Source organism: Leptosomus discolor, chromosome 9 (assembly GCF_034619465.1).
Source record: "Leptosomus discolor isolate bLepDis1 chromosome 9, bLepDis1.hap2, whole genome shotgun sequence".
Taxonomy (NCBI): domain Eukaryota; kingdom Metazoa; phylum Chordata; class Aves; order Leptosomiformes; family Leptosomidae; genus Leptosomus; species Leptosomus discolor.
This window is the reverse complement of record NC_141399.1, coordinates 4,706,469-4,850,647: the sequence shown is the minus strand read 5'-3', so window position 1 is coordinate 4,850,647 and position 144,179 is coordinate 4,706,469. Positions and strand designations below refer to the sequence as shown.

General features: G+C 45.3%; 2 protein-coding genes across 4 annotated transcripts; one reads left to right on the top strand and one right to left on the bottom strand.

Moving 5' to 3' along the window:
• Positions 1 to 53,667: 53,667 nt before the first annotated feature.
• Positions 53,668 to 104,643, bottom strand: SHQ1 (SHQ1, H/ACA ribonucleoprotein assembly factor). 3 transcript variants are annotated; one of them, XM_086470179.1, is made up of 12 exons: positions 104,501 to 104,643; positions 103,406 to 103,470; positions 102,417 to 102,539; positions 101,471 to 101,625; positions 99,709 to 99,821; positions 97,946 to 98,079; positions 93,046 to 93,051; positions 87,319 to 87,473; positions 85,459 to 85,512; positions 82,751 to 82,874; positions 75,540 to 75,660; positions 53,668 to 54,720 (listed from the first exon to the last, which is right to left on the bottom strand). In XM_086470179.1, the coding sequence occupies exons 1-12, from the start codon at positions 104,641 to 104,643 to the stop codon at positions 54,066 to 54,068; spliced, it is 1,848 nt and encodes a 615-aa protein (XP_086326305.1). In that variant the 3' UTR covers positions 53,668 to 54,065. The 3 variants fall into 3 exon arrangements, with proteins under 3 accessions (XP_086326305.1, XP_086326306.1, XP_009951885.2); XM_086470180.1 differs by lacking the exon at positions 93,046 to 93,051 and having other exon boundaries at positions 97,952 to 98,079; positions 101,471 to 101,631; XM_009953583.2 differs by lacking the exon at positions 93,046 to 93,051 and having other exon boundaries at positions 97,952 to 98,079.
• An 8,591-nt stretch (positions 104,644 to 113,234) lies between these two features.
• Positions 113,235 to 133,233, top strand: GXYLT2 (glucoside xylosyltransferase 2). Its single transcript, XM_086470279.1, has 7 exons — positions 113,235 to 113,452; positions 120,976 to 121,165; positions 121,364 to 121,495; positions 127,722 to 127,973; positions 128,976 to 129,099; positions 132,129 to 132,301; positions 133,051 to 133,233. Exons 1-7 carry the CDS (start codon positions 113,235 to 113,237, stop codon positions 133,231 to 133,233), a joined length of 1,272 nt encoding a protein of 423 aa, XP_086326405.1.
• The last annotated feature ends 10,946 nt before the right edge of the window (positions 133,234 to 144,179 follow it).

Here is a 144,179-nt window from a genome sequence, read left to right as displayed (position 1 = left end):
GGTTTTTTTCCTCCCAGAAAACTTAAAGCTTCCTCTATTCGGCAAAATAAGGGTAATTTTAAAGTTTTCTAACTTTCTTTCTTTTATAATATAATCTATTTATAGGTAGTCTTTCATGGGTTCTTTGGAAAATGGTTTTAGAACTGAATTAGCAAGTGATCAAATGCTGACTATCAGCAACTTCAAACAGCAAGCCAAAAACTTTCTATCAGAAACAGCCTGCCGAAGAACAGCGTAGTAGAAAAAGGATCTGAAAGATGAGGAGCAATATGCAAGCAACAGCCAGTGCCAAGAATCTCCAGGGTCTGCAAACCCTTAAAATGCCAGACAGACAGGAGTAGAAAACAGCCTGAAAAGGTAGAGAGGCATAAAAAATGCTGCATGCAACAGCGTTAAATATAAAAACCTCAGCTGAGTAGAAAAGAAAGCCAACAAAAACTAGAGGCTCTAGCTAAGCATCCTGCACGCTGTATTCTACAGATAGCAGAGGCTGTGCAATTTAAATCTGTAATCCCTTCCCAAGCAAAGAGGCTTTTGCAATAGCGCAATCTGGATGTCACCAGCATATGAATAGGCATCTTGGGACTGCTCTGGAGAGCAAAGGTCAAAGTTTAGTGATGTATGTAGTTGTCTCCCTAATGGGTCTTATTGATTATTATCCATAGAAACAAGCAACGTCTCCAAATCTGCCTCCCCCTTTGTGCTAGATGCTGGCAACCAAGAAAAAGCGCCTTGATCTTCTAGCTGCGTGCAGTTTGTAGAACACTGAAGCCTGTGATGAGGAAAGACAAAAAGTTGCTGAATGGCCTAATAAAACGTGGCAAGTAGACAATGGTAAATAGATCTGTGCAGCATCTGTATAGCAGTGATATGTGGGAGCACAGTGTCAAAAAATAATATCTAATAAAATACCAAAAAATATCTAGGATAACATGGGTGGGGGGATGGGGGTGGTGGAGAAAGTTAACATTGCCATTCAACCGCCTAAGTCAATTGTGTGTTGTGGAAGGGGCTGAAAAGCCCCAGTGCAGGTAAAGCCAAATTCACACTTGTCCAACCACAGGTATTCCAGCAAGTTATCTCAAATATTGCAGTGAAATAGTCAGATCTGTGATACAAAATGGTGGGAATCGGTTGGTATCTTCACAGCAGAAGCACAATTCTGTTGTGGCAACTTCAGCAGGAGAGCAAAAATAGAAAAAGCACCAGAAGGACTGGACCAAAACGACCAACGCTATTTTTTTCTTATACTAGTGAGCACTTGCTGTGGCAGCCAGCCAGCACAGTCATGTGAGCAGAGCCGTGTCAGGTAGGGCACTGGGAACCCCCTCGGGTGGAGGCTAAGCTGATAAATAAGCAAGAGTCAGAGTGATTATCAGACCTCTTCAAACTTCCTGAGTTTGCAAGGCAGAGCCAGAGAAAGCAGGCTCACTTTTGAGACTTTGGTACTTCCCCTTCTGGCTGCTTCTAGAAGTGGAAAAAAACACCCCAGCCCAACCCTGTCTATAATATTTCAGAATCTCAGAAGACATCCCCTTTGGGTTCAGGGTTTGGAACAGTCTTGGGCAGCAGGGAGGTCCTGGCTCTCCCGGGAGTTGTTTGCCTACCTCTGTATGGAGACACAAGGCCATTAAGGCTGGCGCGACTGATGCGCTGCCTGAGATCTGGCTGGCTGCTCTGTCCATCCTCATCTTCACCCACCTCACAGCCTGCAGGCTGAAAAGGTTGGCAGTGCTGCTGGGCTCCCCTGGGCAGCCAGGGACCCAACGCTGCTCAGCAACACCCATTTCCCACTGGTGCCAGACACCGGTTCCTGGGCTGTTCCTCGCACACCCACCCCGGCACACAGAAATACGGGACATGGAGGAGCCTCCCTGCGAGGGCTCTGTGCACGCTGCTGCTCGTAGTGAGTCTCCGTGCAGAGCAGGAGGGAAGCAAGGCTTGCTGCCCAACAGAGGAGCACGTAGGTGAGTCCTGCTCCTGGCTCCGTGGGATGTGCTCACTGCTAGTGCAGGTTATATACTAGGTTATATACACCTAGTTATATATACTAGTTATATACACCTAGTTATTTACCCGTACGTCCTCCCATTGAAAGAGATGGCTCTGCACGCCTGAAAAAGAAGAAAAACATGTGAGTGTAAAGCAAAGCGTAGTGTCGTCGATATTGAGGCCAGAGCACGAACCAGATCAGCAGTTACTCCAGTGGAACCGCAACAGCATGATCCCAGGCCCTGCCGGGGATGTCGTTGTTCAGCACACGCCGAAGTCGCAGAACGGCAGCAAGCCTGCTGCGCGCTCCATTTTCTTACAGGCGCAGCAAATCTGCCTCGCCCTGGGGCGCGCGAAGGGACCAGCTCCAGGTGACCAGAGATGCTGCGCTCTGTGCAGCTGGCGTTAGGTTCACGGGCATCTGGTGGGAGCGCAGCTACTCAGGACTCACCAAAACAACAACAACAACAACGAAAAAGCTTCTTTTCTCGCAAAGTGCAGCTGAATTCTCTTCCTCCCATTCCCTTAACAGATGTCAGAAAAAAGCATGAATGGCTGCAGCGCTGTGCTTGACTCACAGCTTTCACACTTGCTGCAGAGCTGGCCTACTGCTTCTGAACCCCGTTCTGGAAGGTGTTGCTTTTTGAAAAGAAAAATAGAGAGAAAGGAAAAAAAAAAAAAACCCTTAAACACTTAATAGTAAACTCCTTCAAAAGAAAACTTGCTTCAAGCCAAAAAACATTCGCCAAGTTTCAACTAAATATGAATTTTCACTATGCTGCAATAAACACCTCAATATGGGGGTTTCAAAATGAGAATGCTGAGACAACTTTGCTCCAAGCAGTTCAAAAATATATATATATAATTTAAAAAAAAAAAAGAAAAAGAAAAAGAAAAATCAAACTAGCCCAAGGAGACATTGGTGCTTCAATTAGGTTTTTATATATATATATATAAAATAAAAAAATAAACCCAGAGAAAGCAAAATGAAAAGCCATGGATTCACCTGTTGCCCATCATCCCAGAGGATGTAGGCAGGAGCCGGGCTCCCTCCCCAGAACCAGATCACCGGTCTGGATGCTATTGCAACAGATGAACCTGGGAGCACTACGGGAAGGAAGCGTTTCCAGGAGAGAGAAGTGGTCTACAGCAGAAATGCTCTCGCAGAACCTACCTGGCCGTTTTACCTCGTCCAGACTCCGGCCAGGGTTCCCGTGGACTCTGTGACACACAGCGCTGACTTCTGAGCCCAGCGCCTCCTTCCCCAAGCGCCGCCGTGAGTGGTGCCTGCCATGGCTGTAGGTGTTGGAGGGGCTCCAGCGAGGTTCTTCAGCAACTGGTAGCGATGGCGTGAGCCATCAGACATTCTTAGGACTGGAAGAGTCTAAATTCTTGACTGCTCAGATGTTGAGCAGCTTTTCTTGTGCTTAGGCTGGTGCGTAAAGCGGGATCCAAGAAAGCAGAGCTCTGGGTGCGAAGCGTGAGCACATCGATCTTTTCTCAGGGCCAAGTCTGGCTGCCTCTTTTGCAGACAGCTGCTGATTTGTTTTGGAAGGTAAAAAAATGCCCTTAAATCCAATTTAGGCATTAATGGGAAAAAAAAAACCCCAAACCACGAGTGCCGTATGGTAGCTTTGCAGCCCCAAAGGCATCCACAGCTCCTGAGAGGACAGTGGTGCTGCCATCACCAGCCCAAAACTAGAGCCGTGGTGCTGCCAGCTACGGCATCCCTGCAGAGACAAGCGGTGGGGACCGACAACTTTAGGCTGGTTTTAATTCTGGCCAGCTCCCTCCCCCGTTGCACATAGGAAAGCTGCAGCGAGGGAACAACCTGCATTTCTGCAGGGGAAGAAACCGTGTTTGGGGTGGAAGCCATGAGTTAGCTCAACTTGTCCAAATAAGGGGGGGAAAAAAGAGCTACTTACGTTGTTTTCCCCAGCCTCAATGCAATATGCTTCCCTGGGATCAGTTCATAACAGGTTGCTGTGTTCAGAGCTAAAATTAATCTTAGACCAGGAGAATGAGTTTAAAAAATGAAGAGCTTCCTGTATTCATTGCTAAAAAATGAATCTTCTGCTGAGAGCTTCCTTTTCTACTCTCCAACTAGCCACCTTGCTTTCATTCAAGGAAAGGCTGAGTGAAAATGTAAAACCGTTTCCAGGTGGTTTTGGTTAAAGCAAACAAAGAGCTGTGAATTGTGTCAGAGCCTGATTTCAGGCATGGCAGAAGGTGGAGGGTTAGCCAGAAAGAGAGAACCGCTGCTGCTGAGATACAGCCACTGGCCTAATTAGGTGGAATAGCTATTAGCAATTCCACCTAATTAGATAATTAGATTAATTATCTAATTAACTGAGATTGTTGTTAGACAAAGGCAGGTAGAGCCTCAGAGGTGATAAGGAAGATATCAGGGCAAGGTTACTCTGTGATTTATATTGATTTCTTTAACAGTTCAAGAACTCCCCTGGTTCCCACATTTATTTACCCTAGTCTTGCTCCTCCAGGGTTGTTTTAAAGTGATTAAAGCAGGGAAGGGGAGGGGGGCTGGTTTTTTAAAAACAGAGATAAAATTAAAAAAAAAGGAATATTTCACTGCAAGTTCCCCCCATGCTGCTGAAAGCTCAGGACTTGGCAGACGGGAGAAACCAGACTGGGCAGGGGGATGCCTTGCGGACGAGGGCTGCCTGTGTCCCCCCGCTTCTTGTGCCTGGATTTTGCTGCACGTCCTCCCTGCAGAGCTTTTTGGCTCCCCAGCTTGTTTGTCTTTGGGGAGAGAGACGACACGTGAACTAACGACGCACCAACGCTGAACGGTAGCCGCGGTGCTGGCAGGTTTTTCTCCATCGGTTGCTCTTTGCTTGCAGCGCTGGTGGGAACCACAAGCCAATTAAGGAGGCCTCGTTGTGGTAGATGTGGCGTAAAAGCAGCATTAGAGCATCCCGCCCCAGAGACCCAGCAGCCCTAAATACCCAAGGGCTAGCGCAAGGCAGGTTTGCAAGTTTAATAAGCTAAGTCCTCCTCGCTCAGGCGTGAAGCTAATATTATGCCAGGCAGGCCTGGGTGGAGGAGGCACAGCCGAAGCCTCTCGCTTCCACGATTTCAGCCACCTGCTTCGAATGGCGCCACGATGGAGTCCAGGCCCGCAGTGGAGCCCAGATTTCAGAGGCTCAGGAGGACGTGCAACCGTATCGACCCTGCCCTTCCCGTCCTACACCTATTGTTAGATGCATTAAAAAAATTTGACTCATTTGGGGAGTTTCTAGTGGTTTTTCTCATTCCACTTGCCCTTTCTGACTAACGTTTCACGCTTGTGTGTCACAGCCCTGGCTCTGCTCCCTGTGGTGGATGCTCAGATTGCTGGAAGAAGTTCCAGCTGCTGTATCCCACTGTGTTTAGAGCTTATAAACTCTGAGCGGATCCAAGATGCTACCCACACTGGGTTTTGAGGCGTCCTCTCCACATGCCAGCTCCACCCAGCATCTTCCCTTCTTGCTGAGCTTCCCTCCTCCAGCTGGCTGATTGAATTTGGACCTTACAGGCTTTGCACACTCGCTCACATGGAATACACAAGCTCTGCAGACTGCAACATAATTTTTACAGAGACCCATAAGAACTGCAGTCCCCAGGTGGGCTCTTCCCTGAGTTTCAGAGCTCAGCTGATCTCTGCTCATGCTGCAGAGCACAACAGCATTTAGAGATCTGGTGTGTAGGTTGTCCTCAACGTGGGACCGGCTCCTTCGCTCACCTCCCTGTAAGAATCCTCACAAATCAGCCGTATGGCAGAAGAAAATGATTTACCCACCTCATCAAGACCTCAAAGGGTGACTTATGGTTTATCTTTTCTAGCTTTGGTTAAAACAGATAAACCAGCCCCTTCCTGCTACAAATGCCTCACCATCGCTTCCCCTAACTTCTCCCGTGCACCCCTGAGGTTTCTCTTTCGCACGCCCTCATAAAACTCAACTTCTTCGTTCAGCCTTAATACCTGTGTATAATAATAGCTTAATAACTTAATAACAGCTTCAGCCTGTCTCCTGGGAGGTACAGAAATAAACCTGTCTTTCCTAGTGGCAGAGACTACATTAACAGATCCTTTATTGGTCCAGCCAGAATCATTAAATTCCTTCACACCCGTTGCCCCTGCTCTGGTGAGTGTGCCTTGGCATCCTGGTCAGCAAGAAGCTCCACTCAGGCCTTAGCAGCGACCCATGGAAGATCTGCAGAGCATAAATAGCACACCGGTGCCTGAGGTACCACGGGGGGCTGGGCAGGCTGTGCCCTGGCAGGCGTGGGGCATCGGGCTCCCACTCTCCTGCCTGCACCCTCCGTGCCCCAGAGGCCACGGCGGCAATCTCAGGTGGAATTTGCTCTTTCCTACCAAAATGTTTATGTCTCCACGGGAGCTAAAGGGTTGCAAGCGCAGACCAGCCACATCGCTGCGCGCAGCCGTCCATCTGTTAAGAGGATTGGAGCAAGCGACTTTCAAAGCCAACAGGCACTTTTTCGCAGAGTTTTTCCACTGCAGAGAATATCACAAAAAAAAATCCTATTTTTGTGGTGTCATAATACTGGTAACTATGAGAGATTTTTATAATTTTCAACAAACTCTGAAACCCGTCCCAGGCCTTAGGGAGGGAGTTTTCTTCAACCAGCCACAGGACATGCTGCCCAAGAAGGAGAAGATCAGTCCCCAGCAGCCCCGGAGAGTCACCTCGCTTCTGGAAAAACTTCCCCCAAAGGTTTTGACCTCCTTGGAAATCTGTCACCAGTGTGCTGAGGCTGTCCCCCGTTAGCTGGCGGGACAGAGGGAGAGCAGAGGCCAAAAGGAATGGATTTAAATCATGCCCAGCAGCAGACTTTTCATTCCTATCGCAAAATCTGGCTGTTCTGCTACTGTTTTCATCCGGCTCAACAAGTTTGCAGGAATCGGACTGCAAGAAATCAGGAAACTTAACTTCAAGCTGGAGGCTGATCATCCACAGAATCTAGCGGCATTTACGTGCTGATCATATTTGGTGCCAAAAAGGCCCAGGTGGGCAGTTATTTCATTTTCAGGGCTTGGAAATCAAGCAGCGCATCTCACTGCAGCCCCAGAGTTCAAACCCCGGAGAACAGTAAATCAGGGAACGGTGCACAGGCAGCGCATTGACACTCCTGAGCATAAATATCAATTTTCACACTGTGGTCAGGTTCTGTAACTGTGGGGAATTGGTGTGGCAACGGGATTTTAACAAGGTCTGGTTGCGATTAATCTCTTTCTAAGCAGTTCCTCTAAACGACTCGATTCCTTGCAAACGCTCAGTAATTACGAGACTAAAGCAAACTGTGAGGGACCGCGATGAAGGCGTGCATGAAACTATCCAAGGCTGGAAAACAAAGGTGCTTGCTGGGAATTACTAAAACAGCACAAAAGCATGGAACTTACCCGAAATGGAAAGTATATTGAAACGGGTAAGAAATATCATATTGCAATTAATGCTCTACAGGACGCTACAGCAGGATGGAGCCTACCTACGAAAGAGCATTGCAATGCCAGAGCAAAGCCCACGGCCGAGCCTGGCGCCACGGTGCAGCTTGTTCTGGGCTGCTCCCGGCCACGCTGCCGTTCGGCGGGGGACACCCGACCCGGGTGGGGGGAGGTAGGAAGCAGCAGCATCCTCAACAGGGCGAGATAAGGCAGAAGTCTGCAAACGAACAGAAATCAGTCACTCAAGTTCCTGCTCTTACATCATCCATCCTCTTGATTTTACCCCTGCGGCAGAGAAGATTCCCTGCCCAGAAGGCAGCCTGGCTGCTGCCAGAGTACGCTGGGAAAAAGGGAGAGAGAGTTTGCTTTGCAGGGGAAGCAAACGCCTTCCTCCAGCCGATCTCCATCGCTCTTTATCTGCCCACAGCTGCTCACAATCTGGCCCCGCAGATAAGGAAGGCAGCGCTCCCCATCCTTCCCGTTCCTCCAGCTGGCGAGGTCTGGCAGCTCCGTGGCGTCTGGAGCTGGGGACGGCAGCGCCGTGCGGCAGATGAGCGTGTGGCCAAGTCCCACGGCTTTGGCTGTGAGGTGCCACGCCGTGGCAGCCGGCCACGGGGATGGCGGGGACGGCGGAGCAGGCACACGGGCTCGGCGCACATCTGCTCTGACCCTGCAGCCCTCCCCGTGCTCCAGGAGGGTGGCAAGGGCAAGGGCTGGTCTGCATCCCTCCCCTCCATTCTTTCTGCCACCCCTTCCCCAGCCGTAGCAGTAACTCGGTACCCTCCTTTCTTCCAGCTTGGCGGTACGGCTCTGTCAAGTGCATCCGCTGTAAAAGGGCCAAATTCATCCCAGGTGTCCACGCGGAGGCTTAACCAGAGGGGCGCTTGGGATGGATTTAGCCCATTACACAGCGTGTTAATCATATTACTGCAGAAACCTGACGCAGTTCCCAAAGCACCAGCCGACGAATCCTCCCGGAGCCTGACGGGCCTCGGAGCCTCGTTCCAGCGTGCCAGAGGTTCTTTTATTCATTAATCATATTTGCTTAATAACCTTGTATCTCTCCAGTGGAGGGAACTGCCAGGCTCACATAAGGCAATTGTGGGATGGCGCTTCTGGAGAGCTGGAAGTACTGGCATTTTCAGCCGGTGCGTGTGGCACGGCTCCGTGGTAATTTCCTTGCCTGTCCTCAGCCGCGAGGGCACGGGGAGGGTCACGAAGCCTCGCGGATGCTGCGTACCCTTCTGACAGCGCTTCTCCCACAATCTGGCAGCAAAGTTTATTACAGTGAATTTGGGATGTTCTGGGTCTGAGCTGCCTCTTGATTGGCAAGCCCACGCACAGCAGCAGTATGTTTCGTGCAGGTAATTACTGATGATGTCAAGGAAAAAATTGCAGAGAAGATCCTGTACGCAGCCTGTTAATTGTACCTGTTCCTCTCGCTAAAAGTTTTGATAGGTGCAATCCATCAAATATGCTTTATGCAACTTCGCAGCGGTTGACTAAAGGCCAATTTTATTGCTTTAGAAATCAGTGGGAGCAGCACTTCTGGAAGCAGAAGATCCCGTTGGTGTTTCCCATCTCCTGTATCAGCAGCCAGCGTGCAAGAGGAACGTGCTAATTCCAGAGCCTGTTTCTCTCTGCTGCTCTCTTGCTCCGTGTGATGTCTACTTTCGCTGTCCCAGGAGCATTTTTTGTTGTTGTAGTCTATTAAAGACTCCGAGATTAGCGCTCGTGTTGTTACAGCGTGAGGTCTCACTTTGTAGCTGAGGTTCAGGAACTTCCCTTTGATTAGGCTTGTTGAGAATCAAGCTTTTTTAATATCCTGTGATTATATCACTGAAAATCTCTAACTGGCGCATTTTCCAAAGTCTCTGCTCTTTGCGTGATGTTTATCAATGAGCGCAGGGTTCTCCACCCCCCAGCACACCCATTTCTGTACCACATCGCCTGGGTGTCAGTCCCGGAGCAAGGCAGACTGACGCCCCACTACGATCCACGATATACTTTTTCCCCGCTGTTGATCAGGGCAAGGATTCCCAGCTGGCAAATACTGTGGCCAGAGCATGGAAGGAGTGGCATATTTGATTGCTCCTTCCCATGCAGTACTGTCCACCCAACCCACAATTCGGTTGCACCCCAGCAGATGATGCATCATTGCTGGGAGGGCTCGGAGGGGCCGGGCAGTGCCCGCGGGGATGTGGGGAGCATCTGGTGGCCGCTGTTTCCTCCCTTCCTCCTCCCAGGCGAGGAATGGTTTCACATCAGCAGCCTCATGGGTGCAGTTAAACTGCAGCCAGGGCTGGTTTTAAGCCGACCTCAGGCAGGCCATGTCCTTCTTCCAGGGGGTGGTAAATCCACTTCGAGTCCCACCGACCTCAGAGGTGCTGGGTAAGACCCCTCAGGCTGGAAAGATGCAGCTTTTCCTTGGCATCCCGTGTGCTGCGAGCCCTGCAAGCTGCTTGTTAATCCTCACGAGATGGACGATGAACTGCATTCATTTCCAGTTCCTGGATGGAAAAAGGAGAGAGGCCAGGCACCCAGGGACACCCGGGAAGCACACGTGAGGGGTGCTGCTCGGGGCACAGTGAAACACTCCTCCGCTCCTCCTCCTTGGCTCATCCCACCGGAGCAGCGCATCCCGCTCCGACGCAAAGCAGAAATGATGCTGACGGAGTACGACGGGAATGTCAATGCTCTTCCCATCAACAGCACACGGAGACCAGAGGAAGCGTATGCGTCTGGAGCTGTGTCACTCTTCTTTCCGAAATGCATTACCCGAGTCCGCGTTCTGGAAATAGAAAGTCAGGGACCTGCTGGCACATACGTATGGTAGGGAGGAACTTAGGAAATTCAATTGAAATGCTTTTTAAAAGCAAAGGGAAAGCAGACACCCTCCCAAGGCAAGGAGACTAAAAAGTGCCTTGGCTATTGCGAACAGCTATAAATACAGGCAGGCTGGTTCTGGTGGAGCCATGATATCGTTTAATAACAGTGCCGGAAGGCTAATTGCATAGTTTAAAAGCGAACTTAAGAAGTAGTAACTATGAAAATGTTAGTTCTGAAGTTACAGGATTATAAGAAAGCAGACTGGTCTATGCTGTATGTTAATGGCTGAATCAACGTATTAGAACAATCATCTGCACTTGGTCTAGCTGTATAAACCTGCTCAATATTTCAGCAGTGAGATATTTTTGCCTTGGTTCTCACAGAGAAAAATACACTCATTTATTTCCCTGAAATAGCATATTATGATGGATGCAACTGCCAAGCTATAGCTAATGGATGTAACATGATGGAAAACATCATTATTTAGGTGTGGGAAATTGTTCTTTAGGAATCCGGTGTCTGTAGCAAACCTGCGCTCCTTGAACCTCAATTCCACAACGCGTTTCAGATGTGGATTTTAAGTGACTGTTTCTAATTAGTGTATCACAGAGCCCTGTCAAAATACCATTTGGTGAACGGCAATAACGTGCGCACGGGATTTCAAATCGCATCTAGGGAGCGGCTGTGGAACTCAACGCCTGGCCGAGCAGCGAGAAGACAAACATGGTGACCGGCCCCAGCGCTCGTGGGTGCTGCTGCTCCTGTGGCACTTGTCCCCCCCAACACCCTCTTACAGCAAAGGCACCCAGGAGGACGGTGCAGCCGGCAGCACAGATCAGGGTGGCACTGCTACATCTGCGAGAGGCTGCTCCCGAGGGCCGTGCATCTCCCGAGGGCCGTGCATCTCCCGTCTACCGCAGCGCGGGTACCCGAGGGCCACGCCGTGGGGGCGAGCTGCCTGGCGCTGCTGAGAGATGTTTCCAAGCTGCACAGGGAAATCGTAAGCTCCCTGGTGACACGCGGCACAGGAGGAGGGCTTTTTCTGCCATTTCCCACAGGGAAATGAAAAGGAGCGATCAAGGCATGCGAGGGCTGGGTACAGCGATGCGCACAAGCAGCCCAGCTGCTGCAGAGAAAATTCATTCTTGGTTTGGGATTTCCTTTGCTAGCCCGAGTGATGGAGTCAGCCTGGTGTAACGCCTGCGGAGAGCTGCTCTCGGCCCGCCGGTGCTCAGGAACCAGCCTGCCCTGAGCCTTCCTTCGGCCATTTACTCACGCTCCGGCGCTGACCCGCTGTGATGCCCCATCACGCCGCTCGGCCCGAGCCACGCAGGCCAAAGCCCAGCAGCCCCAGTCCAAACGCGCTTAACTCGCAGCTTACCCAGCACTTCCTTGCAGCCGAGGAAAACCCTCGCCCCTCTCTGCTCCCCCGGCAAGGGCGCAAGTATAAACATTTGCAGCTGGCTCCCATCAGCCGCGCAGAGGCGTGTGCTTCAGGTGTTTGATAAATGTTCCCTCCTTTCTGTGAATGCTTCTGCTGTGTCTCAAAAGAGGCATTAAACCTGCCTCTCCAGCCTCAGCAGGGGCACTCCTGATGGTTTCGCCTGCGCTAGAATAACACGCTTTGCTACTTCAGCGCTCATTTGTGCTCCTGGAGGTGTACAAGCAACTCCCATTGAATCCGCTCTGTTTAAGGGACGGGTTTCCGAGCGCTTCGTGGGTGGCTTGGCCACTTTTGAGAGCTGCATGGCACCCGAAGGTTGGGTGCTTTGGGCTGCTGCCAAATCATCCCTGTCCTCAAACAGGAGGGAAACGCTAGCTCTAGTGATGTGGGCTGAGCCCTTCTGGTCGCTCGGGCTCAGCTGGCATCAGAGTGACCACCAGACTTGGCTCTTACCAACGCTTCTGGCATTGAAAGGGCACTAGCACCGTTCTCTCTCATTAGCTGATGGGGAAATTAATGCTAATCAACTTGTACAAAACCTCCAACTCCGGCAGTTGTGTGTGACTGTCTCTGTCATGGATAGAGTCTTCTCTGGCTTCTCCAAATTGCCCCGAAAAGCCTGGTCCACGCATAGCCTAGATGGCCACAGCGCAGAAGAAATGAAGCAGCAGATAATTCTTCTTTTAGCATCTTAGATTTCTGTCACTACTTCTATCACCAACTATATGTTTTTAAGCACTTGGCACAGTCCTAACTGTTAGAGGAAAATGTACCATGCTGGATCCGACTGCCTGAGAGAGGGGAGGCTGCTGCGGCTCCGTGCTCGCAACCCACCGCGCGTGGCCCCTCGAGTTGTCCTCGTTAGAGCCGGTACCTGTTGCAGAGCCAGGCTGGAAGGGGAATTGCATGAAGCTGTTTAACAACAAGAGCGAAGCTGCCCGGAGGAGAAGAGCCATCCCGCAGCCCCCGAGCAGGGAAAGCCACCCCAGAGCCAGCGCTCCCAGCCCAGCAACTGGGGACCAACGACCACCTCCCGCCAGTGCAGCAGCCACATGGATCCAGCCCCTGTGAACAGCCCTGGTGGAGAAGGGTCCCCACACCAAACGGATGGGGACACCCCCTCCGAGCGGTCACCCCCTCCCAGCAGTCGGCGGCACACGGGTCAGGGCATTGTTCCTGCCATGCTTTTTGCCGGCCGGCGTGCGTGGCGAGGGCCTGCCCACCCAGGCTGCTGAGCAGCTGCTTGAGGGGGTTTTGTATGGCTTTTTTTTTTTAATTTTTTTTTTCTCTTTGTCTTAGCTGGGAGATTATTGTGCATTTCCAACAGCAACCCGGTGACCCAGGTGATAATTCAGCTGCCGCTCGGCCTGGCACCGGCGCAACTTGGACACGTTTCAGCCACCTGGCATCACACAAGGAGGGAGGGAGACAAAGGGGATCGATATGCTCTGCCCCAGAGGCAAACAAAACTGCATCGATTAACTCCAGCGGCCGCAGAGACTTGTAGGAATGGTCTGGGTTTCTGCAGGTCTCACGGAGACAAACTCCTCCGTGTGTTTCTCTCCTCAGGGAGGTGGTTCGGCATCCCCCCGAGCCTCCTTCCCCAAGGAGAGCCAGGGGGTGAGCCCCGTTTACTCCATCTCTCAGATGTCCAAAGCCAAACCCTCCAGGAGCACACACGGGACAAGGGGACCCAGAAACCTGCCAGCCCCCCAGGATCACTCCTCAGAGGAGACAAACATTAAGTAGAAAACACGTTCCTTTGCCACAACCTAAGTATGAACAATGCAGTTACAAGGTTTGGAGACAGATGTGCGAAGAAAGAAGCAAGCCGTGCCTGTAGCTGCCAACGCTTCGTTTCGGCTCCAAAGCATCCTCTGTTTGAAGCGGCTGAGCGGCTGCTGGGATGCAGGCCCAGCTCCTGCGGCCGCGGTCCGGGATCGCAGGCTGGGTCCTGCTTTCATGGAAATGGGTCTTGGCCCGAGGGTCTTTACACAGACGTTCTCCTCCTGGGGCTCAGCTCAGGCTCAGACTCTCCCCTCCACCCTCCCCTTCCCCACCGCCTCTCCCAGAATTTCCTGCAATTCGTGACTCCATGCTTGATGGAGGTCAGGATTTAACGCTTTTCTTTAAATTGGTCATTCTGAACTGAATTCCCCTCTAAATTTGGGGGTGCTGACATTCCCCTGGCATGGCTCAGTGGGACCCCCTGGCCAGGCAACGAGCAAAGCTCCCCAAATCCTGTCTCAGCACTTGCCTGTAAATGGGTCACAGCCCCCTGCAATGCAGACACTGCTTTGTAGGACAAAATCCCATCCTTGCCAGAACTAATGTATGCACTGACCCTGCGTGGGATACAGCTGCCTAAAATGACAAGCAAGCCCTACACAAAAACACCATGCAGGTAAGGCGCTGCTCTCCCTGGGCATGCCCCAAAATGCTGCTGGGCGGGAGGGTTTGGGGAAGAGGGTGGCTGCTAACTGTGGCTCCCAAGGGCCAGATCTGGGCCAGTAGTGCTGCTGGCAGCCTGCTGCTGCTCTTGGGAGGTCCTGGGGGCTTTCCCTCTCCTCTCCTTTCACCCTCACGCTGTTCTTCTGGCTGCCCAGCTTGATACTCAGCCAGCGAGGACATAAGCCACTGATAAAAGGAGAGAAGCTTTTATTTATTATTCAGCCATCTCCAGGGTTTCAGTGCCACAATGCATTACCCTACTTCCCATATACATTATTTATTTCCTGGTTCAACACAGGTAAAGCTAAAGTGAATGTGAAAGATGTTTGAAGCCCATATACAAAAGACTAATCCAGCCCAGCTTCCCCAAGCTGAAATCCCTTCCCTGCTCAAAACCCAGCCTAAAGATGAAATCCTGCTCCTGCTGAAGTCAAAGAGAGTTTTTAATAATGGATTTCAAGGGCTCAAAGCCTTAACAGATGTCTGAAGGAGGAGTGGTCCTGCATGCAGACGTCCCCTCCCAGGCAGCCCAAAGCAGGGCTGCCCAACCAGCCGTCCGTTTTGGGGCAGCCTCCAACACAAACGGTTACGAGCTCGCAGGCAGCAGGGCACGAGCGTCGCGAAGCCAAAACGTCTTGGGATCTTGCTGCTACTTCTTTTTTTTTCTTTTTCCTGGCATCAAGCGTTCGAAGGGAAGCAAATTCAGGAACCGGAGATGTTCCCGAGCGCCTTTGGGTCACAGCCTTACCACCATCTGCAAAGGAAGCAATCAAATTTCACCTCAACCCCGGTGAATCGCAGGCCGGCGCCGGTGGCCATCCCCGCAGGCTGGAAGGCGGCGTGTGCCGGGCAGCTGCCATGCTCCCACCCCCGGGGCTGGCTGGGATGAGCACTGGCTCTGGTTGTTGGCGCTGAGCTCCCGTGGACACCATTCCTTTACAGAACAACGGGATTTCTTGGGATAAGCTGCATTTCCAGGAAGGAGGGAGAGGAATTTGATCCTCCACACCTCAGTCCCGAGAGGGGAGTGGGAAAAGATCAGTTGAGATTATTCAGGCATTTACGTTCTGATGAAAGCTGGCACTCGCCGGGAGTTACCTTGTAGAGGAAATGCTCATTTTTTTTTGTTGACCCTGCTGCAAACGGTTGACAACGTCAGGCAGGGTGGGCTTACAACCCTCAGCCTTTAGAAACGTGCTTTGCCATCCCAAGGACGTTGAAGGAGAGCTCAGCGCAGGGATGCTCTGGCTTCCCTCCTTGCCTTCTCCCATCCTTTCCCACCCCCTGGCCCACCAGGCCCTGGCACCCTGACGGGTAATTAGCTAAAGTGCTATTAATGGGCAGCGTTTAGAGAACCCTTAGCCAGTTTCCCGTCCTCCTCCTGGGTGGTAAATGAGCCCCTTACCTGGGCCTGGGGGCTTGTCCCATGCGGTGGGGGAACCCCAGGCAATGTCCCAGCCAGGTTGGGACCCCACCTCCCCATGCCACCTCCGTGCCTCACCCTGTCCCCTGCCTCCTTTCTCCAGAACTGCTTTTTTTTTTGATTCAGACTTCAGCTTTTTAATCCAGGCTTCAGCTTTGCCCAGAGGCAGCAGGATCTGGAGAGATGGCCCACGGCGGCTTGCACTGGGCATGAGCATCACCAGACCCCCCCCCCCCCAGTCCCCTCCCGCTGGGGCCAGCTCGCAGGAGAGATGCCCCTCATGCAGGCAGGGCACTGCCTGCACCCGGCGTCAGGCAGGGGTCAGCCACCAGCTCCCAAACCCCGCGTCCCGCCTTGACACCCCTGCGGCTGCTCAGCCAGGGCTTGCCGAAGAAGCATGGGGCAGGATGGAGGTTTGCCGAGCACCTCCGTCCCCCACTCCTCCTTGCTCTGCAAGAGTGGGGAGAGGAGAGGACGTTCCCCCTGTCCCTGCCACCCGCTTCACCTCTGACAAAGCATCGCCATGCCAAGAGCAGTGGCCCTCCTTACAGGAGACTGACACCCTCCTCAGACATGCAAGACCTCCCAGCCATGAGTGTTGATACAATGATTACCGTGTTTGTTATGTTAAATACCACTACTTAAACAAGCCGTGCCCTTAAGCATGGTGTTTGGGAGCCCGTGTCAATATTAGATTGTGAGCAGCAGCGAGCAGATAAGCTGGAGCTGGTGAAGACATCCTCTCCCATGTGCCGTGCAAGTAACGCCTTCGCCTCAACTTTCAAACCTCCTTTGATCACTTCCCACAATTGTCTTGTCATCAGAAAAGGAATGCGGCTCTTTATAAATAACATTGGCTTTGATGTAATAGCTGTACATTTTCTGCTAATAAAATGGCCTCGATTCAGCCCAGCCCAGGGTAAAGCCCATAAATACTGCTTTGCCCTCCTTAAGAGCACGCTTAAGTCCCTCCGACGGCAAGGGAAGGTGTGCACATGCTGCAACGCTTTGCCGAACGTGGGGAGGATTCATCACATGCTGCAATTTAACCGTGCACTTAAGCAATTTGCTGAACTGGAGCATTAAATGGGAAGCAGCGATTTCTTTTAACTGCCTATAAATACCATAACTTATTCTCATGGCTGGAACTACTTTTTAATGACTGGTGCTTAGCTACATTGAAGTTTAAAACCCCGTGGAAAAAAAAAAAAAAGCCCTGCTTCAGCACATGGCTAACACAAAAGCAACGTTTCTTGTCCATATGGGGAACATATTGGCTGAACTCAGCTACGAAGCGACCTTTATTCTTCACTTGTGAGATGAGACCAATTAAGTCGGTGGTGGCAATGCTGCCGGTGAATTATCGCTCTCCTTCCTCAGGCAGATAAAGGTCAGCCGTGAGGCAGGCAATGCACAGCGCCTGGCTCTGCTACCTGTTGCCCTGAGACAACTGTAGATGCCCACATGCTCCTTGCATGGCCCAGAGGCTGATTTTCAGCTAATTGGGAGGTTTTTGGAGATTTTGGGAGATTTTGAGACATTTTGGACTCCCCCCCCCACCTCGAGCAGGATGCTGGGGAGAGCATCTCCAGATGCATGTGTGCGTATATCTCTTTATATACACACCCTGGCACTGTGTGTGGCAGAGCTCCAGACTGAGCAGCCTGAACCGAGCCCCTTCTGCAGCCCCGGGGGTTTCTCCCCTGCCCCCCTCGCCAGCCCAGTCCCACTACGGGCCACAGCTGGGGCCCACAGGGCACACGGTGGCCTTCAAGCCATATATCACCGCAGCTGGGTATCACGGTCGGGGCGCAGGGCAGCCACCTCCCCCAGGGGATGAATTACGGAGCAATAAACCACGCTCGTCTCAGCAGGAGGGTTTTATGCCCACCATCAATCAGGAGACACAAACAGCTCCGTTCCCAGCAGGACGGGCAGAAAGCGAGACAGAAATGGGTGCGCAAGGATCCTGGGGATTTATAGGGGGGTCCCAGCCAGGGTGGGAGAGCTAGGCACCTTGGCACCCACCGGCCCCCGTGCCCTCGCAGCGTAAAGCATCTCCCTTATTGCCTGTCCAGGTCCAGCCTCTCTCAGCGCCTGGGACCAGGCGGAGGCGGTGGCTGTGGCCACGGTGTCCCAGCTGCCCGGCTGCCGTGGGTCGTATTTAAGCACCTCACGTTTCATCTGAAGAAGTGCTGACAAGCCCGGCAGCTCCCAGGCCGGAGGCTCCTGGAGCTCGTACCTGTGTGCCCAACACCGCCTGGTTCAAAAATTCAAATCACAAAGTAAAAACCCAAACCTGCCCCAAAGAGCTGGAGATGTTCTGGGAGCCGGGTCAGGGGGTGGCCGGGGTGGAAGCTGGCAGCAGCCTGCCCACAGCAGAGGCGTTGCAGGCACAGTTTTGCCGGCACCTGGCTCCCTGCTCGTCCGTTTGATCTCTAATTGATAAAAGAACATCATGTAAGAGAAAAAATAAAATCCTCCTTGCAGAGATTTTGGAGGAAGGGAGCTGAAGATGCACGTTTGGGGCTTGCAAACCTTACAGCAGCAGTTAGCTGCCTAAGTGCCTTGCTGAATATGGCCCTAAACATCTGCCTTCCCATTACTCACAATTAGGAGAAAGAGCAAAATCTAAGCTAGCACGTCCAAATGACTGTATCCTAAGCACAAACACCTGGGCAGAGAGAATATCTCCCACCTGATACCTGCTCTCTGGTGAATTTGCATTTTCCTAATCGGCTTGTTTCACCAGCGGAGGGGAGTTGCTTTCCAGCTCTCTGGGGCAATCAGCTACAGCCTTCTTGTCAAGACCTTAATCAACAGGAAAAGGCAATAAAACCACAGACCCCAGTTGGTTCTTCAAGAGAAAACCTCAGATCCAAGCAGCAGAAAGGCTGCAAACCTGTTTCGCTCTGGTGCGAAGGGTAAAATGAGCCACAGCAGTGCAGAGACACGTCTTAACCTTGAAACCCCTCGGGATGTCCCCCCTACATCTCTTTGGGCTGAAGGCCTCCCTCGCACCCCCAGGCAAGGAGCAGACCATCACCTCTCCTCCCGTAGCCCAGCTGGATGTTCCAGCCATCCTCCTGGCCGGCACCCTCTCCCAAGCCTCACCCACCTCTGTAGGAACCCAACATGTACTTTTTTTCTGTGGGAGATACTTCAAGGACATGAATAATACGGGATAATGACACAACAAAATGCCATTCATGTATTTATGTACGGTCTTTTCCCTGGCTCCAGTTAGCTTCTATAAAGCCGTCAGTTTTAATGAGCGTTTTGTTGTTACCCTAACGTCGCAGGATCTTATATCTTTTCCTTGCTCTGCTATGAAAGTTTTTCCTTGCTGTTGTATAGACGTTTTTCCAAGCTAAAAATAGGATTATCCTTTTACCAATCAAGCCTGTCTGGGATTATGTATTCAAAGGGTGTGATACAGAGACGTGGAATAAAGGTTTAATGAATCACAAAATTGAATTCTTTAGGGGCTGGCAACGTTTTTCTGAATAAAACAACAACCTAATGTCCTACGTGTTGTACTCTACGAACTGGGACCTAAACTTATCTTGTACAAAGAAAATTACAGAGGCAATCATGGGAGGTCTTTTATTAGTATTTCTTCTCTCCCTGGCGGAGTAGAATATGAATTGATTGTCAGAGATTTTTTAAGTGCCTTTGATTGAAGAGATGATCTCTGATAAGCTGCTGGAGGAAAATAGAAGCCAACAGCTGCTCCATTTAACATCAGTTAGCCTCCAGTTCTGGCGGTTTGCTAAATAACTATTTTACATTCATAAACACATCTCAGTGTCACAGCCGTGCTTGCACACAGCTCCCCGTTTCTGCGGAGCGCTGGGCGATGCCAGCTCTTCGGTGGTGCGGTACAAGTTAAGTTGTGATGCTGAAAACATACGCAGGCCCTTCTCCATCTTACCAGCCTGGACGCTGGCATTTTAAAATACCCCAGCAGTTTCTGACAGTGCTATATCCCTTCGTAAAGTCGGGGAGAGATCATCATCTGTGTTTTAGAGCCAAGGAGAGAAAATAAGTCATTTCTTGTCTGCAGCATTGTGTCTAGCAGACAATTAAGACATAAATACCGAACCTTTGCCGTTAATAAATTTCGAGGGGGTTGCTGATCCCTGCATAACTCTGCCATGCTTTCCTCCAGCTTGCAGCATATTACATCAAGTCATTGCCAGACCCATTTCATAACTCTGGTAGCTGCTCATTGCCATAAACTGCCTTCACCCACGCCACACAAATTGTCTTTGTTTTAGCACCATCGCTGCCCATTCATTTCCCAGGCTGCGCAGTGGCTCACAGCCTTGAGGTGCCCGGCCCCAGCAGGAGGGGACTGGCCGGCTCTGTGCCCGGCTTTCACCTCCCCAGCCTGCCAAATCGGGCCAGATGTGGGCACAAGCTGCCCCAACGTGTGGAAGGGTGCCGGGGAGAGAGGCAGCAGGGGTCTCTGCTGGTGGTGCCACTGGGACCGAGGAGCCTCAGCTGGGAGCATCCCCCAAGGAGACCCTTTCCTGCCACCATCTCCAGGGCACTGCAGCTATAAAATGCACCTAAATATTGTTGGGTTCATCAAACAGCGCCGAACGCAGGGCTGTACATCTGCGACGCTGCAAAGCAGCCCTATATGAGCACAGCTATAGGGTAAGCAGCCTTTCAGCTGGCGCTTCCCCAGCGGTGGGTCGCAGGCGACTCCCCAGCCCCGTCCCCCCCCCCCCCCCCCCCCGACGTAACAGCCGTCTTGAGCACCAGGTCACCCTGCAGATGCAGGAGTGGGGCTGGAGCGGTGGCTGGGGGCAGCAGCCTGCCCCACGCTCCTCCCGCGCAGCCCGACCCGACAGAGGAATTTATGTCCCACAGCTCCGCTGCGAGCCGTGCCCCGAGGCACCGAAAATGCATCTCTCGGTACAGTTTTATTATTCAGTTCAAGGCGCAGTCGAAGGATGGTGTCCAACGCGGCTGTGCTTTCCTCCTCCTCCCTCCCTCCTTGTAAAGGAGAGGAGGAAAATGAAGTTGCTGGCTGCCACCGGCGCCTTCCCTGCCCTGGGCACTCCCGCGCCAGACCCAGCAGCCCTTCGGCGCGTGCCTGCCTTGGATGCTATCCTGGAAAGGCTCTGAGAAGCTCACAGGCTCTGCGTTTAGCGCGAGCGAAGCCTTTTGCAAAGGAAACACTTAAAGGGTTATGCAAGAACAAAGCTAAAAGAGCTTGTAATTATTTAGAGTTGGGCAGGGGCTAAATTAGCCAAGCAGAGTCATTACCCACTTCAGATCTTCGCTGCAAGGCAGCGAGAGGATGCACGTCTCCCCGAGCTAGAGCCAGTCAGTTTGGAGGCTTTATTTAGCCCAGGAAACCTCCGTTCTCCCAAACCAAAAGCAGCTGCAAACCGCCGGCCCTGCGGAACGGCCACCTCGGCCCTGCCATAGCAGAGAGCAGGAGCTGATGCAAAGCAGCTAAAACTTGCTCCAAACCACCCTGACCTGGCCTGGCCCCATTTGGCAGGGGGTTTTTTGTGCCCTCTGATCCCTCTCGCAGCCGACCGGCCTCGCTGGGGCAGAGGGGAGCAGAGCAACGGATAAACTTGGGGGTGCAGCAGCCCTGGGAATGACTTTGCAGGCTGCCTCCCCCCTCTCGCCCCAGATGGCTGCAGCTTAGAGAATGAGTGGGAAGAAGCGGTGGCTTCTGGCCATCGCTCCTGCTGAAGCGCTCGCCAAGGCAGAACTGACTTCTTCCTTCTGCCGCAGGGCTCTTTCCGCTGGAAAACATCCCTTGGACTATGCCTGGGATTGAGGGATCAGAGCAGCCACCTGAAAGATGCCAGCTTGGGCCTGTGCCAGAGCATCACGGTGAGGCATGGCTGGGAGCGTTGCTGTCGGGGGAAACCACCTCCTGCCCGAGGGAGCAGCACGGGTGAGAGTCGGACCCGATTGCTGAGGTGCCCGAGCAGGGTCAGCCGTGGCAGGGATGGGCAGGGGGTTCCAGCATGTTTGGGCTGGGCTCAGAGGCAGGGGGGAGGCAGGACTGGGGACAGGACTGTCCGCTGAGGTCACGTCTGCTCTTGCCGTCTCTTCCTAACAGAGAGGGAGAGGAGCTGGATTTGTACCATGGGTAAGTCTGAGCTTATTGGAGAGATGGAGGGGAAACTGAGGCAGCACTTTCTGCAACGCAAACAGCTCTCAAGGTGCTGGAGGAGCCTCGCTTGGGTGCCCTGGCTCAGACATGCATCCCTGGGTGATGGCCGTGGAGAATGAACCTGCCTGTTGCTGGAGGCCAGCCCCGTGGCTCGGGGAGGCACCGCGCCGGGGCCCCGGGTGTGCCAGCACGGTGGTTGCGGGACACCCTCCCCGCTCTGCCAGCTGGCAGCCTGCGCGCCGGAGATCCAGCGTCCTCCCGAGATCTCCGAAACGCAGAAACAAACCCGGCAGAATTTACTTTCGGGACACCATTTCACCATAATTGCTATCATAAATATTAAACCAAACAAACCCTTCTGCGCCCTGCCACGCTGGGAGCGCCGCCTGCGAGGCGCGCGTGTGGCAGCGCCGGCTGAATTTCTGAGCGCTGTAGTTATAGCAACAGGCACTATCGTTTCTCAGCAGCAGTTATGCAACTCTCGGCTGCACCTTGAAAAGTGCAACTCGCCGCACGAAGCCTCTGAGCAGCCACGGCGGCCGAAAACCCACGGGCACAGGCGAAGGGGGTGGCATGGCCTGAGCCCCTTGCTGCGACCCAGCTGCCTCGGGAGCCCTGGGAGCCGCTCGCCCACCTTTGCAGCATCGCCCACCTTTGCAGCATCACCCGTGGATGCAGACCCATAAAAAAGCAAGCCCCGTGTGCCTCTTTTGCTTGCACAGCCCCCAAAGCGTTCAGCCGACGTTGGGCAGAAACCACACGGGCGCCTGCTGCTGCCCGTGGCAGTGGAGATCTCTTTGGTAGGGTCAGCAAGGCACACCGGTGCCTTTATATGGCACTTTCCTGATTTTCTCTTCTTCACAACGTGCAGCCAGGCTAAAGAGCAGTTCTCTTGCCTACAACTCAGACGCCCTGCTAGAAAATCAATAGTCATTTGGTGTTATCGAGGCACTTGGCCCGCTGCACTGCAATGCCTTGGGAGGAACAGCCCCGATTTACCAATCTCCAAGTAAGCAAAAACCTGTAAGGGTCGGACTGGACTTGGGCAGATACTCTCGGGCCATTTGAGCAGCACAGCTTGATAAAGCCACCTGAAACGTCGGAGGTCTGACCCTGTGCCTGTCCAAGGGATGGCCCCAGCGCATCGGACGGCAGCGAGCAGGCTGGAGGGGTCCCTTGGGTTCCCCACACCGTCCCCCGGGCAGTGCAGTGCACGCCTCGCTGCTGCCCGCCTGCTCATCCTGAAAGTCCTGCCAAACAGGGCGCACACCTTGCGTCAGAGCCTTGACAGGTTTATATGTCGGATTTGTACGAAACACGTCCCAGCCCACACCAGCAACAGGTATCGCCAGCTGGCCCCAACACGCAGCGGGGATGCTTCGAGCATCTGCGGCAGGAGAGCGGGCAGAGAGCTCCCCAGGGCCGGGAGCAGCTCCCAGGCTGCTCCAGAAAGACTACAAGGCACAAAGCGTAGGTACCAGCTTGTTTACCTTCCCTTAGCTCGTTTACCTACAGAAACAGAGAGAGCAGGAATTGCAGAATTCAGTACTAGAAGCAGGATCGCTGCTTCAGATCTGGGAAACTGACCCTGGATTTCTGAGTCGGCACCGGACCAGGTTAAAGCACCGTGTTTCTCTTCGCTGGCTTGACCAGGGAGCCATGAAACGTGGGCATGCCAAGCCCCAGCGGCGGCTTAAAACAATCGGGAACCTTAAAATAGATTTGAGCAACTTTGAACCTCAAAACCAAAAACTGATGGCACCTCTGTTTAATGAAGAACAGAAAGGGCTCTTTTCTGCGGATTGAGGACAGCACCAGCAGGGCTGGATTTCAGCAGCTTTCAAAGGGCAGGAGACATATTATTTTTAAACGATAAATAAAATGTAATAGCCCGACCTTGGGAATACAATCGTCTGCTTTCAATGCACTCCCGTTTCTTTAATTCTTCTCCATCAGCGCAGATATATGAACTGCCACAAATCCCTGCCACCTCCCCATCTGTGTGCATTACAGCCTGAAGCACAGGACCTGCTCTGGGTTACAACCTGACCGGGAAGCAAATCCGTCCTGGAGAGCAGGAGGGGAAGGACATGACTCTTTCCCCTGGGCACTGTCTGTGATAAGAGGAGAATTAAGACCTCCAATCTATTTCTAATGGAGAGGTTACGAGAGGGCATTTTGGAAGCAATTGAAAGGTTGGTAAAGGGGCTCGGCCAGGAAATGTAAGGAGTCTCATTACCTTTTATCTTCCGAGCACATAAATTTTGCAGAATCTCTGTTTAGGTTAGCAGGAAACCTCTGCAAGAATTATATATGCTGCCCACGTGCTTATCAAGGGAGGAAGAGCTGTGCTCTATCAGCCAGCTGTGGGGCTCGGCGGAGATAAAGATATCCCCCTGCCCAGCAGTGACTTGGGATAAATCATCCTGTCCTCACACTGCCATTACGCCTAACCTCTGCTTGGCCCCTTCCAGTCGTCACACAATTTAGCTGCGAGAGCCAGGACGGAGGAGCGTGGCTGGGTCTTTTTCAGTCATCCTAGTGCTCTCCCTGCAGCGGGGGAAAGAAGGGAGTGCTTAATTTACAGTTTAGCTATAAGTGCCCTGTTCTAGACGGCCCATCGAGACCACAGCTCAAGTGCACGCCTAGCTGGAAAACAGGGTTTGGATCCGGTGGGGTTTTAGGCTGGATCCCAAGGCTGGAGTCTGAGGGGCAGCCGGCGAGCAGGCGCCGGGTGAGCAATACCCCTTTTTCTGCAGCCCGTCCTCACCAGCTTCACGGGTGTCACCGTCCCTTTGTGCCTTCAACCCCGGCTGCCTGTCAGGTCCCACGGGAGCCCAGGGACACCAGACACGAACCCCACGGAAACGGCTGGCTCCACAACACGCTTTTCCCCCCACCAGAGACCTCCAGCAGCCCCGGACTCTCCGTGGGACGCAGAAAACCACGCGGGCCAACGCTCCGGTCCGCCCTATAGCTATTACAAAGCAGGTTTGCTACCGCCCCGAGCGCATCGGCGCTGCCGGCGGGGTTGGGACGGCGGTCGGCGGGGATGCAGCCCGCGGGCAGCCCGGCCGAGCTGCCGTCAGAGCAGCCCAGGCTTCGTGTGGGAGACCTCACCGCGGGCGCTCAGGGACCGTCACAGCCGGGAAGGCGGCACAGAAATGTCCTCGGGGGCGAGAAGTTGGCGCGGATCTCGGGTTGTGCGTGAAGGGAGAGACAGCCGCTGCCTGCAGCGCTTGGGAGTCCAGAGCACGGGCAGCGGACGGCGCGAAGGGGACTTACAGCTGCCACGGCCACCCAGGGAAATCTGTCCCTTCCAATTGATTCAGCACCGATTACGAGGCACGCTGTAGTCAAGAGACGGCAAACGGAGCCGGCTGGCGGTAGCCGGATAGCGTACGGCCTGCGATATTTGCTGTCGGCCCATGCCACCAAGTCGTGAAAATTAGGGACACGTATAACGAAAATCCCAGAAGACTCACTGCTTTATGTAAGCACCGTATACGCACCTGGAGAATCAAACTGCGTGTGTGAAAGAGAACAAATTAAAATTCAGTTTCATCTATACCAAATAGACGCTATCATCAGTGGGAGGATGTTAGAGATATATTGGTACTCGCATAATTCCTTGGTGAACTTTTATGGGCCAATTGATAAAAAATATTCTCATGAGAGCAATGCATGTTATTTCCAGAGCTCCAGTATTTTACTAGCGAGTCAGTGCAGAGATGTGTGATTTATACAACGAACACAGAGGGCTACCTCGACACGGGTAGCACAAGCACGAGTGCTCCGTGGGGAATTCTCCCCTGGACAACGACTCTGGCCTGCAGAGGGATGACAGTCTCCACCAGGATTTACACGGATCTCTCGTGTTATAAAGGTAGCAGATGCTTTTAACAGCAACATTCCCAAGCAGGACAAAACCCAGTGCGATGAAAAAACTGCAATCCACAGCGGTCCTGCATCTTTTCTTATGATTGCCTTAAATGCCTTCAGCAGGGCAGAGCAATTTCCTGCAGCTCTCTACATGCTCACAAAACCGAACATGAACATCTAGATAAAAATATCTTCCTCTGCCCCTTCTTTCCAGACGCGTGGCACCGGGTCGAATTCTTGCGGAGAAGCGAACTGCTCCGACCAGGGAAGCGCTGTCTGCTGTGGGGCCCGTCCTCGCACAGCGCGGAGCGGCGGCTAGCGGGTCCGTGCCGCACATTCAAGGTTCCTGAGCATCTCAAAGCTCTTTCTAAATAGCAGTGAAGTGCCAGCTCCTTGCCCTGAGCTGACTGTAACTCTCACGGAGATCAATCACAAAGGTTCCTCATGGGGCAAGAGGGTGCTGGTTCAGACTCCCCGTAGATCAGGATTTGCTTATGGAAAACAGATGGAATTTGTGCGGTTCAAAACGAGAACATTCATGAATTTAGTCTCGTGGAGTTCAGGGGTAAAATTTCAGCTGAGAAGGCTCTGCCTCTGCCTGTTGCTGGCCGAGGTGGCACGCAGAGCTCACGAGCGATGCTTGTGCGGCCGACAGACGCGGTCGCCGCCCTGCAGCACCTCCAGTGCACCTGCGGTGCGCACAAAGCCCTCCCTGACTTCTGTGCTCCCCAGGGACCGAAAATTTAAACAAAAGAAAAAGAACATCAGTTTTCTGAGCTCGCCCACCAGGTGCAGCCCCTGATTTCTTTGAATTCACAAGTCCTGTCTGTGTGGAAGAGAGCTTTTTTAGTTAAATAGTGTCGCTTACATAGAAAAGAGCACTGAAAACCAAACCTGAAGCGGCACAGCAAATTTACCCCAAAATTTGGAAATCGGGTGCTTAAATGATAGCAGCAGTTCTGCATTTTGCTACAGCCATGCTGCCTGCCCCTGCACTGCTGACTCAGGCAGATCACAGAGGCCCACGACTCCAAGGATGCTTTTCTACGTGGCTCAGCTCGCCGTTCACCGGAGCAGCCGAGCTCAGGTTCTTCACCTCGGGCGCGCGGAGGTCTGCAGGCACAACCTCTCCCCCCTGGCATTGCCAAGGAGAGAAGTCACTTGGCTCTTCGTGCAGCGAAGGCTGTGAGGGGAGGGCTGGGTCAGGAAATATTTACTGGGGCTCCACATTCACCAGAGGGTTTTTTATTTATTTATGCCTCTTCGCATTAACACATATCACAGCTCAGCCGATTTTTTTTTTTGCATGAATTTATAATAAAATAATCCGCAATGGTTAAAAACGAAAACCTGAGGTTTTTATTTCTTCCATCCCAAGAACAGATCAGTATTTTCTTCAGTCACGAGGAGCTTCATGGGCTGCAGGAGGAGGCCAGCTAAGACAGCACGTCTAAGCCACGCGTTGCAAGAGCATTGCAAACACCCACCACTGCTGTCGTGCTCTCATCAGCGCGGCACGGATCCTGACTGCTCCGCTCCGGCGGGACAGAGGCACCCAGCCGGCGGTGCCGTGAGAAAAAGGATCAAGACGAGTTTCTGAGGAAAAAACTGCTGAACCTAACGACCTCGTTACTTCCAGCCAGCGTGGCGCTAGTCACCGTAATCCACTTTGCCGTGTTTCAGCCTATTCAGCAGTTTTCTGTCTGTTCATCTGTCTGTACTAACACATGTAACTATTTTATTAAAATCTAGTCCAACTATAGAATAAACAAAAATCCAATAGTAATACTGAGGTCTAATTAAAGACAAAAACCCATTGTCGCCTTTCTAGATTAAACTGTCTTCACTTCACAAACTTGTACTCATGTGAAACAGCCCATCAGGCTTTTTTAGGCATGTGAACGACCCCAGGGGAGGGATGGGGGCCCTGGCGAGTCACCCCCGGGGCGACACGACCCCAGCATTGCTCAGACAGGTCGAGGTGAACGAGCATTTGATTTTGCTGATCGCACCTTGGGCCGCCTGGATCACACCTGACTTCCCAAAAGGCATTTCCCGTGGCTGCTGACGACCCAACCTTTTTTCCTTCATACCAGTCAGCAGGGTTTTCACCATGAGGGTTGATCCAGCCATGATTTTCGGTCTTTCTTGGATGTTTTCCACAGCAGGAATAGCTGCTGCAGCCCTCAGCCAGAGATACCAAATTTAGCACCTTGTGGGAGGCAGCGCCGGTTACAGCTCGCAGGAATCACTTGGGGCCCGCAGCCTCAGCAGACCCCGTTCGCCTCCGTGCACGACAGAGCTGAGTGTTTGCCACCTGGTACGTTTGGGTCCCTCGGAGCGGAACAAATCTTGCAGGTCCACGCACAAAGGTCGTGCCACGCAGACCAGACGCAGAGGACTTCCAGGCTGACCCTTCGGTTCGAAATCAGATGCCATCGCTGGGTCGGCTTCTGACGGGCTCTGCAACATCGTACTCTCTTCTCTGACCTCCCATTCCTTTCTTTAAACGGCAAAAGTAGCTTCTTAGAGTGCCAAAACAAACCCAAACTGTGAGGAGACACAAAGGTGTGACCAGACACTTGCAGAGGGCCGCAGTGAGCAGGGACGGAGCCCCAGCTCTCCGCAGCGCCGTTAGTGGTAGCAGCGCCCAACGGATTTGCACCAGTTGCCTCCGACACGATGTGCCTGCGCTGTCTTGTGGGATTGGGGGATTTCTCTGGCTTCTCAAACTACAGCAAACATACATAAAAACATGTCCTAGTCAATAATTTATTATACTGAGATGGCAGCATAATTAAGTTACCAGAGGGCTTTGGGCAAATATCTGGCAGCATAAGGTGCTACGTGCTTTTGGCACAAGCTTTATTTAAACACATTGGATCAATTTGAATCAATCTGACATGTACACACTTCAGGGCATGGCTAGTTTCAAATCAATTAAACTCCTTATGACTCTATGATTAGAAACCTGAGGTTATAAAACATTAATATAAAATCACAGTTTTTAAAGTGAAAAAATAAAATCCCAGTGTAATGTTTCATGAAGATCACAGGAATCATTATATAAGCTCCATTAAACAAACAAGGTAAGGGTAATTAGGCTGTAAATTGAGTACAGTAGTCAAAAAAAAAAGAGAAACGATAATTAGGAGGTGATGGCCACTTAACCAAATATAAGGAAGTATGGATAACTAGTTGCCTTCTGCACGATTTCAAACACAAACAGAATTGATTTCTTCCTGACGTGGTGCATCCAAACAAAAGCTTCAGCCTTAGAAGCTGGTTGTAGCAGATGGCTGCAGGGCAAGCGAGGCAAGAAAGTGATTTGCAGTTTGCCTAGAAAGGGAAAAAAAACCCACACGGAGCAACACAAGGTGCGTACAGGTCTTGCACAAACTAGTGAATAAAATCCTAAATCGTAGACACAAGTTGGGCTCTAAAGATACGATTCAGCAGATCACCTGAGCAGGTGCTCAGGCACCTTCCTATGGGGTCAACAGACGCAGGGCCTTACCTGGAAGGGCTGGTGTGAGTCCCACTAATGTGGATGGGACAGAAATGTGCATTTTAGGGGCCGGCTGATGAGAAGTGAGTTTAAGCTGGAGGCTTGAGAGCATTTCTAGGGGAAGGTCTGCCAGTAGATCTTACCTTCTTGTGCCTTTAGTGCAGGAACTGCCAAATTCAACAGTGTCACCCCCCCGCTAAGCTGTTTTTCATTAACAAAAGTCCCAGGGGAATTAAATCCTTCCAACGAGCATTCAGCCTGCGGAAGGAGCGCAACGATCTTGCTTCTTTCTCTCGCTTGGCACAAATTACCCGAACACATCAGAATCATCCCCAGCCCAACTGCATTTCTTGGGCAGGCTCAGGCCAGCACGCCTGTTCTAGTGCTGTGAAAGGTCCTATAAGCAATTCTCCTTCAGAGACACAGATAACAATTTTGCACGTTCTTTTGCCTGCCCAAGCCAATAAATACACGTTAATACAACGAAGTGTCCAGTACTTAAAAAAAAAAAAGATGGGAAAATGCAAGGGGCCTCCCAGCAGTTCCCTCTCTCACACACGGGGCACGGATCTCTTCCTATAGCGCTCAGACCTGCGTGCCAAAGGGCAGGGCTCGAAGTCCACTAAGTTAGCAGAAAAACTCATCAGCTTCATCGGACTTTGCACCAGGCCTGGCGCACGTAGGAAACCTCCTTTGCTCTTTGAAACACGGGATGGCCACAGGCAGCTTTTGTAGCTTAATCTTTGCACACGCCCAAATGGAAGTTTGTTTAAAGATGTAGAGGGTCCAAAGGAAAAAAAGGTGTAAAATGTAAAACTTTAGAATCATTTAGGTTGGGAAAGACCCTTAAGATCATCGAGTCCAGAATGGGACAATCAAAAGTGATGCTGGACACAGCAAAGCCCTTCCAGCAGACCCTGCTGTGCGGGTATCACCCTCCGTGGTGAACCTGCCTCAGGAAAGCCAGGCAGAACAGAGTGCCCAGTCTGCCCAGTCCCAGCAGCCAGTTGAACAAGAGACAATCCCCACGCAGCACAGCCCGGCTGGAAAACCCGGGGTGTTCTCATGCAGCCCAGCTCCCGCATCCTCCTCTCACCGTTCTCCTCCCCGGAAAGCCCCCGCCACCCGGCCCAGGCTGGCACAGCCCAGCGTGGGATGCCTGTCTGTCTGTCTGTCTGTCACCAGATGGTTTCACTTCGCACCTAAAGGCATCTGGCCCCCTCCTTCCTGCTCCTCTGGGCCTGCTGGGGGCTGCTGCACTGGGTTGGCCACCAGCACCCCGCGTTTGCTGGCCGGAGGGGGTCTGCAGCGAGCACACGGCCTGTTTCAAAGCCAAGCAGCCAGCCAGGCCAGGAGAACCTTCCAAACCCCAGAACGACATCCCGACGGCTCAGAAAATAAGGTATCGAGACTCTCATGAGGCTTGACATAAACCCCAAATCTGGATCGCTTCAGCCTCGTGCTGCCACTTTGAACTTTTTGGCAACCGGTTCAGAGCCTTTGAAGCCGCGTCCCAGTCCCACCTCCCTCCCAGTTCAAACGCGGCGCGGCCGGCGTGGCTCCATCAGCTGGCCAGCACGCTGGCGGCAGCACACGGGCGGGCGGCTGCGGCACCCCGGCAGAGCCGCCGGCACACCGGCAGCATCTCGGGCCGAGCACTGTGTCTCAAGGGAGACTCATGGGGAAGGCACCAGCTGGGGGGTTACTGCGGGGAATTAATAAGCAGAAAGAAAAGATTAAGAGATGACGGCTTTGCGGTGAGCCATCAGGCCCCCCCGGATCAGATCCTAAAGTTTGAGGTATCTGAGTCAGGCCCCCAAAATCATGACCTTGGTTTACAGCGTGGGGAGGTTTAACTCACTGCCTGACGCTCAGCCGGTTCCCCAGTGGGTTTTGGTTTGGTTTTCGAGGGTGGGATGAATCACTTTTCCACATTTTTCCCCCGCCCAGAAAGGCGAGAAACAGCTAAAACCGAGCGAAACCCCAGAAGTTGGCGATATTTCCCATGGCTTTGCTGCAGACGCCAGAAACCATCCGACCCTGGAGCGGGGGGGGGGAAAGGGCTCCGTGTGTGTGCAAACGTGGAGGAGAAAAACTGGTTCTGTCACAAAAGCCGTGGGGACGCGGTGGCCGGGTGACGCCGTCCAGCCCTCGTCCCCTCCCCGCAGAGCACGGGGCGAAGAGTCTCAAGTCAGACGCAGGGGAGCTCCTGGGGACCCCCCTACCTGGCTTTGCCACCACAGGGGTCTCGAGTGGGGAGAGGGACGGGAAGGGGAGATGGCGAGGGAGAGTTTTACGAGCTGGTGTACGGCAACTCGCCAGGGACGCCTGAGCGCTGGCGGGGAGCCAGCACAACGCTCCTGCATTTATTAGGGGACCTGCTGGCTTACCAGGAAATTACACCACAGTTAAATACTTTATACATCGAACTAGTTTATTAAGGAGCTGCTCAAGGATTTTTTTTCTTTTCACAGAGGGACCGTTCTGGAAACGGTGATGCTGTGAAGCAGGAGGCGGCCCCGCGATGCGGCACGGCTCGGTGGCACGGTGCGTGCCTCGGTGGCACGGCGCCGCCGCATCGCCGCTCGCGGGGAACGGGAGCGCAGTGCGCAGGAAAGAAAAAGAGCCATAAACCGGGAGATTTCTCCCAGGAGCCTGAAAACTAATGTAAAAGAGTAAATCCCAACAGGTCGGCGTGAGCAGGGCTGCAGCTCTGCGCCTGCACACCAGCCAAGTCACGGCTGCAGCACAGGCTGGCAAACCCACATGGGTTTTTAATCTGGGAGAGTGGGCAGCGCTGGACAAAAAAACATGGCAGGATAAATCCCACAGGGAATAAATGCTTGTCCCATGCCCGGGCCAGGCTGGGGAATGGACACATCCCCGCTGGGGCTCCCCACGCCAGCACCTCTGCCCCACTGCCCCCTCCGGAGATGGGACCAGACCCCAGCGCTGCTTCTCAGGTCCCCTCTAATTTTCCATGGAAGCAAACCCAGCTGTGACTCAGCCTGGCCTCACGCACCAGGCAGGATCTCAAAGCTGCCAGGATGGTAAACGCCAGCCCAGCAACTCATGAGGAATAATCCCTGCCAGGTAGGGAGTGACTCAGGCACATACCGCGGGCTAGCAGGTGCCAAAGCCAACACAGATAAACCGAACATTAAGACTAGAAATAAAACAATGTGCTGAGTGGAAAGGTCACAATAGGGACTGACCAGAAAAGTCAGGGAGGCTGTTGCAGATAAGCAAAGAAAGGAGGAAAAAAACCCAACCCCACACTTTCTTATGGCAGTAGGAGGCAGCGACGGAGTGCCAGGCTCCTGCCTGACACCCTCCCGGCGACATGCTGGTGGCAGAGGGACTTTGCAGAGGGACACAGCCGTGGCCAGGGGGTTGCACACTCATTCCTACAACCCACCCAGCCCCAGGGAGCACCCAGGTTTTGTTCGGTGGCCTCGGGCCCAGCAGCAATCATCTGCAGGGAGAAGGTGGGGATTAGGTAGGAAAACCGGGGAGCCTGTAACTGCCAGGGTGGCTCCGACCCACGAGCTCCCCAAAGGAGGGCGTTAAAATTGTCTCTACCCACACAAAACAAAAAGGTCGCCCACGGCAGGAGGGCGTGAAGCCGTTTTGGGGGTAATGGCAGCCGTTTTCGGGGTACTGGCAGCCGTTCAGCCCACCCCAACGACAGCCGGCAGCAAACGAGTTTCCTGGGGCAGGCATAACTGTCAACGCAGCGTTTGCCTCGCATCGATTATCCCTGGAGAAACGGGGACGGCGAGTGGATTGACCTTTACAGGGAAAGCACCAAGCATCTGCAGGCTTCCTGCTGCGGAGCAGGATGGTGCTGCTGGCCCCTGAGCAGGCAGAAAAAAGGAGGTGTCTCACTGCCCCCCTGCCTCGAGGGCAAAGGAATCACGTCCTCCCAGTACCGGTACGCCCTTGGCTTCACCACTACGTAGCCCTCAATGCAAGACCATCTCCCAGCACCCGGTCTCCCGCGCTCTCGTTCCTTCGCCTTCTGACTTTGAAGGCAAGGTTGTGGAAGACGCTCGTGGAGCTCAACAGCATTCTGCCCTCAGCCACCTCTAATCCCGGACAGCCCAGGCACGCGCGGTCCAGCGGGCAGTAGATCATGTACAACTGCTGGAGTGTCACCAGCGAGGATGTGGCAAGCGGCGGCTACAGCCACTCACCCATGAAATGTAAATTTAATGTAACTATTTGCAATGTAAAGTGCTTTGCACTTTGAAAAATATGCCATTATTTGTGCCTTTTATTGGAAAGCGGGGGGGAAATATATTCAGAAACAGTCTCTTGTGCATGTTCACTTCTTTCTGCATCCAGAGTTATGGAGCTGATATTGAAATTTAGCAGCTGTGGGATACACGGACCAACAGTGCCATCACCACTAAATCATCTCTTATTTAGCTAATGCCCTTCACCGCTTGCACTCTCCTGCAAAAGCTACACATAGAATAGAAAATGACCTGCCAGGCTTACAGCACACTGGTCAAAAAATTTCCTCCTTCTTTCAGTTCCTCCAAAATGCACTGTCCCAATAATACCAGCAATGTGTTTATAAATATTTCAGGACTAGTGGGTTTATTCTTAGGCAATAATAACATTTTCCCAAGAGTCTTGTTTGTTTGTTTGTTTTCATTCACCTTTACCAAAAGCATCCACCTCAAAACAGTTAAATCAATTGCAAAGGAATCTACGTAAATGCATTTTAAAACATCTAATCCACTACTGCCGCTATTATAATGCTTTATTCTATTTAAAATGATGATAAAGACTTTTTAACTTTCTAGTCTCACACTACATACTAAGGAGCTGCATTTTTCAAACTTCTGTAGGTATTAACAAAGCAAGAGAAAAAACACTTTGCAAATAGAGGTGTTTCAATTATTTCAAAATACTGTGAGTTTTTTGCCATCTCCTGACCTTTGTCTTTTTCCCACTTCCAGGTCAACGTCGTAAATTATGAGTTTCGCAGCCAAGGAATTGGAGCCACTGGTAACTCAGAAATTAATAGTACTGGGGGGTAAGCAGTTGAGACAAAAAGGTTATTGTTAGAAGTAATGCAAAGAAACTTCTTTATAAATGCTTCTCTGTACCCACAGACTCGAGAGGAAACACCTCCAGCAAATCCCCGCAGAAGATGGTTTAAGCAGAGCTCTCGCATCATGTTGCCATGGCCCGTTAATGCTCATGCAATCCACCAGCTGAGTGTAGGAGTGAAGCGAGAACTTCTTTGCTCCCCTACGTCACTCACAAGCATCTGGCCACCTCCTTGGTCTTCACAGGAAAGCCAAGACTTGAGGCTGGCACAAGGTAACTAACCTGCTCTGAAATGTTAGCGTACATCCACGGCAGCTGGTAGAGCTTCGGCCAGAAGAGCTGGGCACCTCCAGTCCACCCCGTGTAGGCAACATGACATCCTTCGTTTCTGCTTAAATTTAACAAGTTAACTATTGCAAGGTACTTGCATCTTCATAAAACCCCCCAAAAATGAATATACTTTTGCCAGCAAAGCTAAATTCTGAAAGACCATGTGGTGTGACCTACAAGACAGCATGTCCGCTTGCTGATTTCTTTTTCTTTCTTTGGTTCAAAATAAATCAGGTGTTTGTATTGTATTTTTTTAAAAAACTGCAAGTCAAAGGCTGGTTTTGCTCCAGAAAATGTGAGTGACTGCCTGGCCAGGCTTAAACTGGTGATAAGATTAGGCAATGGAGGTGACAAGTGCCTTAACAGCCTCAGATACTTGGTAAGGAATGTCCCCACACCAAACCTTAATCTTTCACTAAAAGTCAGGCATGTTAAACGCTGTAGCAGAGTATCTGGTCTGAGAGCAGACACACTTCATCTCAGGGTGACACCATCCCCCATCAGAAACTGCAAGAGACATTCATCAAGAAGCCCTGCAGAGACACCCCACAGTCCCCATCCCTCACCCAGGTGAGCCGGAGGGTTTGCCTACGGGGATAAACATGTTGATACAGAAAGTCGAAGACAGATGACAGTGAACAAGATTTTCATCAATCAGTGAGATAACAAGAGACGGAGATAAATACTTCTGCAGGCTGCAAGGCTGGTAGGAGTGGTCTCACCTCGTGGTTCGTTAAGTTCCCAGAAAGCTTCATCTGCTGTCATTAAGTGCCATGCTAACGGGACTGGGTGCTCTTCCAGCGACTTGACTCCAGGAGACAGAGCAAAACTTGTACCAAGCACTTCTTCAGGCCACAGCCTTCGTGATGACTAACACCAAAACACTGGGAAAAGAGAGAAACGCGGGTCAAACAGAGCTATAAGGGTGGTGCTGTCATCGGCTTGCTGCGGCGCGGAGGGCAGACAGCAGCGGGAAGGAAGGCGACCTGGAGCAGGGGCACCCCAAAGCCTCATCGCGAGATCTGCCCTGCTTCTAGCGTGGGAAAACAAGCACACAGCAGCAGGGAATTCCTATGGAAGACTCGATTGTTTTCGGACTCACATCAGTGCAAACCAGGAGTGCCTACGGAGTGACTAAAGTAAAGCCTCGAGTAACAACTAAGCAACAGAAATGTCCTTCCCAGAAAGGCGGATTGTGCTGAACTCATCCCAAGCGTGAGGACAGTGGCCCCAGGGTGCAGAGAGGACACATCTGCATCTGCCAGCGGCTGGGGCAGAGCAGGTTGGCCTCAGGGAGAGCCTGCTCATGGCCAGACCTGCACCCGCCCCACGAAGCCAGCCACAAATGTCACTGCCCAGGGCAGCTGTCCCCGAGGAGGACTGTGGGCAGTTAAGGCACCAGGCCAGGCTCAACCTCGGCTCCCCTCGCCCCACAGACACAGCTGCCAGGAGACCCGGGGCTGGTGGGGTCCCACCGCATCAACCATCGCCCTCGCGAGCTTCTGCCGCTTTTAAGCGCAGCTTTCCTTCTCATTTAGCACACACAGCGAAATGGGTTAAAACCTAAAGCCATTTATAATAATTATTCTGAAGGTTGTCTACAGATAATGTAGAAAATAACACTGGATTTGGAAAAAAAAAAGATCCCTTTTAGCTTTAATAAAAGCATTTCAAAGCACTGGAAGGTTATTTACAGGGTGTGTAAATGTAACTGGAGGGGAGGCAGAGTAAAGGGAGTTCAAAGGGTGTCTGCGAAAAGAAAAAACCCACTGTGTTATTGACACCGCTTCCTGCTTTCTCACACTCAACAACCTCCTTAAAACAAACTGGGGGAAACAAGAGCAACAACAACAACAAAAAGCTACTGAGAGCTATTTGAGATTAAATAATACTTTTTGACAGCTGGTAGGAAAAGGACTGGTCCTGCATTCATGCTTACCATAGCGTGCTGCTCCTTACCCTTTCTTGTATTCTTGCATTGTAGAAGCATCCGAAAGCCCAGAGGGAGCCACGGGTCGGGTACGGTGGGAAGAGCTGGGCCCTGACCTGCGGCATCAGCGGGCTGAGGCGACAGCGAGGTGCTCCCACCAGGTTCTCCGTTGCACGGGAATCCTCCAGCATCGCCTCCGGCTCGTGCCTGGGGTATTTCTGTAGGACAAGTGGTTTTCATTCCCTCAGACTGAGGTCACCAGTCACCAACTCGTGAGGACCTCAACTATTTTGGGATGCAGCTCTGGCCTCCCCGCCACGCTCGCTGCCACCGGACTTTGGTGGGAAACAGCACCAGCTGCTGGGGCTGCCCACGCGGACTCAGATCAGGATGCGTGGGAGAAGTTTTCCTGGCAGAAGCATGGCTTTAGGCAAAAATAAAATCATGGAGCGCCTTCATCTCCTCAGGGTTTTGGAGCACCCGTAGGCTGAACGGGGCTAAGAGGGAGGCTGAGGTCTGCTCTGCAGCTCCCACCTTCTCCAAGGAGCATCAGCATCTTCCAGCTCATGCTCCCTGGTCCTCAGGAAAGCCATACCTACAGAAAACCCTCAGGCTTTTCCTTCATCAGGCTCAGCCACAAATCCACCCATAGCGTTCTCCTTGCAGGGACTTTCCAAACCCAGCGTGTTACCTCTTTCTTCTGGCCTGTCTGGGGAGCGGCCACTTTCTCGTGCACTGGTCCACGTAGACAGTCTTGCCCAGTCTTGGGTTTCCCATTGAACCCTCCCCACCCCACTGCGCCCTGCAAGCAGCGGGTACCTTACTCAGCCCTGAAGCACACACGTATTCTGCCCCACTCATTTCGCCGTGAAAGAAGTAAACTCCTTGAGAACAGTGAAAAACTGCTAAGCCAAATCACACTGATCACCTTATAGAAGATGAACTGCCTGCCCTCCCCTCTCCCCCAAAAGGCAACGAAGCAGAAATTAAGGACGTGCAATTTTGCCACATTAACTCTGAGAATTTGTGCATTACAGAAGCCACCAGCAAGCACGGAGGAGAGGTGAGCACCAGCTGGCTGGGCATCTCCTGCTCGGAGCAGCAGAAGAAACTACAGCTTCTTGGAGGTCTTTGCACCTGCGGAGAAGCTGCTCTGCAGATAGCGCCACAGAATGGGAAAAGCACTTCTGCATCAGGACCTCTCGTGTAATTGCAGCCCATTAGATGTGCACCCAGTGGCCTTTAGCAGTTCAAAAACGTGATGGAAAATGAAAACCAACAAAAACGGCAGGTGGCTTGAAAACTGTTTGAGAGAACGTGCACTAAGAAAAGTCTGCGAACGCATGAGCATATTAGAAGTGTGTATTTGGCTGGCAAGAAGCCTACATGGGGTTGTAAGAAATGTTCTCCATCCTAGCAGTAATAAAAAAACCCAAAACCCTGAAAAGTGATGGAGAAGGAAGAGACAGTTAAATTCCTCGCAAGAACCAGGGCAGGGAGGGAGGCACACTTGGATAAGGACACAGGATTACATCCCTCCCATTTATCCAGCTCCAAGAGGGAAACAGAGGCAGGGAAACAGAGCCCGCTGTATCCCGAGGTCCCACCTGGAAACCTGCACTAGTCCTCCAGAGGTGACCTTCCTGCTTCAGACAATTTGCTCCGAGTGTGCACGAAGCCGATAGGATTTGAAGCACGGGACCCAAAAGCTTCACAAACTTAAACCCTTTGAAATGTCTTCTCTTCTTCATCTTCTACTCTTCCCTTCAAAAAAAAAAAATAAATCAAAATACATTACACATTAGATTACTAAATGAACAGAAAGCCTCAGGGCCTGGGAGCCCATATTCCAACGGAGGAAATGGCAGCCGCCGAGGCCGGCCAGGACCAGTCCGTTAGCCCCAGGCTTTCCTAATGAGCACTAACACCACAGCCAGGAATATACAACAGCAGCTGAGTTTTAGGGGCTGGATCTCAGCCCCCCCCCCCCCCCATCTCGTGAGGTTTGGGGAAGAGGCGTCTTTGAGCGGCGGGGGAGGAGCGTTTGCAGTACGCTTCACCGAGCGGTGCGGCTCAGAGATGAGCGACGCTGGGTGAAAACAACAGGCTCCCAAGGCGCTTTCCTATTTAAAAAAAAACTCAGCATGCCGCAGAAAAGCCATCGGTTCAGCTGGCTGCTTCCCTTCTGTTTCAGGAGAGCCAGCCAGTGTATCGGATATTCATTCATTTTGGGCTAACTATCTTTTCCATTTCCGAACAGCTTCAATTTTCTTGATGTCTCAGGGAATGGTTTATGAGGAAATAGAGCCTGGAGGGTAGACAGATGGAGAAAAATCTCCCTTCTCACCAAACTGATCGCTCTAATCTTTCATCCGCTCAGCGCAGACCCGGGCTGCCGGCATTCGGCGGTGCCGCAGCTCTACCTGCGTGGCGCCCGCCGGTGCCGCTCGCTCCTTCCCCGGAGTGAGACCTGGGAGGAGGATGGATGGCCCAAACCCAGACCATTCCACATGGCAGAAGGACGAGGAAAGCAGATGGGGGGGTGGGGTTCAGATCCGAGGTCTCGCTCGGGTGCTGAGCAGCCTCAGGGCTTGCCCACACACAGGGTTCCCACCAATTTAACTGGTGCCCTTGCCCCCTCCCTCTGCTAGTGCTATTCTGTGGCGTAAAGGAGCTTCACGTCACACGTGAGAGGAAGAGAAATGCACTGCCCTGGTTATGAAGCATTTGGGTAACGATATATCCACGCCATGAGCTGTAACCAAAACTGTAATGGCGATGGCAGTGAGACACTGTGGGATCTCCAGCGTTGGCAGAGCTCAAGAATGAGTTAAATAAATAGCTGCTGGGAATGACTTTGACACAGATGAGCCTGCCCAAGGGCAGGAAAATGGACCTTGCAAGCTCTGCTCCCTTCCCCTGTTCCCTGATTCAATGACTTTATGGGCACAGTTTTCCCTTCCCCTGTCTTGGAAAGTTCTGGGGATGATGAAAAATGTGACCAGCTCAAGCTGGCCACTGATGGGCCAGTGGTAGAAACCATCGTCCCTCAAAGGGCAGCCTTGGTGAGCTGGCATTGAGCAGAGTATGTAGAAAGGAACATGCAAGGAATGGTCATGACAGACAAAACTGGACCAGGTCTGCAGGGAAGACAGCTAAGCTTATAGACACCAGCCTAGCCACGACGCAATTCAAGTGCCAGCACAGAGATACTCAGGGTGGAGCTGGGGTGACTCATGTGACTGTCACCTTTCTGGTCCTGTCCTGGGTTACAGTGTAAAATGTGCCAAAAGGAAAAAAATATTCTATTACCATCTTCAGGAGCTGTTGAGACCAGGTGGGGCGGTGCTCCCTGCCTCCCCCCTCTGGACTATCTCCTGTTACTGGGCACAACAAGGCCTTATCGCCTGACCCATCGGTAACTCGCTCCTGGGCTATCTCCTGTTCATGGCCCATCAAGGAACTGCCTCACGACTCCCCATCCCATGGTGAGATGCTCCGCCCGGGGAGGGGGGGGGGGGGGAAGGAGCCAAGCAGTCCATGCCAAATAAAAACGGAGATCTCCAACACCCTAGCCGCCTTTCTTCCACTGGATTCCCAGAGGAGCTTTTCCCCCCACTGGAGTTCCAGAGGACAAGAGCTACCTACCTACCACCGGACCTTCGGAGGAAGACCAGACTCTTTTACCTGATCGCTGCTTCCACAGCACTACACCCATCGCTTCAGGAGGACTGCAGCCAGCATCTTATCGGACTGCTACTGCCACCCTAACAGGGTGTCAGGTTGTATTCCTGACTCTGTCAGTGTAAACCAGGGGGTTGTTTGTTTTTCCCTGCCTTGTGTTATATATATATTAGTAAAGAACTGTTATTCCTATTCCCCATATCTTTGCCTGAAGGCCCGTTAATTTCAAAATTATAATAATTTGGAGGGAAGGGGGTTGCACTTTCCATTTCAAGGGAGGCTCCTGCCTTCCTCCACAGACACCTGTCTTTTCAAACCAAGACAGGTCCCAAGACAGTTTCTCAATCCTCCTCCTCCCCCCAGGGCTCACTTTTTGGGTCCAGGCTGTCCGACCTGCTCCGGGGAGCACAGCCCGCTAACCCCAGCCCGCTCGGCGGCCAGCAGCCAGCGGGACAGGACCTTTGCCCCACCACGGGGAGGGTTCTCGCCAGGGTCCCCAGCAGCAGAGGTTAATACAGGTCTGGGGTGAGCGTAGCCGTAGGAGACCTGTCGGTAAAGCGCACCATGGGGGTGACGCAGCCTCCGAGCCAACAGCCAGCGGAGCCATCCCGACAGCTCGCCCGCCCCCCCATGCCCTTCTCTCCTTTGGCTTGAGTCATGCCCGTGACTCTCAATTAGCATTTAGGATTTCACTGAATAGCTGGCTGATTTATTTTATTTCTCAGGCTGGTAATTTATGGAAATATATTCTTAAAAATCAAGGAAAATGCACTTTACTAATAGATGGGCCATTCTGTGACATTTCACAGAGTAAATGAGCATTTGTGCCCAGCGGCATGTTGTCCTATGACTGAACCCCTATAAAGGGCTTGAAAAATATCTATTAGCCAGGCTCATTAGTTTAAATATCATTAAAATATATTGTATTTCTCTACACATAGGCCCCAAAGTGAATACTACTCTCAGTAGTTGCAGGTCAAACACTCATTTACTCTAAGGACTCTTTGCGCTGAAAATACAACGGGTGTTAAAATTAGTTTACACAACTGCAGTGGTACAGAAGGGTCCTGGTACAGAGGCCCATGCCTCATTGCTCAGATTAAAAGCCTTAACACTGAGCATGCAGAATTTATGACAGATTTTCTTTTCCATAAGAATCAACTTTAAAGTTTCCTGCTGGTTCTGTGAACGTTAAAAAAAAATCTTTACCTTAATTGTGCTGCTTTTTAGATTTATTCACGTATCCACTTAACCTGTTCAGACCCCCATTTTAAGGGAATACTCTAAGGTGGGTGCATTTTGGTGTAGCTCGGCCTCCCACGTTTCTGGTTTCGGTTGCAGGGGGTGGATGTTTAGTTCTGCACTGATCAGGCCAAAAAAAAAACCATTAAACAAAAGTAGCCCCATCTCCCTACAAACCGCACAAACTCAATTAGGCTGATTTAAACCACTCCCCACGACCAGGACTGATTTACTGCCCTCTGCTAAGCCGTCGTGCCGCTGCCACACAGGAACTCCTCGCGCGCCCCGCTGTGCTTTGACACTCCTCTGGCTCCAGCAGCAGCTTTCACTAATGGTCTGGCTGCTCGTCCCAGCGCTCGCCCCGAGCCAGGAAGCGGCGATGGCCTTGCTGGTGGCCCAACAAGTGTCCCCCTCACACAACGAAGGACACAAATGAGGCAGATGCATGCGAGGATACCCGGAGACAATACAGCGACAGGCAATGCACTTTCCTGCACCACCTATCTGAATGCTTACCCCGTAAAAACACTTATTTTTGAACAGCGGAGATGTGCCTGTTGATTTATGTTGTCATTGTTGTTGGCTTTGCTGAGCCTAGGCTGCCAAAAGGGAGCATTTCCTTCTATTTCTTGTCATACCTCGCCCACGAAATCGTTTCCCAAACTCGGAATAGTTGCATCTTTGTTGGGATATGGAAGTTAACAGGACGCAGTAGCATCGCTAACGCTGTAACTGAGTTGCGGGTGGTTGCACAGAGGTCACGCAACCCTTGCTCTACTCTACTTGACCCCTCTACTATGGGTGATACACAGCAGAAGAAATCTAGGGTGGTTCCAACGTCCCTGGACTGTTTGCAGAACTGATAGCTACCGATGAATAATATTGACAAGGCAGGGTGCAGACGGCAACCCACCAAGCGATTTTCACAGCCCTGTCCCAGCAGGCTCCTAACAGCCTGAAGCAACGAGGAGCTCGGGGCAGGTGCTTTCCATGTCTCAAAGGAAAACCCTCCCAAAACGCCCCAGCAACCGAGGCGGGCCGCTCCACCTCCAGCAGGTATTCGCCCGCCAGACCTGCAGCTGCTGTAACTGCAAACGGTCGCGAACAGCCGAGCAGGCAGCGCTGAAGCTGCATCGCAGTCATCTCTGGAGTGAAAAGTACACGGTATTACAAAAGCAATTTGTATGTTGCTATTCTCAAGGCATCACATGAGTTGTACTTCCCTTGTTAGCAGCTCCTCGAGCACATTACTGCCAGTGTAACAGATATCCAGCGCTAAGGTCCCCCTGTTAGGGCTATGACAGATTGCAGGGAGAAACAATGCGGTGATTGAGGACCTGGACTAATCACGCCAATTGATATAAATTACCATGTCAGCTATACCGTTGCCACAGTCTGCAGGTTTACACCTCATTAAGCTTCCAAGTGCCAAATGAATCAACAGGGTTTAGCAGAACCATTCTTAATTAATTGTCGTAGCAATAGGGAAAAAGTAACGGAAAAAAGAGAATCAGAACTCACAGCGAACATGGGCGGGTTTGCACAAACTGAAACTGCTTCTCGGATTCAGCATTTGAGATTAAAGACGCCCACGTACTAATCTCAGCCAGCAAATAACTGCCAGGGGCTGGTTTTGGACTAGGGTGGAGTGAAAATACAGGCTGGCGACTTGGAAAAGTTTTTCATCGGGTTCTTCAGTTTGTTTTGCATAGCTCTTCAGGCCTCAACCTCTCGTTGCCTGTGAAATCTCCAGGTTTCGATTTCCCACCCCACCCGCAGCGGGCAGAGGCCACCGCTGGGCACCTCGGCATCCCTTGGAGCCGATGGAATTTGCAATTCAGCAGCTTATTTTTAAGTTTAAGCCGAACGTGTCCATTTTTTCTCTGTCTACGTTCCCCAAAGCAAGACGCAAACTGAACAGTGAGGGAAGAGGCCAGGAAAGCTGTGGTCTCACCTCTGGCAGAGCTCCCAGCCCCTTGCTCTATTGCATCTGCCACGCCAGGCTGCTCTAAGGACACAAGGTCGAGCTTGGGGGACAAAACACCAGCAGCCACAACAGAGCTTGAAAAGCAAAGGGCTCTCCTGCCCTTCACCCCAGCACGATGCCCATGCCCTCGCACGTTGCTCTCCTCCAGCACACGGCAGCACCAGAAAGCCTCATCAAAGCCTGGAGGACCCGGAGCTCGGGGCACGCTGTGGAAAACACGAGCGCAGCCCGCGGAACTCGAGCATCTCCTCTGGCCGAACACACAGCCAGCCCCCCCACGGCCACTTTGCTTTAGAAGCCTTTTTTTTTTTTGCGTCTTTAGCCTGGATTAAACAGTCCCCGTGCTCCACCCCAGGCAGCAAACCTGCCCCGTGCCTGCTGCCATGCCCGCTGGCACAGCCCCGCAGCTGGGGCGCCCTCCCGAGCAGCAGCAATGTCTCCAGACCGGCAGCAGGCAGGGTGCAGGCAGCTGGGCAGCAGCCAGCTCACCAGAGCAGCGTTACGCCAGCGTGCTCATGGACCAAATCCAGCCAGGGCTCTGGCTCATGCTCTCCGGGGGAAGTTTCGTGTATCTCCTGCCTTCCCTCGCGCGGGCATTCCACCAGCTTCACATCTCCCCGGAGTTCACCTCCGCTCCCCGCACAGCTTGTAATTGCTTGCGCGATGCAACGGCCAGTTTCGCGCTCAAACCACATTTCCAGCGTTGAATATCTTACAGGTACTCACATTTTCCCCCTTCGCTGTCACTCATCCAGCCCATTTTCCCTAATCTATAAAACCTCCATCTAATATTTATATCGCAGCGGGGCTTTGACAGCTACAGCTTGTAGTCGTCACTGTTTTCCTCCAACATTCAGGCCCAGTTACACTAGATCATCCAGATACTCTATACCATCGATTAACCTGTAATTCAAGTAATTTGTAAGTAAAATGTAAGTTTAAGGTGAAAACAGAATACGAACACAGATTTCGCCTCTTTCATGCTTTTAACTGGGGAGCACCGCTGCACAGCAAGGAAGCGTTACTGTTTTAAGGGAAAAGGAGTGCCAGGAGCGTAAGGGAGGGCCACTCAAAAAACCAGCAGCAGAGCAACGAGCCAAAATTACCTGTCTCCCATCCCGCATCCTCCTCCTCAACCCCTTTTTTCTTCTTCCTTTGTGCCTGGGGTTGGATCCAAATATCTGGCTAATTTCAGGGAACTTGGGGCTGCATTAAAACAATGTTGACAGCCAGGAAAACCCGATACTGCAACTCCAGCCCTTTTTGGAGGGTCTGGTTAGGTCAGAGGCTCCCGACCCGAGGCAGCAGGCGACACACTCGCAGTTTGGTGCTCCCAGCTCAACACCTCCTGCATTCCCACGCACGCCAACACGTGTGCCAGGGTCTGTACCACATTAGCAGTGACAATATCTTCCCATGAATCCATCCAATTCTTTTAAAGGACTGGTCTGGGACTCCACTGGCTTCCTCGGATTAATCTGCACCATCCCTCTTACCAACCTAATATAGCATTAATTTCTTTAGTCTCTCTTCTTCCCCTATAAATCCAGATTAATAAAGCTGATTGTTCACTAAGCAAAAAGATCTTAAACTGTATTTCAAAGCCTCAGAATTCCTGTTCTAGTAACTATCAGTATTAAAAAAAAATACACTGATTGCAGTTTGGTTTTGATGGCCAAAAACATTTATTTACACTATAAATATTTTGTTCTCTGACCTTGATTACTGCAATCGACACGATAAAATTCCCACATTTGTTTTATTTCAAGGGATTTAAGGTGCAAATTGGAGGATTAGCAATCCAAACAGAATAGCAGGAATAGAAATAGGCATCCAAGTCCATTTATAAACAGCTAATTGCCAGAGTCTCCTGTAACAACCGAACAGCGTTGTGTGGCTGTTAAGACAAGCGAGGAGCCCAACACTGGAAGGCAGGTTCTTGTGTGGAAAGTCACTTCACACTTCAATTACAGCTTCTGCCAACCACTTCAGATCTGAAGTACGATGTTTTCTCTGGTGAGAGGAGACCATTAGCGCCGCGGCTGCGAACTGAGCAGCACCCAGGGAAATCACCTCGCAGGGGGAACTCCTCAGACTTTTTGTTTTTAGACACTTTGAAAAGCAAATCGATTAACACACACACACACACACACACAGGCTGCTGCGTGCGCACACATGTGCTTCCTTTGCTGCCCGTGCCAGATACTTATTGACAGCCGATCAGCTTCGCAGTTAATACAAAAAGCGTGATTTAGGACTTTTCATTCGGGTCATTAAGAGCATGGTACTAAGGCTCTGCAAGCTTACTCCTTCAGCAATATCGAATAGGTTCAGGAAAGACGTATCACTCTCATTATTCGTAACTCAAATCCCTAAGGATTTGAGAGCATAATCACGTTAGCATCAGTATCTTCTTGGAATAAAATTTTTCCTCAATTTTTAGACAGTGCTATTCCACCTACTCTCACAGACCCTACATATCCTCCACTGCCATGACCGATGAAGTTTGCTGTCGGACATCTGAAGACAAAAGGGAACCTTCCACCTGTGCCCCACACAAAATCCTTGCCCAATACTTCAGACCACAGATGAATGACTGGAGCACTGCCAGGCACTCGGTTTAGTTTCATAGCTGTCCTAGACAATCCTCACAGCTCTGACTTTGATACAGCCTGGAGTATCGCTGCAGCTGAAGCTGTGATCCTGCCCACGCGGTGCCACGGTGAGCTCCCAGGCGCTCCAGCGTTTCTGCTCCCGCGCCTTCGCCTCTGCCGTTTCCCAAAGCAGCAGGCACGGCGCTGCTTTGCGGGCTTGAGGGGGACACACGTACCAAGGGTTCGGAAGAAAAGCACATTTAAAGGTTACAACTCGCACGAGGTCTCAGGGAGAGGCAAGTTCAGCTCGCTCCTTCACCCCAGCTACAGGGACCAGGCACAGACAGCCTGCCCACTCAGGACAGGTATAAAGCAGCGTGGGAAGGTGATTGGAAGGGTGGACCAAAAAAATCCCCACTTTCTATTGCACTCTTGGTTATGGGGTCATTTCAGACAATTTAATCCTTAAATTAATGACAAGACTGGCAGCTCCTGAGTAATCTGCCAGGTACAGCAAAGTTAGGAAATATCACACGGGCACAATCAAACCTGCAGAGACGCCCACTGTGTGTAACCCCTCACAGTGCTGTTCCAAAGTGCAGAAGCACACAAAAAAGTGCTAAGGCAATTTAAAACACAAAAGGACACGTACCATGACTTTAACTTTGACAGTCTTCCCCCTTCCAAGTGCATTACTCCCAGGACATTACAGTCCCTGTGCGTTACTCATTACGATGGCGCGCACAACACCTTCTGCCCACTTTTTATTCCTCAGATATTTTCTAGTTGGACTAAGAGACGCACTGATCTGATGAGTTACCCGCTTCCAGTTGTGAGCAGCCTAGCAGAAATCAGCAGGAGGGCGAGCAACACATTACCCTGTTGCCACTATCGATCCATCAGCGATCCTGAGAGTGTGAAAGGGAGAAGCAGCTGTGGAGGCATTAAGCTGCTTACCCAGGACAGCAAATACTGAAAAGCAATGACAGCTCATCCCCGTGCTCTGCCTGGTACTCCCTGCTCTGGCTCCAATAGTCCTGAGCAACTTCTTCCTAAATCCACAGTAGAAAGCATCGCACTTGCTTTTTAAAATAGCATTGCTGACACCCAGATTTCACAGGCTCAGATGCTTTGACCTTGCCTGCTTTTACACTTCTACATTCAGATTTTAAAATTAATCATCTGATTCCAGGTAACTGCTTTTAAATTCAGCTGAACAGGGCATGAATCTTGCTGAATGAGAAATGCAGGTCTCTATAGTGAAATAGATTAAGCACCGCTACGCTCCCCATTTTGTCTCAAGACTTCAGTTGCAATTGCCTGCTCTAATTTGAGATGGGAAGTCTCACTATAGGGTAATTAAGCATGTGAGGAGCTCGGGAGAGCTGCCTGCCAGCACCTGGCAGTGGGATTCCCCTTCCAGAGGCACCTGCACTAAATGGTAATTCCTTCCCTCCGTTTCCCACTTCACTCCCCGACGCTTCTCCCAGCAGCTCGGAGGAACAGATGGAGCAATCACCCTCCTCCTCTCCACAGTACAGACCCCTGCTGCTACCCAGCGCCTTATGCAGTTGTAATACACATAATTAGGCAAATCAATGGACAATGCAGCATATTAGAGGAGGAGGAGTTACATCAAGGCAAAACATGAATCCAAATTTATTTACCAGAGGAAATCGGATATTTCTGTGTAATTGCCAAAAAAATCACGGACACGAGACAAAAAGTAATGACAGCCCTGGCAGGTAGAGTGCTGCAAGCGGGTCACTACCCGGACTATTTGGAGCGCAGCTGAGAGGAGTTTGTTCTCATCTTGATAGGCAGTTGATTTATGCCTTAAACATCTCATTGCCATTTATGAGTTACACTCCCAAATCTCTCGCACGTCCACAACTAGAGAACGATGGTTTCTGCCATTCACCCTACCACGGACTCCGAAAAGCACAACTGAAGGTTGCAGAGCCCTTGTTGCAAGCAGCAGCCCGCCCTGCCCTTCATGCAAAGCCAAAGCTTGCACGGCAGAGGCCAAGCGCACGCAGCTGCCGCCTCCTCACAAAACCGCCTGCTGAACTTTCCCCTCCCGTCACTCCCCAGGCCCGGCTTTAAGGTCAACGCTGGCTCCGTGCTCCCTGCCCAGCAGCTTCTCTCCTCAACTTCTTCATCTCCTGCAGCCCCCACCCCACGAAAGGCAGGAGAGGGTGAGGTCTCACCCTATTCAAGAGACAGAACAGACGTGAGAAGTAAAATACATCGACGTAAAGAGCAGGCGCGCTGAGGGGAAGTGCCCTGTGAACAGCCGAGGCAACGAGGGGAGCGATGTACGGAGGTGGGACCTCCACGAAGCGGGGGGCTCTGCACTGAAAGCGGGGTCATGCATGGAGAAGAGCGGTGCAAGCCAAATCAGGGATGAGAATGAGAGGGGCTATTACCTTTCTGGGCTCTTCAAAGAAAGCGATCTGCCTGCCAAGAGGAAACACCAGGGATCTGTTTCCAGCCCTAGAAAGTCTCCCACGTGCACAGTGGGTTTTATCCCGGTTTATTGGCTCGAAGCAAGGCTACACCTGGGGATCGCCCAAGAACAGGACCTTTCCAAAAGACATCCACCAAAGTATTGTTCAAGTGGTGATGGGGCCTCACAGATCCCCCTGGGCAGAGGGCCGAGGTCCATTTTACAGAACTATGGATGCACAGTGGAACAGAGCGCCAAGCTTTCAGACACATCCTTTTGTTGTTTCGGTTGGAGTTTTTAAAGAGGTTTCTGGCACCTAATTCGGGCTGGGTTTGTCTAATTTTCAAGGGTTTAGAGGAGCAGTGACTCCAGCTGGTGTGGGTGACAACCACAGCTCCCAAGGCAGCGACAGCCTTGAGTCAGACGCTCAAGATACTGATGTACAGAAAGGTATTGAAGAATACATCAGAAATCGCAGATTTTAGCCTCTTGCCCTTGCTCAGCACAAGTCAGTAGCAGAGAAAGAAGCCCCCGCTATCAGATTTAAGCTTTATTCCTTTTTACTCTATTTCTGTGTTCCCTTTCCAAAGTCTGGACCTTCCTGAGTCAAACCTGGTACCGCTGTGAAACGAGGGAAAGTTATTTGCAAAGTCACTCAGAACATCAACAGCAAAGAGAGACACTGGCCACTGAGCTCCTGGGCTACTGGTTAGTAAGGTTACCACCTGGCTGACCTTGCTAGTTGATAAACCTGAAACTTTCTGTTCTTTTCCATGCTAATCGCTAACCGCACCACCCGACTGAAGGAAGCTTCTCCCACAGAAACGACGAGCTGTTGGGTCAGAGCTGTCCTCCTTCACGGAGCTCTGCCAACATCTTGGACCTCACCTATGGGACACAGCTTCTGTTCTTGTCCTCAAGCATCCCCCAAAAGGCCGCCAACTCCGCTCAATTCTATCACGGCTTTTGAAGATGATAAAACATTTAATGAAATGCACAGTGACATCACCAAACGCATTGCAGATTCGATCCAAGCCAGGCCTCCAAACACAGCGTTTGTGAAAACGGTACTGTCACTTCTCCAAAACCTAAGAATACAAAAATAGTTTGATTTACGGGTACCACAATACTACAAACCCAAATTTGTTATGTCAACGCAAAATCATGCCTCACACATGCCCACATAACCACAGGCTGCAGCCCACTTACCACTAAAAAAGGAGAGAAACAGAGCCATGCCAGGCTCAGAAAATACTTTAAAATTAGTGACTTGCCAAGACAACTGACACCAGTACCGTGTTTGTAAGCTATAAAGGTGTTAAATATCACCCACTGCTGAAATATTTAAGAAGAGTCTGCAAGTTCGCCTCAGGCATTTCCCTGGGCGCTGCACCCTGCTCGCTGCAGAGACCCCCAGGGTGGGGGATACCGCATTCACCCCGTGTGTAAACGCCCAAGTAGGACCACAGCCGCTCCATATTCATGTTGTGCTCCCAGCTTATCTTCTCACAGCTCTGGAGTGCATTCTTCCTTATCTTGGAGACAAACGGCCTCCACGGAGAGCTCTAAACAGCAGAGCTATTTATCTGTTTGACATGTGTTTCCCTGTTTGTTTTCTCCAGCCTTGAGACAGTCAGCTCAGGCTTTGACAATATTCAGCTGCGTCAACGGCAGAGGGTTGCCTGGCCCCTTCACTTCAGTGCTCTCAATCAATTCCTTTGCCATATTTATCATTTACTGTAGTAGATCAAGTCTAATCGATGCTTTCTTTTTTGATATAGAGCAAAGCCTTTACAAACTTTTCAGAAAGCTGGCTGGAATTAAAAAAGCCAGGAGGGAAAAAGAAATAATTTAATCAATTCAGCACTAATGTTTTCTTTGGAGAACATCCTGTGGGTGACACTGTCCCCGTGGAAAAAAATAGTAGAAAACCCCCCCAAGCTTTTGTTTATCTACTGATTGTTTCCAGTATTTCACTTGTTGCTTTTAACACCTTATTCTTTAAGCACGACATGAAGAAGTGTCTCCCTAACGTAAGTGCATCTCCATTCTTTCAGGGCCAGCTCCTGGATCCAAGGGACCCCCTCTCTCTGCGCACACACAGCCCATGTTGCCCCCTCGGCCCTGCCAAGGCTCGAGAGCATCAGCTTTGCCTTGGGTCCCGTTTACCAGGGCTCTGTCACAGCCGGGCAGCTCCAGACAGCAGGGCTGGCACCCAAGCCTGAGCAGGGGTGGCAGAGCCCTCGCTGCTGGCCCTGGCAGGAGCGAGGATGCAGAAGAGATTTGGGCGAGAACCCAGGCTGCTGCCATTCGCTTACCCAGGGACAGCAGCTTTCTGGAAGGAGGGCTCACCACCAAACACCTCTGTGGAGACGTGGGGCTGGGAAGGAGCCCTCGCCTTTGCTGGGGCCTCGGTAAGAACAGAGGTCGGTGCCGTCCCAGTGACAGTCTGCTGTGAGGGCGGAGTGTCAGGACGTTAACTGGAGCCGCCTTCCCACAGCCACCTCAGCTGGTTTCAGGGTTGCTCCACACCACCCCCACAACATAAGGTCGGGACAAAACGCTGCTCTTAGCCTCAACCTCTAACAGAAAGTTAATTGATGAACAACAAGGCCTTAAGCAAGTTACATTTCCGACTAATCTCTCCCCCAGAGCACTCCGTACATCTCACACCCGCTTTCCCCTCCTCCAGCAAAATGCCACAGCTCTCAGGCTTAGCTCACAAACTTATTTTCAGTAGGAATTTTGTCCAGACGCTGTTCTGTCCTTTCGGACTGATTATGATGATGAGCAACAAATGCCTTAAAACAAAGTATTGGCTGTGCTACAAATAAGCTTGGGTGGACGGGGTGGGGCACTAGAAACAAGGAGAATTTTAAAACCGACAGAACAAACTACACATGTATTGAGTTCCTCGTGTATCAATCCATTTCCAGCCTGGAAAACCTGTGTAAGAATTCCTATGGATTGATCCAAATAGCTCCTCTATAACACAGATATATAAAAATATGAATTTGACCCCGTATTGCAGTTCACTCCCTTCTTTCAGAACCCACAGCAGCTTACGGGAGTGGGGGGTCAGGGGTGGTGGTGGGGTTGGGGTCTGGTTTTCCCAAGTGTTGGTGGTCCACGGATTCAGCAAGCCTCAGTTTGGGCTAAACAAGGTTACAGAGCTCCACTTTTCTTTTGAAAGCGTCTCTGTGTGTTCTTTTCGGAGAAGCTTCTCTTTCATAGCCATTGCTCATTTTGAGGACTCCGGGTGGGCTGGATAACGCAGCCTCACATGAAATTCTTATCACCCAATATGCAAAAAACTTCCCACCCCACCACTACCAAAGGTCACACAGAACTGCAATCAGTCGATCTAAACCAATCAACATTCATTAGCAGCTGAACAACCAGTAAACAAAACAGTTTTGCAAAAAGGCAATGACGAACATCAACGTTAGACGAAAAGGGGAAGAACCCCGGGAACGGGAAGGGGCCTTGGGGCACACCACACCGCAGCATGTTTCCCCAAGTGGAGACGTGCAGGAGGAATAGCAGGGCAGAAGCAGAAGGAAAGACCACGTGCTGCAGACCTGCGGGAAGTGAGCTGGGACCAGTATGTTTTCAGGGGCAGAAACAGAGCTCAGCTATGCAGGGTCTCCAAGGTGAGGAAGTCAGTGACATCAAAGTTACCTGTGAGTTAACATCTGTGCGCTTGCCATGCTCTCACCCGGCATTTACTGCGGTATCACATTGTATGGACACCGAAAATATTTACACCCAGACTGGATTCATGCAGACAGGTGGAAAAGCTCAGGAATGGCACAAAGAAACCGAGCTTTTGGGCACGCAGAGGGAAGAGCAAAAACATTTCCTAAAGATGTTCTCACACTGTTCTCTTCTCACTCCAGAAGATGCAGCCAGGCCTTGCAAGTAAGCAAGTCTGTTGGAAAAAGAGAAACATTCTCTTCGGCAGTCTGCTACAAAATGGGAGAATGGAGAAGGAAAAAGAAAAAAAGAAAATAAAAATAAGAGAGAGCGCTGAAGACATGGGATATCACAGATCCCTATCAGTTTTCCCAACGTCTATTTCCTAACTCGTACTAACACAGCTTCCTCCAGCCCCTCTTCAGTTGAAGGAAGTTTCAGGGTTCATACCTGTAATTTGGGGAGAGAAGGACAAGGGTTACTTTTTTCTTCCTGAAGCAGATTTTTTCCCCTCTCTCAGGCATGTGCTGCATAATTTCAGCTACAGCGTAGATTTTATTGCTAGCATTTAGAAGAGTAAGCGCTCACTGACATGCAAGATGGGAAAGGTTCCTCCCCTGGGGAACACAACACAGAGAATGATTAAGCCACCAGTAGGTATTTAAGAACATAAAAAAATATTGGCAGATCAGGGTTGCAGTTCTTGCTGAACAGGAGTCAGCACAGGAACAGAGCTAGCCTGCTGATTTCCAGCAGGGTGTAGCATTGGTGAAGAATAAGTCTTTAAGCTTAGGATTTTTAAACACTGTTTAATAGTTAAAAGGTTGAAAAGTAATCACAGCTTGCTCCTCCAGAGGCGTGAATCAGGTGCCCTGTTTTGTCAGACTGCTGAACCAAACCTGGCGGTCCGTGCCCCGTCCCGTCTCCCTCCCAAATCCTCCTGTAGAGACTGAAAAGCAGCAGCAGCCACCCGATTCCAAGAACCCATCTACAGTTCAGCCAATATATTTCGTGATAATTTCTGTTCGGATGATTTGAACATTATAAAGACAAAAAGGAGCAAACGAGTTGGCCAAAGCTATGTCACAGACTAATGACAAAGCCAGCTCTACACAGCCCAGGTTTGCTTTCAGTCCTATACTCAAGACACCGCTGCACCACGTTGTTTCTTCATTTTGGTTAACTTTACTGTGATGATACTAAGAGCATACACAGAAAGAACTAAGAAATAATCAGGATTTTTGTTCTCTAAAGAGCAACGGTAGCGCCACATGTGGAAACATTTCAAAAAGAGCACCAAAGAATAAATACCTGACAAAACTGTTGAAATAACTTCTGTAAGAACTACAGAAATATAAGCTAACACCCCTCTATCTTGTACAGATGACCAAGTTTCCTTTATTTTTGTACAAAAAATAGAAAAATATATATTTAAAAATAATGTTGTCAGCACTGTTTAGACTTTTAACGTTAAAACCATTGTTTAAGTGGTTGGCTATAAAGCATTTTAAATAAAAAAACGCAGCAAAATAGCATAAACAAGTTTACAAACACAATGAGGATATTTTTCAAACAAATCCCAACAGCTACAAATAAACTAAAATGATGCTACAACCCATTTCAGTTGTATTTGGACACCATTCTACTACCAGATAAGCTTAATGAAAACTGCTTCTAGAAGTTTACCGAAATTACGCATTCCCACAGGTAGAGATCACACCTGAAACTCTGTTGAATCAGGAACAAAAACAAAAATCTGACTATGAGGGTACCTATCCTACAGTCCTATCAACTCTTTTCAAAGCAGTCTTGTCCTCCAAACTGTCAACACAACAAAGAGGAGAAATACCATCTTCCTTCTGCAGCTCAGGACGGCCTTGGGAACACCTCACTACGGCCACGAGCTGCGTTGCTGCCGGGTCACACCATGTTCTACCACGGTCCTTTAGTCTCCATCTTCATTTGTGCCGCAGAGAAAGAGCAATGGGTTTGTCTTTGAAGACACCTCCAAGAAATTCTCCTTCCCAGTAGTATCTTTCGAAAATCTCTCGGGTTCAGCTACACGGTTTTCTTGTTCCTGGAAAATGCAGCTTGCAGTAACCGATCCTTCAGGCTGGTCTGAAAGCCTAACTGCAGTGTGCATTTGCTTTTCTAATTCTTCTATCAATTTTCCGGGAAGGGATGCAGACTGCAAAGAAACCTTTGATTTTTCACCAGCAACCTCGAACGCCGAAGTGTTTGTGCCCTGCCTTAATCCATTACAGTCAGTAAGTGGAGTTGTCCTCTCCTCTTGAAGCACGGCTTGTGAGGAATTTATTTTCCCATCTTCACTGGTTGAGGACCCTCGCTCGTCTGAATCAGAGCCTTCTGTCTCAGATGATGAAGTACCGCTTGATTCTTCAGAGTCTTCAGAGTCACTTGTCTCCGACTCGGAGGAAAGCAGCTGTTGCTTGGAAACTGCGCCAGCAGCTTTTAACGTGCTCTCTTCCTCTTGTACCAGCACCGCTGCTGCTTCCAGCTCTTCCAGTTCAAATCCTATGTGGGCCTTAGTGAGTGTGGTTTTCTGCAAGGATTCAGAGAGTGCAGCCAACTTCTTTGACCTTTAACAAAGAACAAGATCTATTATTTAACTGTACAATCAGAACTTTCCCATCTGATAACAAGAACAGAAATCTTAAACATTTCCACTGTTCGCTTGGTTTGCAAACAACCTTCTTCTTCAATTATGATTGTAAAAAGTAGATGCTACAGGGAAAAAGAAGTCAAAAGTATTCATAATTACTAGTATTTTGGGTAACTTTTCCCACAAGGCTGGACAATATCCCACTGAAAGTCTTCAGTGACACTTTCAGAAAAGATACCGCTTCTTTGATGGTTCAGCAGTGCACTGTAAGGGAAAACTGATTCCAGAGCAAACCTTTTCAGGATTGCTGCTTTTCAGCATTGCAAGTATGGGGCTTGCTGGATTAAGTTTATATGCAGCAAAATCATTCTGTTGTACTACCCTTCCAGATATGTCTGTGACATGCAGATGAAGTGATAGAACACAGCTGATCAGGTCCATCTCAGTCATACTCTCCTGCTTTCACCGCTAGCTTAGAGCGCCCATGATAGCACGACACGTTCAATACTCTGTCTCTAGACATACTTCACCTTTCACTTGTAACTCAGCCGAAATATAATTCAACAGAAGTATCACGACCATTTAGCTAAACACCTCTAATAAAGCAGGCAGGCTACGTCACCTTCAAATCCTTGGTAGAGCCATACCCACTTCCTCAAGTGTTTTGAAGTCAGCACGTGCTTTACCAGAAAAGAGCATCACAGATTCACAAACAGAACAAAAAGTAAGCGAGTGCCCTGAAATGGAGGGGCGGGGGGGGGGGGGGGGGGGGGCAGAAAACGGGTATAAAAGAACAAACATACATCCTGTTTCTTGTTGTAGAGTTTTGCCTCAGACTATCAATCAACTTTTCACCACTTCCTGCAACAGCAGGTCTGCTATAAATCCTGCAGTAACTGACTGGGTTTCATTTCCTCTGCCAAACCTGCTAACCTGCAAGGCATGACACACTGACACTGGAGCAAGTAGCTGATAATGTAATACATGACTCCTGCGAGGCAAAAGTTAAAGTGCTTGTTCTCTCAGCTGAATGATTTTAAAGATCTTTATATTCTATTTCCCAGGGGGCATAATTACTCAGTATAACATAGACGCTTCATTTTTTTTTTTTTCCTCCTAAAGGAATTGTATTTAAAGTGGGGGAAGGGAAATTCAACGCAGCTTCTTACACATTTTACAGAGACAGTGCAACGTTTAAAAGCTGAACTTGGAATAAAACATATTAAACTTCCTTAGTTCAACCCACAGACTAGAAAACTAAGAAATAAATATTTCACAGAAGTAACTGATGCAACAGAGAACAACTTAGATTTCTAGCATTTTTAAACCTAAAGCTAAGAATTAAATCACACTATCCTAGCAACGTCCAATATAAACACGGGTACCAAATTTAACTTCACATTATTCTAATCTGTTCTTTTTCGGTGATATATTTCCATTTTATTTTTGTCAAGAACTTGAATTGTTCTTGAAAAGTTATGGAGAATTTGAGAAATTGCCAACCTAATTGGGAACAAAGAAAGCATTCTCCCTGATCCATAGGTAAAGAAAGAAGCAGCCAAGTGATACATCGGAAGATTCATGAAGCCTTGGAGGTGAGTGGCAGCAGAATAACTGGCTTGCAGGGAAATCTGCTTCCTGAACCCGTTAGTGAGAAGCTGGTTTCTACCCCAAGTCACAAAAGTTTTATCCCTTTCACAAAGCATTTTGCTTTGCTTTTGAAACAGTCTCCTTCCTTCTAGCTATACGTATGCATGTGTGTGCACGAGCCCCCTTCCCCTGTGAGAGCTGTTAATAATATGACATACAATCCTTTCTCCTGTCCAATTGCCTGACTGTCCACAAGAACACAACGAGCTCCAAAAGCCAAACGTGCCTTATGACAGAGAACACTGTTTTGTGCCCATTTTATATGTAGTTCCTTTTAATTTTATTGACAGCCATGAGCAACTAACTGTAGGCACAACGATCTCCTCTGGTGATACATCTTCAGCTCCAGCTACCTCAGTCTCACCTACCTGTTTTACTACTGCCACTACAGACAGAAAATCAATTTTGAAAGTCCTGTTTGTCCCCACATCTTTTCTATCACATCTGTCACTTCGTTTCCCAATCCTATACGTATTTTTTGGCTTTTCACTGCTTCTGTGTGTTCTAATTTTCCACGCATATTCTTCCTGCTAGATACCCTCAGTCCTTGCAATCACTCCCTTAAAATCCTCTCCTCCTCTTTTACTCTTCTCTCACAGTTAACACATTGGATATAGACACATGTCACATCACTGAATCAAGTATTAAGGAGAGTACCTGGCATCATGTACTTCTTGGCATTATTAAATACTTCACTGTGCTCCAGATTACTTAACGCCAAGTGTTAAGGAAGAAAACACAAAGTGATGTACTCATTGGACTCAACACGCGTTATGTTATTAAATTAGACGCGGTACTACTGACAGATAAAAAATGGCTTCTCCAAAGCAGCAAGTGTTTGGTCACTCTATACACAAATACATTTTTAACACCGAGTTCAAAAAGAACAAATAAAAAGGCTGGTGTCTGACAGCTACAGACAAGCATCCGTCCCCCTGCACAGCTGTAAAACTGCAAAGGCATTCTTAGTCTGAAAACTTCAGGTTAATTCCTCCTGAGTGAGCAAAATACGCTACAAAATAATGACAATAACTGATTTCATAAAACAACCGTGGCTTCGAGTTTCACGTTTAGTCCTTTTTCCCCAAAAGTTTTGACAGAACTACTGAGAGAGGACATGCTTTTTATCTCTACAAAGGATTACAGGAAAAAAAGCCATAGATTAAACAGCCTGCTCTTCCCTTCTGACAGTAACAGCACAAATGGATACTCTGCTGGGATGAGGAAATGCCTGCAAAAGGCTAACAATTCCCTCCACCCCTTCACCTCTCCAACTGCCCCACCTCAGCGCTCTCACGCAGTGGTCCCACGGAGCACGCTGCAGGAAAGGGGAAGGGGTGCAGGCTTCACGCAGACCTGCACAACCTGCTTTCTCTCTGCACCATCGATGCCCCAAAGATCCTCTTAGGCCAACCACAATATTTTTAATAATAAATCCTTAAAAAACTATAAAATTATTTTACTTTTTTTTTTTTAATCTCTTAGCTACATCAGGTATTTGATTTCAACAGCATGAAAAAGTCTCTTTTTGGTTACTCAGATTTCTTAGGAGGCTAAATGTTTTTTCCCAACTTTCACTCTGGTCATCCAGTCTCTTCCAGGAGAAAAAAAAAAAAAAAAACAACAAACAAATCAAAACAAAAAAAAACCCAGACAGTCTACAGAGTTTGACATTTCAACGAGAAACAAACTCAAAACTGTCACGCTTTCGACAAGTTTATACATAAAAGCAGAAAACTCCACTCCCGAAAGTTCCAGTCTTCTATTAAAAGAAGGGACCACTTGAAGAACAGCTTTTTTTTATTATTATTTTCTCCCCCTGTGCAAGGGCCTAATAGCCCTACCATCAGCTATCAGTCCATCTTGTTTAAGGCAGTTATCTAGTTTCAAGGAGAACTGAGTTTCAGGCGTGCATTTCACAGCAGCTTTAAGAAAAGATGGCAACACTCCCTGGACAAAAAAAAAAACACAACAACCAAACAAGGCCAACTGCATAAAAATCTGAGCATGGAAATGCTTTCAACGGGAGACTGTGGGTCTCTGAGCTAACGATTTCTCTAGCTGAAAGATAAGCAATAACTCAGGAAACAAAAATGAGACATCAGGAATGAGATATCATGTATTAGAAACTTGCAGTAAACAGGTCCTGCTGTTTCCAAAATCTTTTGAGTAGTGTTTTAGAGATCAGACAGCAAATACTTTAATTTTTCAAGTATGATTAATGGAATTGCATGATTACTTTAAGACATGCTCATTCAGTATGCACATTTGCGGTAATGGGATCTTATTATTATGGTAATAGTGTTCTTACATAAACATGCATAATAGGCTTTAAAGGTGCTACACATGATAATTATTAGTTATCAAGATGTCAGTTGCTTAAGGAAAATGTTTAATTACAGGTTAAACGGATCAGATGCATGTTTTGTTTAATGTACAGCTTTGAGGAACAGATAACAAAAGAGGCATCTCAGGTCTTGTCCACGTAGTCCGGAATTAAAATTTCAAGACAGAACTACTGTAATGCTTGTCTAGGCACAGGAGAGTTTCTCCATGTGCTAGAAGAAAAAAAAAAAAAAAAATCTTGTTCCACAGATCTCAGACTATAAAAAGAGTAAAAATGGGGTGGAAAGACCAACGAATCAAAGGAGATTTAGCAAATAAAGGGAGATGGATAAGAAAAGAGGAAAAAAAAAAAAAAAGAGGATTAGGGCAACAGGAAGAGGAAATCATTACAGCAAAGCCCACCTGTGGCAGCGTGAAGAGACATGATGGTGATGGGGACTGACTGCAGTGCTGACACAAGCAGCAGCCAGGGTGGGAGAAGAGCAGGACACAACTTCTCCAGGTACAGACTAATGCTCCTACAGGCTCCGGTCCTACCTTCTGTTCCAAGCAGTGAAGAGGACACTAAGATCCAATGAATCGAGATAGCTGTTATCTCCAGAACACAGAGCTATGAGAAGAAGGTCTCACAGAAGACATACATGAGGGATTTGATCGTTTCCAAGCAAGACTTAACAAACTGGAAGGAAAGACAAAAGTCAACCTAGCCACAGAAAGTGAAAAATAAATGCAGGACTTGAGGGATACATCCAGCCATAAAATCCTCTACTTTTTCCCAAATGTTAAAATAAAAAAAAGCAATTATGCTTCTGTATACTGTGTCCATCAGTCAGAAGTAGCACTACAAAAAGGAAAAGTTTAAAGAAAAAGTGTTAATGGGCCAGGCCTTTCCATCTGCCTGGTACTTGCTTTACACGCAATTCTCTTGCTTTAGCAGTTATGTTAAAAAACCAAACAACTCGAAGAGAACTTGAAAAATATGAAAATCAGCATTCTGCTCCTCATTCTGTATGATGGGTGGCACTGCATACTCAATCATGGCATGGGAGTTACGTATCCAAAACACTGTGCGGAGTATTTGCAAACATGGGGAGTAAACAGGCAAATTGGCAGCGCAGCCTTTCAAAGCAGGAGTCAGTAACATTTCACTAGGGAATGAAAAGTGACTTTCCACGTACAGGCACAAGCTCTAGCTTGTTTTTGGTTTTGTAAGCAATAGAAGGATTATTTCTACTGCCTCATAAGCGCGGCTTTGCATTTCACAGATTTATACTAACCTCCACTTTTCTGAAGTACGCAGTGTAAACTAGGTGTAAGGCATGGCAAAACGCAACAGAATTTTCTGATCATCTACCCTGGCTCAATCACAATCAAGTCAGTGCACAAGCGCTGTCATGGCAGATGGAGCTATTCTTGCCCAAGCACAACACAAAGGCAACAAAGCATGGGAACCTGTACACCAAAAACATTGACAACAGCTTTGGTTACCAGCTTTGTGTTTGAATGTGACCTAACTGGTCTTGGAACCGAGCTGGAACCTAACTAACCTTGGAACCAATTAAAGTCTTGTTGTACCATGTTGTTCGAGTGTGGTGAGGGCCTATTCACTGTGTTACAATGGGAATCAGTCCCCCATCCTAGCAGTGCTCTAACTGGGCTCTACAGGGCTAAGAAGCCCTGTTTTAAATGTAAAACACTCCATGTTAATTATCTTTAAGCCTTGCAGGCAAGATAAACAAGTCTCAAAAAGCCAGTAGATACTTCAAGTGCAGACATGCCTTTGCAGTGTTGCAGGTTCCACCAAATATGAAAACGGGCCTGTCTCAGTGCCAAGCAGCCATCCCCTGGTAGGCCTACAATTCCTTGAGATGCATTCAAATACCAACTAGCAACAGGCTGTGCCAGTCAGCAGGGCTGACAAACATAAAAAAGGGCAGCTATTTAACTCACCTCCACTCAGCAGGAACTCTGGACACACAGGATCCATCTAATAGTAAAGCTCCTGTATTAAGCAAAAGGCTTTCTGTCTGCTGGATCACAAGGTATTCCCAACTGCCTTAATTTTATACCTTACTGTACGAGAAGATACCAAGTTTAAGGCGAAAGCGTCGGTCTATATTGAAACTACCTTCCTCAACAAGGCCTGGCAAAACTCATGAGAGAAAGTTTCATAGATACCCTCATTCTTAGATAAAACAGGCAAGGTAATAAGCAACACAACCAGCCACTTTATATGTGTTCCAAATTACATACCTGGTAGCGTTGCTTACAATTTCCCACAATTATTCTTTTAGACAGAGGCATCATAACTATTAAGACAAATCTAGAGTTAATATTATCTCAGACATCACCAGATATTATCCCAAAGCAGAGCCTCTGCAGTTCAGATATAGAGGATGTGTAAATTTAGTATCTGCAAGACACTGAAGTGTCAGTTATAACTATAAGGGATAATGCAATTTTCTGCCTTGTCCTAAGACTGGTTCAGTACAGGCTGCAATAGGACGTAGCTGATGTTTCTGCATGGGCTGTCACTGGTGAACAAAAGGGCACCTGGAAAAGGGCGAGGCCCTCCAGACCCTTCAGGTCATCTTATTCTCCCCTGCCCAGAGTGGTTCTTGTTGGATTCCATCCATCACTGTCTTCCAGCCCAAGCCTTATCTGTCCAGACACAAGGGGTAGGAAAAATCATTGTTCAACGTTCAGTCCCTTGGTAACACCAACATTAACTTCCCACAGGAACTCTGTCATGATCTTGATGAAAATTAATATCCCTATGGCAGTAAGTCTACTGCTTAAGCTCTCTTGGAGCAGAAGGCTCAACAAGTTACAGCCAAACACGGTATCAAGAGGTAAGAAAGTAAACTTATACAAGAATGACACAGCTGACAAAGCATCCAACTATTCTTATACATACTCCAGAAGAAAATAAATGGTTCTTCAGTCTAAAATTCAGATGTCAGCTTCTATCTAGTCCTGCACGGCTGCCTGCGCAACCAAACTGGTGATCTTTGGGGAAAGTCTCTTGAAGCTGGTAACTGAGCTCACCCGGCCAGGCAACAACGTAAGCCACAGGAACAGCATCTTCCAACACTCATGGGTGGAGCATAAAGTGTGGGAGAGACACATAACATAACTTAAACTCCAGGGCTTTAGACCAACAGTAGCATGCTTCCTTCAGAAAGGGGACTAAACGTCAAACATGCCTCCACACTTGACACGCAATTTCAAACAGCTAGAAAAAAATAATGATTTCATTCTTATGATACAGAATTGAAAGACAATTTTAATAAAGTCCTCAGGACATGAAAGAGTCTAGGTTTGATCAACCCCAGCTGGCAAAACAGAAGCAATAACAATGATGGCACTGAATGCAAAAGCAGACTTCATCAATGTAGAAGCATCTAAAGTCAACACGCACAAAAAAGCGTAAGCGGTCGAACAATGATATTGGATAACAAAAAAATCCTCCAGTTCGGGAAAAGAATCTTTACAATTGGACGTTTGGCTGCAACAACAAGAAACTCATCACACTAAACACACCATGCATTTGTCAAAACTACTCTTTAAAAGTCAGGGGTTACGAAAGAACACGAGCCTCAGAATCTGCCTGGAGAGAAGAGACTAAGACTCAATTACATCTTTTAGCATGTGTTTTATACGAGATGCCGTATTTCACCATTTTTTATTTCACTTTCAAGGTTATTCCTAATGAGTGCTTCAAGTTATACACTAGTCAATGACCTCTAACCACAGTGAAATAGTTTTGAAAAAGCCAGCTCAGAATTGGTGAACAAGAATACTCCAAATTAAGTTCTGAAAGAAATTCACAGCGAAAGCCCGCAGTCTTGGTAAATGCTACCAGACAGTGACAACCACTTTGCCTATCTGTACACGCCGTTGTAGTACAGACTACGACAACGAACCGAACTTCACCCTGCTTTTATTGCCAAGTACCTTACACATGCCTTTACCCCAATTCCCCACAAGCTTAGGGAAACTATGCACAGATCTTATTTCATCTAGCTCTGGGAACACAACTATTCTCTGTAGTGAAACATGGCTAAAATTTAACAAAGCTTAACAATACTACCATGAAGTTTAAGGCATGAAGTGGAAAAGAAAATACGCACAGCAGCTGAACCACAGGGCAACCTTTTCATGGAAACAAAAGGCCCTCATTCAGAAGAACACAGATGATATTATTTTATACTTGCGCCATGCACAGAAAATACCATGGTTCCCAACGAACAGGAAGGTCTAAAACCTATTTTACATCTTTTTTTTCAAAAAACAGTACCTCTCTCCAAAAAAAATTCCTTATTATATCAGTTAAAGACGAATAAACAACATTTACTAAATCACTTTCCAGCCTTTACAAGCTGGTGAGCTCATCATAACCCTACCTGGCTTATGAGATCTGAAAAAATCACAGAACAGGTAGTACATTTAACAGCCAGCGAGATAAACACAAACAGACCCATTCAACAGTTTTGTGTGCTTAGTTTATTACACATTTTTATAGTAAGAGGCAGAACCAATAAATAACTCCATTAAAATCTCATTAGCTCTCATCAGTGAGTACAGCAGATAACGTAAGAACAAAGCTGAATTTAATGTGTTAGTGAAGGAGAAACAGGATCGTTTTCTTCAGGACTCAGGTAAAAATTGACCTAAACTTTAACTAATCTTCTACATTATCTGCAGCAAAAGACAGATGAGCGTAAACACAACCAAAATAACGCAACACTTGTTCACATGATTTAGTACTAGATTAACCACTGTCTTCCCAGGAAAGAAACAAACCACCTCCACAACACAGCACTAAAGACTGCATCATTTCTACACTTCCCTTACAAAAAGCCAGCTGCTAAAATAAAATGTGCTCAGTCTATTCAAGGTATTTGATGCAACTGCAGGTAAGAATTCATTCTTTCCATTTCTCAAGAGGACGGATTCTGATTTTTAGACTAAATAACTTAGGTTTACACAGTTACACTGCCCATGTCTCTACTTACTGTTAATTACTTCCTTTCTAACAACTCTTGGAAACACCAGGCAACTTCAACCGCATGTAAGAGTTTAAATAAAGATCTTTAAATTCCTATGCATTTCATGAAAATAAGCAGTAGTATAAATAATGATCCTCATATGAAAAGGCCAGCAGAACACAGCTATCATGTATTGGCCTGGTAGGAGGCCACAGCACGCACACACCAACCAGCTGATCCGTGCTAAGACTGCATGTGCTGCCTCTGGCCTGGTGGAGGTGTCAAAGGGTCCAGTGAAGAGATCAGGGCACAAGGCTTGGCTTTGTAGGAAGTTCATAGAATCTTTTTTCTCCTCCCTCCCTTGTAGACATCAAACAAAGCAGAGACTGGAAAAGCGCTCACCGCACACCAAATCTTTACTTTAAATATAGGAAAACCACACTATAAAAAAAGGGAGCACTGGGTTCAAAAAGAAGTCTGGAAAATACATCTCCCTCCCTGTAAGCAAGACGCCACCACTTTAAATTGAAAAGATTAGAAGAGCAGAAATCCTGCAAAGAGACTGCTTTTAACAAGAGAAACCCATCACTTATCTTCAGGTGACAGAAAACAGTCCTGCACCACAAAACAATGGCTGATGTGGAAGAATCCAGTGGGTTTAAGGGGAACATAAAATGCTTTCATCCTGAAATTCTGGCTTTCAAAGAGCATCACATGAATTCTGAAGCTAAGAGAGTGATACACTTAGACTGCAATCCAACTTGCAGTCTTGTAAACATGAACTGCTATCTACATAGCTTCAAGTATTAGTTTGTTAACCATAAATCAAATATAAAACATAGCACCATTGTTTCAATTTAAGTGACTTCTTTCATGTTACTAAGTCTGAATATTTCAAGTGACTTTCCCTCCATATTTCTTCTGAAGTTCCACAGTGCTTCTTTCATAACGAATCTAAACACTGCATGAGCTGAACTTCACATTTATAAATATTGAAAAAAAAAATAATAATGAAGCTTTCCAATATAACATCTTACTTTCATTACTTGGTCTTTTTGAAAAGTTGAAACCAAACATGTCATGGACAGCTTACTTATGTAGATGATACTATGAAAATATTCATAAGAGAAAACAGACTTGGAATTAATATTGGACTATAAAAAGAAACTAACAGTATTTATATGTTTTAAGAATAATTTAACTGAGCTTAGAAGCAGCTCAGTGTTGCCAAAATAGCTTCAGTAAGTTGCAGCCAGTCCAAACATCTAACAATGGCACAGCTTCCAAAGTTATATCTGACAAATACAAATAAAGAAAGATGAATAGATAATCCACCACAAAACAGATGCAGAGAAAAGAACAGATTTTGTAATGCCATGGTAAGCTCTGGCTGCACTACAGCAACGGAACGCTGATGATCGTTCTCCATTTGCTCTGTCTCCCTCAGATTTCTTCAACTGCCATTACCTAAAACTTGGTCTTCACCATCACCGCTGGTCATCTAGGAGCCAGCACTCCTAACGCTGTAACCTGCACCACTTGTGTTGCAATACAGCAAGGAAAGGTAGTGACACAAAGCAGTGCAGAAGATGTGAATTTTAGCGTCAGGATAATGCTAGTCAAGTCACATATTGCAAAACTAACAAGAACAACAATGACGACAGACTGGCTTAAAGGCACAATTACAAACACGTTACTCCAACTTGATCCTACCCCTTTACAGTGGAATTTATCCTCTGAACAAAAGAAGTCCTAGGGAAGTCGATCAGAGTTTTAACTCTGACACTGCTCCATTCCTTCTGACTGACACCCTTAACACTTGAAGGGGAAACCATCGGTGACCTTCGAACTCACAGTCCGTTCTCAACTCACACAACATAAACATAAACATAAAAAGACACCAAATCTGAGCATCTTGCAAATTCCTGGCAGGAAGGGCCTAAACTTAAGAGCCTGCTCCCATCTTCTCCCCTCCTCACCCTGTTGTGTTTGTAGGGGACCTAGTATCAGATGCTCTACAGCATGATCATGCCTATTATGAATAATAATAATTAGTAATAATAATACCACCACACCCCACTGAATCAGCTGCAGATGTGGCTTCCTGACCGCAACAGGGAAACCTGCAGGCCATGCACGCAGCGTCACGTAGGTGGTCCACACTGCCCAGTTCTTGCAAGAACGAGTCCCCAGGGAATTGTGGGGAGCGGGCATTAGGCAACAGACTAAACTATCAGCTCATTCACCCTTTTTCCTCCCTCATCCTACCTCTGTTTTGTCTTGAGATTTATGGGGCAACCACTGCAAGGGGCAGAGGCAGGTGGAAGAGACCAAGGCAGCTACTGACAAGGCTGGAAACAAACCAGGAAGACATTATCAGCCTGCAGATCGGCTTCCCACTTTGATCACAGCGGCACACTCCACCTGCTTAGAAAGGCAACAACTCCACAAGCTCATCCTTCCCCTCGTCAAAACAGAAGAAGAGTCAGCTGAGATGTGCTGACTGAAGAGACACGACACAGATCACTGACCCTTCTGTAGGCAGATAGGAACTGCCTCCCAACAACTTTGGAAAATCAAAGCTGTAGCTTGAGGGGAAAAAAAAATGGCTTTCTTCTTTGCCTTCTCTACCCACAGCAAGGTACTTTCAGACACAGCCTGAAGGAATATGAGCTACAGAAAAGCGATGGAATAAATAGAAAAAAAACAGCAGAGGAAAGGAGAGGGAAAACATCAAAGGAAACTGCAGCTAGAAGCCGGGAGGAGAGATTAAATCCCTTGTTAAAAATCCATGTTTTACACGACTTGCTAAAACATACATAAAGGGGAATTTCTGGTATTATATCCACCTACCTGTCACCTTTGTTAGCCTTCAGGGCAAACAGAGTTTTGCTTTAAGCCTCTTAAGTCAGTATATTGCATTACCTGAGTATTGTTATTTACAAAGTGCTCCGTGTTCACCTACTGCTTTACAGACAATTGAAGTGACTGCTCAGGCCTTAAATAAGATGCAACATTTAATGAGAGGCATGGCAGCTCAAGATGACAGTAAACAAAAAACTGTATTAAAAACATGCATCAAAACGGTGAAAGAGGAGACATAATGTGCTTGCAAATTATTAGTTACTATTTTTAAATCAAAGAACCGTGATCTAAGGATTAAGAGCAGCTGACTTGGGATGAAAATAAATAAATCTGGGTTCTCTACCCAATTCAGGCACCAACAGTAGATGTACTCTTTGATAAATTGGTAAACTCTTACCTAAGTTTTAAGGAAAAAGATAGCATTTCCTCTTGCAAGACTAGAAAAGGCTGTTTAGTAGCATAATGAATTGCTCAGAATCTCAGACACTTTCTGCACCAAACCCATAGCTAGGGTTTGAACCATGAGGTATTTTTTTGAGCTGTGCTATCTCGATAGAAAGAAATAAGACAGTACAGAATTACCCACCACCTAGGGAGAATGAGCCAACTTACAATTACTCTTCACGAGGAAAATGTGAAAACTTAACTGCTGTCTGAATTTTTCCTGTTTCCCGTTCAACTAGATGGATTTTATTTGTAATTCTTTTCTGCTATACTACACAAAGGCTAAAAAGCAAAATCTCTGCCCCATCATACTTGCAGACAAGTCCAAATCAACCTTGCACTTTCCTACCAACGAACTACCGCGTTTATTCAGTCTCTTGCCATAACATAGGTCATTCAGACATGTACATTCATGGAACCCTTTTCCCCCCCTAATTCTCTCAATTTTTCAACACCTTTTTGATTAGACACTAGATTCAGTCTGTGTTTTAGCACAGTCTCACAAACGATGCATTCTAATGTCACGCTACTTCCTTCTCCTAAATGATACTACTCTGCTTCTTCAGGTGACGACTGCACTCGCCCTCTTACCTCCTCAGAGATAAACAGGTTCAAACTGTTCTCAACAAGCACGACCCAACCTATTTTTCTGGAGCTGCTGCTCTCAACTGTCTTATATTCTCCAGTCCGTAAGTATCCACACCTTTTATTGTGAAAGTGCCATCTTATACTTGATTGTATTAAAATGCATGTTGTTCAAATAAACAACTGGGTCAGTCTGTCCAATTCCCTTTCTACCTTTAAAGAAATAACATTTAATGCCACCAAAAATTTTTATCTAAAAAGATACATACTGTATTTTCTAACAGATTGTTAAAGATATTGGACAATACTCAGACAAAAACTCTGAAAACAATGGATGACCTTAACTTTATAAAGCAACAAAAGCCCATCTGTCTTCTCCCATTTTTTTTTTTTTTTTCCCATTTTCAAGTATTTCCTAGACATATTAGTAACTCCTACAGTTGGTGGTATGTAAACTGAAATATGCATAAAATGAACCTCAAAGAGACCATTTGAAGTGGCCACTCCTATTATTGGTAAAAGCTTGAAAACCAGCTGGGACATCTGAAAGTTAATACACCACTACAGGCCACCAAAGTAGTGAATGAAAAGCAAACCTAATGCAGCATGATTACTCAAAGCGGTAAGCAGACGTAGTGCTGCACGCTGAACTAGCTGCCAGCAGTAGTAATGCCAGCTTGTAAAGCCTGCTAAGAAGGAATTACAATAATTGGGGATTGTAAGTCATGAGCTACTATAGCATCACAGGACAGTAAGGGTGAAACCAACGTAATCAGACAAAACGCAGCTTTCCTACTGTGTTCAGGGAAAAGGTGGGAGCATAAGCAGCACCCAGATTTTTTGATTTAATCCTTGTACCTGTATGGCTTTTACTAAGCCCAAACAGCAAAAGAACGAACAGCCTTCAAATTAAAAATCTCCAAAATCCAACAAGTTGTTTGTTGGCAGGGAATTAAGTGGCTTCAGTGTATCCACAATGACAATATCACTAAAGAAGTACAGTGAAAAATACAATCCTCCAACTACAAGACAGAGTTAAATAAGGGATTTTGCGACGGTGGCAATGGGGTGGTTACACTATCTGATAAATAGCATAACTGGCTACATCAGAACATACGCTAAAAGCATATGCTAACAGCCAGGCTGCTTTCAAAGCAGCAACATGAAAGCTATTTGGCTTTCCTCTGCACCACCTACTTCAAATACTGGAGTTTCTCCTCAAATCTGAAGCTATCGCAGCCTTCCTTAAGATAAGGTTAACATGGGCAGCAACGAAGGAAAAGTAGAACCTAAACTACAGCCAAAGCAGAGTTGACCACAGAACTGTAATGCACATAAAATACAATACTATGAGGTGTATTCTTCCTGAGGTCTGAGCTGCATGAAATGCTTTAAACATGCTGCACATACTTTAATCCCACAGAGCCAAGAGACAGGATTTTCATCCAGAATATATTACTGCTTATGCCTTTGTTCTTCTGAATCACGGCTGCTGAATCCAAGAGGTTAACAGCTGAAAATTAGCATATTCCTCTAACATTTGAGAATGCTTTAAAGCCCTGATTAATTTTTCTTATCTGTTAATGCATTCCCTCCTCCCGTTACACATTGAAAATTTAATAAACGAACATGTTAGTAGTAACCATTTGAAAACCTTTTAGGATAGTTCTGTTCCTGAATCCTCCTGTCTGAACTTAACAGCAGGAGGAGGTGCATAGTCCACCAGAGTTTCTGCATTCCCCCCTCATTTAGCAGTACAGTCCTCAGTATCAGACATTACAGTCGACTCATTCCTAGGAACATGGCAATGCCACAAAGACTGAACAGGACTCTGAATATTAACTCTACAAGGACCAAAAAAAAGCAAAGACCAGAAGATTTTTAAGAGCCTGTTTTTCCTCTATTCAAGTATTTTGAGCTTTATAAAATCCTAAACCACTAAAGAAAACAAAAATGCCAAGAAGAAACAGCTGCAAAAAATGGCACAATCAAAATAGTTTCTACATACTTTGAAACACTTTTCAAAGTTTTCCACATCTTAGTAAATAATAACCAGGTCAAATTTCCTAAGTTTGCAGACAAATGAACAGTTTCACAAAGAATTTTAACATACAACTGGAATGTACATTAAAATTCTATTTACATTCATCTAAAGTACATAATATTTGGCCACAGAAGCTTAAAGATCTTGTATGTTACAAAATATTTTCCCAAATCTAGCAAAAGCTTAAGGGAATTCCTGCAGGAAAGCTGTAATACATGACCTGTTCTCAAATGCTTTTCACCCTACAAGCAAGCACAGCGTAGGATATGGGTGAGGTGGTATGTGTCACAAGATACAAGGAAAACAAATAAGATGCTCTATAGAGGAGAGAACATAAAATAACAACAGGCCTATACAGCTACAGGAATACCTGTATGAACTGAAGAGAAGCTTCTGAAGATTCAGTGTGGTACAGGGTGTCTAAACGGGCACGACAGCAGTCAAGCTATCAGCACTACTCTGATTGTCAAATGTATGCTTTGAAACAAACGTTAGCAGGCTGTCTTGCACATCCAAACCCGGACTTCTTTGCAAATACAAAGAGATGATCACTTGTAAAATAATTTTTAAAGTCAGATAAAGCCAAGAAAGGTCAGAATGAACAGAAAGGAATCTTCTCTCTACCAAACTTTAACCAATGCAATGAACCAAAACGATGATGCTGAAGGTAGAGTTCCTTACCCCCTTGTGCACTTTACGATTCAATGTGACACAGGCAGTAAAATTCCTTACTCTCAGGGATCTTACCTTTTTTTCTGAAAGACTTGGGCTCCTTAATGCCTTTGCAACATCAGGCTTTAACACTTCAGGCCCACATTACGCTATATTGATTAAAACAGTACTTCAGAAAACCTGGGGAAAAGGGGGGCTGAACAATCACAGTCAATCTCATCACCTCAATGACATGCTGTGAATGTAATTAATCCTACATTTATTTAGAGAACTTCACACCCTACACATAGAGCAGCAACTCCCTGCTGGCTTCAGACTCGGTAATTATGTTGTAACAAGGACTAGGTTTCGATTATAACAAAAAGATGAAAAGGAAAACAGCCCTATGAAGCTAGCCTATCTTTTAGGGCATGTCTCACCTGCAAATCAAGAGAAGCAAATATAACACACTTAGAGTATCTTTAGCTTTAATTTAGTTAGTTCAAATAAAGACAGCAGCTTCTAGAGACTGTATGAAGGCCACCAGGAATCCTGGGTTTTACTTTAGAGCAAGTAGTCCGTGTTTGAGCTGGCATGTTACAGCTACAGTCACCAAAATTAGCAAGATTACATTTGTGTCTGGTTAGGGAGCACATACACGTGGAGGTGTGACTCCACAGCACCCTTACATTAAAGCAGCCTTTACACCAGTGTAACAAATCAGGTTGCAGATACAGTTCCATAGGACCTGCTGAGGAATTTAACAGCTCATCTCTTATCACACAGATCTCCTTTACTGCAGGAGTTGAAGCTACTACAATACACAACACAAATAATGATTATACAATTTTTTGCAGTAGAACAGGTAATGAATAAAAGGTGAGATAGTAAGTTAAGGAGGAGAAAAATAGCGATAATGAAAACCATAATACAAGTTACATGGGATCAAACACATTCCGGCATTCCTCATTCCCATAAAACTTTGAGAAGTATACAACTATGTGTAAGTATAACCCCTGGAAAACTGCCAGGAACAGTAACAGCTTCACCTCCAATTCAGGAACACAGAAAACATGCATTTACTGATAACTAAATTAGTACATGTTTAAAACTAAACATGTACTTAAATGTCAGGTAAAAATATTTTAAATCAGCATGGGCTCCATTGCTCCCTCATGTAGGGATGTACAACAGGGGACAACAAAAAGCAACGTGAACGGAGACTGGCACAAAGGCGAGTTCAAAACACTGCAGAAGGACATCAGGCTACACAAAGGAACCTCAGCACAGCGAGAGTCAGTGGGTAAACTACTCTGACTTCTCTAAAGGACACAACTCCTGTGGGGTCACAGACAAGTAACTCCCCTATGGCAGAAGGGAAAAAGCTCTCCTGCAACAAACCCACCCCCAGATTCCCCCGGTCTCAGCAGCCCACGTTGCAGCTATCAGACAACCAGGGTTTCCCCAAAGCTCCTTCTCCTCTCCTGCATCTCCTTCTGCTCAAAGTAAGGTGTGAAAGATGGAGAAAAGCTCAGACTTGTAATACAAATTCAGTTATAACTTCACCTTGGAGAGGCTGCCATATGTATCAGAGTGATATGTAAAATCGCTGACCTCAAGAAAAAAAGTATGCAAACCAGACAAATTAAATTTAGTTTTATTATGAAAATGAAAGTAATAACAGAAGTGACAGCAGGGTGGATGATAAGCTCACTTAGCAGAGGGATCAAATGAAGTGATGACATGTCATTATGACCTCAGGGGTTAAAGATGCAATTTTCCATCTGGCTGCATCTGGCTTTTCAACATCAATGTTGACACCACCTGCTGAGATTTACTACAAGCTGCCTCCATAGGTCTTTGTCTAGCTTTTCTTACCCAGGTTAACATGTACTTTTCCCTCTTTTCTAGTAAGTTTTGCCGAGCAACATGCTCCCTTTCTTCAAAACCTAATGAACAGCTAAATTTAAGGGGTTTACGTGCCACTTTATACAACAGACCAAATTATTAATAGTAACTTCACAAGCAGCTCAGAGATACTGGAAATGTAGAAAGCAAGTAAAACTAGCTTTAAGATTGCAAACAGGAAGATGAAATTTTAGCTGCACTTGCTAATATCTTGCACTGCCTAAGACTTCTAGGAATCCCGTTTTCTCTTAGTAACAGGTACCTGAATAATTTTTCTGTTAAAAACAGAAATCATTTTTGTTTCAAAAAAAGATCCTTAGAATTAAAGAACTAGCTTGTACTCACCATACCCAATTGACTATTAGCCACCTGCATGCACGTCATTCAGCAGCTTAATCATTTCCAATTCCAGATACATTGTGCTTAAAATAAATCCTCTTTTGCCAGCCCAGTGACACATGGACTTATTCATCTAATTCAGCCACAGCCAAACTGCGATCTCAAACCAAATCTGCAATCAGCTCCTGACACACTGTTGGCTATAAGGTGGTTGTTTCCACACCGAATATTTAAAAGCTAGTACCTACCAGTGGCATTCCCCTCCTGGAGGCTGAAATCTGGAATAGGACTGCATGCTTACTACCACTGGATACATCCATTACACTTTTGCCTGTGCCAAACTTTTTTTCCTAAACCTGCGGCTCCAAGACTTTTCGCTGCCAGTACAGGGAGCTAAAAAGCTTGCTTCCAGCTGTTTTTAAAGCGCCCGGATTCTTCATGAAAAAGAACCTACAGTCTGTTTGAAATGTTTAAACAAAGAGCCCCCAACCTCCACTAGGACTTGGTTACATACCAGAGAAAGAGGGGAAGAAAAGAAAAACCCTCCACAGATTTTGAGAGCGTCCTGGGACTACAGCTATGAAAAGATAGGAGAAAACGCAGACAAAGAAAGTTAACGAAGCTTGCACGGAGCAAAGAATAGCTAAGAAACAAAACAGAGAAAGTTCCAGACTGATCAGACATGCAAATAACTTTCTAGAAAGAACACCACAAGACTATCTATGAACACCTTCCCCTCCCCAAACTCTTTCGCCACAAAGGCAATTACCAGAGGGATGTCACGACCCTCTTCCCCTGGAATGGAAGATGTACCACCCTCCTCTCCAGATGCCTTAACTCACCTTGGAGAGCTGGGAACCTTGTCCTTAAGACAAGTCACCACCCATTTCTGTATCTGTTATGGTATTTTCTGAATGATAAGTTAACATGGTTCCCTTCAACATAAAGGAAAAAAACCAAAGTGCTCCTGTTCACTTCGCACCTGCTTAACTTCAAGCACATGCTTCACTGCTGAACTGAAAAGGAATGACTTAAGCCTATGCTTAAACGCTTTCCTGATTCAGACCCTAAAAATAGGAGCTGTTTCTGCAGTTCCTCTTTCTCTTGTTCTCCTAATGACAGACGACTATTGTGCCATGTCATTATGACAATAAGATAGCTTAATTGCCCTCTTTCCAGAAGCTGTCAGTTCTGCTTAACTGGTACATAATGTATGCGTCTGGGAGTAAATGTGTTAATGTATCAGTCACTTATATCTTACATACATTTTCCTCCGCTGTATTTAAAGAAAGCCTTGGGTTTTATGACTTAACTTGCTAGACATTATATTCATTGATATGGGCAGCAGTGATATTACTGTCTTATGACTCATTTCTTTGTGAAAGATGCATGAAATAACTTTCTCCTCCTTCATTTACTGCGCTTTTTCAACTCGACTTCAACCTGAACATAAATTTCCCCATACTTGTATTTAAGGTGTGGCCAAAAAAGCCCTCCTCAAAAATGATAAAGTGAACTGGCTATTCCTGTAACTAACCAGGATTGACGAATCAAAATGTTTGGAAACACCTGTAACTGCTTTAGAATATTTTGTGCATTGTCACCTATAGGAACACAGTTGTTGAAAGCACACACAGAAGAATACGAGTCGACAATATCTACAACACATAATAAGCAGCTACAAACTGAAGCCCTTTAATTCTCCAAGAAGTACTGGTAAGGCCACACCTCAATACACAGCCTATGCAAGCTGGCTCAACTCTCTCATATTCCCCTTTCTGAGCATGACTATTACCAAGCTCCCTCTACATCCCCTCACTGCTTCTTGTGTCTTGTGCACTTAAGAAGTTATTTTTTTCTCCCACAGTCTCTTCTTAAATTGTGAACTGGAATGCAAAGACTACTTTTAACTGCTGTTTCATGAGTCTGTATGTTGCTATATTAACAAATATGACAACATTTGTTATGTTTATACTAGTAATGCCTTCCTTCACAGAGAAATATTACTTCCAACTCATACACGTATTTTTGTGGGCCTTCAGAGAAGGCTGTGAAGACATAAAAAGGGAGGGAGAAAAAACAAAAGCTGTATGAAAAATAGAATAATTCTGACAAGAACAATATAAAGCTGAGTAAGACCTGAACATGGAGCTTTCTTTGTTCATTTAATTCATTTCTCACTGTTTTCCTCCCAATACTTTTGTTTTCAAACCATTAAAGCATGTCGATACTTCCAACCAGTCTGGGTGAAAGTTCCCAAGACTCTGGAAATAAGTAAAGCCATAGTGAGTCCATTGAAAGAGCAGAGGTGAGACACACAACTGCTGAAGTGCAGGGACTTTGGAAGTGGTAGAGTCACCATTTCCTCTCAAGTGAAGTGGAAGCCAAAGCATATGGCCAGGGACAGCGAGCTGGCAAGAGTACACAGCACACAGATTTGTGACACTTACTCTGGTGTTAATAATCAATTGGTACAACTGCTACAGTCCATAAATCAGCTGTTTCACACACATGTAAATGGTTTGTATTTGCTCTGTCCAGAATTGGAAGCTGTCAATTCTACTGGAAGATATAAATTCAATCCTGAACTAGGAATTGTTTCCAATCTTTTTCCTAATGTTACCTAAGTCCTGTATAAACATTCTTCTTCCTAAGAAAGATCACAATAGAATGAAAATTCCCCAAGAGCTGTTTTTTCCCCTCAAAACCGTTAATATATTAATGAGAATGCGTGTTTTTATTTAAAACGCAATTCCTCCCTCTCATCTCCAGTGATGGCACTACACTAAGAAAAATGCACCGAATGCCTTTGTTTATGTAGTAAGAACAGCTGGATAGGCAACATTACTAAATGAAAGACCTATAAATGGAAGTGTGATCGGAGATAGCATTTCTTTTGATTTTACCGATACTGGCTCATAGATAAAGTACGCTACAAACATTTCCCACATCAATATCTACTTAAGACCTTACTTGGTTTTCTGAATCCAGATGCAATACTCCGTAATGAAGAGGTCATTAAGGATGTAGGCAGGGTCATTCTCCATAAATATCTTGTGAATGTCCAGCAGACACTTCAAAACTGCAGCTTTTCCTGGAAATAGATTTTTGTAATTCACTAGAAATAGTAACAGATAATCGTAACCACCTTCTCACCTTTGAGGCTCTAATAACGATGCTATCTACAACCATCTTATAACTTTTAAGTTGATTCACAGTCTCAGAACAACAGTAATATGACCATGTCCTTCAGTATCCACATCTATGTGGCTGTGGAGCCTCTGAATGCAGTAGGAATCTCTGCAAGACTAAAGCCTCAAGGCATAGTCATGCATGTAATTCCCTACAGCTGAAGAAGCCCCTTCCCCCAGCTTTTCCACTTCTGAGCTGTGCTGGCCCAAACTTTAGCACAGTCACACAGTGCATCACATTAACAAAAAAAAATATTAAAAAAAAATGAAAAGTAACTTGCAAATAACAAAAAGTTATGCTCCATCATTTAACTGAAGAGAAAACCTGTTTCTCTGTCTGCCTACACAAATACCTGTGTTGGAAAACAAGAAGGTAGGGAACAGACAGCCCACCGCAGGGTCAAGCACGCTGGAGCCACAGCAATTGTGTGATACCCTCGCCTAACAGCTAGCCATTGCCCCAAATTAAGCAGATTTTTTTCCTACTTCTGTTAGCTGCAGAATAATTTTGAAAACTGAGTCCCCAGAAATAAAACGTCACTTCAGGCTCAAGACAGTGCCATTTGACATACAGTTAATAAATGCCAGAAAAGATTAAAAACATCAATGTTTTGTCATCCCACAACCAGAAATCTTTTTGTAGTCCGTTTAATTTTCTTCATATACAACCACTGTTTAGAAAGAAGGGAATTGATTAATGTAACCTGCAATCAGCTGGAATCTCCTCCCTTAGTTTTCCGATGAAAGTTGCTAAAGGGTTAAGTACTGGAACACTAAAAAAAAAAAAAATTATTTTCACTGTTTAATGGGGGGAAAAAAATCCACTTTCAAATAAAAACAGCCACCACTGGAAATGGAATCTAATAACCCTTTCCCAAGAGGCTGGCTCCTCCTAGGCTATGAAACCTGAACATGGATGAAATTACATTTTACAGATAAAAAAAAAAAAAGGAAAATATCAGAACTCCCCCTGCTGTTCAAGCACAAAACTTACTTGTTTGTTTTTAACTAACTCCATGCTGAAAAAACATAGAGAATGAAAGTTAAAGGATGTGGAAGATAACAATAAGGAGAAAGAACGCGGAGAGTAAAAAGCCATGGCAAACAGAACTGAAAAATCCCACTGGTTTGGAACAGACCAATTAAAGAAAAGTCAGGAGAGAAAACATAAAATCCCAAATATAACTGATGAACTTTTAGACTGTATCACCAACAATGCTTGTCAAGCCAAGCTTGTCAAACTTGACTATTTTGACTAAAAAGAAGTGTGCTCTTTTAAAAAGGAATGATACATGGAATTAAAATTTTGCTAATTTTTTAAGGTTCTAGCTGTCAAGCTGCCAGCCCGATCCATTTACAACATTCACTACTGTTACTCACCTGCCAAGTAGCAATGTAAATTAGCGACTGTAACACTAATTCTCAATAAAAGTAGTCTTTCTTCAGAAATTGAAGTTTAAGATCATAGTAGCTTAATGGGCCTCTAATCGGAGAGGCTGAAAATCTAGCCTGACTTAATAAAGTAGGGAGCCCTACATACAGGCAAACAGGGAGCACGGCAAACTCTCAAATGTCTGCTTTCACAATATGCCCCTTATACAAACACCCTACAAACAAGAAGTCCTTACACAAAACTGCATTTAACTTCTTACCACAGGAATGAAAAATAAAAGCTGAAAAACAAACAGTATTTAAGCCTTAATGTAGGATATTCCATAACATACAGGTGATTCTTGGCCTATTTCTGCAAAATTCCACACCGTAGGTTCTATCTTTGGATACCTACTTCAGTCTTCAGCTGACAGCTGGTCTTAGCTTTCAGGCTGTGGTTAAGCACTCTGTAGCACTATCACTGATGCTGGCCAAGCACTCTTTGTTGCACTCCTTTGCCTCCCTCTCCCACAGCTCCGTGATGTGCCAGTGCAAGTTCTCGTGAAACCATACAGCGCACTGGATCAGAGAACTGATGAAGCCAAAAGACAAACAGCCTACAGACTTTTTCAGCAGTTATGTCAGCCCAACTCACTGAAAGGTTGTCTATTGAAACAAACCTAACGTGCTAGTTTTAAAAGACTCACTTCTTTGTAGCCCTACGATTGTCATTTTTTAAAATTCAGTGTATACTGGGACTTAAGAAAGCCATGGAACAGCAGATGAAGCCATGCCAAGGATAACTCATTTAGTTTTCTTCACACAGCTTAAAGAAGCAACCACTTTTAAGTTCAAGGGTGAATAAGAATCATCTACTCTTAAAAGTAGGCACAAGAAACTTTGATAATAATCTCAGGAAAATATAAATTATTTATTTTAAGTCAGTTTTTGCGTATCTTCTGTGTAAAGTTACAGCTCTGCATTATACTGCTCAATAAATACACTGCTTTTTATGTACAGATACTACTTCCTGATTATTCAAAACCACAACTAATTATATTTAAAAGTACAAGTCCAACTTCTGTAATAGAATCAAAACTATTGATCTTCTAAGCTATTAAAGGTGTAGAACTTAAAAGCATATGACTTACAACAGACTGTAATACCCTCTATTTTTTGGTGTGAAGATCTGCATTAGAGGTAAAGGAGAGTAACAACCAACTTCAAACTGGGATATACTGCAAGACAGGGTATCAATCTAAGTACTAACCCATTGTTCTGAGACAAAGGGTTTTTTTTCCTGCCATTAAAAATCATTACACTGCTGCTGGGCAGAGGATGAGTTGCAACTTCAAAGGAAAAGCAGCAGAGTGCCTAAGCAGACAAGGCAAAAATCATAAAAGTCAGAGCCATGTCTGCAGATCACTGGATTCTTCTGGAGTTCATTGCTATGACAGCTGGTAGATGACAGCCCACAACTTTAATTCTACAATCTCAGAAATCCAGTCCTCTTTCCAGAGATTAGTTCAAAAAAGGATACAATTTGATCCCAACTCTGCAATTTGATACTGATTTTACACCATCATGGAATTTTACTAGCTTTGACACTGAATATTTGGAAGCAAAGGAAATTAGTAGTCCCGTCACTCTGTTTTACATTGTTTTACTTCTCCTGCAGACTTCTGTAGGTTTTTCTACATTTTCAAGAAGGAGGAGCACTCATCTCAAACATCTGAACTTCAGTGTCTCATTAAAAAGTGAGAACGGCAGCATTCTTAAGAAGAAAAGAACTCTCACAGACTTTTAAATGAAAACAACCTGGTAATAACTTCCCCAGCTAGGTGACAGTACTATCTGTTTTTAACGGGTAATTGTATCATCCTTATCATCCTAAATCTATTAGTGTTAACTGCCGTACGTAAGAAGCAAAGCATAATTTATGGCATAGAAAAAAGCACAAATGGGTTTTCCCTATCATTAGCTCATAGACAATCACCTCCAAATCAGTATTACACAATGGTAACAGGGTGTCAGTGAACAGTGACAGAACCAGCCCACAGCACTGGTTACAGGTCCACTGAAAAGGGCTCCATGTATTAGCATTCAAAAAACACCTTATAAATTTTTGTTAGTCAATTGTGAAACGTGGCATATACATTTTGTTGGAAAAAGCATTGTAGCTGGATGTACCACTGCATTTCATTCCCTCTTTTAATCCTATCCAAAAAACAGATAAATACAGTAGATATCCTAAATCACTACACTGAATTTTGAACAGTTTTGCTGAAGTACTTTAAGTATTATAGATCACTGAAACAGCACATGAAAAAATCTGCTGAGGACCTCAACATTAATCAGCTTAATGCATTCATCTTCCAATTAACACTTTGGCAGGAAGTCTTAATTCAAATTAAAAAGTTTTTCAACCACACACAAGGATCCTCAACAGCTTAAAAATGCAGTTTCCTGTACCTTGGAAGAGATCCATCAACATAGCACTAATATTTTTAAAGTCAAGTCACATAACCTGAGGCATAGGCATTCAGTCCCATCAGAATTCTTTACTATTTTTAAATAAATTAGTTTACAGTGCTTATTATGATCTAAACATTGTATTATACTATGTCTCAGCTTCCACCACCAGCATCCTGAAAATAACCTCAAGCCAGGATGAGGTCAACTCTACATTTTAAACACCAGTCCTCTTGCACCTACATGAAAAGGAATAGTTTTGTGGTATTATTTAATTGAACTCATCATCCTATGTGACAGTCATTTTTACCTAAGCTCATCACACATATATTGCAATAGTACCAAACTGGTGAGGCACCATCTCCAGTAAACAAAGAGCGTAACAGAGTACTTAATGTTACCTGTAACTGCTCTGCTTTGCTCACTGCATAATTTGCTAAGTATTTTGTAAAAGCACTAATTCCTCAAAAGCACGGCTCAACTTCCACTGAAGTTTGAAAGAGAAAACATTTTCACTGAACAACTGTGCCTTGGCAGTACAAGCATTATCTACAAATCTATTTCTTCTAAGAATACACAGGCATACGCTTCCTCCCGACCCCCGCTTCCGATTACAGACAGGTAACACATCCCTTGTGTATCTGTCCCAATTCTTTGGTAGTTGGCTACTTAAAAATCTCAGTGCCTTTCACACTATGCACAGGCCATACCAGTACATACTAACCCCAGGACTTTCACAAGTTAACGTGAACCACCATGACTTCTATCTCTACACTGCTAACTTGCTAATGCCCCTCCCGGCAGATTTATGCCCACATGAAGGAAGTAAGATATTGGTGCTGCTTCCCAGGAGATTATCCCAGCTCACACTCAAGATAGCGACCTCTTCCCCACGGTTAACAGCTCCAGTTGCAACAGGCACACGTTCTCTTCTCTGGAGGCTTGCACGTGCCTTTTCAGCGTTGCAGACTGTTTAGTGGGCACGCTGGTGCTGGGCTGGCAGTTGGACTTGATGATCTTGGAGGTCTTTTCCACCCTAATCGTTCTGTGCCTCTGTGACTCTAAGATCCACAGCCAGCTCTGTGGAGGCAGCCGGTCGCCCCATCCTGCACAGTCTCCCAGGCAACCAGCACAGCACAGACATGCACAGAACGAAGCCAAACCTCCTGCATTTCTTCACTTCTTCCACTGCTTCTCAAGCCATTCTGACCATCAACTAAATAAAGTTGAATTTCTTGTAAAGCTTACAGCTATAAATTTTCTGCAAATCACTCAGGTCACAAAAGCGAGGCCAGTCTATCTCCTGTCCCAGCAGAGCGTGAGCTCGCACCCCTAAACTGCTCCTCCAGAGAAGACGGGGACTTGGCTGTCGGAGCAAGACCATCAGGGGCCACACAGGGAGATCATGATGACAAGAACTACTGGGGCCACTGTGTTTTGGAAGCAGAAGGTAAGTAACTTTTAGCAACCCAAGATATGAACATGGCTGTGTACCACTGCACAACGGAAGGTTTGAAAATTTGTGCTGTTACACAAAAGCTGTCTGGGATAAACAGGGAATATATAAAAAGAAAGTTGCTGCTGAATAAGAATAATTTGCAGTTGTTAAGAGGACAGCTCCACTCCTGAATGTGAAACAAAACAAAGCTACAAATACGTAGTGTGTAGTTGCTTTTTTATTCTCCAGTTTTAACGAAAATATTTTTAAATTTTTATTTATTTATTTTCCAACAGAATATTTTTCATGGTATTCACCGCTTGTTTTTTTTTATGAACAGCTGTACTCACCTGTTACTTAGAACTCTCTTACTTTCTTAATAACAAGCAGAGAACTAAGATAACATATGCAAATCAGAGATTTTGGCCTCTGCTCCTAAGAGAGAAAAATTACATAGAAAATACTAAAAGAACAATGATGCAAAACAAGTTTTGATGCTGATACAAACTTGGGATTCCTGTTCTTCCCAGACTACCACTGGACTTACCACAGAGTCATCTCAACCACTTTGCCTTAATCCTACAAAGAACTGTAACACCAAATATGAACCACAAAACTACCCCTTGCCCTCAAATCCGTGAAGAATTCTGTATGGCAATGCTGAACTGGCACACACAACAGAACAGTTTAGGAGTGAGATGGCTAGATGTCAAACGCAGTTATTTGAACAGGAAAAAAGAAAATAATTAATGGGCTGGCTCAGTCAAAAACACAAAACCAAAAAAACCGCACGTGATTTAATTCTAGAAAAAGAAACTGGCAAGGAGAGCAGGAATTCAACATTAGGGTATGCTTCCTTTCTGTCAAAATCCTAACATCACTGACAGGGTTAAATTAAAACAAGAGTTCTTCCAAACAATCAATCACGCAGGGAGGCTGCCCAGATTTGCAACTGCAGATTCATGATGAACAGAACAGTTGGAACAATTGAAGGCTACGATGCTTTAAAATCTTCCCTTAGATGGAGTCAAAGCATGGATGTTACTAGAAATCCTCCCAATCTTTTTTTTTTTTATCAGGGTTTCAGTCAGGTAATTAAAGAACACAAAGAACAACAGAAAACCACGGGACTGCTGCTATACTTGTAACAGTAAGTGACCCTGCTTTGAAATAAAAACTTAAGACACCTTTAGAATAAAGTCTAAAAACATTATTGTATCTAATCTAGTGTAACAAAAGCTTCATTAAAATGTTCTTTTCCGACAGAAAAATCTCTTTACAGACAAATGCAGTATAGACAAAAATACTTTAAAAGACCTTTTCCCTAAAGATCTACAAATCATGGTTGAACTATTGCGATTTATCAAGATACAAGATCTGATCAAAGGTTTTTCTAAGGATGAGACGTTCATAACATTTCTTCTGTGTAGATTCTCTGGCACGAGTAATACAGCTGAATTTACACCACAACAGCATGTATTATCCGCTGGCTAATAAATGAGTTGCTTCAGGGGCTTCTTCCCAGCAAGGACATTAATTTTGTTCTCTTTTCTCCCCAGCCCCACCGTCACAAAACCACAAGAGGTCCAGAAACGCCAGTATCTATCAAGTCTAAGTGAAACTCGCCAAAGGATTCAAAAGTTACTAAAAACAACCAGACATACAAACAACGTGGCTATATAGGCATCACTTCCAGTCCCTAAAAAACTTACCTAGTTGCAGTATCATGGCTGTATCACTGAAGGCACGTGTCACTAATCCAAAATGTCTGTGCAGGGGATAGCATAGCACTCGTCTTCCAAAAGATACCAGGACGTCATGAATGCTAGTAAAGCTCTGTGTGTATCAGTGAAAAATCTGAATTACTGTGTGCTTTTCAATACAAAGAAGCAGTTTTTTGTTTGTTTGTTTTCCTATAAGGAAAAGTCACAGCAAAATAGAAAAAAGCACATTTTTGTTTATTATGCATCTGAAAAAAAATTTCTGTATTTTAATAGAGATGGAAACGAACATGGTAAACAGAAATAAGACACCGCACATTTAGTTTGCCGGGCAGGAAACAGAAGTCCTATAGACTTCAGTGGTTTTGAATTAAAAAAAGAATGTAGAGAACATTAGAATAAAATATCTAGCTCGAGACTTCGCCATTCTTTAGATTAAAGCAATAAATTACATCTGTCCTACATTATTACATATATTAAGGGGAAGCTATAAAAAGCCTTTTAAGAATAAAGAAAAATTAAAACCACATGATACTAACAAAATACATGTGTACATATAAGATCTTTAAAAGTGATACATGACTGTCTTTCATGAAAATTATAGATATTCAAGACAGGGATAAATATATCTGCCTAGGGAAAGCAGTTCATTGTCCTCCTTTATGAGTGAGGAAGACCTCTAATTTACTGAGGCCAGAGGCGCTAATGAGTTATTAAAGACTTTAAGAGAGTTACTGCCTTTCCAGCTTTCACTTTTCAGGACAAAATATTCCATTTATGAATTCAAATAAAAATACCTATTTCATCTTGAACTCTCAATTTATTAAAATTAATAAAAACGCTTTGCTGCCAGACAGTACTTTTTCGCATTATGAGTACCTCAACCCATTTTTCATTTTAATGGATCGCCAGCAAGCATTTACATCACTTACCTTTTGTTATTTACTGGTTAGAGTCTAAGGTGTGCACATGCCATGCACAGCAAAATGGCAGTCAGTTCAAACAAACCATAGCTGAGGCAATTTTGTTTACAGATTGATGAAAACACCCGCCTCTACACGGTTTGTATAACAGATATAGTTATTAACAGCTTGGTGCCAGGAGACTGAATTTTCTGGGTGTGAAATATAGTGTTGGCACAGGCTGTGCCGAGAACTGCTATATTATAGGATAAGCACATGCAGAAAACTCCTTCGCTATTTAGGATATGGATCTAAAAAAGATTTGAGAGTTAAGGCAATCACTGCATTTTAACTGCACTCCTTTGTGACTTGCTACTGGAGAACACTAAATTAAAACAGATCTAGAAAACCAGTTGTCACAGACCGAGTTACTACTGAATGTAACATTTGCCACTGCTAGAAACTTCTGAGGGACTGAACCCAAAAATCTTGTCAAATTTCATTTTTGATTCTGCAAACAGACTTGGCTCAGTAATTCCAGGAAGGAGGACAGGACAGTCCCTTCTAGCTTGCTGCCACCATAAGAAATAATTGATTACAGGTCAGGTTAAGTCCCTTCCACTTCCAGCTCCGTAACAACTTAACCACACAGGCCCGTGTGCTTTCAGTGAACAACCTGAAAGTGCAGAGAATGGAATTCTGTTTGTTTCCTCTAGTCCATGTGGTTTCAAAGGGCTAGCAGCAACTAAAGTTAATAAGGATGCAGCAGTAACACTGAAAAGGAGGGGGCAGATAAAGCAACACACATGTCCACTGACTAACTCTGCAAGAAACATGAAACAATAGTATTCAGTGCTTGTCTGAAAAAAAAAATAATCACATAATCATTAAAGCCTTAATGAGATAACAGTTTTACAACTACAGAACTGAGGCCTTTTTGCGACAAGAATATAAAATTCAGCTTCAGGCAAGGAAAAAAAAAACCCAAAATTTTTGATTGAGTTCTAAGAGCTTTTCCTATCGATAATTTGGTTTGCATTTACTTCTGGGCTTCCCTGTTCCACTCTCCAACGTACTCTGAAGCCTCACAGCAGAATGGAGAAGAAGGCAGAAGCCACCTGATGTGCAGCCAAGAAAACAAGCAAGCTATAAGTGCAGAATGATGAACTAGGAAGGCTGAAGAAAGGCTCAGCAGTCAAAACCCCTGAAGTGAACAATAAGCTGCTTTATTAAGGTCTGCCATCTTCAAAAGTTATTAAAACCTATATCTGAGGTAGGACTCAAAAGACACAAAAACACTGAAAAAAATTATCATTCCCGGCTCTTTATGCCCTTTCTATTTTAACATGCTTTAGTGAGTCAAACAGGAAGATGATCTACAACTTCTGACCAAGCAGCTAGAAGGCTGTATTTTCTTGCCCTCATCACACATACACTGAGCAATAATTACAGTTACTTCCTAAATAAAGGTCAGTACTCGTGAATCAAGGCCAGGAGCTAGGGACACTGTGTAGACGAGTAGTTTTTTTGTAGCTCCTATCCTTAAGAGTTTCCAGAATGGGCCAGAAGGCGGCCCAGCACCCAGAGCGATGAGAGGTCAGACTTCAGCCTCTTGAGGCTACTAGCAGCTGGAAGCCCAGAAGTCACGATCAGTTTCTTGCAACATTTATTAAAAAGATGACATAGACTTAATTCATCTTCAACACTGAAAAAGTAAGCTTTCCACAAAAGGAACATACAATACCAAAACCAAATCATCCAGCAAACACATACTGCAAAACTTCGGTTTTAACTCACCTCCAGCCAGCACAACGTTGCACTCAGTTTCCTGACGTTCCAAGATGATTCAACCTGATTTTAAGAGGAGACCATAAAAACAAGTATTATCTAACTCAACATTCAAGACTGCTGGCAAACTATTTAAGATAACATTCTGGCAGCAATCTAAAAACCTTTGTGAATATGAAGCAGTAATTATATTACGTGCATTGAAATGGCCACAGGACAGCATTAAAAATTATATTGCAATGCAGATGTTAAATAACTGAATCGGTTTCCATACTGGGAATATCTAGAGCCCATGCACAAAGCCTTTAAAATATAACAACAATCACAGAAAAACAGTATTTTACTGGAATTCTGTCCCTTTTCACCAAGCAACAGAAACTTGAATCAACAAAGCTCAAGCTAAAATGTCCTATTTCGTGAAAACAGCTCAAGACTTTTGGCTTTCAGAGAGGGTCCTAAAGCCAGCAGTACATGTAAAATGTCATTATTCTTAAAATGTGACAGTTTCATAGTATTTCTGTGGTAGTGTGGTCTAGTGGGATGTTTAGGGCAAAAAGCCAGGAAGCCTTGATCTGTAATCCTGGCTCTAGTAAAGATTTGTGTGGCCTCAATGTCTTGGTTCTCCTATTAAAAAGAAAAAAAAAAAAAAAAAAAAATCACAGTGTGTTTTCTACATATACCATACGCTTATTGCAAAGATCAGTAAAGAATTGTCCAGTTGTGTTTTTCCCCATATTTGCAATTTTGTGCAACACTAACACACAAAACAACCACCATCCCAGATTATTCTGTTGAATAAGCAAGTCTGGACATTTCTGCCCACCATTCTAAAACCCATGCCCTGCAATTCAGTCTGATTAAGACAGAATCATTTTGATTATATGTTCCAATATTTTCACTAAAAGCATTCAGAAAACATCTCATTGATTAATATCGACTGAGGAGATGCTAAGTTGTATCTCTGAAGCAAGTCCATTCTAAAAAGGCAAACTTCCACAGAACAGCATGGAATCTATCCTAAACTTCTGCTATTTTCTTAATTCTCTATATCCTGTAAAAAACCTAGGATACAGAACACAAAATAAAACTGCCTGCTGTTTGTGTAAGAGACAGGCAAACACCAGAATGCTGAAAATGGAAACATGCCTTCCTACTTCCCTCCCGTGTTTGAATACTAGAAAAAGAAAACTCTGCATTAGGATTTATCTTTTAAATGTGTCTCGATTTTTAAAACTTTAAATGTCTTACTCTAGTTTCCAGAATGCCTCAGGAAACACCTTCCATACTCGGTGCATAAGCTTTAAAAAAAAACCAAACACACACAACAACAACAAAAAAAAAACAGCCCCAAAAAATCAGTTTTGTTGAAGGCCTATATAAAACATGAAAGACACAGTTTCACTCCTACAGATTTAATGATTTCCCATGCTTTTTCAGATTCCAAATCACTAGTGGTGTTATTACAGACAACCATACCTAATATGGAACTGTCCAAAAAACTGAAGGAAGAACCATCAATATAAAAGCACAATTGTTTTGTGAAATCTGCATTTACATAAACCAAGACACATCACAACACAGAACAAATCAGAATCAACCAGAATTGTCTGGAGTCTCCTGCAACTCCACTTCTCTCCTACAGCTAAAACGCTGCTCCAGAAGAACAGAAGTATTTAGAAATCGTATTAATCCCTACATGCATGCCAACAGCTCAATCTAGAGATATGAAGCCTAATTTTAACTTTATTATATATTTTTAATGCTTGAAAGTAAGTTCATTTTAAAAGGTAAGTTTCCTAAATGACAATACAGTGTCCAGCACTAGGTTCCTAAAACATACTATATTCTCCTTTTTATGTTTTAACTTACATTCTTGTCTCCTTCATTGACACAGATTTCATAGCAATACGCCAGAAGGATATCAATTAAACCAAGATATACATGATGACGGCTTCTTTTATCCAGAAGATAAGATTTATTTGTGAACTTTCTCATCTGCTCTCTCTCCTCCTCAGAGAAGACAACTATAAAAAGTAAAAGAATAATTGATTATGAATTTAAAGCTGGCGCGTTCGTTTTAATAGGCGGTAATACTACTTCAAGTCTCTTTAAAGAGAGGCATGTAACTCATCACAAGTCACTCATCACTCAAGAAAAAGCCTAAATCATTCTCACTTTCATTTTTAACTTTTATTAAACTCCAATCTACTCCTTTCAAAGTCAAGTTCCAGCCCCACAACGTACTGCATGTGCACACTGGCAATTTTGAACCCCTCTGAAAGTGCCAAGGATCTCTGTGGATGCCTGGGTATCTTATAGAGAGATAAATGCACAATCAGGATCTGAGTAAATTGAAGTTTAAGTTCGCGTTGTATGGGATAAAAAAAACCAAGAAAATGGGGTAACAAAACCAAATGTATTTTCTTATTGTAGAAAAGGGTAAGAACTAAAGAAATAGGGAAGGACCAAAAAAAACCCGAAAGGTATAATTCTGTATTTGCAAGCCTCATTAATTTCAACTCATGACCTAGGCACGATTTAGGAGTATTGCTTATGTGGTCTGGTAACATCCTTCCAGTGTCTGAGGAAGATCAAAGAAAGATCAAAATCCTGTCCCACCAGTGTTGGTGTGAAAGCTGCATCTCCTTCCAAAGAGCTATAGCATGACCATCAGTGACCACCCTATCTGATCTTCAGCGTACCTCACTTTTAGTTAAGAGCGGCTACCCTGAGCCAACCCAACCCATCTTCTCACTCGGTGCTTTCTCTTTGGGATATATGGGAAGACGACAACAACGACATAGCAGGCATGCTGTGACAATGCAGCAAAGTCTTTCTCTAGGAAACAGGGTATAGACACAGATAGCTAAGACTGAATCTTGAATGGTAACCCTTCTGAAGAGTACTTAAAACGCTCCAGAAAGGATAGCAGAATTGGCTTGAAATAACAGTAGACATTAAGGAGATAACTGACTAGAAGCCATCTCTGTACAAACTCAAAGAAAATCAAGAAGCCTTTTAGTACAATTAAAACAGCCAGAAGTCAGAGCCAAGAGATTTTCATCCAGACTGCGTGGAGCACAGGCTCTGATTTACTGAATAGGATAGATGTAGTGAGCACATTTTGGTCACACCACAGAAGAAAGTTACAGGCACAAGGTGACCTGACAGGAGAGAGCAGTGTTAGTAGCTTGACAGCTGATGCCTCATTGCTTTGAGTAAGTCCCACTCCATGATCTGTTCAAGCACCAATAACACTGGAACCAGCCCGAGCTTAAAATACCACGCATCGAAGGGGATTTCTCTGAGGACAGGAACAAGCCTAACGCAGCACTCTTGTTACACTTTCAAAATAAACCCTAACTCCCTGGGGTAAATACATGATGTATCCCTTGACTCATGGAATTTTAATTACTTATTCTAGGGAAGGGAGGAGGACCAAACCCAAAACCTTACAATTAATATTGAAATCTCTCTTCAGTCATTCTTTTACCACCCCTTTTTTGAGTCACTGTGGTCTGGCATACTTAACTGGAGCAGAGAAATGCTGTAAGCAAGATGTACGAACTTAAATGTAAACCAGTTAACACACTAAGATAGGGATGTGATACTGGCTAAGCATTAATATGTTCATCACATCAGTAAAGCACCTGATGAGTCCTTGCAAGCCAGGCAGGCAGCTGGAAAGGATCAGCCTTTGTGGCTCCCTGAGACAGATCCTTGGATATTGCTCAGCCACCAGCTTCATCAGCACTTAACAACTTGACCTGACAAACCGAACAATTCCTGCCCCAACTTGATTCCCTGTCTTTCCAGTTTAGGATTTTGTATCTTCCACATTGGTATCTACCTCTGGAATCCTTGAGCTACTACTGATCCTGGCTCAACAATCCTACCTGCAAGTTTACTGTTCTTATTTCTCTGCAGACTTTCTCACCGTTCGCTCTCAGCAGCACAAGCCAAGGTCATGCAGCTGGACATAACCCATAATACAGAGCCCTGGAACCTTGGGACACAGACAGCTACATTCCCCAGGAGGCAGGGAAGGGGGGGGTGTTACAGCACAGGTTACAGAAAGAAAAGGTTACAGCTTCTCGTAAACCAGGTTCCTTTTTACACCCCTTGCCCATTTCTCTATCGCAAGGATGATGTTTGCAAGTGTGCTTATAGATGTTTCTCCTCAAATCATTGCTCATCAGCATTTTACACAATCCACATTCTCAGGGATACAAGCTGCCCGCAAGACACGTGGTCGTCTTTATCCCAAGAGCTTTCTACAAGCCTTCTAATTTTATGACATGTTTTGAAACAAACGTTTGTGATGCCAGAGGCACATACATACACACACACACCTCATCAAGACATAAAACTATGAATTAGGGAAAACATTTCTAAATGTTTCTTCTTTATGAACTTTTCAAATGTTCCTATCAACTTCATAACTGTGAAATACTGGATTTAAATTCCTATGGAAACTTCTTGATGAGCTAACCATTCCTCTGGAGTCAAGCCAGTCTCCATTTACTTACAAGCTCCCACAAAAAGAAATTCCAGCTTTTATATCATCTTGAGAGAGCCAATCTCTTCCACTTGCTATGATCTAGTACAAAGTGACAATTTAGCAAGACTACGGCAGCTCTAACTCTGTTTTTCTGCTAATGCAATGCAGTTCAGTACTACCCCTTAAATCACAAATATAGATGATGTATCTATATTCTATCAGCAAATTTCTTTATAAGCTCTTAAATGGCACTGATTCTTCAGCGAGTCACCTCTATCATTCATATTAAAATTATCCATAAAACCACACGTGCAATATTGTAGCACATTTGAAAAAAATTAGTTAGTTTCTGAAAAACACAACATAAAACCACTTTGTAGGTTGCTACAGTAGGGTGGGGTTAATGAGGTATCACAACAGGTGTTTACAGTTGGAAGGACTGATTGGAAACAAAAAAAAAGCATTTCCAATTTCAGCTAGTTTTCACCAGAAAACCCTCTCCTGGAGTACACCACAATTGATTATAAAATCATATGCAAGTGGCACTTTCACCTTGAAGAGAAGCACAAAAGAGGAGAGGTGAAACTGAAGCTAAAGATGGAGAAGAAGTGCTGAAAAGCAAGCAGCCAAAAGTTTGCTAGCAAAGACTACTACAGCAGATCAGATTCACAAAGCTTAAAATCACTTCTGATGACTACAATAATAAAGAAGTTTGGTACAAAGCAGCTAAATAATTCCTTGAAAGCAGATGAGAATCTCTCACAGGATACCTGTTAGACAGTTATGCCAGGACTCCACAGGATACCTGTTAGACAGTTATGCCAGGACTCTTGTATTTCTAGGCCCACCTCACGCTGCTCGCTACGGTTAGCAGCCAAGATGCACACGTACCAGGAACGCAACTGTTCTCCTTCAGAAACTCGTTATATTCAGTACTGGAACCACTACTGAGAATCCACCCTTCTTAATCAGCAACTACAACCTCAAGTTTGTTTTTGTCTCATACCTGATCAAGTTAACTCTCTTATCAGAGGTAAGAAACAGTTGAACACTTACAGCAAAAAAAAAATAATTGACTTTTAAAAGTTTTATTAAGAAGTGTTTGTTAGATTCCCCAAAATCCACATTCTGGAGGAACATGTCAATGTGAACCATACTTCCCTTCTAAGTAGAAAGCAAAGAAACTCCAAGTGAAGTCCATAAAACATAGGAGATAGTTTTCTTCCTCTAACATGCAAACTCTCTGAAGCACTGTAACATACATAACTGAACCATAAACATAGAAATTTCAAGACTAGTAGACAACAGCAAACAAGACAGGCCAGACAATTCCCACAGGTAAATGTTACAAGATGTTCATTAACTCACTGCAAAGTGCCAGGTGTTCCAAATAAAATTTCTCTCTCTGGAGAAAATACTTCAATTTTACAAATAAATATCTACCCATTCCTTAAAGTTTTTGAATAATAAATTATCCAGGCCTGAAACTCAACACATCAAAACCACCACCTCCTTTGTTTTCCCAATTCAAGAATACAAGTACATGGTATACGATTAACAGAACAAGTAAAATCGTAATTACATTTTCTGCTATATTGAGCCTGTACACTTCTGCACACTTGCGTTACCAACGTTTTATCCAACAACATCCGTACAACAATTCATATTAATCTAAAGCAAAGCATCATCTGCTACTACTTACCAAGTACTAAATTTGCAAGGTTTCTTTAGGTTTGATTTTAAAACGTTTTGTACATTTGTCAGTGCCAAAGTCATACTATTTCTAGCCACAGTACAACTGTGTATTAATATATGCACATCTAAAGGATTCAGATTAATTCATCTCACATATAAAGTTAGTTAGATGACACCACAGAGATTACCCTTACTTTTTAATCATCTGCTTTACTATTTTAAACTAGCCATTCCTCATGTTAAAATAAACATATTTCAAATTGCCCTTCAGTACCTGACTGTCAATGAAGTACAGTTTGATCTCGAAAGGGGAAGATGAGGTCTGACAGCTAGAGTGTGTTTTATTACTCATATTTTACCCTGCCGATCACATCACTTAAACCAAGCCAGGGTAAGATCTGTACCTCAAGACTCCTAGGACGTGGTTCTAAATGTGTTCGGGGTGCTCAGACAAAATGTGCCATCTAGACAGACAGCTGACTCGCTGGTCAGACTTCAAAAATTACAGAAAAGTAGAGGTCAGGAAGGACCTCTGATAACCAGCTGGTCTAGCCTTCTGATGAAAGCAGAGCCTTGGCTTATGGTCCTGTCAAGCCAAGTCTTGAATGCCACAGCTATCTCGAAGGAAAATGACTGAGCAGAACTGACCCCTCTTCCCCCCTCCTTATTTTTAACGTTAACTATATTATGCTACGATATTAAGGGGTTTTAAATGTGTACGTAAGGAATCAACAACAGATAAAGGAAGAGATGAGTCAGCAGAGAGCAGATGAGTCAGGAATAGTGTCAGCTATTGATTTTAATCAGTAGCAAACAAGTCACTTCTTTTCAAGCTCTTCCCAACACTTTAGAAGAAGAAAGGCAGCACTACTCTGACTAGAAACACACCCAAAGGCTTTGCTCAGGATCAACATTTCCTTCAGTGCTAGACACTGCTTTAAAAATACTTGATAATAATACTGTAAACTTAAACAAGTAACTGAACTAATGAAGCTGATTTTCTATTGATTAGTCTCTTGAATTTGTTGCTGTCTGGTAAGATGCAAAAGGTTACTGAAACTTCCCACAGTGCTGACAACACGGCTTTCCTGTACGGACTCTGTACCATCTGAAAAGATGGCACTGAAGATTCAATAAAAGCACTCTTCCCCTTGTACCCAGGGCCATTTTTGCACAACTTGTAGGAAGCGGCCATCTTTAGGACCCCCTAAAACTCTGTCAAGACGACTGTGATCAGATGAGCCTCGGTTCTTCAGTAAGTGAACTAAAAAGTCCTAAAAATACAAAGCTGTATTCCTCTGTACTCCTATATTCACTCTAAACTATGATCAGTCAAATACGGTTTGTTCATTTTCTCCCCTTTCTTTACAATTCTTCCATTCAAATTTTAGCTCCTTCACAAATATCTTTTCTTCCATGTCAAGCTTCCACTCTTCTCAAATCAACATTTACAACACATTTCTCCATATCACTTCCGACCTCTTCCTCCAGGAAGGTCAGAATTTCTCCATAAAGTCACCGGACTTGGGACAGTCTTTCCTGGATCTCGCAATTTCCTTTCTACTAATTTTTGTCATTATTCTTTAGTAAATCTTCAGTTCCTATAAACCATATCAAAACCACACATCATTCTTTCTTCCATGTCTTACCGTTCTTGCCTTTTAAAAAATGTGAGATACTGTACAACAGAGACCTAAGAATTTTGCAGAAATAAACAACAATTTTTCCTCACATGAAAAATACTTGCTCTGCAGCAGAACAGTGGCAGGAAGGTACACACGCTACAAAGGCCTGGAAGACTGAGGAAAATAGGTAGAACAATTGCAGAAATCTGACAAAAAAGAAAGTGATTAATCTTAAACTTATGAATCTACCAGTAATGGTATATATTTGAGCAGAGCCGTACTGAAACGTGGATCTTTAAAAAGAAATTGCTTCTCTTTCTATAAAGAGATCAGAAAGAGAACGGTCACTGGTAAGCATAATAGGTTACCATAAACAAGATAAATTATCCCTGGAGCATATAAATGTTATATTAAATATATATGTCAGCCTGAGCCTTTGAAGATTATTGTGTTGCCTAAAAAGGAGTTTTTACAGTTGTGCAATTTGAAGTAGAATAAAAATTAAGTTGAACGTGACCGTTACAAAAAACAAAACCTTTCATCTGGAATCTGTGGAAGCAAAACTAACGTAAACTTCAGCAGCAGCAGCAAGCAAGCTTTCCAAAAGTTTTACTCCCTCTTCCCCACAGGGAAAGGCTGTGTAATTAGTTGAGCTTTATGGAGTATTACTCGACTTGCATTAGATATTATAAGCGTGAACAAAACCTGGGCCTTTCAGCTTAAGAAAAAGTCCACTCCAAAAATGGGATTTTGCTCTAACAAACATGGTGGTGAAAACCTGCTCTCTAGTTCCTCAGCCATACTGGAAAGGCAATAATCTTAGCTGCCTGGTGGCTAACAAGCCTAGGGGGAAAATAAAAATAAAAATAATTTAAAAAAAAACACAAAAACCACAAAGGGCAAGAAGAGACAGAGGAAAGTGTAAAAAAGGACAAACAAAATAGGAGACACTTAGGACGATAAAAGAAGAAATAAAAAAAAGACAAAATACACACACCATGCACACAAGTTGGTGAAAAAGTAAAGAGGTTAAATAAAAATAGATTCAATGTAAGGACAGAAGAGAGCTGAAAACTTTAAATGCTAATGAGAAGAGCTGATCCAAAAAGAAAAAAAACTGGTAATGAGACATTAAAAAAACCTGCTAACGTAAAAACAGAAGAGAGACTAACCAGGGATGAAAGCAAGAGCAGTAATCAACCAAACAAAATCTTCAGTTAATTGTAATGCCATGCAAAAAAGAAAAAAGCAGTGATCTGTATTTCTAATTACTCTTTGTAGCCAAAGGCATTATAAAGACAAAAGTAATCAAGTTTTTGGTTCCAAGAAACCAATGAAGACAAAAAACAAAATAAAATCAATATAAATCAGCAAAAGGAAGAAAAACAATAATTCTCTTAGTTCAGTGTTTTTGAATAAAAAAAAAAAACCAACAACATACCTTCAGGGAACCTGCTGATTTTTATGTCAGTTTCCCACACTAAACTCACTTTTCCATGTACTAACCTGAGGAGGAAAGTCCCAACGACCTTCCTGATTCCACAGACACTGTGCAGGTGGGAACTGTCCTAATGGCAGCAGTAACGGAGCACAAACTACAGGGACTCTAAAGGTACCTGGTGTCAAATTCTAGAGCATCGGCACTACCCGATATTGCGGCAGCCTGTATTGTAATCTACCATCAGTTTTGACATTTCCATTCCTACCTTCTTGTCTTACCAAACAGTCATTTATCTTCAATAAACCACCACCTAAATAGGTACCTCATTTCATGTTTGAGGGTAGTAGAAATCACAACTGACAGCACGTGATTTCCATCGTATCTCAGTTTCCATGTTCTTACATAAAGGCTTTAGACAGCACATGTTTGAGCAAGAACATAACCTTCCTTCACACTGGACAGACAACTGTTTCTGCCAGCTGGCCATGACAGTACAGCTACCACGAGTTGTTTTAAACACCCCAATATTTGAAATCTCTTTACAAGCTTGGTGGTCCTCCTCATGGAAGATGATGGAAATTACCTTATTTTAGATGCTTTTCTTAACACAAGGCATGAATTTGGAACTCACAAAGAGTAAGAAACCTGGGTGCTCTTCATGTTATGCCTCTTTTCCATAAACAATAAACTGCGTGAAGGTTTCGATCCCTCCTCCTTTACATCCAGGTTCAAAAGTAAACAAGGGACATTTGTGTCCGCTTTTTACAACAAAAAACGTTTGACCCCACACAGACCTGCAGGGGGATACCCGCATACACAGGCTCAAAGCCTCGCCACACGTCACTTCATAAAACACCTCAAAACATACTGCAATACGTACAACATTTGTGCCCCTAGAGCTTCTGTGCTCGAGTACCCTTTGGCTTTTTATAGCTAAGCACTAGTGTTCAAAGGCTTCTCACTACGGCACACTGTGACGTCCTCCTTACCCTTCTAGCTGTGCAGCACACCTGGGCTTAATGCAGGCCAACTTCTCCCCAGTTCTAGTGGAAATAACATCAAATTTCTCAAGGAGTAAAGAAGATAGTTCACTTAGCACAGCCCTTGTTTCTTTTACGTGCCTTTTCTGTGTCACTTCCACTTGCCAAGCATGCATACTGGAACACATCTAAACACGGATACGCAGTCAAACTTGTCGGAATTCCTGAATCTGTAACTCAGATTAGCCAGACCATCCCTTTGATTGGATAAAGCATAAAAGCAATATAAAACCACAGGGAATTCAGCCTATTGATGATCGGATTCCAGGTCCAACAGCCTGGACCCACCTCCTGCCCTTTCGAATTTCCATCCATAAGAGACCTTCCAGTGGAACCTGTACTCCCTCTGATGGTGGTTTCTTTCACCACATCTCGCTCAGGTTTAGGAGCCTCCAATGGGTTCTGATCCGCATTCAGCCACCTGCCATCCCAGCCACTGTTGCCACTCAAACAGTGGTACCAACGTTACCAAAACTAAGGTCTTTCTAAGGAAAAGGGTGGGTTGTTGTCATTAACATAACCCAAACACCAGATGGCCTCTTACATTACAGTTCCTCAATATCCACAAAACTACATGAGCTTCTTCACTCAGCCATACTAAACTTTCTGATCATCCTTATTAAATATATACTTGTTATAACAAATGGTTTTGAGAAAAGACGATCCTTTCTGTAGCCCCATTTTCTGTGTAACTTCCATTGGTATGGTTGCCAGGCTTTCCAGTAGTTTGTCTGTTGTTGCTTCTAAAACACAGCAACATATATACGTGTTTTCTTCTCAATGTGGAGTAAAAACATCTTTTATCAATACAATCATCCAGCAGCTCTTCATTTTCATTATATTCCTTAACACAGGCAAACATTAGCAGCGTTTCATTTATTAAGGAGTGAACTAACAAAAGAACTCTTCATTATTCTATTTTCAAGCCTCTTGTACCTTTGTCCAATGCTTTTTAAATCAAATGCTTATGATGATAATTAACAATTTCTGGCTTCAGAGGCTGAAAAGAGACCAGTAATGAAGATCAGATTACATTCACAGTAAAATACACAACATTTACCCAAATTCCATTGTTCTTCTCCTGTAGAAAATGTGAAATCGCAGGTATTATTAGTGCACTAATATTTGTTAAGAACCTCCGGTGAAGGGATTATCATTATCTACTTTAGTAATATCGGATTTTTGTACTACAGAGGAAATGAACAAAGGACAATAAAAGAACATGCATAATAGTAACTTGTACTGCTCTCTGCAGTCACTGTGTACAGAAAGGTAACCTCGGTTATCTGTTAACAGCTCGCTTACAAGGTCAGCTACTAAACCTGAAACCAGCCCTTTTAGTTTCTAAAAGGACACACAGATTTTCCTCTCAAAAATTCCCTGAAATCCACAAAAATAGCAGTAGAGTAATAAATGACACAAACTTCTGTCACACTGTGTAAATAAAACATCCTACAAAAGATGTGTTCATCAGAAATAAGGGCTGATACTAGTACAATCTTCCACAGCTGATTCTTGGAAAACTTGCTGTGAACTGTCTGCACCATATTTGGAAGTGGGCAAAACCCCCACTTTAGACAATTTTTTGCATTGAAAATACAACTAAGAAAGGGAGAACAGTTACTTGAAAAATACGAAAAAAGAGGAGATAAGCACCAGCAACAAAGCACCAGTTTTCTAGCTGTTACAATCACTACACAAAGATAGGTTGGATTTGATTTCAAATACCGTGACTTATTGACACCAGCAGCTCCTTTGAAATCCTAAAAGATTACAGCATACCCTTAAAAGGGAATTTTTTCTTCATAGATACCAGAAATTTTAAATTGCCTTTACGAACAGTTACCTCTAAAATTTGTTATTTAGACAAAAAAAAAAAAAAGAGATCATGCACTACACTATATAACTTACAGGTAATGCCTAAGATGAAATGACCACTTCACAACATACTGTTAACTGCTCGCACACAACTGTCCCAAAGATTTCAGTATACAACTGTCCATCAGAGAAAAGATTTCTTCTTTGAAGCCAGAAGTAACAGAATACTTCTCTAGGAAGAACAGTTAAGACTGAAAATTGTAGGGTAAAATCATACTTTTTCCTTTAAGAATAACCTAGAACATACCATAGCATCACAGCAATTATTCAAGCAACACACGTGTGTGTGCCTATATATATATATATAAAAATATGCTCTTACCAAATGTGTGAGTGTCATGGTCCTGATGACTTTCTCCTGACAAGGCCGTCATTTTTTTATGAGCATCAACCCACCATGGTTTGTACTCTAAGACATGCTGAATAGCTTCATCTTCAAAAAAATCAGCTCTAGGAAAAAAAAAGGAGTCATATGCTATTTATTTCAGTTGATAGTGGGTATATTTTGATGCGCACATAGTAACTTGTACTGCTCTCTGCAGTCACTGAGTACAGAAAGGTAATCTCAGTTACCTGTTAACAGTACTCTTACAAGGTCAGCTACTAAGCCTGAGACCAGCCCTTTTAGTTTCTAAAAGGAAACACAGATTTTCCTTTCAAAAATTCTCCAAGACCCGTAAAATTAGCAGTAGAGCAATAAACACATAGAATACACCTGACTTGGCTCCTGGCTATTTTCCATACATTAGAAATACAACAAACCTGACCAATATCTGTTCTGTCACTTAAAACCAGGAAATTACTAAAAGCATAAACAACATTCTCTTATCTTGCAGTCCCCCTTTACTTCACTCACACACTGACAGATTTGTTGATGCCTTCCTTCAGTGCCTTTGCACAGTACGTTGAAGATATCGGGGCCGGTGTACATCTTCCTCAAAGGCAACAGAACACCTCTGTCTGCCACCGTTCCCCCCAGAGCTGTCCTTCTCAGCGGGGTACACAGGAAAACAACTTTTGTTGAAGAAAGGTCAATATCATCTGTTCTGAAGCATCCATAACACAGCCATCATACAAGCCAGCAGTTGTGGCTCATCTACCAGGCTAGAAATTAGGGTCTAAAATGGAAACTTAGAATTAACAGTAATTTGCATCACATTAGAGGTTACGAACTACTTCAGTTCTAGTGAAACGAACTTCCAAGTGATGTTTCAAGAAAGCTGTTCTAATTTCTGTGTCCTACAGAAACACACACAGCTGCCTCTGGAACATCTGACTAGGGAAAAATTCCAAGTTTGGAAAGGTACCTTCTGCAACAACTCAAAGTGGGTTAAGCCTACCTCTCCCTGACAAAACATACCATCAGTACTAATTCTCCCTACTGGGGACTACGCTCTTCTCCCTCCAGATCAATCTTGCAGAAATCATTGTATTAACAGATCTCATGGCATCAATTTAGTCTACTTATCTGGAAGTTTCAGAACATAACTTGATCTGAAATACTCCACCTTGAAAGGCACAAAGAATCATTTCCACCTTCACTAGATTGGATGAAGAAGCACAAAGAAACAAAAAGTCTTGTTTGGAACTTTTCCTCATTGTGCTGTGAAAAAGGTTTCATGTGACAAAGGCAAAAAACAAAGCGGCCTAGGCAAAAACTTCATAACTTCAAAAACCTCAAATTTACTTCCTCATACACCAGGATGGTTCAGCAATCCTTGTTTCACAAGGGGAAAACAAAGTTCTGACACCTACAACCCAGAATGCTGGCAGGGAGTGGCCACTCAGCTGCGGAAAAGATGACCTATGCAACAGTTCACAGCGGACCCTGCTTGACTACAGACTTAAGCAGCAACTAAACAGTAAAGTAACCCCAAAACAGATAAGCAATGTCTTGTGTCAGTGCCACTCTGAAGAACTCCCTCGAAGGCCTGCTGTGATGAGACAAAGAAACAGACAAATAAAAAGTGAAGCTATTCTTTCCAAAAGTGATCTCAAAACCAACTGTTTATGAAAAAAAAGTGAATATATGTCAACCAAGATACTTCACTTGGCCAGGTGAAGTAAACCAATACTCACAGGTAATGATCAGGGTCAAACTTCGCAGCCTCAGCTGCCAGGCGTTTCCTCCTGCGTTCATCTACAGGAGTTTGGTCTGGATCCTTAATGTCAATAACATCACTGAGTTCATCCTGCAAATGGAACAAAAGTTGTATGACCAACAGATTATATGACAAATTGACAGGCAAGATTTGTTTACTACGAGTTTAGGATGGATACTTATCAGCACTACGCTGAAATCCCTAGTTGTTCTTCAACCTCCCTTTCAAATCTTCCAAATTCAGGCTCCATTGTGCAAATAAAATTCCAAGGAAACTGAAATATTTGAGCTCCTTAGAATTCATGATACTATAAAGACTATTCAGGCTGCTTTATCATAAGGCAGGCAGGTTATTTCACATAACGATAAAATTTGCAACATTTAACAAAAGAACACAACTAAAAAGAAAAGATAAAAACCATAAATACTGTTCTTGTGACTTTTGAGATTACCCTCACACTTTGCAGTGGTCATACATCAATTACTGAGCAATTGCAGGGCCCTTTTAAGCCACAAGCAGTGGTACATTAATGCTGATGGGAAATGTACTTCACAAATTTCATGGTAATAAACCAGTGTATATATCCTAACAGAATGTAAATACTTTCTCCATAAATAGCAATCCTTCTGCTCCAAACCCTGAAAATACTACAATTCATGCAATAATGAGTTGCAGAGTTGCATAATTAAGTTGCTTTAAACAGCTCAACTTAAATTGCTTAGAGTAAGAATGCTACAAAAAATTAAGTTATCACCTACTATTTTAATAAGAGTTCTGTATACTACGAATAGTAGTACATTAGCTGGCAGGCTACAGGTTGTAGACTATCTTCACTCTATGAACACACAAGAGCAAAGTAACTGCATTTTAAAGCTCCTATCCTACCAATTAATCTACAAAAACAAATTTCAGTGCACTGCATAACCCCAGCAAAGCCCACGGATACCAGGCGGGCAGACACCTTGAAGAGTGCACACTTCAAAAGTGATTGTCTTGTGAGAAAGTGATGTCTAAAATAAAAAATACAAAGAGAAAGTTACAATGACTTTCGCAATGAAAAAAAAATTAATGCAACAACCATACCAGGACCTATAGATTAGCCAGCTTTAGTTTGGGTTGGTTTGGGTTGGGTTTTGTTTTGGTGTTTGGGGTTTGGTTTGTTTTTTTTTTTTTTTTGAGTAATTTCTTTTTAATTTAAAAATAAACTAAAATTCACGGCATCTGAAATATACTGTCCATCGATGTTAAACATCTGAAGTCAGAACAGAAGGCAATACCAAATACAATGCAAAAGTGTTAACAGCAGACTGTTAACAGCCTGTAGGCTCTTTGCAGCTTGCCAGGACTATTCACCCAGCACGTGGCCTCCTTCCTACAGCCCTTCTCCATGCCTTCCCAGGCTAGCTGAACCGTGCTGGTGACAGCAGCCCACTTCCAGAGGCCATTTTCATCAAGGAACCCATTCAGCCCTTTCCTCCAACACTGAAAATACTGCAGAGATAATCGGCGTGTTGACTCCACTACACAACTAATTTAGTCTCAACCACCCCTACTCCTGCAGGAACAAGGGTCTGTCTCTACTACTACATGCAAAAGCAGAGCATTCTCAGTCACAGGATGGGATAACAGAGAACAGTTACCTAATGATCCCCTCTGGGCTATGGAATGAGCCAGGAAGCCTACCCAACCAGAAAGTTACCCAGAATTTTTAGGATAGGAAAAGACAAAAATGCATCTACCTGCAGCCGCTGGAACACGCCTGACCGCAAATTCCCAAACCCGTAACGGTACTGTAGTGGTAGAGTGCCTTCTGCACTTTCTTTGTAAGGGGTCTGCTCTATTTCCCAATCAAATTCTTCTTCTTCCTCCTCCTCAGACAACTCAGCAGAGGCAGCTGTTTATATTGCACGGTCAGAGAAAGAAAATTATTACGTAGAATACACATATGATTTAATAGAAAGGCAAACACGGATAACACAATAAGCCTCTCATTTTACTGCATCTTTTAAGAAATCTTATACAACACTGTCTCATACAGGCAGACGCTGACATCAGTAATCCATAGGTCCGGCTCCAAATTCTCCAGCCTTCAAAAATGAAGACCAGGAACACTGAAGTTTTTTAGTACACTCCCTCAAGACTGAAATAACTGTTCCACTCATTTCAGCAAGATCAGAATTTGATGCTAAGAGAACCCTGACAGGAGCAAAGTGATGTTATCAATAATTTAAGGTAAGTATTAAAAAATTAAACACAGATAGTCAAACATTCCTGTCTGTTAAATACTGATGTTAAGCAAGTCCTCCACTAGAACCGGTGGTTTTAACTAGCTTCCAACACTTGAGCTGAAAGTCCAGTTGCACCAGCTTGCAGAAACAAGACTCAAATGTGTGTGTATTATGCAGCCACTAGAGGGGTACAAAGATCTACAGAGGCTTAGCATATGCTCAGCACATTTTGCAAACATGTAAACATAACTAAGCCTATAGAGATGACAGGTATATCGCCTACAACACATTTATTTCTATACTTACCCACACCTTCAGATTCATTCACACCCTTCTCGTACCTTGGACTAGACAGTACTAGAAATACTGTATTTTTCTACATATACCACTATGTGGATCTATAACTATTTCATTATGTACACACATCACTAGTATAAACAAGATTTTATCATCATACCTATCTCTTCTACTAAAGGTTTTGCTGATCTTGATTTCTTTGGTGCCAAAAGAGATGTCAGCATGTCCAGTCCCTCAAAATATTGGCCTGGAATCTCCTTAGGTAATCGAATTGTAAAAGTTCCTTAAAGGAAATTCAGAATAAAGTTACTGCATTAAAATACACAAGACAAACAAAAATGTGCATTTTCCTCTAATGAAAAAGGCTCACAGAAACTGGCACACATGCAGGTAGCACTTTATTATGCATCAATCTCTTGTGTTCCTCACCTTACTTCAAAAGTTTCACAAAAATCCAAGATTTTAATGATAAAATATGAAAAAGAGTATTTAACCGGTTGTGGTCTCTTGACTCCCATTATGTAAACAGAAACAGAATACAAGCTTTATTTTATTTTTAATCCTTCCACCAATCAAGCAACCAACAGAAGATCACAGAAACACATTTAGCAACTCTATTATTGTCTGAAGTCAAGCACGTAATAACAGCTTTGCAAGCAGCAAATTACAGGGTTTACTGCTTTTATTTTTTTAATGAATCCATTAATTCCAGAAGGTACATATTTTATTCCAGAAATACAGTCCACCTTAAGGTGTGGAGAAAGGCTCCAAAGTCTCTCAAGACGCAGTCAAGAGACTGCCTCACGATTATCTCATTTCTACTCAGCACCACCCGCCTTCTTTGCAGGTTTACTAGACTTAATGATCTCAGTACAACATGTCTAGCCCCCACAGGGCTTGAGGAGGACTTGTACTTATTTTTTTCATTATCAGGACAGTTGTGAACATATCCTTTGTGCTTAAGGATGGCCTAAGAACAATAAATCCCGAGCAGGATTTTTTTACACTATGTAACATATGAGAAACTTTACACTTACAGTATCGTATACTTCACTGAAGTTCTACACAATTCCAGTTCAGCGAACTATAAATTATTGAAGAGTTAGCGGCATTTTTAGTGACACATATACTAGTAACATTAACCAATACCTTTGTCTGTATTATAAGATGCTTTTTCTCTGCCATCTTCTACAACTTTTGCAGGAAGTGTCAATCTGCAGGCAAAAAATGAGATGCCTCGTTGAACGCCTGACTACTTCTGCAAGTTCACATCTCGGCCTATGAAAACGTAAGGCACATTCCAGAGCAGCACAAAGGACTTCACTGCATGATTCCTCCTGATAGTAATGGACATCATGCAGTTAAATCCCTATGTACTTAAAAATCTTTTTCCCTAACTATCGGCACAAGAGATCAGCATGTGAGAGAGAGAAAATGTGTGACTCCTGGTTTCCCAGCTTGGATGAGGTCACAGCCACCACGAGAGACGATGCCCTTGGCACTACGTGCAACACCTGGAAGATTTTGCAATTTAAAATCTCTAAGCCAACCCACAGCGACAGGAGAACTCATCCAGAGTTCTTGTATTGCTTATTCAGAATAACTAATTCACTGCGTTCTACCAGTCCCCTAAAATCCCTTGTGGTCTACTAACGTACATAGGGGACAGGTGTCCAAGAACACAGGAAACAGAAAATAAGAAAGTTAACAGTTCGTCAGCTAAAGCTTCTCTTAAACACTCTGATACTGAGATTGCCTCTTACTCCTTTCCTATAGTATAGTGGGGAGCTTGCTATCTAGAGAAAAGGTATGGTCTGCAACCTCATTTCCTACTGCCTCCACTCACATGACTTTTCTCCTCTTAGGTTATTACGAGTGCATCAAAACCCATTCTTCACCAAATACACTGTATCTGGCTCTCAAAAGGGAAAAAGAGACATTTATTCTACACAACTTACAAACACCCAGAAAATTGTTTGGCCATTTTACAATTAAAAATCTATCATAAAGTAAATTTAGAAAAGTATTTCTTTAAACTCCCTTTAACATGATTTAATGCCTAGAAACAAGGAGGCCAGATGCACAAGAACAATTCTTTGCATGAAATGAGCCGTCTGCAGTCGACAGCGTAAAAGCTGCACACGAGGAATGTTCTGAAGGGACCAAAACAAAGTTCATTCTCTACTGACTTCTATTTCTTTCATGAAGTTCAATTTTTTTTTTTAAATCCTTCCAACTACTTGCCTGAGAAAGTACGGCTTTGCATAAAATTTAAAGTCTTTCCCTTCAAAATACACGTCAAACTCTGAAGCTCTGGCATAAGGTACTTTGATTATTATTGTAAGAAAATCCGGATCCTGGGTCAGTTCAAAAGCTGGAGTTATCATGATGAATCCAGCAGGAAGAGCAATGACTGGCTGCGTGGCCCTATCAAAACAGAAAAACAAGAAAAGATTATTGTAGTTTCCAATTTACAAGAGCAAGTAGTGTCTCTTCAAAATTCTCAAAGAACAACATTTCAGATTCTCACAAAATTATCTTCTACATGCTCCAGAAGAAAACTCTCATAGCAAGAGCAACAGCACAAACCAAAAATTATCAAGAATTTGAAGGTACAACCTCTCTGCACCTTAATGAAACAATGAACGTAAATGAATGCAAACATTTGGACCCCAGGAAAGCACCTATTACATTCCACATAAAAAACTCAGTCCTAGAACTTGGCAGCGCTTTGTAACTGTTGTTTGTAACTTCACACACAGCAGATGTTAGATCTTTACAGTTCAGTAGAGAACTGATCACAAACCACTATTAGAAAATACTGAAAACCAGTAATACTTCCAAAAATTAAAGCAGTATTTTATAACTCATACACGTATTAGCCAGAATACAAGCAACAGACTCCGTACACCCCAAACATGTGTGCAGCAAGACGCTTCTTTGCAGTGGGCTCATGGCACAAGAGCTTCTGAGCAGTTTAAACACGAGCAGTTGACACGCTCAGGGTGCCCAATGCGAACACGCTTACTGTTTTGATCAGTTTCCAGGACTTTCACCAATCTTGAAGAAGCATCCTGAAAACCCCACATTTCTTCTGAAGATTAAGTTGAAGAAAACATAAGTAATACAGTAGTTGTAAGTGAATTAAACTACCTAGAGGACATCTGGTATCTCCTCCATCAAGTGTTTTTAACAACAGTTTAGAATGATCTCTACGTATGTACATGGGCATGTGTATTTATTTAGCACAAGAGAAGGAATTTACATAGTACCATTCACCTGATCTACAACTTGTCTGGCCCTTCAATAGCTTCTAAATGCAAGTTTACTCCTCAGGTTTAACTTATTACCCAGTTTTAAGCGAGGGCCGGGGGGGGGGGCAGGGATTACACACTTTTGAAAATGAACTTCTGGAGACAAAAATATTTTTACCAAGAAAGCAAACCAGAACTATTATATGAGAAAGAGCTACTTTTCACTGACCTTCACAGTTACCTTTATTAAACATATCCCCATTCTTACAACTTCATGAGCAAGCATGGCACATTCACCATTAATAGGGCTAAATTAACAGATTACCTATTTTTCCCTATAGGTAATTCGTATGGGTCATCTACTTCAATTGACAGGTACGAAAGAAGTGAAACTCCCCATTTCACCCTGTCACTTGATTCCAGGGCAACATTCTCACCCTTTTCAGGCTGAGAAACTGCCATGTGTTTATCAAGTTGTAACTAGATGGGAAATTCCCGGCTTGACAAACACCTGCAAACCGATGTGCATTCCTGCAGACCTTCTTCTCTACTCGCTGTCTAACACCATGGGATAAGAGGCAACAAAAACCCACTAGCCCATGTAGACCCTACAGGGATGCTACGCTAGCTGCACTTTTATCCTCCCAAACCAGACCTTCCTAACTTTTAACAGCCGCCCCAAAAAGCCAGGCCCGGCTGTTCCCTCTTTAAGCTTCCCAGCTCATCCCCGACACAAATTAATGTTCCCAAACTAACGTGGAGGTTCCCACCCAAACCCCAGGTCTCCCACAGACCACCGCCTAGGAGCTGTCGATATCCACCCCACAACACCACCATGCTCAGTCCCCAGCAGCGCTTGCCGCAACCTAAAAATCAGGTACCCCAAAACAATTAAGCTTCTCAGCCTTTTCTGGAAAAAGACCACTATGCACTACAAAAAACAAACAAACCAGCAAGTAGAACCAGAGCCCCTGTCAGAGCACGGGGCCGGCAGGGAAAGGCACAAACGCTCCGCTTTCCCTCCAAGGCACTACAGTAAGACATCACTTCTCCCCGCCGCCCGTTAAACCCCGTCAAAGGCCGACTTTCAGGCCGTACCGCGGGGCACACAAGAAACCCGCCTGGCGGCCGTACCCCCGACGACCGCGGGACAAGCCGCTAAGACGGCGGGGACGCGGTGAGGGTAGGGACGAGCCGCGCTCCCGCACCACGGCCGAGGGCCGCGAACCACCGCCGCCACCCCTGAGGGGAGCCGGCCCTCCGCGGAGGCGGCTGCCAGCACCCCGCGCCGCTCCCCTCACACTGGGCCCAGCCGGGCCCCGCCGCCTCCCGCCCGCCGCCACTCACCGCGCCGCCGGCCCGCTCCCCGCTGCGCCCGCCCGCCCTCACCGCGCGCGCGTGGCGCTGAGGCGGACGACGCGCATGCGCAGCGAGCGCCGGCTGGGCGGGAAGCAGCTCCGCCCTGAGGGGGCCGCCCCGGCCCGGCCTCGCCGCCTCCCTGCCGGGCCGCCCCTCCCGCCGCTGCCCGCCCTGCCCGCCTTCGGAAAAGGACAGAAACGGAAGGGACGTGAGAGTAGGACCGGCAAGTGAGCGGTCTCTGTGCTGGGGCGGGGGGCACAGGGAGTCTCCGCCACCCCTCGGGCCTGGCTTTCCCTCGCGCTCCCTCAGGGTTTGGTGATGGCCGGGGCTCCCCGGGCCCCGCCGGCGAGGGGGCCCTTTCCCTCGGGTTCCTCCCACTGGGCTTGTTTTTTAGCAAAAGTGATGGTATGGTGGGCCAGACGTCCTGGTTCAAGGGAGGTCTGACGATCTCAAGAGACGAAAGCAGAAGTTGATCAGATCCCAACCCTCAGCTCCTGTCGTCCTGATGAATGTATCGAAGTGCTGGTCAGGGGATGGGGTGCTGCAGGGTGGAGATTGCCTGCATAACCTCAGCTCTTTCCTCCTTTGTGACAGCTGCAGCCATACCTAAAACTGGGCATCTGATGTGGTCATATACCGTTTTTTAGACATGACAGGCTACTGAGGATCAGTCGTGTGTCTTGTAGCTCAGAGCACAAGAACTGCCTGTATGTATGAGTAAAGCATGCAGTGAGAACAAATACTTCTGGAGAGGAGAGAATGAAATTAAGAACTCAGTAAATAGAAGGTTTGAACCTAGTGTATTTTAAATTGAGGTGGTAAAGGTAATATGATTTCAAGAACTGAAATACATCAAAGTGGAGGGCTGCAGAAACAGAGCAAACAGAAGAGTGACCCCATGAGCACTGTCAGAATAAGAATTCCCAGTTACGTAAGTCTCCTCTAAGACAGCGGATAAATGCGAACAAGATTGACAAAGGGAATGGAGGCAGATCCTGATGAATCAAAAGAAACACAGCTGTAAGAAGAGAATGCAACAGGAAGCTACAAGCACACAAGTTGGTTTTAAAGCCATCATTTACTTATCTTAAAATATAGCGCCTAATGTAAATTAATCTGATTTTTCTGTCATTAGACCATGAAAGGTATTCTGGTTCCAGATAATTCTCTACGTTTTTAAATGCTACTGACTCTCTTCCTCTCCCTGCCCGCTCTGAAATGCATTCAAACATTTTTCCTGGAGGGAAAAAACATAGTTATGTAACTTCTGCTAATGAAGCTTTTTAAAACAAATAGAGAAACAGTCTTCCAGGCTGATAACGATTGATTTTTCTTGCTAGAAATCCACAAAAAATGACATCTCTTCATGAGAAAACTTCTTCACTCTTCCACAGACTGGAACCAGCAGTTAAAATACTTTGCAAAAAATAAATATTTGCTTCAAAATAGATCATTCTCCTCGTTGTTCTAAAATTGGTGGATGGTTTTAATATTCAGTCTAAACTTTCGTGTGTCCCAGTTTTTTACAAGCAGAAAATGAAGCTGCATGGCATATAAAATGCATTTTTTGATACTCAGAAGTTAATGACATCTAATTTCAGATGCTGATTTGACTTGGACCAAGGCCTCGATCAAGTCCTCAGAAACTTTTGATGCATCTCCAGAGAATTTCAGCGCTAATTAACTTTTGGACCTTACCAATGTAATCTGGAGCTAGAATGTTGGACAGGAAGCTGAATTATGAACCAGTAGGCACCATCTTCTCTGGATAAGTTCAAATTTGCATAAGACAAGTCTATGAAAGATAAGAAGTTTCATCAGAGAGTTTATTCTTTTCTAACTGACACTTTCCAAGACTGCCTCAGAATGTTTTTTGAAGTCTAAGAACTCCCAGCCTTTTTTATCTGACAATACTTTCCTTGTGAAAGAATTTCCATGCTGATTTCAGTGCAGAAACTGGTGCACCAGCCATTCTGCTTCCCCAGCCAAGAAAAGGAGGAAGGAGCACATGAAGAAATTTGTGTTGCTTTCTTCTGTAAAAAGTACGCTGAGTTTTTTAGAATTGTAATTAAAAAGTTTTATGTAGAAATGCAGAAAGACTACTTTACATCTTTTGGTGCACCGTTCTGATGAGGAAGTGAATTTGGCTGCTCTGTGTTTAATGGAGCACTGAAGAATGAAAATGCTACCATGTTTTGGGCAAGTAATTAGTAAAACTTGCTGTCCCTTTGAGAAATAGAAACGTGAAGCTTTGCAATTTACAAGCCCAACTGCCCCTGTGTGGCTCATAATGAGTAAAGCTGCCATAATCCCACGGATACCATACGTACTATATTCTAAGTATATCATTGGCATGGACACAACAACCAGATGCAGAATAGCCTTGTGGTTTAACAAGTGAAAAGAGGAATAAAGCCCTTTCTCTACCCAGGAAACAAATGGAAATAAAGTAGGTGCATGTTTCAATCAGAAACATATTTCTCTGTGAAATACATTACGGAACATGATGTAATACATAACTGTTTCCAGTATCTAAATTATCAGTGGTACAATTTTTATAAACAACTAGAGATAGTTCTGTAATCGTCAGACTTAGACTTTGCCAAAATTCGGTGTAAATGAACGATGTAAATGATAGTTGAGAGCTCTTCCTGAGATGGAAATAAAAGATATCATTGCACGCTTGAGTAAAACCCCTGTTATCCTTCCCTTTAACTTTGAAAACAAGTGAAAAAATGAATATCTTTACTTCTTTTGTCTAAGTGGCCTGAAGCATTCCTCCGAATCTAATGCATTGTCATCTGAGTTTCCTTTCCCCAAATATTTGATTTTCCAGGAATTTATAATCCTTAACAGTTTCACTTACAGAAGTACTATAATACCACGATACCTTCATGGCTTATTTTTGCTCTTTCATCATGCAATTTCTGTTATCCAAAGACAATGAAGCTTCTGATTTTATTTCTCTCGAGGAGCGAAGGACCCCGGATCACAAAGACCCTCTGTGCCTTCTCAGATCAGGATAACAGCACGGCTTTCTAGAGGCAAGGTGGTGGTCTTCATAAATTCAGGATCAAACTTGCGGTAGTCGTCACAAGAACGAAACGGTACCAGTCAGGGCTGTAACTATGTGATGTGGTTCTTGGCGTCACAGTCGGCGGCGTTACCTGCCGGACAGGTGTCCATCTCGCTCTGAAGTGGGTGTCTGTAAAGTTTGCAGGTGGGAGGTCGAGTTACAGGTCAGCCCCTTGGTGACTGAGGACACAGGCTGTGGCGTCAGGCCTCTAACACAGAGTAGGGCCTCTGTGAGCGCCTGACCCGCCGTGGCTGAGCGAGAGCGCGCCGAGAGCCGCGGCCCACAGAGCAGTGCGGGGGCAGGCAGCGTGGCTGTGGCGTGTAGCTGGGGGGGGGGGGGGTGTCGGGCTGAAGCAACTTTCGGGTTGTTAAACAGTTTCCTAGGGATCTGTCATGGTCTCGTGCGTGTGGAGTTGTTCAACTCGTACTCCAGAAGTAGCGTATAAACACCTTTGTTAGCTTGTCTGGGCTTTTAGCTCAGTTGTGGGATGGTGAATTTTTGAAATTTATATATAAACTCACTAGATTATATGTGGTTTAATGTTCTTTCTATGCCCTGTCTGTAGAGGGTGTATGTCTGTTGCAGCCCTGTTCCTGGGATCCTGGTTCTTCTAACCCTGTCATTTACTCTCGCATTAAGTTGCTTAAATCTTTGGCTGCTGCAGAAAATAGCACATCTTACACCACCTTAGAAATTGTAATAAGAAAAAAATAAAAATGACTAAGAAGGCTTCACTTTTAGGATTTTCTCAAAATATAATTATGCTTTAAATTAGCTCCTTACAGAGCTACATAAAAAAATGTACATTATAGTATAGGCCTTTGAATGGTTTGCCTTTTAATATACATGACGATGCCATGATACTGTGCCTGCAACACAAAACATGCCAAACACCCCTGGTAATGAGACAGTTGTTCAAGTCTGAAGTATGTGAAGTTTGACTTCAGCTGGCTGTCGCTGTTGTTTCAGATCTAAGCCACCAGTTTGACTGAGTATCTCTGCAGCCGCTGTCTGGTATCAAGGCCACACACCGTGGCCAGGCCGATGCCGTGCTGTCGACAGGGCTCACTTTGGAGAGGGCAGTGGTTCGGCAGCGCTGACCTGAAGCTGTGCCATGTGGTTCTGTGTCGGTCCCGCAGCTGAACTGGTTTCATTCGAGCCTGCACGCTGGTGGCACGGACAGTTGGTATTTGCACAACTTAATTGGAAAGAAAACGGTGCAAGTAGGCAGGTAGGTGGTGTCACGGGAACAAGGGGAAAGTCTCTACAAATCCTTTGGAATGTTCTTCAGATGTAATGTTTACCTTGGTATTTTTATGCAGACATTGCTGACACATCTATAGATGAGAGAGATTTAATTGACAGTATAAAATCACGCAACTGTACAGGTTGAGGATTTCAGGGGGTTGCTACTGATACTTAGATTTTTATTCCATGTGCAGTTTGGTGGGGTTTTACTGTAGTAGGTGCATTCTCAGAAAAGAGCCTATGTTTATGTGTTTTGGTTTTTCTGTAGTTTCTCATTTCGTATTGCTATTTCCTCTCAGCATGAAGTAATCTATATTTTTATGTCTGCTGCGAATCTGAGTTGGATGAAATTCCGAAACAGGAATTGATCATTGCGTTCTCATTGACACTGAGGTAAGGTACGTTTCGGGGTACCTCTAGTGAAGGCTCGTGACAGCAGTATGAAGTGGCCAGGCTGCATAGTCTCACTGCCAAGCGAATGCCATTTAAGTAGCAAAGGGCCAGCTCTTGGAAGACTGACCCTAAAACTACACCTGACTCCCCAGGGCAGGGCTGTGCAGCAGGAGGTTTACCCTTGGCACGAGGTGCATCGTGGACAATACGGTGTTCCCTTGGCAATCTCCTGACCTGCTGGCTCTGGAGATTTGTCCTCGCAGCCTGCGCGGTGACCTGGCTGAAGTGTGGTGCTTCCCCCCAGGCAGCACTGTGGCTTCCCCCCAGGCAGCACTGTGGCTTCCCCACAGGTAGCACTGTGGCTTCCCCGCAGGCAGCACTGTGACTCCCCGCAGGCAGCACTGTGGCTTCCCCGCAGGCAGCACTGTGACTTCTCGCGGCTCTCCGCAGGGCAGTCGCAGCGCTGAGCGTGTACTTTCAAACATGCAGATCACACGGCCCTGCGGAGAGCGCACCTCCGCAGAGGTGAGGGACATGAGGAGAGCGGTGCTGGGCGTCAGGCCCACGGCCCTTCTCCAGTGCCGCTCCGCAGCGCGTGGTGACTGCGCTGCGCAGCAGTCCCTGGGGCTGACAACCGGCCTCGCAGGGTCTGGTTCACCTCCCGAACCAGCACCGTGAGGGACATGTGAGGCGCCGCTTTCCTGCTCTCCCCATTCCAGGGTTGGGGTCTCCATTCTTAGCACAGCTTACACTCTGGCTCTGTGGGGCAGCAAGAATACTTGTATTTTTGCCATACTGCACATTTAACGGTGATAAATTGGGATTATTTCTGTGGAATTCACAGTGTTGCGATCTCCGCTGACATTGCACAGAAGACCGGCGAGGTAATTTGACCAGTCATACGAGGACAAGTCCAAAGACACTGAAAAGTAAGCGAACACTTATATTCTTTCACTGTTCGACAAGTATTGCAGTTTATCCCGATACAACCTGCCTTCTCAGCAGGTGGGACGAGAATAGCGTGTGGCAGGTGATGAACTGGGGCTGGAGGGTGGAGGGAAACGCGGCACCAGTTTGGCTGTTAGCACCGGCAGACGAAACATGCTTCGGAGACCGATCTCCTATCTCACCTTTTCCTCCTGCCCATCTTTCTGGGCACACTTACGCTCTCCCAGCAATGCACACCCGCGCTGGCAGGGATATTTGCGGGGCGCGGAAATCCGAGGTACCTTGGAGCATTAGGATCTGCCGGCAGCTCGCATCCCAGAGCGCTGCCGCGCACCGTCGAGTGGCAGCAGCGCTGCCCGATGGCTGCCTTACTCCACCATCAGACTTTTACAACGTGATCCCGGTCCCTCCGCCTGCGAACCGGCCCCCGCAGGTTTCGTGGCGATCGGGCGAGCGCCCTAAAGCCCAGCGCGCCCCCTCGCCCTGCCCAGCGGCGCGTCCCCGGGCCCGTGCGGCTGCGGGTTGCGCCCTCCCTTGCCGGGGGGAGGGCGGCTACTCCAGAGAGTACGGTAGGGCGCGCCCCGCCCCCGCTGCCGGGAGCCGGGCCGGGGCTCGGCGGCCACGTCCCCGCGCCGCGCCGGGCGGCGGGCGATGTCGGCGGCGGGCGGGCGGCGAGCCCCGAGCCCTGACCTCCGGCGCCATGCGGCTCTCCTGCAAGGTGGCGGCGGCGCTGCTGGGCCTCGGCAGCCTGCTGCTGCTCTATCTGCTGGCGGGCGGCAGCGCCGCCGCGCCCCCGCGCCCGCCGCCCGCGCCCTCCGCGCCCGCCCGCCCCGCCGCGCCGCTCGCCCGCCGGCAGCCGCGGCTCAGCCGGAGCCCGCCGCGGAGGGGCCCTGCCGGCGGCAGGCTCGCCAGCGCCAGGTAACGGTGGAGGCTCGGCTGCCGAGCGGCGCCGGGACGCGGGAGCTCGCCCGGCCCACGCGGGACCGGCCGGCGCCCCACGCGCGACCGCCCCCGGTTTCTGCCCGCGGCGGGGAGCCCGTCGGGCCCCTCCTGGTCCGCGCCGGCCGTTGGAGCCCGCTCGCTGTCAGCGTGCCCAGCCCCAAGCGTGCCCGGGGCCTCCCGCCCCGTGGGTCCCCGCTGGCTGGTGCCTCTTTGCCGCCCGGCCCTGCGGGCATCCCCCCTCTCCCGGATCGGGTCCCCCCGCCTCTGCCGGTGGTTAGAAACCCTCCTGCCAACTGCTCTCGCTTTGGGCGTATAAACTTTTCCTTGCGTGTTTCCATGCGGCGCGGGGCTGCCGGAGATGCCGCGGGAGCGGCTGGAGGGCTTCCCTCCGCCCCTGGTCCCCGCGTCCGAGCGGGGCGACACCTCCTGTGCGAGGGCGGCCTCCGAAAGAACCGCTTTTCCGTGAGTTTTGGCCTTGTTTTGAAGGCTGACGTGGGGAATGTGGGACTGGCTGGCGGGAGCCCGTGAGGAGCTGCTGTCAGTCTCGGTCGCTCCGCTTCTGCGGATGGGTCATGAATGCCACGGGGCAAAGGGACGGTGGCCGGCGATTTCTGGGTGGTACCGCTGGGTTCCAAACTGCGGATATTAAGGTCTTGAGCTTTTTGTTTCGAGTGCTTTTTATATGTAAATTAATTTAGCAGAACTTTTCAAAAGCGGTCCAAGTCGTGGTGTGGTGTGTTTCCTCTTTCAGCACCTTACAGGCAAAATATTTTTTAAAAAACTGTAGTTGCTTCAGCAAAAGATTGGGGCAGCGTGCTTTCGGTGGGTGGAGGACTGTTTTCCCCTTTGCATTCCAACCATATTATGGTCAGCGTGACCTCATATATCTAATTAACTTGGTATGTCTTTGTGTCTTTGATTCATGATTTCACAGAGATGTGCTGAATGAAAGGCTATTACCGTTTTTTTTGCGCTCTTATTCCTTAACTTACTAAAGCTGTTCGTTTCTTACGAGCATTGTTACTCTGCTGAATGCAAGAGATGTTTACTGTGGCTGAGAATGGGTCATGGACAGAATTCAAATGCATGTATTTAAGCAGGATTATTTCCACTAGCAACTGTACCTCCCAAAGTCATTTTTCTTTAAGGCATATCTCTGCGATTATCATGGAAATCAAGAAGAACGCTGAAGGAAGGAGCTCAGAAAGTATGAAAACGCCAGAGAGTGTGAACAACTGGTTCATTTCAATGAGCATTTCAGTGAGCATCTTCATGGTCCAAAATTGGACATTATCTGACTTTTCTGTTATTTATTGACTTTGCAAGTACTTCTTACAAGGTCTGCAACACAACAGCAACAACAAGAGAAATGCTGTATTTAAACCATGCCTTTTCTTAAAAAAAATCCTTTGTTGTTTTTTTTTTTTAGGTAAGGTTTGGGTGTTGGTTTTGATTTCCCTCACATGTGCTGGCAGGGCATGATCCTGCACCCTTGGCAGCAGCAGGAGTTTGTATAACTGGGAACCACGGTTCTGTTGGTCCGGTTCTGCCCCTTGCTGAAAGATTCTGAACTGTGTTAGTTACTACTGAAATAAAATCATTTGAGTGGGGTTATCCATGAAACAGAATTTGGGTGGGGGGTGACGTAACGTGGTCCAGGTTGAGCGACGCCTGCCTTCTGGACAGGCACAAACACCCGCCAGCAGTGCCGTTGTGGCAGGAGTCGCATCCACACCTGCTGGTGAAGGGATCGGGTGGTGGGATCTGCTTGGCTTAAAAAGCCTGATCCGAGACAGGCAGCTTGCAGGGGCCTTGAATTCGGCGTGGCAGAAACAGACAGTTTAACTAGTTACCAATTCAGGAGGGGACATTCCTGTTGATTTAACAGGCTTTGCTTATGCACGTGCTTACAGTAGAGCACATCCAATGTGACATGCTCAGTCAGGGTTGTTGCTGCCTATTCATTCCTATAATACAAATAATCATTATTTTAGTTACTCCCTATGAGCAAAGGAAGATTGTTTTTTTATTTCATGTGAGAGATCATAGATGATTTGAGTGATTCCTTCACGATCATGAAAAAGCTGATTATGACTGTAAGATCTTGTGATCCGATTGTGGTGTCTGTGTTTATGCGTAGGCTTCATGATTGATTCAGGTAACCTTAGTGAAGTTTTGTCTATGTGAATGTCAAACGTTGTTTTGATTCCGTTTTGCCAAGCTGATTTGTGTAGTTCGGTCAGAAGGGTGCTGGTTTGGGGCTGAACTCAGAAATAACCAGAGGCATTACCTAGGATGTGTGTTTGCTTGGTAAGAATCGTGTTGCAGCCAAGGCAAGTTGTATTTTAATTGGCATTTTGTAATGCCACTGTCTGTAGTTACAAGATAAATATAGAAAACGTTATTTTTTAAGTTTTAAGAAGTGCAGGTTTCTCCTAACGTAGGTAGTTGTACGTGATAAAAGCTTAACGTGGTGACGTGGCGTTGGCTGGCTGGTACCTAGGAAATGTTGAGAAATATGTTGATGGGTCCTGCTTTTTGCTTTTTTTAGATGAGCATTGCATTTAAGTTTCTGGTTAGCTTCAAAAATGGATTTTTGATGGTGGTTTTACTGCTCCTTCCTCTTGGAAGCAGCAAGTCCTGTGCCTTCAGCAAGATTTTTTTCATATGAAGAATCACAAGATTGTGCCAAACCAGTGCGTGTGCAAAGTATCGAAAAGCAGAAGGGTTATTTTACATTTGAAGGGCAGATGTGACCACACTTTCTATTAAACCAGCGTGGCAAGGCTCAGGAAGTGAACCTTTGCCAGCACATTTAGTTCCCTGGAAGTAACTTTTCCAAAGCAAAACATCTCTTATATGGCAACCTGTCAAGATTCTTTTTCTTTCTTTGCAGCCTGTGTGCACACACAAACAAGTTTGGCTTGAGTTTGGTCACTTATAATAACGTGCTGAGGGCCCAAATACCTCATCCTTGTCTAACAAAGAACCCACTTGATAAAGAAGAAGATACAAACGTCCACTCTGGTTTTGAGTGGTTTTCTCCCTTTGAGCAGTAGAACGAGGTTGAAACTTCAATGATTTTTTGATTGTCAGCAGCTACAGTCAGTTTTATGCAACTGCATTAAAGTGAGAAAGCTATTTAAAAACGTTTAGAGCCTTTCTGAGTTATATTTTAAAGTGTGTGAGAGAATGCGTTTCGTATAACGGAGCCACTGTTGGGACATTGACTCAGTGTCGACTGTCAGGAAAGGAGCCTATTCAGTGAATCACCAGTTTTGATACAATGCCTAAATCCAACCTTGTTTGTGCTGCAAGAGTAAATGAGATCATAATATGAAAAAGGTTTCAAGAACTAACAACTATATTGCGTTTTCTAAGAATCTGCATGCATTGTCTTTCTCTCAGGAATAAATTTGGAGGCTTGAATAGATTAGCAGGCTCTGCAATGAGATGGGAATGCGTTATTTTGAATAGATCTGGATTGATTTAGACAGGTTTTGGGTTAATTATGTTTGAGACACTTTGGCTGTGACTAATAAGAAAATTGCACTTAATCTAAACTTTTAAGACCTAGAAATGTGCGCTATTGTGCTTGAGCACTCAGGCTGCTGCTGCTCTGTCAGTACCCATGCCTGTCAGAAAAAAAACGTGTGCAGTAGTTCAAGTCCCATTGGGCAACTGGATGGGAGTTGGTCTGTACTGTTGGAAGGCCCTTGCTGTAAACATTTTGTCCTGCTATGACTTATCAAGTCTGTCTTCAGCTGTTTCATAGGGATTCTGCAAGTATTTTGCGAAGCTTTCTGCAGTGCTCAGTCTTAGGCAACAGTGCTGAATTTTAAAGCCTAATAATGATGTAACAGCAGGTGAGGGAGAGCAGGAAGCAATTTTCTTTGAGTCGATGGGTAAAATGGGGAAGAGAGCAGTTTGACATGTTATACAAGTCAGATTTACACTATATCGACAAGTTACGTTTGTGTACTGAAATTAGAAGACGGATATCAAGGCAACAGACACCTTGTGTACATAGTTTATTTGTTCTTGTCAAACACGGTAAACTTTAAGGGTTGGGTCACTGTGTTGTTTAGGCGCATTTAAAATGTTTAATTTAGGTTATAAAATCCAATTGTAGACTCTATCCATGAGCAGTAAGTTGCACTATAAATGAACAAATGTGTATATAAACGTTAGGAAGAATTGGCTAATAATAATAATAATAATTGTACTCTGTGTTTTTTAATGTGCTTGGAAGGCTCTTGAGGCAGGTAACTATTGCTGCCGTAACAGCTGTGCCCATTTTACAGGTAGGACAACTGAAGCAGAAAGAATTAACGACTCACCCAAAGCTTTGCTGGGGCTGACTTTCTGAAACAGAGCCAAAAGCGGAGCTCACTTACCCTTCAGTCACCACCTGAGTACTTCTCTATGTCAAAAGCCTGTTAATGTCTGAGGTTGATGACCTAGCAGTAGAGCTTTTCTTGCTTGCCAGCTGGTTTTTTAGTTCTGTGTAACAAATTTTATCCTTTGTACAATTTACCACAGTATTAACGTGCTCCACCCTTTAAAACAAAGAATGCATCCAACAAGTAGCAGCTAAGCATCCTTCATCTATTCCGTTTGTTGTATTGTCTAGTAACATCTGAGCAGGTAGTGTTTCAGAAAACTCTTAACTTCCCAGAATGTGTGTGTCAGCCGCTGGTAACTGCACGATACACAAATACTTGCAGTTAGGGGAGGTGCCGGGTATCGGAGCAGGATTCGGTGTGTGCCTTACAGGAGACCTCAGCTGAAGGAAGGCCTTTCGTTACACAGTAAGTCTGTTCCAACAAGAAGGCTCCTGGAGCCCAGCCTGACATACCCCTCATAGGAAAGAAGTAGCTGCTCCACTGGTACGAGCAAAGTGTGAACCTCCAGTTTCTCTCTTGCCAACACGTGCCTCAGGCCCTCTTATCTTCCGGATAAGCCGGCGTTGCCGTTTATTCTGTGTGAGGCAGAAGCATCCCAGATGCTGTTGGTTCAACTGGAACTGTTTTGGTTTGAAGACGTCGGCCATGTCCTGCAGATCTTTAAGGGATATCCTTTCATCCAGATGTCACTTCTCGCTGTGCTGTGCGTATGTGCATGTATAAACAGAGGAGGGAAGGGGAGTTGTGATGCTCTTCGCTCTCACCTGCTCGTTTGCTTTCCTGGCAGTTTGACTTTGCCTTTACACCTGCCTCTTTTTGAACTTCTGGGTGATAACAGTAATTTTGTAAAGGCTAAGCTAAAACTGCTGTTGAATGCATCCTGCTGTGGCATTCTTTTATCTCACTGCCCAGCTCCCCTTTGTTTTCGCAGTCCTCTTGGTTTCCTCAGGTGCTTGTAGAAAAGATGCAAAATGTTGTGTCCCAACATTCTGCTGGACCTCGTTGCTACTTTCCTCACTAACTCTTACCCTCAGCGTCCTGGACTGCTACTGAGGTAGCTCAAGTACTACCTCGTGCTTCTTTTCTTGGGGATTTTTCTTCCTATGTAGGACATTGCGGGCTCCTGAACCCCTTCAGCCCAGGCCTTCATGACTCATAATTCCTCGTCTCCAAGGCTCAGCCTTCTCCTCTGCGCTCTGGAGCTGGGCGGGTGTCTGTGTTGGCAGGTGGGGTGTCTTGTTCATCCATAGCTCCCATGGGCGTTCTGCCTTCAGCAAGGGTTGCTTTCTGTCTAGTCTGTCGCACGGAAGTGCTTGCCCTTGGATTTTTCCCTGCAAAATAGCTGCATAATGGAGAGTTCACTGTGGCTAACACGTGCAAAGAAAAGCTTAGTGCTTTGGCGTTGAGTTTTGAAATGTTGCAATAAAAGCTGGAGAGTTTAGTCTCTCTCCCAGCGAATTCCGTTGCCACAAGCAATATCAAAGCAGTTCTCATCCTGCATATGGCTTGATTTAGAGACTCAATTAAGAGGAAACATTAAAGAGATAGGGAGAAGGGGGGAAAAGGGGGTCTGTGTGAGCAGCTAATTATTCACTTCAATAATTCAGTGGGTTTTACACTAATAGGTTGGAAAGTAAATACCACTTCAGATAGATGTAGTATTCCATTATTTATGCACTGATGAAATTGGGGTTTAATTAAGACTAAAGCCTAAGACTTTAAACCCTTAATGAAACATGTTGCTTTGTATATTCAGTAAAGTACCACTGGCTGATATTCCTTAACACGGGAGTGGATCACTCTGTAGTATAAAATGAGGCTGTTATGCAGAGCAGCGTTTTAGTGTCTGGAAAAAGATAATGACAGCTTCATTAACTGTCATTTCTCTCTTTATTCAGAACTTTTGTTTCTTGTATTAGCTTTACTGATTAATTGTATGTATGTAATTGTGTGTGCTGAGAGGGGCAGGGATTGATGTCCTCTGTTCAGTGATATGTCAAGAACTGGTGGTGATCTATGATTAGCCTTTTGAACTCTCCTGTAATGATTACGATGCTTGTGATTTAGTTGCTCTGTCAGCACACATCCATCTAATGGAGTATAAATGTGATCCGTGTTGGAATGGGAGTACGATACAGTAGAAGCATTCCTGGAGGATGGGAGTTTACCTCCGTACTGATGGCAGGGGGATGGGACACAAAACCAAAATGCCATACTTTCAGAACTTCTTCAACTCCTCAAAAGAACCATGATTTTTCTGGCTAGCAAGTACCTTCAACGTGCCTTTTACACCCAGATTTCCCTGTCGTCTGGGTGAAATTTATTTAAAGCCCACACAGACGAGTGCTCAGTGAAAACCCCGTAGTTTGGCCCTCGACTGCTTGTGGAATATAGACTGATTCATCCGAGACGTGAATATGTTTGTTTTTAAAAATCTCTATTTTAGCAAAATCTCAGAGATTCCATGGGGTGAAAAGGAGAGCAGTCCTTTGAAACTACGCCAGTACCTCCAGGCCAGGATTAAGGCATGCATTTTTAACAGCAAAATTAATTAACCGTTAGAATAATTTACATATGGATGGTGTGGATTTTTTTAAAGTATGGATGTCTCCTTCCAGTCTAGCCAGAAGTTAGGGGCCTGGTAATGAAATTACTGGGTGTCGTTCTGTAATCTGCATAGTGTTAGGAAGTTGGCTAGGTAGTAATAAATCCATTCTGGCTTCGTAACCTCTAAACGGGGGGGAAAAAAGCTGCTATTTGCACAGAGCAAGTTGTTGTCTGGTTTGAGGTGCTATTGAATTGTTTTCATCTGTGTAGGTAGCGCAGTGATTTATGCAAATCCAGAAACGCAGGAATAACCAGAAAATTCTGAAAATAGCGTATTTCTTTGTGTTGTAATTTTAACAGTCTCGATTCGTACCGTTGACAAACTTGGCACGCCACTTGCATCCTCTGTGGATAGCTGATCAGAAAATAAAACTCCTGATCCCCTGCATAATGAGGGGAAAGAGAAAAACCCTGATGTCTATTAAGGCGGAATTCTCTTTGTGTTTACCTCAGTATTTTTTTATATGCCTATTTATAATTTTTCAGGAAGCCTGGAGAACAGAAACATTCGAAAGAGCCTTCATCTTTGCAATGCATGCATCTGGCAGTTGTGGCATGTGGGGACCGGCTGGAAGAGACGCTAATCATGCTGAAATCAGCGGTTCTCTTTAGCAACAGGAGGCTCTGTTTTCACATTTTTGCTGAGGATTCCCTGAAGCCTGAATTTGAGAAGAAGGTGAGTTTCTTTGTCATTTGGTAAATAAATAAATGAGTTATAAGCCACGAATCTCTGAGCAAAATTACGTTGAAATCAACAAGTAGCAGCTAAGCACTTCGTTACTGCACGCGGTTTATAAATTCCTTATGCATGCGTATTTTTCTCAAAAAAGCTACATAACATGTAGTGTCTGATTCCTCCCCCCATGTCTTTCAGCTAAAGGAATGGCCTGCCTCCTATACAAAGAAGTTTGAGTACAACATTTACCCAATAACCTTCTCCGTAGGAAATGCTCAGGAATGGAAAAAGTTATTCAAACCATGTGCTGCCCAGCGCCTTTTTCTTCCGGTAAGGCACCTGGGTTTCTGAATAGGTCACTTTAGGAAAAGGTTGATTCCACGGAAAGGAAGCTTTGCCAGTGTAAGATTAAAACTGTTTTCAGGCTGAAACATCTGCTTAAAGATATTTTAATCTGTAGGCACTTAAAAAAAAAAGAAGAAACCCAAAATCCAGCCTCACTTTTTCTCCTGCTAACAAAGGGTATGTGTTTCTTATTTGTCTCTAGTCCCATTAGCCTCTCAGACTCTTAAGACTCTGCAAGAGCTCCTTCAGGGTAGATGCTGCATGCCTTCCATAAATAACATTCTTTTCAGCGTGCAGTCATCATGTCCTCTTTACCCACTATCTTCCTTTCCATGTGTTAGCCTTTGGACTGATGCTTTCAGCAATCCCTTGTCCTTGAGTTTTATTTCTTTTTCCAAGACTCTCAGATTTGCCCTTAAGGTAATAATGCCAGCATGCTCCAGGTGTCAGATTTCATGCAAGAGCCCTGTGTATTCCGGGATCTTCAGGTTCACTGAAAATTTGTATTCTTTACTGGATAATACTGTCCAAGTTGGAAAATATTTAAGGTCGCTGGAGAGGAAGAAGGTGTTGGTAACAACTTTGCATATGCAGAAATATCAGAAATTGATGGAACTTTGGCATAATGTGATTTCTGTGAGATTGAGAACATCCATCAAGAATATCTTGTGCATTGCTGTTCTTTGGGGTGACTCCAGTGAAATGACATGCTATTCACATGATCCAGATTTCTTCCTTGTTGTCTTACGAGAAATGGGGGGGGGGACACAAAGAAATCTGTACTTTCTCAGATGGAAACAATCAGGAGACAGCTGCACATCCAGATACGTAAACTATGAATACATATGTGAGAAAGTATGTGCTGTCAGCAGTTCTGTTTATCTGCCAGTTAGGAGTGGACTATCAAATGCACAAAGGCCAGATGGGCTGAAAGTAACTCCAGCTTCAGCAGGGATCCTCACTTCCCTGAGTAAATATTTATATCACCTGGAAAATAATCCCTGAGCATTAGCTTGTTCAATCCAGATTGTTTGTAAGGATGTACTCAAACGGGGCTGTTTTCACTGGGTAAACACAATTCTTTGTCCTTCCTATTTCTGTGGTATTTTTTGTCATTTTGGTAGACTTGTCACAGAAACGGTTTCACTTTCGCTTGTCATCACCCTTCTGATGACAGAAACGGGTTATGTATTCCCGCTGCTTCCTTGAGGCTGGGCAGTGCTTTTTGGGTTCCTTTTTTGTCCCTCACATGTCGCCAAAGTGCTCCAGTAACTTCTTGTAAGGAAGATTAGACTGTTGCAAGTTGTCTCAGCAAAACTAGGAGGCGGCCTGAGCTGTAAATGGTTGTTTCCCTTGGGGCAATTGCAAAATGTTGTGCGTGGTCAGGCTGAGGTTTATGGCTTTGAATAGGAAGGGTTGTCCGAGAGTACTTGCAGCTGGCACTGCGTTGTTATGGATATAGTAAAGAAAACAAGTCGAAGTAAGAGCTGAGGTGGCCAGTGGCCAGTTGGACTTTTGGTACTCAAGTTTGCAGCCTGGCAGAACCTTAGTCTGCTTCGGGGTAATTTCACCCCCCATTATTTTTATCGGGGCTTGATAGCTGGGTTCTGATGTCCCCTTGGAGTGAGCCAACACTAGAAATCCAGCGGGAGCGGATGGTTTCTGGTGTTACTGTTTAGAGAACTATTTTGGCTTGTATTTTAGATAAATGCCAGCAGGATGTCTGTATCCTTTTTTTTTTTTTTTTTTCCTTATCCTTCCCTGTCCTAAGCATTTTCTCCACATGAAATGTGGCTGGATTTAGGGAGGACCCCAGGAGAGCAGTAGTTGAGTTTATCAGCTGTTTAGCCCTCAGTTGTGCAAATTGTCTTCCTCCTGATAATGCTAAGCCCGAGTGGAATGTGAGTCTTTGATTCACAAGTGCCTCCCCTGTCAAAGAAATCTTTCTCCTGCAGCACCAGCAGGCATGTGAAAGTGGACAGGAGGGTATGAAGAATGTGTTAAGGGAAAATTGTGCTAAAAAAAAAAAAAAATCTTTCAATGGTTTTACTCACTGATAAAACTAGAGCTGTGGGATGTGATTCTGCAGCTCATAGTAACAAACTGTTTTGTCCTGGGTAACAGGTTGACATACGTGCTCCCAACTTGCTGAATCTGCTTGGGTTGCTAAAATATTCAGGAAGATCATACTGCATCCTACATTTTGTAGCGACATCCTGCGACGTCTGATCGTATGTTTGCCACTTACATGCAGGGAAAGTAGGTTGAGCCTCCATGTAATCTCGCAAGTCTAAATCTCGTGCTGCAGTCTACTACAATAAAACCATCAATGGGATTTGCAAAGACGGGATAAAGAAGATGTGGATCTTAACGTGAGCACAAAATGAAACTTTAAAAATCAGCTAGGAGGGTAGTGCTCTCAGCAGTCGCAACTGTTTTGTAAGACACCAGGTGAAAAACTGTCTTGTGGTCTCACGGATGTTGCAGCCCGCAGAGCTGGCCTGCGGCTGTCTCTATTGCTGTTTTGGAGCTACCAAAACAGTCAGCTAATGCTTAAGGGATTTTGGGATGATTTTAGTTCTAATAGTAACTAACATTTAGAACCCTTCTCAAAACTTTTAATCTACTTAAGCTTTTAAGGTAGATTAGCAATATCCCTGTATTATAGCTGTCCTCTTGAGTACGCTGAAGTATCCAACCCAGTGGATCGGTGGCCGCACTGGGAATAGGTGCCAGGACCTTATCTAGACAAAAGTCTCCATCTCTTTTGTAACTTGAGTTAATTGCTTACTACAATTAAGCCTAGTAAATCAACTTCGTGGTACTGCTCCATTAGCATGAAGATTTGTGATTTGTCCCTAATTTTGGATAAAGCTCTGATAAACTGCGATGCTAGCTGTTGCAAACCATTAGGTAGCACAGCTTCACAGTACACCAATATGTGTTTACACAGTAGCTTGTTATTACTTTGCCAACCTCGCTAGCACAGGGAGAATCTATGGAAACAGAAGTTGTGAAATCAAATTACAGATAATTGAGTATTTAAGTGAAGTGTCAGGCTAAATATAGCCAGTTCTGTGCAGAACTTTTTGACAGATTTACTAAGAATACTCTATAGCTGCAAAAAAATCACACTTCTTTTAAGCTGTAAGCGCCTGTAGAGCGAGGAGGAAGACAAGCACAGTCAAGCCATGTTCCGGACCGTTCATTTCAAAACTCACAGTCTGTCAGGTGTGTCTACACGGTTTGGGCTGGCAGCGTGACCTCAGACTGCCAGGCACAGTCTGACGTTGCTTATGCTCCAGGTCAGCTGCGTGTCATTGCCGACCTGCAGTCCTGTCCCGCCGGTTAGCCCGCCTGGCAGGCTCGGCGTCTGGGTCAGGCAGAGCAAGCTGGAGCAAGGTCTCCTGTACCACAGGTTGCCTTGTGGTACTCAGCTGCTTTTGGCATTCAGCATCAGCAGAGTCAAAAATGCATCGTCCCCTCTTGGGTGCTTTTGAAGCTAAATATTGTTTTAAGGGCTGTGTAAGCCTAAATTATATATTTTTTAAAACTATTTAGTTTAGAAGCAGTGTTTGGGAGCAGAGCTACCTGAAAGCTATGGGACATTGGGGATGCCAGAGTTGTTGAAGTGAAGTTCATCCGCAGTGTAACTCCATTGAAATCCCAGGAGCTGTGCAAGGAACTCTTAGAGCTGCAGTTTCTGAAGTGAAACGGCCCTACCCAAGGTGAAGTTAAACGCACAGCCAGAAGGGGATGTCACCAATTCAAACTGCCATTTGCAGGTTTTAAATAAGTCTTAACATTCCGCGTGTGACAGAGAAAGGTGTGAAGGGCTGAAAGGAAGTAGCCCAGCTTTTCTGTTAGCCTGTTGGGTGTCCCTGCAGGGCAATACCTCGGACACAGGAGGGGGAAGGATCTTTTGGCAAACCAGAAGGGAGAACAGGTGAATCCTGAGGGGAGGACTACAGGCAGAAAGCGTGGGGTCAAATGCTGGTAGGCACCCGCTTCACAAAGAACTGAAATACCTGCTTGAATCCATTTATATAGGAAAATTATTACAGCCCATTGACTTCCACAGACTTAAATTTATGTGTATATGTAAGGTTGCTGAAAGAACAGATTTCTGCTGGAAGAAGCAGTGCCCAGGCTGTCACTGAGGCTTGGGAGCAGTTAAACTTCCCCCTTAACCCTCTGCTGGAAAATGCCTCAACTCGTCTCTCTACCCTTAGAAGAAAATCATACGTGGTGTATGCGGTGTGCAGCGGATCCCTCAGGCAAAGCCTAATATCCTCTGCTGTCTTTGTAGTCATGTGTTATCTCCTGCCTCAGACTAAATTTTGATTTTATATGACTTCATATAGCAGGTCCCTATGAGTTAGGGCTTCTAGTGCTACAGGATAATACACAATATCCAAGATATCCTTAAGCTGAAAAACGCTTTCTTCTTTTCAGCTGTCTGTCTTCCATTGATTTAAAGGGGTGGCTTTTTTTCTTGGGTTTTTTTAGTACTGGACTTCAGGATACTTAAAGTTCGCAAATGCTTAACCTCTGAGCTCTTAGTGTGTCATTGAACTACTTGTGTCTCTCATTTATGGATACCTCCACATGCTATTTTGTTTTTTTCATGGAAAAAATGGTACATTGCTATAACCTTCCATCCAGCAGAGGGATCTGGATTGTATTGGACTTGTTTACTTGGAGTTTCTTGTAAGCATAACTTTTGTTTAACGTGTAGAGACGCTTGCCTTCTCCTGCTTGTCCTGCTTTGTGGGAAGAACATGTAGTTATCATGTCAGAAATAACATCAGGGATTTGTTAAACGTGGCTAAATGTCAGTCTGGATTCTGAATTGTTCAGTCAGGTGAAAAATCTCATTTAAGCCCGTACTCACAGATTTGGCAACTTAGAGGCTGCCTGTTGAGCATGCTTAAAGGTAGTTTTTCCCCCTGCTTGTTCAAAATCTTAATGTTGTTCACTATTTCACAGATAATCTTCAGTTACAATTGGTTTCAATTTATGTAAAATTCTGTTTCTTTAATGAATTTATTGTTACCTGCATGAATAGGAGAGTTTGTCATTAGTATCATTGCAATTGGATGAGAGAGCGATTGTTCTGTTCCACGGCATGGTGAAAGTCAATAGCCTTTTGGATTTGCTTTTCAAAGCAAGAGAGAGAGAGAAATAGGGCTTTTGAATGAGACCAAAGTAAGAAAATTTCAGTCCTTCAGGAATTTTTGGACAGTTTTAGCAGATAATGAAGAAGAGCAGCAAAAATGCAGTTGGAACTGCTGTCCACCTTCAGCTAGTGGTATTTATTACTTAACACACGGCCTTGCAAATAGCTGGTGCAAACATCAAGGGAGTTTTCTTGGACTGTTGAAGCACTATACAATCTGCCCTACTAAAATTAATGAATGAGCATGTGAGGATTTGGATAGCCACAAGGGGGAACATTGTCAACAAGAACAGATTAAATATCCTGGCTCTGATTTACAGTTTACACCCTTCTGACCTGACGAACTTTGCTGTGGTTATTCCTGTAGAGAGGCCGATAACAGAGATCAGAATCTTTCTGTTTCCCAAGCAACTTTTGTTCTTCAGGAGGTTGCTTATACACTTTTGTGATCAGTAGGGTTTTCTTAATTACTGTGAAACATTTGTATATATTAGTACTGAACGTAAGTCTCCGAGGAGCACAAGGTTGTCACAGGAAAACCAATCATTAGAAAGACATAGGGAAACACGAGACCAAATGGAGATGACAAGTGTTCTGCTGTACTGGCTGACCCTTTCTGTCTGTGGAGGAAGCCGTATGTTTCACCACTTACAGATCTTGAAAAGAACCAGCAAAGCTATGTAAATATATATTCCTTGTATTTTATTCCTCAGCTGATATGAAATAGTCCTTGCAGGCATTTTTGAGAGCTCAGTGGATTACTGTTTTCATATGGAGGTTAGAATCTGGCTTCTGTGGGCTGGTAGCTGTTTTGCTGTGCAGTTAAAAAAAAACAAAAACCAATAAACAAACAACAAGCCGATAACCTGATAACCATTGTTCCTATGTGTAATTGCATTTTGCTGATAAATCAATAACCTCTTTCGAGTTATCAGTTTAAAATAAAAGTACCTTTTGCCAATAATCTTCCTTTCCGTTATCTATTTGATTTCTTTTTCATCTCTTCCTCTCCTTGCTCTGCAAACCCAAAAGGTCATTTTGAAGGACGTGGATTCTCTCCTTTACGTGGACACTGACGTTCTCTTCCTGAGGCCCATCGATGACATCTGGCACGTCCTGAAAGAGTTCAACTCCACCCAGCTCGCTGCTATGGCCCCAGAACACGAAATACCAAAGATTGGCTGGTACAGTCGATTCGCGCGTCACCCTTATTACGGGACAACTGGAGTCAATTCTGGAGTGATGCTAATGAATTTGACACGGATACGCAGCACTCAGTTCAAGGTGAGAAGAAATACAGCTGTTGCAGGAACTAATGCTTTATGTATGTCTCATGTCTGGTAAAACAGTATATAAAATTATATAAAGCTTGTAACACAAAGAATCTGAAAAATACAGACTATATATAATTGGATACTAAAAGTGAAAATTATTGTTAAAACAAGTGAAACTTCCTGGAGTGGCTGGAGCACTGAGAACTCGCTGATGAAGCAGGCTGTTAGCAGTATAAAAATGGCTGCTTCAACATTTCATTTTCCCTTGAAAGATACATGAAAGAATAAATACAGGATCTTCAGTGCAGTCACTGTATTGTTTTTAGAATTTGGAAGCTTGACGTAAATATCTAGAGGAACTGGTGATTTTTTGCATCTGCTGTAAATAGAATTTTGTGTCTTGCTGCAGAGCAAGTGACTCCATGGATGGGTATAAATGAGAAGGGAACATTTTCACTGACATCCGACATCTCCCCTTGTTTGTGAAGGGCCTGACTTGTGAAAACTCTGTTTCATTGAGCGTGTATTCTCTGATCTCTTTAAAAATTTATTTACCCCAAGTGGTCTTGTTCCTCAGTGGCCAGGGGGTTCCTATACTGTTACAGGAACAGCTTGAGTGAAAAAAGCCCTTGCTCTTAATATCGTAATCCCCAGGGAAGGTAATTTTTAGTCTGCATTTTTTCCTCACTTTCATACCTCAGTTTTCACCTTGTCCCTGCATTTTTCCGCTTTTCCACTTTTTCTCCCTCCTGTTGCTCAGAATAGGAAGATTGTGAATAGCAGGAGCTGACATCAGAGCTAGCCCCGGGAGACCTTGCTTTCCTGTTTAGATAAACAGGAGCTCAGTCCGCTCTGCGGTCCAGGTCTGACGCTTCCTGGCAGCTCTTCATTTTTCACCCAGCTCTCTGACAGGGCTAAGCAGCCTCACCGATACGTGGGTGCCGCACTCTGAGTCATCGATCCCGTCACTGTTCCAGGATTAACCCACTGCTTCTGTTTTCCTGCCCTGCAGAACAGCATGATGCCGAGTGGTCTGACTTGGGAGGAAATGTTATACCCACTATACCAAAAGTACAAAAATTACATTACGTGGGGAGACCAGGATTTACTAAATATAATTTTTTACTTTAACCCAGGTAAGTAATGATTCTTGGAGTCGTGATTACCCGTGCTAAGAAAATTTCTTGAACTTGAAAAATTAAAAGTGCTGTTTGTTACTTATAATGTGCATAATGTCCTCTGGCATGAAGTTAATGTGCAAGTGCACCTAAGATTTAGGAAGTATGGAAATCCTTCTGAAAGGGTGCAAGTAGTGGGACTTGGACTTGGTTGCATTGAGTATGTACATCTGTTTTCTGGAGATTCTGAGAAAATAAGGACGTATAAATGCAGGGATGAAGTCCAAGTTGTATGTGTGCTTAAGAGCATCACTGGACCGGCGCCTAGCTGAAAAAACTGTTTTTGTTTCAGATGTTTATCTGAATGTGAAATTGCCAAACTTTCTCCAAAGCTATGCTGTGTTTTCCTGCAATTCAGCTGAATTCCATATTTATGCAAACGAGTAACAAAGCTAATATAAACAGAAAATGGACACAGCCATTGGAGTATTTCATCTAAAACCGTTGCCCTCCCTCCTTCTGCTCCTTCACTAAAAGGTACTTTTTGAGAAAGGGGCTTCCAGCCTCAGCAGGCACCAGGACAGCGCCATCTGTATTCTGCTGCTTAGGTTTGTGCATTTTCTACTCTGCCCTGTGACTATGAAGAGCTACGGAGGGCTCCAGGTCTCTCCAGTCCTTGTTCTCGGAGGACAGGTGACGTAACCCACCTGTCCCAGTGTGGGCCAGCGTGACCAGTGTGTGTGTACTTGTCAGCCCAGCAAAACGCCGTATTTGATTCCTGCCTGTCACTCTAGGACTATGCCTCCATAAACAGGTTGTGACCTTTTTGGTTTGTCCTTCGTTTCCTCTTGGACTGGAGTTGTCTTCTCATGAGTGTGTATTTCCAAGGAACTGGCAAGCTCAGGCATCTTTACTTTGAAAGGGTGTGACTTTTTCTACAAGCGCTGAGGCAGTTTCTGGAAATTCAGCCAGTACATATTTTGCACTAATCACACGGAAATCACTTCAGGCGCTCCCAAAACCAGTAACATCTGAGAAGTGCAAGGTTTTCAAAATTGTGGCATCCCAGAGAAGCCGAGAACCTTACTTCATGCTTCTGAATGGCTGCTGAGTCTCCATTCTTACTTACTTTTCCTTGTTTTCTGTGTGACTTTGTATTCCCTCAAGTGATCTTAAGGACAGAGTAAGTTGGATTTATCTTTATTTATTCTGTTGCCTTTTCTCTAAGGAGTTGTAGGGTAGGTAATTGGTTATACCCAAATCCAGGCAAATAAAAGGAGAGAGCAAAAGCAAAGCAATAAGCTAACATCTGTTTACTGCAGACAGATGTCAAACTCGAGCGTTCCCGGTACAGCATGTGTGATCCTCAATCCTAGGGAAAAAATGAAGTGAAAGAAATCTTCATTATGAAGTCACAAATTGCTCTCCAATAAAGAAAGTAATGTTATGGGAATAGGGCCTGCTGGAGGAAGAAAAGAAGCAAGATTAGTCGTGAAGTCGAACTCAAGCTGCTGACTTAAGCATGGAGAAAAAAACCCCAAAGATTGCAAAAATACTTTAATTCTGTGACGAGAGCGTTCGCTATCAAATGCACATATTGAGACCCTTCTCTGCACCATGGTCTGTCTTTTCCTTGTAACTGGTAAATAATTTTTTATGAATTACGTAACATCAGACTGCACAAGGAAAGAAAACAAAAGAACTGGATACAATTAAACCAGAAAACTAGACTTCCCTGAGGTTTTAAACTGCTGGGTTGTTGAGACTGGCCTGGGAAGGAGTCGGTCAAGACTGCTGCAGGTGGCTTTCGGTAGGTGCAGTGCGTTGGCTTCAAAACACACGGATCGGTGTTACCTGGGGCCTGAAGAGCTGCACCCTTTTTCCCACCTCCGGAGGCTGTTTGGGTGATCAGTGGGTCTGAAGGCTCGCAGAGCAGCTAGAGTTGGAGTCCAGCTCTGACAGCAAACAATCCACAAAAGCGTCGCAGGGAGGAGAAGATCAAGGATACTCAAGTGACATGTACAAAAGCTAGTAAGCACCTGATGACATCTTCTCCCCACAGTGACCTGCTGATGAGCTGTACTTGCAAACTTCTGTTCAGGGTCCTGCTAGAGAGGCCTTAAGGGAAGAAGTGTTTCAGAAAATTTTTTCTCCTGCTTCTTCAAGAACCACCCAGGACCAGCTGCAGCCTTCCTGGGCAGCTGGGAAAGGCCAAGTGAAGAATTCAGTCTTCAGCGATTCTGACACGACCTGCCAGCATAGTGCAGTGATTCATTGTGCTCCGTTTCTGAAGCAGAAAGGTCACAGGGACTGGCATGATTTATTATAACCAGATTGTAAATACTGTGGGTACATAGAGGAAGGGTTGTTTTGTTTTTGTTTGTTTTGTTTTTTTAAAAAAAAAATCAGTAGGAGAAAGGGTTATAAGCCCTTTTGAGAAATTAGGCTCACCTTTAAATAACCTAGACTTGTGGAATTAATGGGTGACAGCTTCTAGAAGGACCGTGGATAAAATCCACTACCTGTAACGCTCTGCTGTATCTCAGTGTAACAGTCATAGCTTCAGTGAAAGCTTCAGCAGCAAACATTCCAAGCTTTCCCATGCTGTCCCCAGAGGGATTCAGGATTGTGCAAAACCCTCGCTGCTGCGTGTGCTTCCCTAGTAATTTCTGTAACTCCAGAAACTTCTTGCCAGGGCAGAGGAGCCTGGCTAGTGCCACCTGGTGCATACTCTGCGTTGGGTTCTGTCACTTTTAAGCTTTGTAAAATGCTCCCTTGCTTTATGTTTGCACCCAGTCTTGTGCTGCCCTCTCTTTCTGTTAGTTCAGGTCTGTCAGTGCCGAGATCTGTATAGTCATCCCCTGAGGAAAGGAAGCTTCTGTGTCTAGCTGCTGCTTGGGATATTTGCAGAAGGAGTAACTGAAATCTTCCTGATGGTCAGCCCCAGCTTTTTCACAGAAACATGGTTTTGTTTGTTGTAACTCTTGCTTGACGTTTCTTTTTTCTTTTTCCCCCCACCCCCCATCTCCCCTGACCGACGCTGGCAGAGTGTCTCTATGTGTTTCCATGTCAGTGGAACTATCGGCCCGATCACTGCATGTACGGAAGCAACTGCAAAGGTGCAGAAGAAGAAGGTGTCTCTATCCTGCATGGAAACAGAGGTGTCTACCATGATGACAAACAGCCGACCTTCAAGGCAGTCTATGAAGTGATACGTGATGTAAGTCGTCTACCTTGGCAGAGGTAGTCCTTGTCTTCCAGTGCAGATTGCTGCCTGACCCAGCTCGCTGGGGTTGCTGCTCCAGCCGGCCAGGCTGAGCGCAGTTGTGCCTGTGCACACCCACCAGGCACGGGGTAACGAGGTTGCTTCGGCCTCTCTGGACTTGCTGTGTGCGTGTATTTAAGGTTGTTTAAATGATCCGCCTTCCTATTATAGTAAACTTCTGATCAGAAATGCTGATAAATTGCTTTTTGACAATACTGGAGATTGAAAAAGAAGTGTTTGAATGGAGTTCTTCCCGCTGGTACTGCAGCGCTGGGGGTCTGTAAATACCCGATGAAAGCTTGTCTTCTCTGAGTGCCTAGAGCCTCTGGGCACAGGGGAGGCAGAAGCTTGCATGCAGACACAGGTCCAGATTTCCACTCTGAATGTTGCACGTGTACAGCTCCACTCTCTGAAATACCTGTTCCGTTACAGTATCCCTATGCTGGGAAACCTCCTTTAAATACAGACTCTAGAAGCGCCGTTTCTGGGAAGCTGGCTGTTTCAGGTAATAGCCCCAGACAAACTTTTCTGAGAGCAAGTGCTCTTGAGCAGACCAGTGTTTGAAGTCGATAGGCTTTGCTGACGCTCTGGGAAGGTGAGGGACAAGTCATCGCCTTCCTATAATCCGTTTTATCTCACAGAAACTTCTAAAATGCCGTTTTGTAACTAGTGGAAACTAACAATTTTTTTTTTCTTTCCTTTAGTTCCCATTTGAAGACAATCTCTTCCAGTCTTTGTACTACCCTCTGCAGTCTAAGTTTCTGGATACAGTGCACACTTTATGTGGGAGAATTCCACAAGTATTTTTGAAGCAAATTGAGAAAACTATGAAGAAGGTATATGAAAATCGTGTGATTGTCTACTTGGGGGCCAACCGCAGATACTAAATGTACCTGTATTCTTACGCAGAGTTTTGTTAATTCTTGCACCACATCTCACGAAGCGTATGACTGAAGAGTGTGAACTACTTTACTGAAACTCAGAATTAAAAATTTCCTTATCCAGTTTCCTAATAACCCCATAAATTACAAAAACAGGAGGTCCTAGGAGTCTACCTAAACTGTCCTTTCTTAGGCCTTTTGTCCTCTTCCTACATTTACTCTCGGTTGCAATGGGCAGAGGTGATGATTCTCACTTTTATTTGACGAGATCAGTTTGGTTGGTTGTTTTGGTACGGCTGTGTTCACTGTAACTTTTTTTTGAAGTTGTGCAAGAGCTTGTGCTGATCTTGGGCTTGACAAAGAAGTTATCATTTGAGCTATGTAACGTAGGGAATATAACTCTAGAAATGATAGGGCAAGTATTCTTAACTGCCATGAGAATGCTGAATTACAGAAAAGATCACTCTTGTGATAGGATGAGTTTAAATTTACTACAGTGAAGGGAAAGTATTTGCTTAAAATTGCACTTCTGTCTGAAGGTATATTACCTGCTATTCTTCACTTGTAGGACCTAAGGTTTCTCCTACTTAAAAAGATCAGGGGAATAGAAGTGCCTATTTGCTTTGTATTTTGCAGCACTTTTTCTGTAGTGATTGTCATTCTTCCCTTCTGCTCTTCAGCAGTTTTGTGAGGGCTTCTCATGAGGGAACTAGAAGGAAAATAATTACAGCATAAATAGAAAACCATGTACAAGAAATGGGAGGGGGATGCGGTGGAAGCTGTGGCACCTGCACAGCTGATGGAGAACAGCAAGAGGATCCTTTCTTGTGTGGGGTGCAGTCACAGTCTTCCCTTCCAGTCTCTTACAGTCTTAAGAATGTGTTCCCTAACCTGATAGTACTAATTACGTTAGACACAGTCCAAGAATATTGTGATTGAAGAGTACAAACCCGGGTGCTATTGCCCTGTTTTCCTCTTTAATGGCTGTTTCCTGCACAGTTGCAATGGCGTGTCCCCGACAGCCGCTCTGCCGTCCCTGTGGGTTGGAGAGACTGCGAATGATGCCTCTGACTCCCCTTTTCTGCTTCGCCAGAAACCTGGGGCGTGGAAATGTATTTCTGCCTGGTGCTTTGTTCCTGGACGTGGAGAGTTTTATGCTAGGATCGTAATGAATAGCCTTGAAGTGAAAGGGGGTACAAGGTGGCTTTGATGTTTATTTAAAATCCTTCGTTTAGTTTAGATTTCGAAAGTATGATGATCATCTTATGATATGCACAGACAAGAGCTTGTTAAAACTTGCAGTGGGTGAAAGGAGCTCGGGATAAGTCACTGGGGAACTGAAAGGACACTTAAAAAGCAGTGATAGGAGAGCAGACTCCCAGAGGGTTGTTTGTGTGTACACATTTCTAAGTGTAAGCCCTGAGGGGTGTCTGTAGGTGAGTGCTTGAAGAAAACAGCAGAGAAAATGATCTTGCTTTTCAAGTCTGTTCAGCAAAAAAAAGTAGCCATTACTTGGAACTACTCACTTTTATATCTAATAGGGAAAGTAGGAGAGGGGTGAGGAGGGTGAGGTACCTGAGGCTTTTCTCTAATGAAAGGAACACTGATAGAGTTGGTATAACCTGTACGTGTAACGTACATTGATTGGAGATAAATAATTTGGGGCGCGTGCAGGAGGGAAAGGGTAAATTTCCTAGGTCAAAAAGTAGGATTTCTGAAGAATTGCAGTTTGGGGTGTTTGTACCCTGTCCAGTCAGGACTGACGCACAGTTTCATAAAAAGACAGACTCCAAGAGAGAGTCCTTGGAGCTTGCCCGTTCCCCTCTGAGGCGGGAAGACGCAGGCCCTGCTGGCGCCTCAGGCTGCCAGATAAACAGCCTGTGCACGGGGTGACATGCTGACAAACTTTTTCCAAACACTAGAGTGTGAAAATGGCTGTGACACATCCGCAAGCATGCTGGGGGGATGCCACAGCATGGCAAACGGCATCGCCACCGAGTTGTCCAAGTAGAGGAGGTGCCAGGAGAGAGGCTTGGCACGCGGGGCATACGCTCTGGGTCCCAGCGATGTCACTGCTGCTCCATGCTCGTGACGAACAGGAGCGGCTGTTGTTTGCTGCAAATTCTGATCAGCCACTCGTGTTATCGTGCAGCCTTTGCCACGTGAGCGTAACTCGACGTGCAAAGGACAGAGGCGGCTCTGCATCGATTTCGGTGGGAAGCCAGGGACCCGGAAAGGCGTTTAAACTTCAGCGTAGACGTTACTGCCGCTCACAACTTGCCTTAGCGTTTTCTGTTTGTACCTGAAGTTTTAGTTAAAAAGAACAGTGCATTTCTAGCTACAGAGAAGAGTTTGAAAACATAACCCAAATGAACCTTGGAGCCTTTGGAGCCAGAGAGCAGTGAAAGGAAAATTCAACGTGCTGTTTTAAAAACTGTAAGGTAACGTACGCCTGCCATACGCCAGGTAAACCTTTTAGGCTAGCGATACCGAGAACTTGTGAAAAATATTAGCTTGCTTTTTGATCTTTATTTTCAAGTATCAGGGTAAAGCTGACTGTAGGTCAAAGGAGGCTAGATGAGGTGCATGCTGGGCGCTCCGAATCCCTCGTTATTTCCAGGGTATCTACAAGCCACAGGAGGTTGCAGAGCAGAAGTCGTGTTGCCCAGACAGTTGCAACTATGGTGCTAAGCCTCTGAAGTTTGGGAGGCTGTGGTTGTGTAAGCTATGATTCAGCAGAACCCTGCAACTATGGGCACATTAAAATGAAGGAATGGAATTCATTATAAAACAAAGGCATTATTGCATATTAAATGATTAGAGATTAAAACAGTGCTTTTTATGTTTACAGGAGGTGCTACATTATGTTTAGAAAGAACTGTGTTATGTTCTCAACAGCTATTAAAATATATGAAGTGTATGCTTTAACATGAAGACTTTTGTTAATGTAATATCAGCTTGCAGGAAGAATGGGGGAGGTTCCCCCCCTGCTGTGCTTTTTCTGAGGAGAAAAAAGCTATAATTTGAGCTCTCCAAAATGTTTTAAAAGAATTATGTAACTTTGATTTTTTTGTTGTTGTTAGAATGATTAATTTATGTTTTTATTACAGCTTCCAAAACCATATTGTATTTTGGTTTTAGCAGTAGTTGATTCTAATATTAATCTTATTTAGAAACCAGTTTTAATTCATTTTGTATTTCATACTTGCGGCTAATTCCTTGTTAATTAGCCTTCATTTATTGTAATAATGGGATATGTAAATACTTAATTAGACTTTACATCCTCATTTCCCCTCCCTTTTATGTATTTTAGTTATTTCCAGTGGTACCATGTAACCAAAACACCTTTGCTAATGTACAGCTTGAGCAGTGTCATTGTAACACAGGGGAGAAACCAAAACGGTTTGATTGAAATGAACAGAAACTCCAGCACAGGGAAGGTGTGGAGGGCAAGGGAAAAGAACCGCCTTTGGCACTGGAAAAGATGCAGCCCAGAGACCTGTGCCCGGGTTATCTGAACGCAAGCCCTGACCCAGCGAGTGTCTGATGCTCCGAATTTTGCCTGTGTAGTCAGAGGGCTTATATGCAATGCATAAAGTTAAGCATGTAACCAAGTCCTTGCTGTATCAGCGCCAAATATTCAGGTTTTAAACTTGCTCTATTGTACTCGAACTCGCCGAAGATGGGTAAATAGGGGCTTTCTGTTACGAGCTGCTGAGCACCTCCTTTTAGCCCAAAGCCGTTTGAGAAAGTGTCAGGCCACCGGTGCGCGTTGTACAACAAAGAGCTGCCGGAGTGGGGAGCGTTCGGTTGTATCGTTTATGTAACGGGAGAGTTTTTCTAGGCTAATTGTCTGCGTGTTCCAGAGTGGGCTTAGATAGCTCTGCTCTCGTTTCGCTTACAGGTGGAAACTGGAAACTGCTCTCCTGTGTGTTTGGGGGGGGTACACAACAAGAGCATATGTGTAAAGAACTCTGTGCCTTTTCTCTAGCATTTCATTGCTTGTATGTTCTTATTTGACAAGTGCACCAATTGTTTATAGCTCCCAAGGAGGCCTAGCAGTGCATTTCTGTGTTGATTAAGATCCTTTGGCTTACAGTACAAATAAATGAAGTTTTAAGCAAGCTCTGTGTTTTAATAGTTTTAAATATGAGATTTTGTGTGTGTGTGTGTGTACTGGGTGTGGTTGAGGTGGAATTTAGTATTACTGATGTTACAGGGTCTGCCTGCACTGAGCGGAGGAAAATGTTATGAATGAATACGACGTTATTCTGACGGTAGTGAGAGAGTGTTACGTTGGATACGTTGCTGAGAGACAAATACATACCTTTAACTTTCCTCAAAGCGCTGGTGTGTCATGCTGTGTTACGCTGACCAGAGAGCAGAACCTGCTCTCAAAGGAAGTTTTACCTTTTACTTTTTACCATTGTTCCGTTAGCTTCTGCTTCTCAGAGGATTTGGTCATTTAGCATTATTTCCCTTCCCTTGTATTTATCTTTTTTTTTGACAGTGTTGTATGGTCACTGCTGCCGTGTCCTTGGTTGTGCCGTGACAGAAGTTTGGGAGCTGTCTGTTCAGCCAAACCAGTTGTCCACCTGGTGATGAAATTGTTTTCTCACTTGCTCAACTGTGTGGTATGTGGGGCTCAGTCACACTGGCTTTGAAGTCAAGAATAAAACTCCCATTGATATTCATGAGAAAAGGTCAGGCCAGCTGTAAAACAGCAGCACTCTGTACAGCGCTGGCCTGGGAGCTGGGTAGTTGTGTGTGTGGTTACAGGCTCCATCATCAAACTGGTCGGTGATGTCCTGATCCAAGATTTTTCACTCAGAAACGTGGCTTCAGTCAGTACTGCCGTGGGGAGAAGACAGTTCTCCCAAGGCACGGGCTAGGCAGACGTAACACGGGCACAACAGCCGGCAGGAGGGGCACTTCCCTGCTGCTGGTGAATCGGAGGAAGGGGCCTGAGCTGTGATTCCTCACGTCTCCCCTGCCATACTGCTGGGCTCCTTACATCAGCCTCATCTAGTCAGCTGCAGCTCTCCGGTTGGAACAAAGAAACTCCATTTACTGAAGCAAGGCCTTGGAGTTTGGTTACCCGCAGCTGAGGGACCTGGGTGCTGGAATAGTCTCCTTCTCCCCTGCCCTCGCTGCTGTCATCAGTAACCATGGCTTGGACTCCAGGAGACATCCTTGTCACATTGTGGTGGAGCGCGAGTCTAAACGGAGCCCAGCTTGATTGAGTTCATCCTCATAAGTCTGACCCTAGTGGAGAGAACCTGTGTGTGTCCTGTGACATTTAGAGCTGGGAATGAGGTACAACTAACCACCAAAAAAAGCGAGACTTTAAAACTAGGATAAATCTTGGCACTTTATCAGCTTTAGCACAAACTGTTGATGATTTAATTTCAAATCATTTCCTTCCCGCTGCTTCAAGAAGAGATTCCTCTCCTAAGAATCAGGTACCTGTGACCACGAAGGAGCCAGCTCACGGAGAATGTTTTACTCCTCTGCGTCGGATACAGTCAAATACGACGCTAGTAAATAGGCCTGGAGTACCCATCCAGGGATGGGCTGGCACAGGCGCCTGGGGTGCCCCCTGCCGAGGCTGGAAACGTTCCCCCACTGTGCTCTTGGGGCGAATGCGTACCTCCACTGGGATCCACACAGACCACAGCCTCCCGAAGAACCATTGTTGGCATAAGATAAGGAGTTGCTATTTGTGCTTCAAAAGAAATAGCAATGTTTGGAAATTTTGCTTTCATTCTGGATCGGAATAAAAAACAAACTGTCAACACTTCCTTTGAAATTAAAATGGAGAGCATTTAAGATTAACAAAGGACTTTGTTAATGTTTTGTTTTGAGGTAAAATATTCTGTTTTGACTTTTGCTTTTCTATAAATGTACCATAATTGCTTTTGTTATTTTGTGAAAACTACAGTATAGACCAAAAATGTGTAACAGTGTCTTAGAACGAAAATATTTTGGTAATACTGAAATAATGATGCTAAAATGACCTGGCCCTTTTTTTAAAGAAAAAGGTGGCATCAGTTGACCTGCTCCTGCAGAAACGCCTTTCCCAAATCCTTCTGAAACCGAGTAGTTCCCTGCTGCAGTGGTTACGCTGTGCAAGGCAGGTGCCTTCTCAGGGTACACAGCTTTAAAAAGATCTCCTTCGCCTTCCCTCAGTGCTTCTACAGGGCAACTTGTTTTGAAGACAGGCTTCCTCACACCTGAGGTGGAAAAGTAGCCTGGTTTTCATCTGAGTTACCTCGTAGTTTGCAGGGCAGTGTACAAGGGGCTTTCTGTCCTGGGGATGTACTGGGAGGAGGGTGTGAGAAAGCAGCTTGGAAAGAAAACTGCACTGGTGCTGGTTTGCCATGGGCTCTCAGATTAATGCGAGAAAATATGTGGGGACTTGATGTGTGTCAGTGTGGGGGTTAGTGGCCAATTTAGGTATGGCCTGGAAAGTTTATCACACCTTTCCTTTCTTTTTTTTAAATCTCACTATGAGTACTCTTTCGAAATAAAAATCAACTCCCACAAATACAGTTTTTTCTGGTTTCAGCCTTTTCTGGCTTTAAGGCACCGCACGTGAGCTAATCTGATCTTTTGATGCTCCCAGGTCTTCCAGATCAATTAAAAGCCTATTAAAGATTTTTAGGCATTTTCTCAGAGGAGGGACATAATTTGTGGCTATGAGGTACTTTGAAGAAAAAAACCCCAACTTTTCCATGCTGAATGGTTTAGAGACCTACAATTTTTAGTGTCATTTTATTGTACCATAAACTTGAGTCTCTGCAACTATAAATTAAAACCCAAACCAGACCAAGCCCCTAACCTCCTTTCGTAAATCCTTGGTTGTGTATCGATGTACAATATTGGCTGAAGACCTGAGTGGATCTTGAAACACAGGATTGTTCTCGGTTTTATTGTTGTCACTGTTTGGATTCTGCTGCATCTCGCTTGATCCTGTACTGAGTTGCTACAGCTCCTTTCAAAGCACATTAATGAGTTTTGGTTCAAACTGAGTTGAAACACCTTAGAAATTGCTGTTGCACATAATGAACGAAATTCCTTTAAGCCGCGTTAGGTCAGGGATCTCTAGATCCCTCATCTGAGCTTCATTACTGAAAGCAAAAGTATCTGCTGGTCCTGCGCCTTCCGTTATTTTAATCAGCATCGGGCCTGTCGCTCTGTGCTCAGGGGTTGGACAGTCTCCAATTCTGTGGAAACTTTCAAAAGTCTTGTAGTCCTAAACCTCAAGAACCAGGTTCTGTTGTTTGGGGTGGAATTAAAGACCTTCCAGGGCAGTGAGATAAACCAGCCCAGCGGAGCCCCCGCTGCTGCCCCGATCCTCTGCTTTCCCCGCGTGCTGCTGCTTCTCCCCCTGCGTTAGCTGTCCTGGCCGTCCTGCGCCAGGGGAGCCGCTCACGATCTGGAGAAACGGCGTTACAGAAATAATAGATTTCAACTGGATCGGCGTGAGGGAAGGAACGGGAAGTGCAGGAACGCTCGTTTTGGGTAGTGCACATGAAGCTCATGAAGGTCCATCAGAATCAGCAATGGGTTTTCTGCCCTTTTTTTCGTTGTTCTTGTTTGCAAAGAGTGTGACGTGATTATGTCGCTTGGTTTCTAGTTTGTTCTGATTTCTGTTGGTATTTCAAAAGATGAGAATGTGGAGGTACATACTTACTCCATGTAACTTAGGTGTTACTTCTATATCTTCCTTCAGTACTGGTGAGCTGAAGTATGATCAAATCAGCGCTTGATCGGAGCTTCTCAAACCTAAGACCAATTAAGAACATAGAGGTTTGTCCAAGTGCATCAGGCAGACCTGGACTCATACTGTAGGCAGGACCTGGTCCTGCTCACTTTGAAAACTCTCAAAAAATACGTTTTGCAGAAGCTTAAAAGAAATCTAAAATGTAAACCTGAACGAGGCTTTGTGTAAGTTTAGTGCAAGAAGAAAACCCAAATCTGTGTTGTAAAACAATTTCTCATCATTCTTCAGTTCAATGTTTAAAACCACCACGTGTCCGTTCCAAACAAGGTGATTTTTTTCGTTGTTGATTCTCAGTAAATACTTTACAAGCAGCACTGGGAACTGACACCAAATGAAGTCATACTCTCCGTGTGTGTTTGCGTTACAAGGTGTTCCAAATACCTTACTAAGAAGAGTAATTATCATTTGTTTCATTAATGAAGAACTGCAGGTACGATCGCCCAACTCGTTTGTTTGAGATCACACAAGAAATCAATGACGAAAGTGCCTACACGCTTTTTTGTATTCTAGAATTATATTTAAATGTTTCTCCTTTGAAAATGGAAGGAAAAGATGATTTGCTGCAAATTGAGGTATTTTTCAGTTAGTTGAGGGGATGTGGGCTTCAAACTACGCAAACCTCCCCTAAGCTGAGCTTCGTCCTAAAACGCGTTTGAAATAATCTTTGTTACCACATGAATATACAAGTCGTTTGTGCTCTTTCTTTGCTTTATTTCCATAGAAATAATTGTGAGGTTATGTTCTTCCTGCTCCAGAGGATACGGTTCTAATTTCCTCAGAAACAGGTAGATATTATTTGCGCGTCTTTAAATATTTTCCCTGAAACAACAAAAAAACCCCACCGAACAGCGTTTTCATTAAACCTACATGTCTGTCACTGAATTTCCAGGACCTCTTGGTGTTCAATGTTTGTCCTTTTTTTTTGTGGGGGAAAAAAAAAAAAAAAATTAAAAGGCTTTCCTGGAGAAACTAGAAAAGTTTTGGGAAGACGTTATTTGAAAAGCTGGTCTTTTTTCCTCTAATAAGGGGGGGGAAGAGAGAGATGGGGCTGAAAAATGGAAAGTGTTTTCTTTTCCTGCTTCTCCTGTGGTAGGAGGCAGGAGGAGAAAAGAAAAGGAATGTGGCTTTATTATGTATTTGCTGTAAGTCGGGGAGCGGCATTTTTAAAACTGAAAGATTCCTGTCTCTCTGAAGTACTTTTTCAGTGCAAACAGTGAGTTTTTATAGTTGGGCTGGTGGATTTAGGTACACATTCTCTACCAATGAACAGTATCAAAAAAAAAAGGACTTCAAGAAAGAGAAAGAAATTAGGCAATTTCTGGTGTGTCAGTGCGTGCAGGGATTTGAAACTTGCCCATGAATTAGATTCGAGTTTTTCCACATCATAAGCGTTGCTTTCCACAGTCTACTACTATCTTCAAAACGTTGTCCTATTGTCTTTTTTTGATGATTGTCCGCATTTTGTCGCTTTAATTAAAACCTCTTTCAATGCAAGGATATTTGTAAGCAGCACGTAACATTTTGTCTCTCTTCCAAAAGTTTTGGCTTTGTCTGGCTGACAAAAAGGAAGCGGGCGTGAGCCCGCGAAGGGCAGCGGTTCAATTAAGCTCGCTGAATGGAGTTCCTGGCTAAGTGGCAGGCTTAACACCCGTGTGCGGTGTTCCTCATGCATCACTCATACACCTCTGTAAACTATAAATGCTGTTGTTTTTTAGATTTAGACTAGATTCGCCACCTATTCTGACCAAATGGAAGGAATCAGAAAAGCCGCTCGACAATGCAAAGTCGATGTTAACACACAGTTGGTTCACTTGTGGATTCTACCACAATACGAAACAAAGATCTTCCTTCAGCGTCATCCCCCACCTACCACAGTGATAATTTATTCAATATACTACGGATATAATTTATTTAATATACTACAGATATAAGATAAATGCTACTCTTCAGGAAAAAAAGGTCCACTTTTTTTTCAAAAGAAGAAATAAATGGAATGGGATGAAACCAGAGGCATTTTTCCCTATGAGGTAAATCCCACGGAAGTTGTCCTATTAGCTTGCACCTCACCTCGAGAGACAAGATCTGAGAGTGGTGACCGTGGTGGCTTTGCCCGCCCTCAGAGCAGCATCTGCATCAGCGCAGTGCCGAGGGAACCTGGGACTTGCAAGAGATGCAGAAAGCCGTAGGGCTGCTGGCACACCTACCGCCTCATGCAGCACTAGAATCAAACCTCACCTCCTGCTTTCTGAGTGCGAAGAGTGGCTCTGAATGCTTAGTAAAACAGTTGAGTTTGTTTTGTTCTGTTTGTAACTGTTAAGTTAGTTTTGTATTTCTCTACAGAGCGTGGTACAAGAATTTAGAAAAAGTGTATTTCTTTTTTTTCCTACAACTTGTTTTCTTAGTGAAGAAAGCTATGTTGTCCCAGTTCTCAATAGTAATTCTAGGTATCCTGGGAACAGCTGTATTCTTTCTTTCCTGTTTTAAAAGAACAGGCAACACCACTTTTCAAATTGGCAATTATGGGCTTCATTTTGTTGGTTTTGGTGATACCTGTAAATGGAATGGGACGTTGTTTAGGATGGTTGAATTTGCTCTCCCAGGATTTTTGAAGCAGGTTGTGTGACTGTGCTGAACTTCAATATGCATGTTTATGCCTCTCTGGGCTTGTTCTGGCTGGTGGGATTCTTTAAGAGCAATCATGCTGGGAAATGCAGTTCCTCGGGAAGAGCTGAAAATTGAGAGCATGTGACGAGCCCTGAGAATTATTACGAAGAGAAGCTGTGCCGGGGATGTGAGCTACTGGGGTATCTGGGGGGAAGCACTGTCAGCTGGGTGAACCACTACAGATGTCCCAGCTCATATATGCCTAGAATAACAGTCGGCATCGGTATTTGGCTACCTTATCTACAACTTCTTTGTGTGTGTGCGTTAAATTAGCATTTCCCTTCCCTTCTAGGAACAGCCACCCCTCATCCCTCAGTCCTACCGAAGTGTTTGGGGTGGTCGAGCCCATACGTGGCGGGCTGGCTGCCGGGCTACAGCCCCCGGCCTCCGCTCCAGGCCTACCTGCCCTGTGCCAGGCTCCCCTCCTGCCTCGCCTGGGGACCTTGTCCAGAAGCGGGTGACAAGGGGCTGCCTGGACTTGACCTCCCCTTCGTTAGAGCTG

What these genes read in the sequence shown, in the direction of transcription:
- SHQ1 (XM_086470179.1), bottom strand. Translation starts at nt 104,643, where the DNA reads ATGATAACTCCAGCTTTTGAACTGACCCAGGATCCGGATTTTCTTACA. An exon ending in ATCTTATAATACAGACAAAG is followed by an intron (nt 102,540 to 103,405) that starts GTATTGGTTAAT and finishes ATTTCCTTTAAG; the next exon opens with GAACTTTTACAATTCGATTA. An exon ending in CAACGTTGTGCTGGCTGGAG is followed by an intron (nt 82,875 to 85,458) that starts GTGAGTTAAAAC and finishes TGATACACACAG; the next exon opens with AGCTTTACTAGCATTCATGA.
- GXYLT2 (XM_086470279.1), top strand. Translation starts at nt 113,235, where the DNA reads ATGCGGCTCTCCTGCAAGGTGGCGGCGGCGCTGCTGGGCCTCGGCAGC. An exon ending in CCCAGCGCCTTTTTCTTCCG is followed by an intron (nt 121,496 to 127,721) that starts GTAAGGCACCTG and finishes CAAACCCAAAAG; the next exon opens with GTCATTTTGAAGGACGTGGA. An exon ending in TACGCAGCACTCAGTTCAAG is followed by an intron (nt 127,974 to 128,975) that starts GTGAGAAGAAAT and finishes CCTGCCCTGCAG; the next exon opens with AACAGCATGATGCCGAGTGG.